This window comes from Melanotaenia boesemani, chromosome 15 (assembly GCF_017639745.1).
Source record: "Melanotaenia boesemani isolate fMelBoe1 chromosome 15, fMelBoe1.pri, whole genome shotgun sequence".
Classification (NCBI taxonomy): Eukaryota; Metazoa; Chordata; class Actinopteri; order Atheriniformes; family Melanotaeniidae; genus Melanotaenia; species Melanotaenia boesemani.
In genome coordinates this window covers 20,187,043-20,299,229 of record NC_055696.1, presented here as the reverse complement: position 1 = coordinate 20,299,229, position 112,187 = coordinate 20,187,043, and the positions used below count along the sequence as shown (strand labels likewise).

The window sequence follows — 112,187 nt, the reverse complement described above, 5'->3', positions numbered from 1 at the left end:
TGCTTTAAAAGACTGATAAATGTTTCATTGATCTGTTGAAGGAGTGAGACATAGATATTTCATGAGACAGGGTAAACGCAGCCCACGTCTGTATGACTGCTGGAGCATCACAAACTCATCCAACTTTCATATCTGTGGATGAGCACAACTGTCTGGTGGGCAGACTTAACAATTACAAGCTTCCAGACTGCCTCGGAGTGTGTGTGATGTATAATTAACTTCAAATGGGGTTGTTCGCCTCGCACTTTGAGGTTCTGCAAACAAAGCCCACTTATTCGTAAGAGTGAGGACTGTAATTGTCCTTATCTGAAAAGCAACTCCAGTCAAACTCAACTTTCTATACATCAGAGTCTGAGATGCAGAGGGTGTCGGGGGGGAGGTGGAGGATGCAAAAAGCAATTAGCTGAAATTCAAACAAAACAATTCTCACTGTTTAATTCTTCAAACCCCAAACTGGAGACAGTGTGTCAATTTGGCCGACGATCCCAACAATCTTTTAAAAAAAAGGCGTGAGACTTGGGTCCATTTAAGCCTGGGATTGGCAAAATTTATTGGTATCTAAACCACAACCATCAACAACCTTCTAAAGAGCAACTAAGGGCTTTTATACCCTCCTGCTGCAGGTAATTAGCCGGAACCACCTGTTGACGTGGGACTAGACTATACAAGTTAACATATCCACAAAATATCTTACTTAAAATAACACCTGTAAAGCAAACATCATAAATCAATATTTACATATATACAAACTTAAACATAATCCACTTAATAATTTTACAGCATGCTTCAAATACACATTTAATTTATATAAACTACTTCCCACCCCTCTTTGTTAACATGGTTTGTTCCGAAACCTCTTAAACAGGAAATTAGGCCTACTTCCCCCTTTTACCTCTCCTGCCCTGCAATGAAGACAAGAGGTGAGTATTGCCATTTCCTTCTTGAGCTTATAGCTTTACACAATTAGACACAGATCAAAGTAAAAATGAGTATCAAAATGTTGTTAAATGTTAAAATACTAATTTAAGTTCTCTTTTCCCTGGGCAGGATGGCCAGTCCCCCTCTGCAAACAAATAAACACTTTTCTCTGTTTTAACATTCAATAAAACAATTAATTAATCTGTGTGGTCCTATCTGCCAAACATTCCAATAATATGTGCCAGACTTGTGGTGGTGATGGAACCACCGGTCTCCGTCACACAGTGCATGTGATTAAAGCCTCTAACAATCTTCTTCTAATGATGGAAGTTCAGTTGGTAGAAAATAAAGTATTGGAAACACAGTAGAAGAAGTTAAAGTTTTAGTTAAAAACGAAATTTACTTCCAAGCATACGTACAACAAAACTGGATCTCCATAAAACAAAATAAAAAAAAATAGCACAAGTATAACAAAGAAACAAACAAAAAGATCATATTTTTCCTTTGTTTTTGTAAGAAAATGTCACATATATGTCAAATATGATAGTACAAAGACATTTACATTTCATACTGTTTGAGGGACATCCCAAAAAAAACTACATTTCTGGATGGAAATGGCATATATATCTATCTAGATATAGATATATATCTAGATAGATATATATCTAGATAGATAGATAGATAGATAGATAGATATGTGTGTGTGTGTGTGTGTGTGTGTGTGTGTGTGTGTGTGTGTGTGTGTGTGTGTGTGTGTGTGTGTGTGTGTGTGTGTGTGTGTGTGTGTGAATTTATGTATGGTTCTGATTGTATTTATAAGTTGTATATATGTTACGTATATATGCATGCATAAGTATGTATGTATACATTTATGTATGTATTAGGGCTGTTAAATTATTAAAAATTTTAATGGGATTAATCACAGCTCACAATTTAATTAATCATAATTAATCACCTTTTGCCACTAGGACTGAAATATGTCTGTTTTTACTGTATTGTATCAACAGAAAGAGCCAATGCTGCAAATATTTAGTGTTAACTGATCTTTCCTTGGGTAAACGTCAGATGTCAAATGGTCAGTAAATGCACCATGTAATGTGATTTTATATATTGTTCTGCATTATCATCATGTTCTAGATCATTAAGCAGAATTCATCCAGCATCATCTCACCAACCGTCTCCATGGTGATAATATCTGTCATAAAACCACCAGATGTGATGACTGAAGTTTAACAGTCAAAATTGATGAAGAAACTAAGAAAATTTGAAGATCTGGCTAAAAACATGATTTTGTTTTTAATCGTTGAAGTGTAAGTGTTAAATATTTCATAAAAGCTAGACCTAAAAAAAGTAATCATTTGTGATGCCCTTTTCCTGGTCAGTGCTCCTGTTCAGGCCCCCATCAGAACTTTTCAAGACCCGCCCCTGCATAGCTGATGTATAATCCCTGTCTACCACCAGTCAACTACTTTGTTAGAGAAGGTTGTGCCAAAAGCAATACTTTGAGGTAAATATGTGCTGGTGTAAACCATGAACCGCTAGTTTCCTCCTTCTCAGCTGAACCATAAACAAATGCAATAAGAGAGAAAAGCAGATCAGCTGATCACCAAACGCCGTCATGATTCATGGAACGACTTGAGAGGAGTGGGCGGAAGCAGCTGCTGCACAAAAACGGAGACTACCAGACAGCAGACACTTTGTGCCCCCCCCCGAAAAAAAAGAAAAGTGCAGGTGTGGAACCCTATCACCAGGGGCAACGTCCGCATATATTCTCAACTTGATCCATAGAGCCAGCCTGCTCATCTTTTCCATCTCTCCTCTCCATGTCCTGCTGTCATAACAGTATGTATATATGTATATATATGTATGGGCATGTATGCTTGTATGTATGTATATGTATGTACATATGTGAGAGAATATGTATGTATGTATGTTTCGCTATTATTGCAATAATAAATGTAAATGTATTTATTTTCATATATGCATGCATACATACACACATACATACATACATTCTCTATTTAAATACATATATACATACACACATAATTTCTCTTACTTAAATACATACACACTTACACATACATACATACATACAAGCATACATACATACATACATACACACACACATACATACATACATACATACATAAATGCATATATACATACAAATGTATGTACATATACAATGTATAAATTTATGAATGTATGTATACATGTATGTATGTATGTGTGTATCTTTGTATGTATTTATAGACATCTGTAAAAGAATATCTGTGTGTCTGTCAACATATGTATGGCTATGATTGTATTAATAAATGTTTGTATGCAATTGTATGTACGTATTTATATATGTATATACGTATGTATGTATGCGTTGATATATGTATGTATGTATGCATGCATTTACGTATGTATTCGTATATTTATGTATGTATGTATGTATGTATGGAAAAGAATATGTATGTGTATATGAATAAAATACTTGATAATATAGTTAATAATTCCACCTCATGTGCCCTATTAAATATATACATACGTGCATTTGTATGTATGTATGTTTTTATGTATGCATACACATGCATGCATGTATGTATGTATGTATGTATGTATGTATGTATGTACATAGATTTTTTTGTATGTATGCATGTATGTATGTATGTATGTATGTCAGTATGTATCTTTGTATGTATGTATGGACATCTGTAAGAGATTATTTATGTTCTACAGTAATTTAGCAGATGCTTTTATCTAAAGCAACTTACATTTGAGAGTAAGAACAACAGAAGCAATAATTCAAACAAGATGGGACATCATAATTAAGTGATAGTCAGACTGCTGTGAGTCCAGTTGGACCCAGGTGCTGTCATGTAGTCCTAGAGGCAGTGCATATCATTTCTTTTTTTTTTTTTAGTTTTTTATAGTTTTTTGTAAGTCATTTTATATATTCATGTATGCATGTATATATGTATGAATGCATGTATGTATATATATATTAATGTATGCATGTATGTTTGAATATGTATGTATGTATATATGGATATATGAATATGTGTATGTTTGCATGGATGGATAAATGGATGGATGTCTTTATGTATGTGTGTACATAGATATTTATGTATGTATGCATATATTTATATATGTGTGTATGCATGTATGTTTATATATGAATATGTATGTATGTAGGCATATATGAATATTTGTATGTTTGCATGTATGTATGTATGTATGTATGTATGTATGTATGTATGCATGTATACATGTATATATTCATGTATGTATGCATGCGTGTATGTATATATGAATGTATGCATTGAAATGAAATTGTATGCATTTTTTACATGAATATGTATGTATGTATGTATGTATATTTTTAAATATGTATGTGAACATGAATTTATGTATGTATGTATGCATGTATGCATACAGACACATGTAAACATGTATACATACATACAAGCATAATTACATATGCCTGCCTATATACATATAAACATGCATACATACATGAATACATAGACATATATACATGCATATACTTTCACATAGAACATACATACAAACATAAATATAAACATTACATGTATACCAAAATATGAATACATACATATAAATGAATGCATATATACATATATACATACATACATACAAACATAAACATAAATACATGCATGCCAACATATGTATACATACATACATACAAATAAACATACAGACACATAAACATGTATACATACAAACATACAAGCACAATTACATATGCATGCCTATATACATATAAACATGCATACATACATGAATACATAGACATATATACATGCATATACTTTCACATACAACGTACATACAAACATAAACATGACATGTATACCAAAATATGTATACATACATATAAATGAATGCATATATACATATATACATACATACATACAAACATAAACATAAATACATGCATACCAACATATGTATACATACATAGATATAACCATACAAGCATAAATACATATGTATACGTATATACATATGCATGCATTTATACATACAAATGCACAGAAATAAATTTGTACATACAAACATATAACAGAAATTACAGGAATTAACAATGTTTGCTGATGAGAATACATTTCATTCTGGAAATGATTATAGTATGAAACATTTTAATAATATTCACATCATTATATAATGAAAATTGTTCAATGGCACAATACTACAGAAAACAAAACTACAAAGATCAAACATGGCTCATAAAGGGATTACAAAATGCTTGTTAAAAGAAGAATACACTTTATAGACAATTCATAAAACAAAGGACTGAAGAGGCAGAAAATAAATATCAAATGTGTATATAAAAATTTTAACCAATATTATCATATTATGCACGAATGAATACTATAGTTAAATAATATATAATAACAAAAATTATATTAAATAAATATTGGACATATTAAATAGTATTATTAAAAATGGTTCTACCTTCAATATTTTATTGGTAACAATATTAAAAAGGACAACATGGATGATGAGGTGAACAGCTTTAATAATGTTTTTGTAAATGTTGGACCAAACCTGAACCTAAAAAATTCCTGATCTATTGTTATTGGAGGATAGAAATGAAAACCTTATAGCCAGAAATCACAGTTCAGTGTTCCTCACAGCAGTGGAAGAAAAAGGAAAAAAAGATATTATAAATAAATGTAAATATTAAAAAAAGATACTGATTCAAATGAAGTTGATATGAAAGTGGTAAAAAATACATTTCAGAACCACATCAACATACATCTGTAACTTCTCATTCCAGACCAGTAAATTTCCTAACAACACAGACACCACTTCACAAATTATAGACCAGTATCTTTGCTTCCAAAATTTTAGAAAAACTATTCAAAAACAGATCAGACAAATTCATAAACAAACATACAGTAAATTACATTCTGACAGTGTGGATTTAGAGCAAACAGTTCAACAACACTTGCAAAAAACAGAATCAGTTTAGATCACGAACACCATTGATCACAAACTGCTTCAGTAGGAATATTCCTTCATCTTAAAAAAAGCTTTCAACACAATCATAACAACTTCATCAATAAACTTAATGGTCTGGGGTCAGGTGGTTAGTTTTGCACTGGGTGAGAAATTATTTAAGCAATAAAAAATAATTTGTGAAGTTGGGGGAATATTCATTGCCATGCTTGGACGTTGCTTGTGGCGTCCCCCAGGGTTCAGTATTAGGTCCACAACTGTTTATATAAATGACAAATGCAAAGTTAAAAAAAAAATTAAATTAGTATTATTTGCAGATGACACTAGTATAATTGTTCTGGGGAGGATCACTACTGAAATATGCAAACTGAAAATGTGGATTGACAGAAACAAATTATCATTAAACTTTAGTAAAACCAATTTCATGTTATTCAGCAATAGGAAAACACAAGTACATGTAGATGAGGTGGACATTGAAAGAATTTATGAAAACAAGCTTCTTGGGGTAAATAACAGATGATGCATTATTGTTCTGAGCAAAGCAAAACACATTCTGGCCCATTGGCCACTCCACATTCTCTTCTGTTCACTGATTTCACCATATTTACATCACGGTGCAGAGGTTTAGGGCAAATCTTACAAATGCACCATACAATCACTTTCCATACTGCAGAAAAGAGCCATAAGAATAATTCATAATTCCGGTTACAGAGATCACACAAACTCACTACTCTTAAAATTAGAAACATTAAAATTCACTGACCTGCTTCATTTTCAAACAGCACAGATCACATACAAAGAAACAAACCATCTACTTCCTGGAAATATTCAGAAACTGCTTTTTACCATAGATGGAATTATAATCTGAGGGAGGAGTTGTTAGTGTTTCTGTTTGTGGAGGAGGTTGTGGAACAGTTTAAGCGTGGAGCTCCAGCATCGTCCAAGCATGACCCAGTTTAAAGAGCGGTACAAACATCTGGTTTTCACCAGGTACAGGGAGGAAGAAGGGCTTTAACAATCACATGTACTCATAATGATTTAAGTATTTGTTTATTTAATCTGTGTATTTTCAACTTTTTGTACATACATGCAAATATGTATGTTTGGGGAGACTGATAATTCAGTAGTGGAGAAGGGGTTAAATAAGCTTCATCCTACTCCTTTTTGGACATGTTGGGTTCATACTATTATTTTTGTTTTGACCATTATAATTTGTTTTCTTACATGTTCAAAATAAAGCAAAGCATTTATTCATTCACTGACATAATTAATAATATAAATAATTAATTAAATCAATTAAAAATATGGATTTGTAATAGATTATTGCTGAATATAGAGAAAACTTAAGTCTGGTACACACATAACGATTTTTTTAATCTTGTGAGATTTTTTATCTGGTCGAGACCTCACATGTGAAGATAAAAAAATCAGTTTTGATCGTATTGTGTGTGGTGTGCCCCGAAAATTTAATCACGGAACAACACCCACGACGATGCTGTCCAGCAACTCATCTACAATCTAGTCCTCCGAGCCGGACAAACGTTGAAACGTAGAAGAAGAACCATAGCAACAACGGGCAAAAAACGAAGAAGAAACATAGTAACAAGCGGAAAACACAACACACAGCATAGAATGGGATATATAGGACGAAGGAATGATGGTGGTCTTGGGACTATTGTTAACAGAAGTGAAAAAGATAACACATTGGAGATGGCGTGAACACAGACTTTATTTACTTCCTTGCTCCCCAGCCAGCTCGTTCGCTGATTGGCTACATTCTGTGCCACATCACCACCTATGCAGTCACAATGCACGAGTCATCGGCGTTCTGCAGAAATCGGCACTGAAATATTAAACATGTTCAATGTTCCCAATTGTCGGCTACAACCCGTTTTGGAGTGGATTATGGGGACAAATCGGCTCGTAACACACCACAGACCAAATGATGTTTGGACAGAGAAATTTCACAATGATCGGGCATTTGCCGTCCGAGGTCGGGAAGAGGCAAAATCGGGACAAAAGCAGCCCAAATATCATTATGTGTGTACCAGGCTTAAGGTAATATTTGGTAATTATAAAAAGGAAGATTAATATATAAAAATTGGTCATGGGAGACCACTAGTGGGTATCTAATGAAGTAGATGGATCTAACAAGAGGTCCTAATACTTAATAATAAATACATCAAAATCCAGCTTATTTATCTCTCGTTGTAACATAGACTTGGCCAGTTTGAGAACGTAAGTGTCTTCTCCCCCATGGAAAGTCGACATCTGTAAGTTCTGCACAATGACTAATTAATTTGCGTCAGGTGTGTTGGTGCAGGGATACATAGAAAACCTGCTGGATTGCGGCCCTCGTAGGACCGAATTGAGTAGCCCTGGTCTAGATCCATCTCCTTTACATCGACTGCCCTCTCGTCTTCTGGAATAGCAGCCAACACATTTCAACTGTTACTTATCCACTTCTTTAGCTGGAATCTACCTCTTGCACAAATGGCTTTAAGGTCGTGATAAAGCTCGATGGCCTCAGACTCAGAAGGAACAGAGACAAGACAGTCATCCACGTAAAAGCTGTGCTTAATGTTATCCACCACCTGCTGGCTGAAGGAATTACTATTATCTTCTGCACATCTTCGCAGAGCAAAGTTCGCACAGCTTGGCGATGATGTCACCCCAAACAGATGGACACACATCCTGTACTCCTCCATGGGCTGAGAGAAATCCCCATTTGGCCACCATAGGAACCTCAGGAGGTTACAGTCCTCAGCTGGAACACGCACCTGATGATACATGGCCTCTATATCTGCCATCAAAACAATGGGTTCTTTTCTGAAGCGAGTCATGACACCGATCAATGAGCTGGTAAGATCGGGTCCATGTAGCAGCTGTGCATTCAACGATGTACCTTGGAATGATGCAGCACAATCAAACACCACTCTGATCGTTTTCTTTTTTGGATGATATACACCATGATGTGGAATATACCAAACGTTGCTACTTTTACATGCCAGGTCTTTAATAGGCACCTTTTCAGCATAACCGCAGGAAATGATGTTGTGCATATAGGCGGTGTAATCTGCATGAAATATGGCATCTCGTTGGAGCCTTCTTTTCAGACTCAAGGCACGTTGCTCTGCCAACTTGCGGTTATCAGGCATGCATATGTTTCCTTTCTTTAAAGGCAAACCAATGGTGTAGTGACCATCCACCAGCTCAATAGAGTTTTTCACCTTTTCCATAAACTGGCAATCTTCTCTTGACAGACCCAGTTGTTCTTCATTGCTGCATTCAGGGAAGTCTAGACGGAACTGCTGCTTCCACAGTTCATCCAATGTCACCACAGAGATGCGGTTAGCAGTGATGCTAGGTTGCTTCAAGTCTGCATCACCAGACATTGGTCCGTTTACAGTCCATCCCAACAATGTCTGAACAGCGTATGGTCCTCCATCTTCACTTGGAATCACATTTATTGGTTCTAGTGCTCTTGGTGCGTTCAAGCCGATCAAAAGCTCAACATCTGCATCGATTTCAGGTAGGTGCACCCCTCTCAAATATGGCCACCTGACCAAATCCTTCTCTCGTGGTATGTTGCTCTTGCACACAGGCATTTTCTTCTGTGTAAAGAAATCTTAAGAAGAGACCATAAGCTTGGAGAGACTTGACATCCTCTGCTTTCACCATAGGCCATGAGATTACTTTGTCCAAATAAGCTGAAGCAATCTTTTGTTCATTCCCAAAATGTTGTTGTAACAGTGCCTTTGCCTTTTGATATCCTCTGTCTGCAGGCATTTGTTGACAGCTTCGAACAAGTTCTTGTGGTTCTCCCCTTGTGTATTGAGCCAAAAAATGTAGACAATCTCCATAATCCTCCGTCCTTCCTTCTACATTGTGCTCAAAGGCTCGCATAAAGGCATGATAGTGAAGAGGATCTCCATTAAACATCTGGATTTCCTGTTTTGGCAATTTAGAAATCTTATGTTGTTGTGCTAGAAGAGTGGAGATTTCATTTTGCCTTGCAATTATAGATAGCAAGTTGTTACTGTCATTTATGACTGGCACCTGAGTATGTGTAGGATCTGCAGCTTGAGAAAAAATTGAAACATCATTCATTATATTAGGAGCCGTCAGGGGCCCAGATGGTCTGTGCTGAGCTAATTGAGATGCAGCGTTCCCTTCTTTTGGCTTTGTTAGATGAGACTTGAGTTCAAAATGACCGTCATGCACTCCTTGATCAACAGGCATAAATGGATCAACCTCGGGATTAAGAGCAGCATGACCCCCTCTGGCCATGTAGGATTCCATGCCATCTGATTTGTTATTTCTGCTGCTTTTCACACTGCTTCCTGAGAGTCTTAGAACATCCATCTTAGCCTGAGCAGCTGCTATCTCCACTTCAAGCTCAAATCTCTCTTTCCTTTTCTTTATTTCCTCCTCTTGATGGTCCAGCTCTTGTTTTTGTTTGAGTAATTTCTGTCGAGCAAGAAGAGCAGCTATTTCAGCCTCTGCTTTGACACGTGAAGATGAAACAGAAGAGGTTGAACTTCTTGCAGTCCTTGTTTCTGATCCATGTTTCCTGCTTCCAACATTTGAAATGCTGTCATTTGGTTGAATATCATCTTGTACCAAGTTTTTCAGTTTTTCAGACAAGTCATTCTGTCCCACATCTGATGGCATCTTATCAACCTCAGACTTGGTCAGTGGAAAGCTTGAAGGGTTTTCACATTCCTTGTCATTTTGTAGTGTTTCCACAGTGTCAGTTGTTGCATGTCCTGAGACTGGTCTCTTAGTTTCAGAGATCCATCGTGTCACATCCTCAATAAATCCCTTGTTGTATTTATTGATGCTTCCAAACCACTCATTTTGTTTATCTTTTTCTTCCTCAGGAATTATCTTCATCAATGACCCATGCAGAGAAATAGCTTCTTCATTCATTTGCATTAAAATGTCCAGTTGAGATTCCACCTTTGAAACATTATCATCAATATCCATGAGCTCCTTTAAAGCAATGATGACCCCCTTTATTTTAATCACTTTTGCTTGGCGTTCCTTTTGAAGCTTCTCCATTTTAGACACCAAAGCTTTTACAGTGGGAATGATTTTTCTTTTGACAGTTTCAATGTTATGTGTTTCATCCACATGTGAACCAGCCTTTGATCCACTCATATTGAAACCCAGCAAACAGAAGTATGCATCACAAACTCAGAGAGCAATTGTACACATCCAGTTCAGTATCATCAATCCACTTTCAGCTTTTGGCACAAATCTGCCTCCATACATGAACAATCCAATACTGTGTCCAAGACCAAAATCCAAACTTTAATTCAGGCTTGAGCATCAGCAGTAACTGCATGAAACATCCAAATCCAACTTCCTCTTCTAATGCGCACAAACAATTGATCCACTTTTCCAAAGATTCATTCAGTCTTGAGCAATATGGCAAGAATGACATCAACAACAGCCACAGCAGCTAATTGCATCCAATATGCAGCAGTAACCAGCATCAACTGTGTCCAGGCAAGTATCAACTTCACAGTGTGAGTAAACTGAGTCCAACATACCACAGGTTGCGCTGTGCTCCATCATTTCTTTCTCATTTACTCACGGTCAGCATCCAAAGTGGCTGAGTGGTCCATTGTCTTACATGCACATCTCCGGCAAAGCATCAGAAGCGTTGGATCTTAAACCGTTTTCTGTTGACAATGTATCGTGACTACAAACTTTGTCGCTGAGAGGAGAGCACAGGGGTCTGTTTGACACGCTTAATCCAAAGACAATCCAGAGTCTTTACTGCAATTTAAAGGTGTTTATTGTATATAGTTGGACTTATCAGATGTTACATGTTACCTTATCAGTAAAATCCTTTGCGGTAAACCTTTAGCGGTAAACTTTTAGCGGTCAACAGAAAATATCGGCACCCTGCCTCTACCCTCACTCTCTTTACCAAGCAAACAAAACAACACAGGTAGACACAGGTGATGTTAATTAGACAATCACTCAGCTCCAGTCACACACACACCTCCAAACACACACACCCTAGTGACAGGAAATAGAATAACACATCCTTGCCTCTACATGTACATTGATGGCATCTTTGTCTATTTCACTCAGTTAAAACAGAAATACAATTTACCCAATAACCAGTTTTTTAGATAACTGCAGGACAGAGACTCTGTCCGGTCTAATTTAAACCAATTCCCTTACCTACCAAATAATTACATTAGCGAGCATTCTGGATATAAACCCACTTGGGAAAGGTGTAGTCACCCAAATACATAACACAATTTCCAGATCTGACAACCCTTCCTTATCTATAATCAAAAGCTTGTGGAAGGAGGATTTAAAATTGCCTCTAAGCGATAACACCTAGGATCTGATACTGGACAGAGTCCACTCTTCTTCTATCTGCATACGGCATGAGCTGTTATAATTCAAAATTCTCCATCGTCTATACTAGACTAAAGAGAGATTAGCCAAGACATATTATGATGTGAATCCTATGTGTGCAAGGTGTAAAAATCAAACAGGGACACTTATTCGTACTTTATAGACTTGCCCCAAACTTTCTAAATACTGGGGAGGGATATTTACAACTCATTCAGGGGCATTTAGAACTCATTTAACCCAGTCCCCACTGCATTATTCGAAGTGGCTCCTGAGGAAGTCGATCTTCCAAAATATAAATTAAATGCGATAGCTTTTGCATCGATTGCAAGAAGGTTAATTGTCCTTAGGTGGAAAGACGAGAGACCACCCACCCACAGTCACTGGGTTAATGAGCTAACGCAGTTTCTGCTGTTGGAGAAAATTAGATCCACACTGAGAGGTTCAATAGGCACATTTTATGAGACCTGGCAGCCATTCATGTTGTTTGTCGAAAACTCAAAATTAGATTTTAGAATTTGAGGATGAGAATTTGAGAATTGAGATGCAGTGATACAGTATCTCACAGAAGTGAGTACACCCCTCAGATTTTTGCTAATATTTCATTATATCTTTTCATGGGACACTATAGAAATGAAACTTTGATATACAGGACACCAAACTATAAACACTAAACTTGGATATTCTGTATGTCAAAGTTTAATTTCTATAGTAAAAAGATATAATGAAATGTTAGTGTACTCACTTCTCTGAGATACTGTACACCTGGTTAAAGCCTTTTCCCCTTTATTTATTTATATATTTATTTATTATTATTTCTTATTTATTGATTTTTTTTAAAGTTGTTCATTTTCTCCTTTCTCTGTTGGGGTGGGGAGGTTCATGATACTTAATTTGATGCATTCGACATGTTACTCTGATAATTGTTGCAATTGTATTGTAACAAAAATACAAATAAAGAGTCTAAAAAATGGTAATGTAATTATTGAAAATCTAAATTAAAGTCCTGGGTGTGCTTTATAGTACTGTAGTTAGTGACAACACCATAGCTGGTGTAAAGCTAGGCAGTTTGTTTGGCATGAAGACATTTTTAATTTGATCAAGATGATCGGAGACAAGTTAAAAGCAACAATGTGAAGGTGTCACTGAGGATTTGCAGCAAAGAGAGGAAACATCCACGACCTCCAGGTCTATACACAAAGTTTAAGATGAGAGTTTCACTGGCTTAAAGTAAACAACCAAAGAAAAACATGTCATTCACTATCCACCTCAACATGAAAAATAAAGGAGATGAATTATAAAAACCTTGAAACCATATATGGATGTGGGAAGTGAAGAGCTAGTTGCTTTGTTTGAACTCTCCAGCTCTAAATATCAGTTCCACCTTCTAGTGCCGGGTTGGACCCCTTTTCCCTTCAGAACTGCCATAATTCTTGGCGTCATAGATGGAACGTGTTGGAAACCTTCATCAGTTCATACAGCTGCTGCAGGTTTGTCGGCTGCATCCATGATGAGAATATCCCGTTCAACCACAACCCAAAGCTGCTCTACTGGGCTGAGATCTGGTGACTGTGGAGCACGTTGGAGTCCAGTGAACTCATTGTCATGTTCTAGAAAGCAGGTGGAGATGATCTGAGCTTTGTGACATGGTGGATTATTCTGCTGGAAGTAGCCATAGGAAGATGCTACACTGTGGTTATAAAGGGATGGACATGGTCAACAACAATACTCAGGTAAGCTGTGGTGGTTAAACCAGGCCATGTTGGTACTAAGGGGCCCAAAGTGGGCCAAGAAAATATCCCCCCCACCATTACACCACCAGCAGTAGCCTGAAGTGTTGATCCAAAACAGGATGGATCCATGTTTTCATGATGTTTTCACCAAATTCTGAGCCTAGTATCTAAATGTGGAGCTGAAATAGAGACTCATCAGACCAGCAACATTTCTCCATCTTCTATTGTCCAGTGTTGGTGAGTCTGTGTGAATTGTAGCCTCAGTTTCCTGTTCTTAGCTGACAGGAGGCACCCGGTGTGGTCTTCTGCTGCTGTAGCCCATCTGCTTCAAGGTTGGACATGTTGTGTGTTCAGAGATGATATTCTGCATACATACAGACATACGTATGTATTCATTTAGTTCCCTACAGAGACAAATGTACCAGCTGTCTACATCTGCTTCCATCCCATAATATTCACCAATTTACACCCTGAAGCAACATGCAGCTGTTATCTGAAGGTGTCATCTCAGCGGGGATGTTGATGCGTTTAGAGCAGCTGGAGGTGGGAATGAACATGTGAGCTGGGTGAACTTTCAGTCGGTCGTTTCACCAACAAAACTTCACAGATTGGATGTAATTATCCACAGGTTAGCATCGGAGGTTACTGGGGTGAGATCGGGCACTTTTTACCTTTTAAAAGGAAAATTGTCATATTTTAATTCTGTGTAAAAATAGTTATTTAATCAGGTTTTATTTAGCAAAGTTTAAATATAAAGAGCTTGAAATGAAGGAAGCAGACTGGACGATGTTCAGGTTCCATCGTGGCTCTTTAATAAAAATCATCCATCACATGTGATGCACCAGTTTTCCCTCTTAGGTGAGATTCAATGACTTTAAGAAAAAATAACGTAAAGTGAATTTTGGCTGCTATGAGATACAGAGAGTCTTCTTTAGATGTCCTCTTGATTTGGTACAGAAGAAATGTGAAGAGATGGAGGCAGCGTGGATCACATTCTCCCAACGGGGTTGATGCCCAGGATGTCAAAACCTTTGGCCATGATGGCCGCCGTGGCCTCACAGAGCAGCAACCTCCACATGTTGATCTTTACCACCTCACCTGGAAGCAAGCAGAGGGACAGAAATGTTTTTATATTTCACATCCTGGATGAGAAAACATCCAGGTATTCATGTTCCTGGTAAAAACATAACAGATAATAGCTTGTTCAACTGTTCATCTAAACTGTTTAACATGAAGACTATCCCATAATAAACACATTAATACCAAGCTGAAATTACTGTGGAAAGTTTGTCATCATTTCTGGGTCTAAATAGAGGTCTCTTAGCAACACAGTAGTGATGAAATGTGGTAAATAATGGTTTTATAATGGATCATTGTTGCTTCACCAGAGTCTGAATTAACTACATTTCACAGTGGGGTTGTAAACGTAACTGGATCCTTTTTGTCTTTTTCTAGAAGATAAAAAGTGGTAAAGCTTTGGGAGTAAAAATAAAACCCTGGTAGTACCAGATGGGAAAATAAAGAGAACACTAGTAGAAAAGATTAAATTGGAGGGAAGAAGTTAGATAGGGAGCAACAATGAAAGGTCAGCGTTTAATGACTCCACCGTCAGCCCCGCGGTGCCGACGTGACAGCATAACATAAAAATCAATGACCTGGACATCTGGATCTACATGTAACATCCGTGACCCGTCGCCCCATCAGGCCGAATCATCTGACGGAGTAGAAATCCAAGAGAAATGAAGTCGGCATTAAACAGACGGGACAGACAGCTGCCTTTGTTTGGAAATTCCAAACAAGCTGACGAGTGCACGGAGAGGCTGGATTCAGATTACATGGAGTGAGTTCAGGGAAAGAAAGACAAAAACAAAGATGCAAGGCTGGTTGTTATTTTCAATAAAGAAAAATTACATAAAATAAGAAGTTTTAGTTGCAGCTGCTCAGCTAACTGAGAATTAGCGCAATTAAAGAGCTTTAAGCCTCCAGAAGAGCAGGGGAGGGAATACTGGGAGGCCGAGGAATTCCTGCTCCTTTAGCCTTCATGTAAAACTAAAGCAGAACATTGTGTAAAGAAGAGAAACCTTCAACTTTAATCAGATCGTCAAGAGGAGGACGTCCGATCTGTAGATTAATCACGAAGTCTGTATTTACCATCGAATGTGGAAAATTTCTAAATAATTACTTACTTTGTTTTGATTTTTGTCTGTGATTAAATTTAAAAAATGTTTTGGGGGGGTTTCTACTTGAAAACGAGACAAAAAGAACTGATTATTTCCACAAACAGGTGCATCCGTGCATTAAACTAATGCGTGAATAAACACGGAAATACAGTATTTACTTTCTCTCTTTCATGATTAACCGTGTGATCAAGTAGAATTACACTGATGTCGCCATGGTTACATCCATCTCACCAATCATCAATGAAGGATTAAAAGATCTGGGAAACGGAATGACGGACAGCGGGAAGCAGCTATGCTCCGTTTTAGTTATAAAAAAGCATTTTCCCAGCTGATGCTTGACATGAACAGAACAACTGGAGCCGTTTTGCTCGTGGTAATTAAACTCTGTGCAGGTGATAACACACCTGCTGCTTCTGTTATTTCTAGACCAAAATCTAGGACGGGAGCAGCTTTAAGGCTGGGTTTGTGTTAGGGCGTCTTTACCTGTAAACCTGCTGTTACCCTTGCCAAGATTGGAGTCTTGCAGCTGGAGTCCTTTCTTGCCAAAATACTAGATTTTATTTTATTATATTCACCAAACTTTATTGCTTCCAGTACGGGTGACCTCATGCAACTTGTAATTTATATGTTTATGCTTTTATTTATTTATTTGACCATTCTTTTCCATTTACTCTATTAATTGTTTTTTTCTTGAATTGTTTTAGTGACATTTGGTCTCCACATTGGTGCTATGAGGGTTGGCTGATGGAAAACTGGATTTTCTTGTCTTTCAAATACTTGGGTCAGTCATGACCATCAAACAGGCCGGTGGGTCAGGCGCCGCGTAGTTCCTGTAGCACCTGTACTCTTCATAGGGGATGGAAATGACAAAGAGTTGGTTCAGCACATCGATCAGTGGTCACTGAGGTGAATTCCTAGATGTGTTAGTCTGACTAACATGTAAACATGTTACAGTGTAGCCGTTCAGGTCATGTAAACCTACTAAGTGGCAGTTATGACCCAGTACATCTGCTTGGTTTGGTGATGACTGACCAGTCAATGCTCAGCAAGGTTTCAGTACGCTTGGAACGGCCACACATAATGTAAAGGAAAAGCACCATTACTGAACGTCTGGTTCCAGTATTTCCAGGGGAGTATCAAGCTGGACCTGGAAACCATCAGGATAACTCCAGTCCTCTTTTATAAGCTGGTAAAGATAAATATAACACACTGCTTCACTATTCTTTCTGAATGATGGATTTACAGAACTTACACATGAAAAACAGCCTCAGCCACCTCTGTTAACGGTGCTGTAACACGACAGGAACAAATCACAGCAACTCCAGCTTTAAATCATCAGAAAGGATTTTAGTTCACAGTCTGCCGGCTGCTTCATGCTGAAAACAGAAGATTTTATTTTTGCTCCCAGTCTGATAAAATGACTCAAACGGAAAAAAAAAAAAAAAAAAGCTCATCTGGAGGTCAGTGCTGTGCAGTTTTCTCCTACTTTGTGTGGTTTGTTTTCTCTAATGCTTCCACAGATGTATGCAGATATTGATCCCATCTTCTTAAACTCAATCCCAACAACAAACATGAAGAATTTTTTTTTGCCTTTATCAACATGTCTGAGTTCAGGATTCAGGTCAGAAACTTGTGAATTTATCATAATATTAATGGAGATAAACAGCTAATAATGAAGCTGCTGCAGAGAAACACCCAACCAGATTATGGGATCAGTGAGGAGCTTTTCAGCGAAGAACATGATGGAAAGTGGATGTTGGTTCGTGGCTTTGTGTGAGTTTTAAACGGTTTAAACCAAACCTGTCTGTCTGTCCTTCTCCACGCAGTAGCAGCTGTCGTAGAACTCCGTGAAGGTGGTGGCGAGCTCGTACAGGTAGTCGCACAGCGTGTGAAGCAGCAGGTCGTCCAGGATCTTCTGGAGAATCTCAGGGAACCGGAGGATGCATTTCCCCAGCTTCCACTCCTTGTCATGGTCCAGGATGACCTCCGTGGTCTCTGCAGCTTTCCTCAGCGTGGCTTCGTCGATGTTGGCCAGGCGAGCTATGGACCTGCAGGAAATCACCAGAGATGAATCATTTAGTACTTGTATAGAGACATTCAGTATCAACCAGGATAGGTGCATAAAAAGATCAATCTCTAAGTTGCATCTCAGCAAAGATCAAACAGTTTATAGACAGAAAACAGAATTTTAGCAACAACAAGAATATTCCCAAAGAGCTAGAAACTTGGCATATCTCAGCTTGGAGGCAGAAACTAGACAAGTTGAGGACAAAAGGAGAAGAGTCACGATCTACAGCAGATACATTCCTGCACTGAATTCCTGGATTTGTAGTAATTTACAAAGACATTGGGGTTGTCACTGTACTATGAACAAAACTCCAACTAGGACTCTTTGATAAATCACCTCTGGCTGTCGTTAGATGACAACAGGTGATGATTAAATTTACATCAATCTCAGTGATGAACAACTTTGTCATTTGGTGCATCACAAATCATCTGCAGCTCAACACCACAAAGACTTAAGCCTGGTACACAGATAACGATATTTGGGGTTTTTTTGTCCCAATTTTGCCTCCTCCCGACCTCGGGCGGCAAACGCCCCATCATTGTGAGATTTCGTGGTCCAATCATCATTTTGTCTGTGGTGTGTTATGAATCGATTTGTCCTGATAATCCGCTCCAAAACGGGTCAAAGCCAAAAATTGGGAACATTGAACATGTTTAATATTTCAGAGCTGATTTCTGAGGAACGCCAACGACTCCTGAATTGTGACTGCGTGGATGGTGACGTGGTACAGAATGTAGCCAATCAGAAAGCGAGCTGGCTGGGGAACAAGGAACTAAATAAAGTCTGTGTTCACGCCGTCTCCAGTCTTATTTTTTCACTTCTGGCTTTTTCTGTTAACAATAGTCCCAAGACCACCATTATTCCCTCGTCTTGTATGTCCTTTTCCATGCTGTGTGTTGTGTTTTCCGATTGTTACTATGTCTCTTCTTCTTCGATTTTTGCCGGTTGTTGCTATGGTTCTTCTTCTGCGTTTCGACATTTGCCTGGCTCAAAGGACTACATTGTAGATGAGTTGCGGGACAGCATCGTAATGTGTGTGTTGTTCTGTTATTAGATTATTGGCGCACGCCACACATATGATCAAAACTGTTTGCCTGATTTTTTATCTTCACGTGTGATGTCTCGAACCAATAAAAAAACCTCATCAGATTAAATAAAATTGTGTGTACCAGGCTTAAGGAGCTGGTCATAGACTTTAGAAGTCCAGACAATGTCTGCAACCATTTCTGACTGGAAGAAATTAAAGTGGAGGTAGCGTCCAGCTCCAGGTACCTCTGGCTGTGGTTAGATGACAAACTGGACTGAATGAGTGGTTTGGACCACCTACACAAGACGAATATTTCCACATGAACAAGGATTGAACAGCTGTGTAGCTGTATGACTGAACTCTGGAGCAACTGAAGAGGGTCATGTGGTCTGATGAGTCCAGATTTGGTCTGAATACCTGCAGCAAATGTATTTCCTGCTCCTGAGGAAACACGGACTGCCCGCGAGATTCTGCTGCAGGTCACTGAGTCGGTCCTGTGCTCCTCCATCACTGTGGTTTGGAGCTGCCACCAAGCAGGACTAGACCAGACTACAGCCACTCTGAGGACTGCAAAGCGCATCACTGGAACCTCCCTGCCCTCTATTCAGTACCTGTACTCCTCCAGGATTCAGGAAGGGGGGCAGGATACATCATACAGGACTCCTCTCTGCACACAGTTGGTTTGACCTGTTTCCGTCTGGCAGACGTCTCAGAACCCTGCAGACTATGCAGTAGAGACCATGACTAACAGGCACAACAGCATCTTCCCCTCTGCAGTCACTTTATTCAACAGATAAACTGATAACTGCTGTATACAGTGTATATTTATTTCAGTCTATGTTCTGAGTTTGCTGCAGTGGGTCAGGTCTAGGTTCAGCAACATCATGTATCCAAAGAATGAGGTCAGCTGACTACCTGAATATACTGAATGAGCAGGTTATTCCATCTTCCCTGATGGCATGGCTAAATTCCAAGGTGGCAATGCAGGATTCATGGGTCTCAGATTGTGAAAAAGTGATTCAGGGAACAGGAGACATTTTCACACATGGTTGGCCACCACAAGAGTCCAGACCTGAACTTCATGTGCTGGACAAGGCATTGTGCAGTGGTCAGACTCTCCATCATCAATACAAGATCTTGGTAAAAAATTAATGCAACACTGGACGGAAATAAATCTTGTAAATCAGAAGCTTATTGAAACAATGCCACAGCCAATGCTGCCGTAAACAAAGCGTTTTTAAAGATGTAAAGTTTTTTTCAATGGTGGCTTTTTTTTTGGCCAGGCAGTGTATAAATGTATACAACAAAACTACAAAAATAAATTATTAATATTTACATATTTAATTTAAACATGTATAAAAACAAAAATAAAGTGTATTATAACTCAAATGCATACATAAATATATCATCAATAAAATTAAATATTAAAATAAATTAAATATGTAAATGAGTAAATATGGGAAAATATTGTTAAAACTTTGCTTTTTTATAAATAGGAATTTCAGGTCGTTTCTACAAGGTCAGTTTATTAAATAAAAACAATGTGTTAACGTGTCTGCCCTAACACAAAGGGGAAAATAGTACACTGAGATGTAATTATGCTGTATGTGGTCCCTGAACTGAAATGTGTTAGACGTCCTCGTCTTCAGGGTTAAAGGTTTCAGTTTTCTGTCTTCCTGGTTTCTCTGACTCGTGAACAACTGCAGCAGCAGCTTCCAGTGAGCGATCTATCGACTGAATGCAAGAACACTGAATCCTCTCAAACAAGACTGCTCATCCCCTCTGCTTAAAGAAAAGAAAAAAGAAAAAGAAACGATCAATCTCTGCCAGGCACGCTGCCACCCTAAGTCTAACACCTCCAGGGAAGCTGCAGAGCATCCAGGAGACGCTCACTCGATCCAGGGGATAAGGGGTGAAGAGAGATTGGAACACCCCAAAGACTAATCCTCTGCCACCAGCGGCCATGAAGGCCAGAGAGGCCAATCTGATAGGGGTAATGAAAGTAAAGGGGAAGGAACGAGAGGTTCTCTAACAGGATGGAGAAAGTTCAGAAACTTGATTCAACTTTTTAAACTGGTTGGCAGCTTTCATTTTTCATGGCAAACAGAAAGCTAATACGGAGGGCCGAGGTTGTTTCTAGTTCACTTTTTCATGTTCTTTTCAATCTTCTGGGTCTAAAGCTAAAGGCAAGACAAGTTTATCTGTTTAGCACATTTCATGTACAAGACCATCCAAGGTGCTTTATGTAAAAATTTAAAAGCATTACAGCGGGATGCAGGAGGCATTAAAAAGTGCATTAAAACAAATTTAAAAAAGAAATTAAATAAAAGACAAAAAGCTAAAGAAAAATAAGATTAAATGCAAGAAATAAAGTTCCAGTGTGGAGAATTTAACAGCTGTTGTGATAAAAGGCAGCAAATAGAAACGTTTTTAACCCTGATGTAAAACTGCTGAGTCAGCAGACCTGCAGTTTTCTGGGAGTTTGTTCCGCATGTAAGGAGCATAAAAGCTGAACGCTGTCTCTCCATGTTTAGTTCTGACTCTGGGAACAGAAACTAGACCTGACCCTGATGACCTGAGGGATCTGGTTAGCTCATAACGAAGAAGATCCTAAATGGATTCTGGTCCTAAACCACTCAGGTCTTTGTAAACTAACATCAGGATTTTGAAGTCAATTCTTTGAGAAACAGGAAGCCAGTGTAAAGATCTGAGGACTGGAGTTATATGATCTACTTTCCTGGTCGTAGTGAGGACTCGAGCAGCAGCGTTCTGGACTAACTGCAGCTGTTTGATGGACTTTTTAGGGAGACCTGTGAGGACAGCATTGCAGTAGTTAGTCTACCAAAGATAAATGCAGAAATCATGCTGAGTCATCAGTCCTTTAGTCCTCCAGATGTATGAATGATAGCAGGCTGACTTCACAACTGTATTAATATAACTGCTAAAATTCAGGTCTTCTGAGTCCAGGAAAACTCCCAGATTTCTGGCTTGGTTGTTAGTTTTGAACTTAGCTGTTTGAAGCTGAGAACTGACTTTTAATCTTTCTTCCTTGGATCCAAAAACTATTATTTCAGTTTTGTCTTCATTTAACTAAAGGAAGTTCTGACACATCCAATCTTTAATTTGTTTGATGCAGTTGATCAGAGTTTGAATCGGACTGTAGTCTCCTGGTGAGATGGTTATGTAGATTTGTGTGTCATCAGCATAACTGTGGTAACATATTTTGTTGTTCTTTTATAATTTAAGCGAGTGGCAGCATGTAGATGTTGAACAGCAGTGGCCTCAGGATGGAGCCTTGGGGAACTCCACAGGTTATTTTGGTTCGCCCAAATTTAGATTTTTATAGACCTATAGACACAAAGTAGTCTCTGTCTTTTAAATAGGACTCAACCCAATTAATTGTAGTGCCAGAAAGTCCAACCCAGTTTTTCAGCCGGTCTAGTAAGCTGTTATGGTCAACCGTGTCAAATGCAGCACTAAGATCTAGCAGTAGCAGGACTGAAATGTTTCTGCTATCTGTGCTTAGGTGGATGTTATTAAATACCTTAAATAGATTAGTCTCAGTGCTGTGCTGTGTCCGAAAACCTGACTGGTAAACATCAAAACAGTTATTTAGTGTCAGCCATTGAAATACAGCTTTTTCTATAATATTTCTAAGAAACGGGAGATTTGATACCGGCCTGTAGCTGCTCATTAGTGACAAGTCTAGATTTTTCTTTTTCAGTAGTGGCTTGATGACAGCTGTTTTTAGGGTCTGAGGGAAGACTGTGTTCATGTCTCTGAATGGACACAGGGACATATTTCCTGCCCCTGTGTTCATGTCTCTGAATGGACACAGGGACATATTTCCTGCCCCTGTGTTCATGTCTCTGAATGGACACAGGGACATATTTCCTGCCCCTGGCATGGAAGCACTGACTGATTTTCTGAATTTTATCAGTAAAGAAAGAAGCAATTCATTCCAGGCCCGGTTGGATCGAAGTTCTGGGGTTACTGACACAGGAGGATTAGTTAGTCTGTCAACAGTAGCGAACAAGGCACAGAATGTCAAAAAGCTGAAAGCAGGTGACGAAGCACAAAGAAATAATCCATTACACGCTAGTTTATATACTTTTTGTGGTAAGTTTATTTATACGTTGAGGTTTGTAGTTAGAATTTTTTTAGTAGGATTAACCAAGGTTTGTGTAGCACCATTTACGAATACTGTACACTGTACTGTTTATATTTTAGCTTTTAATATTTGTCTCATTTCCATTTATTTATAGAAATTCTACTATAACTTTTAAAATTTGCTGGTGAACCCCATTTTCCTCAACCCTCATTATGGCAGCTGGGTTATCCCTCAAATCACTAAACACTTCAGCAGCACATTTTTAATATTTTCAACTATGTCATAAAAGTTGCAAAAAAAAAAAAAAAAAAAAAAAAAAAAGCCTAAATGTTCAAAGTAAATCTGAACAGGAAGTCTTTAAAGGGTCACCTGATGCGGGTGAAAGCGTAGAGGAGGTACGCCGCCGTGTTGCCCCGGTCGTCCAGCATCTTATCAAAGGAGAAGACATAGTCGTTGATGCGGTTGTGGGACAGGTCGGCGTATTTGACGCAGCCAAAAGCGACAGCTCTTTGAGCCTTGGTAAGCTCCTCTGGAGTCAAAACCTGTGCGGAGATGATTTACAACTTGGTCACATTTCATTTAATAAATCATACAAACTTCAACATCCTCAATTCCACTCTTACACCACCAAGATTGTTGATAAATTTATGTTTTCATCAGCTTGTAATCACCAAAGGTAGCGCTTCATCTTCTGCTTCTAACAGTTTAACCAGTGTGTTGAATTTAGCTAAAATCATTAATCTAATTTACCAAACTGGAGGCAAAGATTTCACTGACTTGAGTCAAAACTTTCCCCCAAATCTGCGCAACGTCTTTGACACCACAGGGAGCGAAGAGGAGGATTATAATGAGAGTGGTTTGACTGAAAAACAAAAAGTTGCAGTCAAGCAGAACATATCAGATTAAAGAGGTGACATGACACGACGGGACGAGAACGAATGTGGCAAAGCACAACAAAGTGAAGAACACCACAACTGCAGCTGTGGGACAGCTCAGTAAGTCAAAGAAAAGGACAGAAGACGACGTTGCTTCATTCTCATTCCCAACAAATGTCTAAAAAAGGGCAAAACCATGTTTGATAATACTACAATGTGGATGTAAGCAGATCAACTTCTAGTTGTCTTGAAGTAAAAGGTCTGTTTTCTTTCTATAATCTCTGAAAGCTCTCACCAGACCCACGACTAGTGATCGTTTCTATAAATCAGTGTCTGACAATCATCATTCCTACATATCTATCTTATCTGAAGGTGAATCCAGATGTTAGCAACAGACTTACTGATCAGTCATTCTTGGTTGCACATGTATGTAAAGATTTTGGGTATTCAACTAATGCAAATAGGCTTGGATGTAGTCACTGAAAAAGTTAGAGCAAAATCCACACAGGGATGACAATACAGAGAAAGAGTTTTTTATGCATTTTAATGCATGCACAAATGTGTGACAATAAATAATAAATTTAAAAAAGAAAAACAATCATTTAACTGTAAATAACATAATGCTGGGGATCGCGCAAAAGGTGAAACTGGGAAATTGTGGAAGTGCGTCCCCACAGACATCTGTGGTGTGCACAAATCCAACCGGTGCCCTCTGCAATGAAAACTAGCGTGTGGAAGTATTCGGCTACGTGTGCTCAGAAAGTCCAGTTCATTTGAGGAGATGTGAATGCGTGATCGAAGAAGTGAACTCAGGTCCGTCTACGAATGCAAATCTTTGTTGCAGGCAGCAGGCAAACTAAAACGCAACACGCATTGTGAGGAAACACCATCAGAACATGTGTGCTTGTATGATGACAGGCAGTTCTGGCTGGAAGAAATGTCTGCCGGTCAGTCCTGCATTACCCAATAGATGAGCCAATTTTCTTTGTTGTCAGAATAAATATGTCAAACCATGTTACACGTTTCCATCTGGAAAGTAGTCGTAGTCACACAGAAAAAAAAAAGGTGTACCAATAATTGCTTTCTAATCGCATCACGACCATCTTAATCGTAATCAAATCGAATCGTGAGGTGCCTGAAGATTCCCATCCATAGATGACAAATGCTCGTAGATTGAACATCATCTCAGCCTGAAAATAACCAACAAAAGATTTCATCACAAATAGGATGAATTCTTCTTAGATGTGCTCCTGATGGTTGTCTACTTTGCTTTCTTACAGAGGTCGTAGGATGTTTTCTGTCAAGTTTCTTTAAAGATGTAGCCGGTGGTTGTCTGGTTTCTCTTTTACAGTTGAGGCTGCTTTCTGTTGTACATTTGTCTTTTTCTTTACTTCACTCTGTCCTCCCTACAAGTTTCCCCATCAGATCCAGCATTAACATTTAACTTCCTGCCCCAGATAAAGATCTCTCTACTTAGTTTTGCTAAATTGTGGGGAACAAAGTCCCAAAACACTCCTTCAGCAGCTCTTCATAAACATCACAAATATTGTGGTCTTTTGATTACAAATTAAACAATTCCTCCATTATTTTCTAACTAAAGTCCCCTGCAGAGGCCAACTTCACTCTTTGAATTCGGCTTGTCTGGAGCAACATACATTTCCCACACATTTAAGAATTAAGTCCAGGTTGAGATGTGTCCTCACATTAGGATACACTTCACAGCGGCATCTGAAGAATCCATGAAATGATGCAACAAAGTACCATGTAAGAGTAAATCCTTCGAATGCTACCTGCTGCACTCACACTTGCAGCCACTTTGACTTCTCCGTTTGCAGCTGGCTGGATGATTTCAAGTCCAGATGCAGAATTGTAGGCATTTACAGTCTCGCATGCATCCCCTACGAAGGATGTTTAAAAACTTCAGTTTCTTTGGGTGCATGTGTGAAAATTAGCTTTCCACAACACAAGCTGCTGCTCTCCTCCAGGGAAACGATGCACACACAGCTGACTGAACAGCTACTTTCTCTCAACTGAAACGTTCAGCGAGTCTTAAACCTCTATCTTGTATTCTTAGATTGCACTCACCCCTGAGTCCTAACCCCAATACTTCCAAACTGTTTGATGTTCTTTATTTTCAGTGCGAGAAGGTTGGTCTTACTTTTGAGGATATGAAATCTCTGAATGTGTCACAATGGTTTTAAAGTACAATAAATCTTATCCAGCTGGAAGCTGTGACCTACTGACTGAAGGACAAACCTTTAGTGTTTTATAAAATCTGGGCCCGTTTATTGAATTACTCTGGAGTAGAGCTCTGCAGAGATACTCGAGTCCCTGGAAAGGCTTTTACACAAGTACCAAAGACTGTAGTTATGTATGGAGCTAGGATAGGGATATAAGTACAGAATCTACTAGTATGGATTAATTCTGCAAGTCTGAAAATACAAGTAATTTTTAAAAGTACAAAACTTTTGTCACAGTTTACACCTACTCAAAAATCAGATCTCTCTAATCCCCAACAAATCATGAAAGGAGCTCACCAAGGCCAGCACAACCATCACAGCTCCTTAAAGGTAAGTCGGTTTATAGATAAAACATTTAAGAACCCTTAGTGGAATTAGCACGATTGCAGAGACATGTTTTTACATCTCCAGATACAAACCTTTGATTAACCCAGTCACAGGGGTTTTGTTCAGACGTTGAAGTGGTACTTTCCCACACTACGTAAAGTTTGGTTGTGGACACATCTTTGCACTGACTTGTATTTTCTGAACTGTTAAATTAAATTTTTTTATTATCTTCAAAGTTGGGAAAATGTACTTGTATTTTCAGACTTTCAGAATAAATCTGTACCTGTAGATTTGACTTGTACATATACATGTTATTGTAGTTTGAAATATCGTTCAAGTTACAAAAACTTGCGTCCATTTCCTTGCTCCATAGTATGAGAAGCCAAAGCCAAATAAATCATGAGTACTCTATTTGAAAATGAACTTTGTTATCCAAATAAAAGACAATTGAATATTTACTTTATCAATGCAGAACTACAGTGCCTGGACAGAAAAAAAGTGGCCAACTGGATTCAAAGAAGTAAATATAGGTAGGTATGAGCCTCCTGTTGGATACTTGACTAAAATGGTAACGAGATGGCAGTGATGCCGTTTGTCCAAAGTGTTGATGTGTTTCTTAAATCCTGGGTTGTTCACTGTGTTAACTGAGCGCTGGTCTTTGGCAAGAAAAACAAAAAGTTATATTTGTTTATAACATTTGTTATCTCTCTGTGTCTCTGGGAGCTGCTGGATTATTTATTTGTGACTCAAAAAATTGAACATTTTTCTATTCTCTCGTGTCGCGTCACAAGCAAGCCTCTGTGTGCACATCTACATGAACGAGCGCAACGTTTCACATGCACGAATGTTGCCTTTCACTTGGCTGGAGGAGGGCAGCGATTTTCACTTCATCGCGCAAGTTCCATAGAAAGTAAATGGAGAAGCAGCGACGTCGCCTCCATGTGTCCAGCCCATAACTTGAGAGGTGTTTGCAACTCGAGTTGAATAAAACAAAAGTGGCTGGGCTGTGGGAGGAGCCTGCAGCAGAGAGCTGCAAAAGCCGCTTGATTTGCAACTGAAAACAGCACAAGAGTAAACTGAGAAGGAGCAAATAATCGGACCATCTCCTTTTTATGATCATTAATAACCCAGATCGTAATTGTGATTAAAATTCGATCAATTGCCCAGCCCTATTACGCGGAGGCCCGACGCGCACCACTTCCAGACCTGATGTGCACCTCTGCTACACAGATGGTTGCGCTGATGTACTTACTCCCTCATGATTGGTCAATTTGGGATTATGAGTTTCCAGATTTCTGCATTCTCTCGCTGAATTTGGGTAGTAACCACCATTTTTTAAAGACAACACCCAGTGGATCAAGTTGATGAGAGGCTGATCAAAGTATTTCTTTGTTTTCTTCCACCAATGGAAGGTGGTCATGTGGTCTGATGAGTCCAGATTTACCCTTTTCCAGAGTGATGGAGCATCACGGTAAGAAGAAGAGGCAGATGAAGTGATGCAGCCATCATGCCTTGTGCCTACTGCACAAGCCTGTGGGGCCAGTCACTGATCTGAGGTTGCTGCAGTGGGTCAGGTCTAGGTTCAGGTTTAGGTTCAGCAACATTATGTTTCCAAAGAATGAGGTCAGCTGACTACCTGGATATACTGAATGAGCAGGTTACACCATCTTACCTGATGGCACGTCCATATTCCAAAATGACAATGCAGGATTCATGGGGCTCAGATTGATAAAGAGTGGTTCAGGGAACAGGAGACAATTTCACACATGTAGTGGCCACCACAGAGTCCAGACCTGAACCCTATTGAGAAACTTTGGGACGTGCTGGAGAAAACTTTGTGCAGTGGTTGGACTCTCCATCATCAATACAAGATCTGGGTGAAAAATTATTGCAACACTGGGTGGAAATAAATCTTATGACATTGCAAACGGCTTATCGAAACAATGCCAAAATAAATGCTGCCGTAAACAAAGCAAAAGTGGGTCCAACCAAAAATTAGAGAGTGTGACTTTTCCTTTGGTGGCAACATTTGGTCCAGGCAGTGTATTTAAGGTTTTAACACTTGGCTACAACAGGGCAGAATCAAAGATGTGGGGTTGTACTGGCCATAAAAAACCCTAAGAGAACAGTGAAAAAGAAGAACAGAGGGAATGTAGAACAAACATAAAGAGGAAGCAGTGTTAGCAGAGCAGGCTGAGATTCTTGGAGTTTGGGTTGGGGTTTGTTTTAATGAGCCTGGCTTAGCAGATGGTACACATGGGCAATGACCCAGCCAGAGAGCTGAGTGCCAGGCAAGAAGGGCCTGCAGGGAAACTTGTGTTGGCATCAATTTCGCACAATCTTCTCAGCATTAAAATCCTTATAGTTCAACTGGAAGATACTGAGTGTTTACACTAGTGCTTTAGATAATACTTAACTGGGTCGGGTTCTCTTGTTTTTACTCCTCTGTACATTTAATTTTGGATACAAACACCCTGACAACAGAGGACCTAAACACAGAGGGTCAAGTTACCCTAAAGTAAGATTGCTTCTGTGGAAAAGGAATAGAAAACAGAAGAAAACAGGAGCTAACGGCAGCGCAAAAATGTCTCTTTCCTTTAAAAGAAGGCCCATGGCTATATAGAGAAAATGCAGTATAGTTTACAAACACTACATCAGGGGTCTCCAACCTGTGACTCTGGAGCTGCAAGTGTCTCTCTGGACCTTCCACAACGCCTCTAAATACGTGGCTAAAATATTTTTTTAAAATCTATCTTTGTTATTAGGTTGGAAACCAGGGACTTTTTTTTCTTTTACATCATTTTCCACAAATGTCTACATCCCTTAGAAGAAAGTCTGTTTATCCTGTTTTTATAAAGGTTCATCAGTTTTTCTTTATTTTAAAACCTTAAAACATAAATAAAAATGTGGTTCTTCAAAAATAACATATCATATGGTGGCTCTTCAACAAAAATATATATTAAGTTGCCTTTTTGGAAAGGTCTCATATTGCAGCTCTAAAGGAGTTTTATTAAGCTGGCTGAGGGAAAAATGGCTCTTTGGATTGGAAAGGCTGCAGATCCCTGCACTAAACACAAACAGGTTTAGTAGCAGTTTTCTCTATAAACAGCAACAGATGAAATATTTCTTCATATATATTTATAAAATCAAATATTTATGACAAAGAAGGATGAAATGCTCAGGATTTACTAACTAAAAGGTAAAAAATCAGCAGGATGAGTTTAAAGCTGTGAAGCTGCTTCCTTCTAAACACAGAAGGAACAATATGTGATGAAAATGAATACGTGAAGACAGCAAAGGTAATACATGCTTTCTCACTTTTACAAATGTGCAGCATATATCGGGTCTTCTTCTGCCTCTGGTTCAGTGAATCTTGGTCATAGCGAGATGAAACTTCCAGCTGTGGAATCTGTGAGATGTGAGCTTTCAGTAGAGGAGTCGTTTGTTCGTGTTCATGTCGTGGGGTGGACACGGGGAGACATCTTTTGTGTTTACATATTTTTCGGACTTTGTGCAGCTGCTCTTTAAATTGTTTGTTGTCTTAACTGTGTTTGTTGGTGATAGAAATGGTTTTACTGAGCTGGTAGCTGAGATTCTGGACTTTCTGTGGATACCACACATGTTTATAGTTACATCTACAGACCTGACGTTACACCCAGAACGAGATGTTAACCCCTTAACTCCCGGTAGCGGAGGTGAAAATTAAAGTTTAGAGAATTTATAGGCCAGAAATCTGGATAATGAAGCACTGAAGGTGCATGGATGGAAGTTATTGTGCATATTGTGAATATTTCTCTCTCCTCACCATCTAGAAGCTGTGAGATTCTAATCCTGCTTTCTGTCTGTTCACCTGATGCTGATATTCATCACATATTGTTCCTTCTGTGTTTAGAAGGAAACAGCTTCACAGCTTTAAATTCATCCTGCTGACTTTTTACCTTTTAGTTAGTAAATCCTGAAGATTTCATCCTTCCTTCTCATAAATATTCGGTTTTATAAATATATATGAAGAAATATTTTAACTGTTGCTGTTTAAAGAGAAAACTGCTGCTAAATCTGTTTATGTGTTTAGAGCAGGGGTCTGCAGCCTTTCCAATCCAAAGAGCCATTTTTCCCTCAGCCAGCTAAATAAAACTGCTTTAGAGACGCAAATGTTACCAGACTTTTCAAAAAGGAAACTTAATATATATTTTTAAATAAAGAGCCACCATAGGATATTTGTAATTTTTGAAGAACCACATTTTTCATTTCAATTTTTAAGGTTTTAAAATAAAGGAAACACATAAAACCTTTATAAAAAGAGAATAGACAGATATTTTTTTCTAAGGGATGTAGATATTTGTGGAAAAAGTCCCTGGTTTCCAACCTAATGACAAGAAAGACAGATTTAAAAAAATATATTTTAGCCACGTATTTAGAGGCATTGTGGAAGGTCCAGAGTCGCAGGTTAAACACCCCTGATGTGTGTTAGTAAACCAAAATTTACTGCATTTTCTTTATATAGCTGTAGGCCTTCTTTTAAAGGAAAGAGACATTTTGTGCGTAACGATGCAATTAATCGCGATTAATCGCAGCATGTCATGCGATTAATCGCAGCATGTCATGCGATTAATCGCGATTAAAAATTTTAATCGTTGCCCAGCACTAATATATATATATATATATATATATATATATATATATATATATTTTTTTTTGTGGCACATAACTCTTAGAAATGTTTCAACATTAATCTTCCACCATGTTGTATTAACACTTTCAATCTGGAATACAATAGAAAACATAGAAAACATTTTTGGTTTTAACGTAAGCCAATAAACTTTAAGACAGACGTGACTTGTTTATTTAGTTGCCTTAAGCTTTTTATTTAGTAGCATCTATATAAAAACAAGAAGTCAGAAAACACTGTCTCAGCTAAGAGTTGAGTGATTGGTGTAAATGAGGAATTATTTAACTGCGCATGCTGCACACCCACACTGAAAAGCTGGGAAGGATTAGCATGTTTGAGTTGTGTTTAGAGACATTAAGGTAAAGGTCAGCTGCAGATCAAGGGTTGTAATGAGTTTTTTGTTTTTTTTTAATGATTTACATGGCAATGGTGAATATTAAACCTCTCGAACACTTTCAGAGGTGTTTAATTTCTCTCCAGCCTCATGATGCTTTATAGGTATCCATTTACAGGGAGTTTTTGTTTAGATTAAAGGCTGAAACCCTTCAGATTCATCTGGAATATCTTCTGACATAATGGCAGACATTATTTTAGCTTGTATTATTTTAGCTTTATATCAATAGTTTCTATCAAATGTTAAATCTTTAACAAGCAGACATTTAGTGAGTGGGACACCGTCCAGTGTGCAGCTCATTATTTCTGCCTGGAGCCTGGATTTCGATTTACCCTGATGAGACTTATTTTACAGTAATGGCCATCCTAGCCTGCAGCAGCCAATAATTCTTCAAACGAGCCAAACTCTGTATTTTTCTCACCACCTCCAGACACGAACAGGACCGAAACACCCGACACATTACTCTCATGTGCAGAGTTCTGACTCAAACTTCAACATACCTTGTTCTTTTTGTTTCATCCTGACTTCAGACCTCTTCAGATGCATTTACTTAAAAAACAAAACTATTTGAAACTAAAGGGAATATCCCAGATTTATGTGGTTATCTTTGATGATTCTTTCCATAAATCTGAACCACTGAGACACGACCTACACATTAATGGGAAATGGTCTAGTTAAGTTGAACAAGGATTATCTGCCAAAAACAGGAACCAGTCAAACCACCAAACCTTCAGGAGCACGGCAGCATTCATCCCTTATTTATTTAGGCTGATCAAAGATCAAATTTGGAATTTCTGCTCTTTCACAAAGAGAATTAAGAGAGAAAGAGAGAGAGAAACTGCATGACTCTTTTTTTAAAGTACAAACCTTCTCTAGGATGGTTGAATTAATATTTATTATTATTTTGTTTATCAGGGATAATGCGAAGAGATCATATAGAACCACTGGTGTCTTACAAAAGAGCAATTATCTGACCAGTCTAAGTCCGAAAGGAAATGTCATATTTTGGCAAATACTCTGTGGGGTAGTTTGTGAAATGCGTCACATTTTTGGAAAAATGTCAAGTTGCATCTTCTGGGAAATAATTAGTAATAATAATAATTAATTTAATGATATTTCTTTTTTACTTTATAATCCAGATTGGGAGATTAGGCTCTGCATTTTACCCATCTCCCTAGATTTACTAGAGAGCAGTGGACCAGCTGGGGGGTTAAGGGCCTTGCTAAGGGGCCCACAGTGGTTCCCCTATGTTGGCACAAAAGGAAGGGTTGTTGTTGGAAATGTCATGTTGCATCGTTTGGTAAGTGTGTCACATCATTTGGAAAGTGTCATGTTGCATCGAATAGAAATGTCCATTTCGCATCGTTTGGGAAGTGTCATGGCGTATTGTTTTGAAATGGCCATACCGCACCTTTTGAGAAGTGTCATGTCGCGTTGTTGAGAAATGTCCATGTCGCGCCATTTGGAAATGTCCATGTTATTTGGAAATGTCCATGTTATTTGGAAATGTCCATGTTGCATCATTTGGGAAATGTCCATGTTGCATCATTTGGGAAATGTAAATGTCGTTTGGAAATGTCTTTATCGCGTTGTTTGGGAAATGTCCATGTCCATTTGGAAATGTCCATGTTGCATCGTTTTGGAAATGTCCATGTCGCATTGTTTTGGAAAGCATCGTTTTGGAAATGTCCATGTCGCGTCGCTTGGGAAGTGTAATGTCGTATTGTTTTGAAATTGCCATGCCGCATCTTTTGCTAGTGTCATGTCGCGTTGTTGAGAAATGTCCAAGTCATGTTGCATCTTTTGGGAAGTGTCATGTTGTATCGTTTGGAAATGTCCATGTCACATCGTTGAGAAATGTCCATGTCATATCTTTTGGTAAATGTCCATGTCACATCTTTTGGGAAATGTCCATGTCACATCATATAGAAATGTCCATGTTATTTGGAAATGTCCATGTTGCATCGTTTTGGAAATGTCCATGTCCGTTTGGAAATGTCCATGTCGCATCGTTGAGAAATGTCCATGTCATATCTTTTGGGAAATGTCCATGTCACATCTTTTGGGAAATGTCCATGTTACATCGTATCCAAATGTCCATGTTATTTGGAAATGTCCATGTCGCGTCGTTTGGGAACTGTCCATGTCCATTTGGAAATGTCCATGTCCCGTCGTTTTGGAATTGTCCATGTCCGTTTGGAAATGTCCATGTCGCATCATTTTGGAAATGTCCATTTGGAAATGTCCATTTCGCATCGTTTGGGGCATCACTGGAAATTGTCCATGTCACTTCGTTGGAAAATGTGTCGTTTTGGAAAAACACATTTTTTCTATTACACCATCCTGCATTAAGGGCCACTGCTTTCTTGTTTGTTCCTCTATTTTACTCCTAAATGTATAAAAACCTAGAATCCTTAATATCCCTCTGATACAGCCCTGATGTCTGGATTAATGTTGATCTTCTCACCTTGTCTCGTTCCTTTTCCAACAGTTTGTCCATGGACCTCTTCAGCCCCTCCTCCAGCAGCTCCATTAACCTCACTGTGTCTCCGGATCGAGTCTTGAACTTCTTCCTGTGCAAAAACAGCCAAAAACAACATAAATCCCACCAGAAAACACACGATCCAGGAAACAAAACAAATCAGGACAAAAAGTTGCTGAGTTTTGTGCCGGCCTTGAGACTTGAGGTCTCAAAATCCCTGAACAGAACTTTCAAGCACAAACTGAGGTTTTACTTTCTGCCATCAATAATTACTGTGACTGCAAAAGATTAGATTATTTCTGCTCGCTTCCAACCTCAGGGCAACTCATTTTGTACAGTCAAGATAATCAGCTGAGGATGAGATAAAAAAAAGACTTCCCCTTTCTTCCCTGTTTACATGCAGCCATTAGAGCTCACTCTGTCTTAGCTCTTATTGTCTGGATGAACAATCAGAAAAACAAGATGATACATTTAAAAATGGAGTTTGGTGCACAAAGACTTTGTTGGGCAATTTATGCCCCCATCGGGTTACCATGGGGCATTTAGTAGCACTTGGTCATGGCCTCTGTGAAGTGTAACGTCAACCCCCCGCCTGACATGGCTCTTCTTAGCCAATTGATTGGGGAAAAACAACATGACAGATAGGGTTCAAATGATACAGTAATCACAGCAAATTAATAACAGATCAGCAGCAGATAAGGTGTCTCTACAACAAACTAGGATGCAGCTGCACTGACTGATATGCTGGATTCAATGAGACAAAGTCAAAAGGTCTGTTTGTTCATCTTTTTATGCTTCATTGCAATAAAGTTGTTTTTATGAGACAGTAAAGGTAAAGAAGATCAGACAAACAGGTGATGAAGACACAGTCAAGGACGCTCGGACAAGTGTGTGCTGGAGGAGTTTGGTGACTTTGTTGAGGACGATGATTCAGAGCGTTATCGGCTTATTCTAAGCTCCGTTGTCACAGTTATGTGCTTTACTGTCACATTTGCATCAAAAACTTAGAGGATGCTGCAGTTACTTTAGCTGAAATCTCCATCAGTAAGTATTTCTGACGCCATCTGATGTGAGACGTTTGTATTTAACTTTCCTCTCATTGCTGGCCCTGCAGACAGAAAACAGATGCTACTGTTGCAGCTGATAACATACATCTGCCCTCTAAAAATAGAGAAAATTAAAAGAATGGTTTATTCTTGTAGAAAAAAAATATGATTAAATTAATTATCGTTGAAAAAATACATATAACTTTTTAAATTCTAAATAATAGATTTTCCTTTTATTTTGTTGTTTAGAAATAAGAAAAATTAAACATTGGAAACAAATTAAGTTCCAGCCAAATGATCTAAGCTTCTCTGTTTGGACTCATTTAAAACATTTACTATTTCTGAGCACCTGGCTGCTTTATGACGTATGCAACCAGCACCACCTGGTGGACATTTGCTGCATCGCCTCATCTCTGGTGTCCATCCAACACAAAGCGTTTGCATTTTTTGGGTTATTTCAGTGCAGTGACGCAAAATTGTCATCTTGATTTAATGTTTCTATTTTACAGCTTCAGTTTGACCTTTTCCTGCTAAAATTACCTGCAGGTTGAATCCGTTTTACAGGCTTCTTAGTTTTAGTTTTTATGCTGAAATAAGCAAACTTTAGCTTTTATTATTATTATCATCATCATCATCATCATCATCATCATCATTACTATTTTTATTATTATTATTATGAAAAGTAAAATATTATAATTTGGTTAACAAAACAAATATACATAATTATAGGCCTCCCAATTGAATAATTTTGACTTCTGCTTCCGATTAGGACAAATAAAGGTCTGAATGTGTCTGTCCACAGTGCGCTTTTCTTTTTCTGCCATTTGTAAATTGACAGTGAAGATTTACCACTGATGAGTGTCTGCATCATTTGTAAGTAGGCCTGTGTTGGAGGAGAAAAAAAAAAAAAAAAAACTTTGAAAGAAGCTTTGAAAATACTGGAAAGATACATAAAAAAAGATTACATAATTCAAACTAAATAAATAAGTAAATGAATCAGATTATCAAGAGCCTTATACCCATAAAGCTCCCTTGGCAAAGCAAATTTGTTTGGCACAACACAGCAGCCAAACCATCATTCTGCTGCCACCATGCTGGAAGGGACAAGTTAAAAAATTTTTTTAAAACATCTGAGACGCTCAAAGCTGCAATCTGGAAACATTTCGGGTTCAGAAAGGATCCAGAAAGATGAGCCTGAAAAAAGCAAAGTGATATGCAGGGCATGCCAAATGGAAGTGAAGTATTGCGGAAATACAACCAACCTCAGGAACCATGCTGCGACATTACTAAGATCTCATGCTCGAGCCGTCCACCGGGCCGTAACAGATAAAACTCAAACAAACTGTGGAACTACCAGCCAATTCTGCACGTTTTTTCTAAATAAATGAGGCGACTGCTTCATCTGCAAGGATATGCGCCCATATTCCGTTGTTGAAAACGAGGGCTTCAGACGGCAAATTAAAGTAACAGAACCGCACTACATCTTTCTAAAGAAGTAATTCCAACTTGTACCAATCAGTAAAAAACAAAACATGAGAAAAGTAGCTTCAGTCAGCAGAGAGGGCGGGCGTCACAAGTGGTACTTGGACATCCGTGGCTACAGAATCTGACATCACATAGACGAGGAGTGGAACCTCATTTTGTACATAGTACAGACCACAGAAGTAGAAACTAACCATCGTTCTGCCGGTCTAGCTGAAATGTTGACGGTGGCGATAGAGGAGTGGGGGCTGATGAGTAAAGACCCAGCCATGCTGACCGACAACGCGGCACATAGGGTCCATGTGGTTGAGATGACCACTGCTTTGCCCACATCATCAACCTCGCCAGCTGGTCATAAACTCCCAAATATTGCACGCCTGCTTGGGAGAGTGAGGCACATCACAAAGTTCTTTCATGGCAGTACAACAGCCACCCGCATTCTCAAAGAAAAACAGAGGCTACTGCAGCTGGAAGCACACAAGCTCACAGTTGATGTCGTGACCCGGTGGAACAGCGTGTTGGAAATGCAGGAACACTTTCTGGAGCAGCAACCTGAAGTCCACAGAAATAAAAAGGATCTGTGCAGCCTGAAAAAAGGAAGACATAACGGATGCACAAGATGTGGTCAGAGCTCTGAAGAAGACGGCCACTCAAGTCACGTCAGAAGAAAAATCACCAACTCTCTCAGTGATTGCACCCTGGCATCCCTGCTGCTGGAGGGGATGACCAGCCTTCCAGAAGACTCCAGAGTTGTTAAGGAGATCACAGATAAGATCAAGAAAAACCTGAGCACAAGGTAGGCCTATGATGAGTGTGTGTGAGAGGGAAAGAGAGCTCCATTATGTGTGTGTGTGTGTGTGAGAGAGAGAGGGTGAGGGAGATAGTTGAGTATATAACTGTATCTTAAAGGAAACATAATTAAAGAAAATATTATCCTCCTGATGGTATAAATTGATTTAAATGAGGTAAATTTAAATTTTAGGTATGTGAACCAGAAGGACCTGCTGCATGCCGCCTCAGCTGTCGGTCCACGCTTCAAAGCTCTGCCATTTCTGAGTGTTGAGGAGCGAGACGGCACCTTTACACTCCAGATTGAAGCAGTGGGTGGGACGGAGGAAGAAGCATCTCATGTAAGTATTAAGAAACCTTGTGGAAAAGTCCAAGCAAATCCTACTTTGTTCTTAAACTCTCTCACTCCCCCCCCCCCCCCCCCCCCCCCCCCCCCCACACACACACACCCCTCCGTATAGAATATAAATTAGATTTACAATTCAATTACAAATTAGAGTGGAGGAAGAAGTAAAACCCAAATCACCTGCACCTAACCCCAACCAATCCAGCACCTTGGAGTCTCTCCTCGGGGAAGCCATACAAACCAAGAGAGGGGGGAGGGGCACAGAAAACTCGAGCAGAGGAGGCAGAAGACGAGTTAAAAGGTGCAGGACAAGGAGACCTGCAGGTCTGCAGGACAGTCCTCTGGTCTGGTGGAGGGAGAATGAAAAGGACTTTCCTCTTTTAGCTCGCATGGCAAAGCGATATTTCTGTGTCCCTGTGACCAGCATGGCATCAGAGAGGTTTTTTTTTAACCTGTTGTGGCCACTAGGATATTCAGCAGTTTCCTGTCATTAATGTCCCAATTTTCATATTTTACATCATCCAAGTACATGTTAAACTCAAAAGGAGTGTTGACTCCAACAGATCCACACATGTCTGTGGATCTTTTCCCATTAGGGTCTAAAAAGCTAGCAGGTCCAAAAGATATGAGTGTGTCTGGGTGTATTGATCCATGTTTTATTGCTTTATGTCTGCATGACATCAGTAAATTATATAGGTTCTGGTTTATAAGCAAATGCTTCAGTATGTGGTGCTAATCTCTGATGTAGATGCTGGTTAGGTGTGGATCTTGCTCTAATCTGAATGCACTAGTGCTCATTCTTTTTCAAGTCAATAAGTTACATGTGAAAGCAGCTGCATCTTATTAAGCTGCATTTAGAAATGAAAGAGGACATAAAGTAAGTTTTAAACTACATTTATTAACCATAGGGTTTCATACAGGGGCTCTGAAACTGACTACATAATAAACTTAGCTAAAAAAAAAATCAATTGTTCCTTCCTAAATAAATTTGCCTTTGGCTTAAGGGTTTGATTTATACAACAACTGGAAAACTGTGCTGAGACCAAATAAAATCCAAAACTATGAGGAAGAACAGGGGATTTAAGTGACTTAGAAAGTTGTCTGTTGAATGAATGGGTAGACTGGTTGAAGATGATAGAAAGGCAACAGGAAGTCCAATAAGCACTGGTTCCAACCAAAGTCTGCAGAACAGCATCTCCGATCTTCCTTCTCCTTAACATGAGTGTGTCTCACTGATCTGGCCCCAAGTTTCTGGTCTCGTGTTAAATCTCCATTTTATTAAACTCACAGGGGTACAGAAAAAAGCACACTCAAGACCTGATTAAGAAGTTAGCAAGATATTATTTTCAAGAACTGAAAAAGAGCCAAAACTGTAAAGACAGCAAGTGAAATTCAACCAGCGGAGCCATTTCCAGAGGCAGAATGTTTTAAAGCCCACAGCTGAGCTGCAGGATCTGCTTTAAAACCTGGAGCACACAGGTGATCTGGAGATGTGGCAAATGAACCCTTTACTGAAGCAAAAACAGGGAACATGTGACAGCTGACACATTTTCAAACCTCATCACGAACTCATTTCATCCATAAAAGAAAAAAAAAAGGTCAATGTAATTTCATCTAATCTCATTTTTCCATACAGCTCCAAAAGAGCCGTTTATTTGATTCAGGTGCTGGAGAAGGGAAGCATCTAAAAGTTGCGGGATAGTAGATCTCCAAGACTGGATCGGAGATCTAGTGGCGTTTTAAGACTTAAAGCTCTGGTGAAATCACTGGAAGTTTAATCATTAACCTGTTTTTGATGCAACAGACGTTTTGGACGAGTCTCCTTTAGACTAACCTGGTAAAAACAGAAAGAAGGCTAAATATAAATAAAAAAACTTCACAGTGAACAGCCATCAATGTTTCTCTGCAGTTTGGATCACTGACTTCATGCCCTCGTCTAAAAATGTTCTGGGTCATTTCTAACAATCATTGCTGGATTAATTGCTTCTGAACTTTTGTAATTAGTTGGGGTGAAACAAGACAACCCTCTGGACTCCTTATCTGGAAGCTTCCTGAACCAGAAGCCACCAATCTGATCTTCAGCAAACAGACAAGCTGCGTTCAGCTGCCGCTGAGCTTACATCCAGTCTGGGGTTGAAAAACTTCTGAGAAACGACTACATGAAGCACTCAGGCCGATATCAGGAGAGTCTGTGATGTGTTGAGAGGATGAAAGCCATTTGCAGCCTCAGCGCAGGGCAGCCGTGTGTGTTGTTCACTCACTTGTCCTCCCCGAGCACCACTCCGAAGCCTGCATGCTCCACCCGGGTCACCTGGGGGTTGTACCAGCCGATCATCTGAGCCGCGGCAAACACCACCTGGAAGTGAGTGCCCTGAGGGACAAATCCAAACACAGAGACACAATTTTAAGGTCAGACCATTCTTTCAAGTTCAAGAGTACTTTCATTCAGTCACTGTAGCCTAAAGAAAAAAAAAAAAAAAAAAAAAAAAAAGACTAAAACAGCATCCACACATCAATGACACAAACTCCGAAGCCTGAACGTTCCTCCGCCTGCCTCAGGGATGCAACGACTGTTCAGACACATGATGATTTAACGGTTTCATCAACCTCTGCAGATAATTCTACAAACTTCCCTGGAAAGAGCTCAAAAAAAAGTCTTAAACTTTTAAATAATGTAAACACAGACCAATGTGTGGCGCAGCGCCTCAGATTTCAGTGCTCAAAAATAACTTGTGAATGGTGCCAACTAATTTAATTACGTTAATTATGACATGACAAGCCCCATACATCTGTCATTTCTTTGTTATGACACTGACACATATTTACCCCAGTTCACTGTTTTTGGCAGGACTCTTCTCTAGCACAGTAGCTGCAAGGTAGTAGAAAGGATTTATATTTCAGCTTTGCAGGGGCGCGTCTAGAAAAGTTTTAATGGGGCGCCAAGCAGGAGTACTGACCAGGAAAAGGGGGGCACCACAAACTGCTACCTAGTCTGTGGGAAATGTCACAACCTTACTCTGTTTGGCTCAAATATGAGGCTTGTTAAATCCATCCACAGCAGAACCAGAGAGATGCATCTGAACCTTCAGCTGATCCTCTACTGTTGGCCAAAGCTTCATCAGAAATGGTCTCCATGGAGACGTGGCTGTCAAAAAGCCAATCTTAAGGAAGGGAAACAAGGAGAAAAGGCTGCTGAGGTAGGTCACATGACCCAAGAACAAGACTGAAAATCAGAGGCAACAGGTCTGATGGTGGGATGGATCCTCCCCAGAACCTGGATTTTATTACTGAAGCAGTGAAGGTTCATCTGGACAAAGAACGGAACAAAAGGCAGAAACATCCAAAGAAGAGCTTTGGAAAGTCCTTGAAGGAACCTGCAGAACTATTCCTGAAGACCCTTTAATGGAGGAAACAGGAATGAAGACCCCCCAGACTGATCAAACCGAGTGATTCTGCTCCACTCACCTGCCCACTGTCTGTGACATAGATGATGACGTCGGCTTTCTCCTCGAACAGTCGCTGATGCAGCGCGGCCAGGTCCGACGTGTCGTAGGTGTAGCCGCCATCCGACTTGACAATGGTGAGCGGGATGGACTGACCTGGTGCGAAGATGATCTTCCGACCCTCGTCCATCTCCACCAGGCCTAAAGAGCGAGACAGACAGACAGACGGAGGAGATGAAGGTAAATGATAGTTTATAAGACAAAAGAATAATGAAGGTGTTACTGGAAAGAAAAACGAGACGATAGAAATATAAAACCAGAGAGAAATGAGCAGAACCATCTGAGAGAGAAAATATGAGAAAACAGCTCCTCCTGGTGGTGACGACTGGTAACTACAGATTATAATTTAGAAAAGTGAAATTATGGAATAAAAAAAGAGCTGCTGCATTCTCACCTTTCTCCTCAAACTCCTTCACCACGTTCGTCATCAGGTCCTGGTAGTACGACTCTCCTCTTTCAATGATCTTCACGTCCAGACAGTCATAGACTTTCTGAAACTCTGAAAAAGATATCTGAATCATCTCTTCTCCCCCATCTGCTTCCTTTCAGGACTGGTTTCCACCCAGTTTAACTTAGCCACCCACCTCTCCTGGACACGTCGCAGATGAGGTTCCAGGCTTTGATGAAGTCCGGTTCTTTGCTCTGCAATCTGACCACACACTGGTACGCTCGCTTCTTAAAGTCCTCGTCCTCATCAAAGCGTTTCTTCGACTCCTGATGAAGGAGGAGGAAGAGGAGGAGACAGATTTAACATGTAACTAACAACAGACTAACCCACTGTGCAGATTTTTCTGGATCTTTCAGATTCAACTACAAACCAATGAACCATGAAGCTAACGTCATCACATGTAGAGAAAACGGCTGACTGCACGTTATTAAAACACACCAACTCTGATCTGGGAACTTTGTTCCTTCAGTATTTAGGGAATATTTCCTCCGATGGGTCAGCGAAGCATCGTCTCTTTGTTTTAATCAGCTGCTACCTTCGTTAGTGTTTGCATCAAATGTTCAACATGACAGAGTCGACCTCTTCTGGAGTGTGAGACGTGCAGCACAGAAAATGTTTGCACACATTACACAGCAGCAATGCTAGCATGTAGCACAGAAACATGACGGGGAGAAACTCAGCTAAAAGACTCTACCAAGCATTGACCTCCAAAACCAAATACAGTTCAAACCCCAGGCAATTAAATCGGAATGTAAGAAACCATGAGAACAGCTCCTTCCACTTTGGCGCTTCAGCTAATTTTTCCACTTCAAGCAACCAAGGTGTCGTATGACAGCAGAGACTCTGCTGGTTACAAAGATGTCTGTCTCATCACTGTGAGACAGAAACTCCGAAGTTCAGCAGTGGCTAAGATTTTATAAAAATGATGTTCTAAGAGCAACGCTGGAACATTTGTGTGCAGTCAAATTAAAAAGTTCAACCAACAAAAGTTATTCTGGAGCACTGTTAGCATCAAACTGCGAACATCTTCGTATCTTGTTTGTTCCAGACCCAAATTCAGAAGAAAATGAGACCCAAAGAAAAAGTCCCGAGTCACCAACAGAAAAGTGATGTCACTTCACTTTAACCTCCAACTTAAACTCAAACAGCAGGAAGTGACTAACTTTGTAGAAAGCCTGCAGGTCGCTGATGGGCGGCGACGCCGTCAGGTAGTTTGGAAATTTATCCTGCAGGTGAGCGATCAGCATCCCGAACTGGGTCCCCCAGTCCCCGACGTGGTTCAGCCTGCAAACGGAGACAGACCTGAGTCACAGAGCGTCGACATCAAGTGACAGAAAACAGAAGCTCAGACCGCAGCCGACCTGAGGACGTCGTAGCCCAGAAACTCAAAGAGCCGACACATGCTGTCCCCAATGATGGTGGAGCGCAGGTGGCCCACGTGCATCTCTTTGGCGATGTTGGGAGAAGAGAAGTCCACCACCACCTGAACAACAAGACAACGTGGAGGTGAAGTAAACAATAAACACGGAAAAATTCTGATTAATGTGGTGCAGAAAATTAAAAAAATTTGTTTCACACCAAAATACTGAGGCATAGAAATAACAGTTTTTGTATGAAGGTAGTCGAAGTAGATGTGCTGCTCAGGTTTGATCACATGAGGGCGCCATTGAGCACTGAACATAAACCCAGATTTTACAATAAAGAAGTTAAACAAGGTGTCTGTTTTACCTCTTTATACTACCGACATTAAGAAAACTGAATAAAAATCAACTGGTCGGCTGTTTGCACTCAACACGTCAGCATTTTATGGGCATGTCTTGGGTGCTTACCCGTAAAGTAAAACCTGCTTTACAGGTAAATGAGAAATTGGTATTCACCAATCTAAGAGGAAAGCTACGAACAATTCCACATTCGTAAATCTGATGGAGTTTTCATTAAAAACTCCTTAAGTTAAATTTAAAAACAAATTTAAAGGCATTATGTAACTTTCTGAGGAAGCTTTTTTCATTGCACTTCATCACTTCATGTTCAGGTGTTTTCTTCCAGCTGTGATGGAGCACAATGTTTTTAACGTGGAGAAGCTGATGGCGAGGGGCAGAAAACATTCAGACCGTCTACAGCTGCGGCTTTATTAATGATGACATGAGACAGAAGCAGGAAAATTATGTGGACAAACCTTCTTCCTGGATGAGAGCGGCGGGGGCTGAACTCCGTTCACCAGCAGGTTGCTTAGCAACTTGGACACAAACGACCTCTTCAGGTGGATGTTGATGAAACCTGAAAACAGAACGAAGATCAGAGCCGAATCAGAAACAGAGCAACAAAAGAAAAAAGTGTAAGCAGGTGTGGCTGGACATGAATAAATAGACTGGCCATTTAGTGAAATTATTTCAATGTTTAAATCATTTTAGACACTTTAAATAATATTCAGAAATATTTAAATTTGTTCTAATAAGAATTAAAAAATACTGAAAAAGGGAGAAAGAAAAAATGAAAAAAAGATTCAAAAATCCCACCAACAACAAAAACAATAATATTAACGATAAACAATATCACTTGTACTAAAGATGCAATAGAGGTCAATAACTAAATGAAATGTGCTGCGTGGCCATTCTGAGGTGATTTGTTCTAATAATGAGAAATAATAATAAAAAGAACACTGGAAAAAAAAACGAAGAATGAAGCTGGACGGCACAGAACAAGATCCGGGTTTTCCAAACGGAGGATTACTGGGGCAGCGCTCCCAGACCTGGATGCTCTGCATGCAGGACGTCTGCAGAGACGAAATAAACCTACACAGGACCAGCAGCTCGACCAGCTAGAGCGCCACATCCAGCTCAGGGTGCCAAAGGCTGATTCGGTCCTGGATCTTTTCCACTTTCACTCAGGTCAAAGTTTGCCGGCAGATCGGCTAAATGTCGCGTCTCCTCGGCTCTGTTCACTAACAATCTGGTGGCTGTATTTTTATTTGGGTTTTGGAAGGAGATCGGAGACATGGATGCACGACTGACTGGTGTCTGTTCAGACTGGACCTAAAAAAGGATTTCCCTAGATCTTCTTTAATAACCAAGTCGATGCAGAGCTCCTACCGGGTCCTGCAATCTCAGTTTTCTGGACGAGTTCGTTGTCTGGTAGGTTCTGGACGATCTTCTCTGCAATCTCCCTCGGGTTCACCTTCAACCCCTTCGCCTTCAGCATCTGCAGCACAACCATGAAAAAAAGCTCAGATTTAAAGAAGCTTTTAACTTTCCCACCGGGTGTCCATCATCGGTTCATCAACAGTTTAATGAGAGACTGGACACAACCGGCTGGCAGGAAACACCAAACTGCTACAGAAAAATCCTTTAAACCGAATGTAAAATATGAACTAATAGAAGAAAACAAATACTGGAGCAGAAACGAGTCAACCCCATGTAGAAACACGGGTCTGTGGTTTTCCAGATGTGGGAGTCTGACCTGGGCCAATGCCATGGCACTGTTGCACTGGTAGTCTCCGAACTTGGCCTGCTGGTTTGGCGTGACGGCGAGCGGCGGGTTGTCGAGCTCTGGACACGACACCCGGATGGCCTCGCCGAAAATCTCCTGCAGACGCTGGTTGATGTTCATCATGGCTTTGCTGCAGTGAGTCGTGTCCTCCTGCAGACTCTGCAGAAACAGACTGGATGAAGATGAGGCTGATAGAGCAAAACCTCATCAGACGAGCCGAGCTGAGGAGTTGCAGATCTGAAACTATCCTTCACAACTAGGTTGTTTCATTTTATTGTCAACAAAATCATAAAAAAATAATCATTTTTATTTTCTGTCTCAGTTTACTTGGTTCCATGTGTTCAATCTCGTCACAGCTCTGAAACTGCTCTGGTCAAAGTGTTAAATGACATTAGACTGAATACTGATTCTGGTTCTGTAGGTCTCAGTGCTGCGTTTGTTACAGAACTTTAACATTAATTATAACAGTTATGCAGATGATACACAACTTTATGTGTCTCTGTCACCAGACAACTGCAGCCCAACAGACGTACTGTGTCAGTGTCTGGAGCAAATAAACACCTGGATGAGATGCTGCTGGTGGAGTTTTAACCAGGACTAAGAGATCTGAACACATCACACCAGTTATAAAATGTTTACACCAGCATCTGTGATACGTTCAGATAATATAAACCTAGCAGAGCTCTTAGATCCAAAGACTCTGGTCAACTAGTCCAGAGTCCAGACTAAACATGGAGAAGCAGCATTTAGCTGTTATGCTGCAAACAAGTGGAACAAACTGCCAGTGGAGATTAAACTTTCACTAAATGTAGACACTTAAATCCAAGTTAAAAACATTTCTTTTCTCAAGCACCTATGCAAGAAATTTGCACCATATCTGTTAACTTAACTAGACTGTTGCTTGCTTTTCATAGATTTAGCTATTTTATATGATTTTATCAGATTTTAGGACACCCTTTAAATGATTATTTCCTAATTATCTTGTGCTATGTAAAACACTTTTAACAGCTTTTATGTCTGTCATGCTATAAAATAAATTTGCCTTGCTGACATCTAACAGACAACTTGGCAACGATCCTGACTAGTTCACAGCCTGTCACTGACTGACTCGCAGCGGAGTCGTACGACATCTCGACCATCACTCACCCTCTTGAGGACGTTGAGGCGATACTTCAGTTTGGCGTTCTCCTCTCGCAGCTCGTCCAAACGTGATGACTGACTCAAGTTCTGTGGGTTTTTCAGACTCTCGATCTCAGCAGACAAGCTGTGGATCTCCCGCTCCTGGAGAACAACAAGTAAATAAAAAAAGAGCATTCAAAACACAAGAGCCTATTTTTTAATTTTTTTAAAAAGAGCCTATGTAGTTTATATGAGTCAATCCACAAAAGCAAAGTTCAAAGTTCATTCTGGCACATTGTAAAGTACCCTGACAATAAATCAGGTTAAACTGTACATCAAAAGGAAACCAAAAGTATTTTCCTCATTATCAGTAAAACAATAAATCAATAAAGTAAACATTAACAGATCGCAGCTCATCAGATGAGGACATGCTGCCTCCTCAAAGATATAAGAGGGCGAATTAAACATTTACTGTTTTAAACTGCTGGTGAAACAAAGAATCTGGACCATATCTAGTCTTTAGTTTTGCAATCCAACAGAGATTTTACAGAAAAATCCGGATAATGAAATCAGTTTTCAACTAGAAAAACATAACTCAAATCCTTGGTATGCCCACCAGAGGTCGCCACAGCGTACTTTAACGACATCAACTTTAAAAGGAGCTCCAATTATGTTTCAAGATTGTGCTGAATAAACAAGGATTTTCAGAAATAGCATTGTAGTTAGTCTAAGAATTCAGCACAAATTGTAGACGTCAAAAAAAGATAACACTAAAAACCTCTTCATAACACTATCTTCATGTCGCATGGCACCAAAATTAGAGATGACAATAAACTTTTTATATTTTCTCTACAAGTAACCGTATGTAATGTAAGCCGAACGTGCCATTAAATTCTAACTTATAAATAAATATAGTTTATTTTATAAGAAGATTCAGTTCTGTGCGATAATAAGTGAAACGCATTAAAAAGGCAATTTCGTGAATGAAGTTTGGAGCAGCGTTGACGTTTAGCCACCACACTGACGCCGGTGCAACTAAACACACGTTTAGCCGAGTAGCTAATGTTAGCCGTTCCTTCCATATACCGATGGCTGACCTGCTGTTGTAGCCGGGCTGTGTACTCGGTCAGTGGGTCTCCCATCTTTCTGAAACGCCAAGGGAAAACTCTCCTGTAGACTAAGGTCAGAATCTCGTGGCTGATGAAACAAACTGTGATACGAGGAAGAAGTTCGCAACTTTACAGCCCATTTCCGGCGCTGGGGATACTTCTTCGTAGGTTTTATAACATGGATGCTCAAAGTTATACAGCGCCACCTATCGCCACCCATTTAACGTTTAGTGTAGAACTCAAGGCGCTAATTTATAGTTTTTGCTACTTGTCTTTACTTTCCCCCTCTATTAACTACATGTAATTACTATTTTCTTTTCAGTTCAATTCATAATTCATAGAAATGTCAGCTTATATAAAATGTAACACTGTTAAGCATTATTTAGTATTTCAACTGGTTTAAGTATATTTGAAACAAATTATCTGCAGGTTATTTACCATGACAGACATGACAAAATAGGCAAAAAAATTTTTAAAAATAAATACAAATAATCAAGCTGTCCAAAAATGTAAATATACACTTGTCATAAGTAATGTATCTTGTCCCACATGACCTGAATACTAGTGTTTGTGGCTCAGATATTTACTATCTTGACCGCAGGGAAGAATGGAGGACCGAAAATGCCAAAGTAAAAGATATATACTAATAAATGAATGGATGGATGGATGGATAGATAGATGGATGGATAGATGGATGGATGGATGGATGGATGGATGGATGGATGGATGGATGGATGGATGGATGGATGGATGGATAGATGGATAGATAGATAAAATCTATTAGGTAATTTGTAGAATGTGACAATAATTAATATTTTTGTCATTTTGAACTGTTTAACATTATAATGCCAAAGTATAAAATAAATACAGAAATGTAAAAATGGTTAAAACTAATAATGTGGCAATAAATTATACAAAAATATTTTTAAAACATAATTTTGTTAGGTAATTTACCATTTCACAAAAATGTTTTTATTGTAATTTTAAACTGTTTTAACATTGTATTCATTCACTTTGTCATTTAATTTTCAGTTGTATTCACCTAATTAGTTTTTTAAAAGAAAAAAATCGTCCTTTATTTTAATAACCAATTTCTTTATTTGTACCTGTATAATTTTCTTGTAATATTTTCTTTCTCCTAAAAAATGTTTTGTATTTTTTCTGTCTTTCCAATCTTGCACTTTCTTTCGAAGTATTTCTCCAAGCACATTTCTATCAGTGTCTTTTACATTTTAGTACACATTTCTGCCCCATTATGTAGATGATGGGAGCCATCTGTTAAGGCATGTCTGGAGGGCAGCTCTTAAAATTAATACAACTAAAAATTAAATAGCAAACTGTGGCAATAATATAAAGTTCAACTGAAACAGTTTTACAAGAGAAATTTCAATTCATGTTACATTTTATGAATTAATCGATAATGTTTTGGTTTTTAATAGTATTTTAGCATAATTTATTGGCATATGGATTAGTCTATTGAGACAGTTTAATTATGCTGTATTCATTTTTAATGTAGACACAACTTGACTTTTGTGCCAGGTCATAACCTAAGTGAACCCTTACCTAAACCACTGGCATCACTTCGGTTAAAAAGATGACCAAAAACAATACAACAAGAAATCTTCATACTCACTAAGACCATGTTGGCTGCCTGTATATTGCCTGAGATGCAAAACCTAGCATCAAAACAATAATTCTGATTTTTTTTTTCATCAGCAAATAAGCCTTAGCAGTATTTTTATGAATTCTACAGGAACAAATATCAACTGTGACTCAGATTAGAAAAATTTCATACCACTGATTATTTAGTCTGGTTTATTTAGCTGAAGAAAATTCAGACACATTCAAGTACTGATCTGACCAAGGCACAAACCTAAGTTCTATGAGACCATTCCTCCGGTGAGACAGTGATATAGAGCTGAGTGTCATCAGCATAATTATAATCAGATACTTTGTTGGTTTCCATGATCCGAGCCAGTGGGAGCATGTAGATGCTGAACAGGGGCTCCAATACGGAGTCTTGGGGAACTCCACATCATCTTTAAGTAGATCTATAATTAAAAACCGATACAAAGTAGCAGAGAGTAGCATTCAAACCAGTTCAGTTGTTAAATTCCAAGAATTTGTGAAGCTGTAGATAAAACGTTTTCTGATCTTGTTGAGCTATGTGCCAACACGAGTCCAGATTAGGGCCCAAATATGTTTTCATTCTGGGGATTGTTTTGGTTGGACACATGGTATTGCCTCAGCTTGCTTTGGCCCCAAACTGGCAAAGTGGAATAGTGATTAATCCTTGTGTATAGAATGATTAAGTGACCCTGATTTGGGCCAGATCTGGACTAGTGTCACCAGAGAATGAACAGTACAGTGTACGTTCCTTGTGGTTGTAATTCAGTAAAAGAAGTTGTTCTGACTGAAAACAAACCTGAGAGACAGAGATTGTCTTTCGGAGTATCTGGAATATTATAATAATAATAAAAAAAATACAACACAAGTAAAAGAGAAAAACTTTTTATTTCTTGTGAAACTACAAAACATACTGTTTGTTTTTGTTTTGCTTTTTTGTGCTGGTGAAATATTTACAACTCTTGTTGACAGTACAGTGTCCGAGAATAAAATTCACAGCTTTTAGGGACTTTTGATAAAAAGAAAAACTGGAAGAAAAAAAAAAAAAACAAAAACATAAAAGCACACCCAAATCACAAAAGTGCAATAAATACATGCTGTACGTTTCTCATAACCTCCTGCAAACACACCACCAGGTTCATCAGCAGTCGTAATACAAAGATTCATTAGAAAAAAATAATATTAAAGGAGGAAAAAAAACAAAACAAAAAACAAACACAACCTACATGATGGACAATCATTTGGGACTAAGACATTTTTTTTCTCTGAATGATTTGTAGTAGCAAAAACCTACATTCCTTCATCCAGATCTGGTTTTAAACAAGACTTTTGGATTTAGAGGTTAATCAGCTGAGTTCTATTCTTTCATCTATCTGCTCTACAAACTGATCGTGTTTACCAAAACAAATGTTTCTCTAAATCTTCTCTCACATCAGACGAAGGTGGACGTTTAAGAAAAAACAAAAACAAAAGGGACAACGACTGTTTACATGTTGCTCTCCAAAGGCATACACTGCTATCTAAATCCAAAATGGATCGTCTAACCGGCAGTTTTCATCATCATTAACCTGATCGATATCAACCTGTCACAATTCAGATGTTGTCTTGATGCTGTGAAAACGGAGCAAAAAAAGAAAGAAGGTGATGTATGAACATCAGTGTGAGTTTGTGGAATAAAGTGGGAAAAAACATCCTTCATGTTTGTAGGTTTCAAAGGCAAAAAACTATCTGATCCAAAGTTTTATTAGATATAAAATAGAAAAAGATTTTACATTTTTGGTGAGAGGTAAACTCAGAAATGTTGCTGCATATTGTCACCAGAAAGGGACAGTACAAGCTACGCTGTAATTCAGTAAAATAAATAGTTGATCTAACCGAAACGAACCTAAAAGAGGAAAAAAAAAAAAAACAACTGTGGTGGACATCCAAGGAAGGAAAACAGGAATTATTTTAATCTCTTGGAAAATCTGGGATATTATCTCATATCTGGGAGACAAGTAGGGTTTATCCGCTCAGTCTACAAACATCTGGCGAGTCCCATCGTTTTAAACTTTAATGTGATTCACAGAAGTGTTTGCATCCACCCTAAGGTGTAAAAGTTTTTAACAGTAGATTTTTTCTTTTTTTAAAATTTCCATTCACTTTTCCGAGTTGCATCTTTTAAACTCAAATCAAACTCAGGCATGGAAACTCATTGCAGTGTTGTTACAGATTTTCCTGTCATGCATACTGACCGTGGCTACCATTAACTAAAGAAAAAAGGTATATCTGCCCAGACAAAGAAAACAAAACGGTTGTACTCAAACGTTTCGTCAACACATGCATCTAAAATGTTGCTGCAGGTCAAGAAACTCACTGACTGACTGGAAGAATTCAAAGTGGCACATGTTCAATGGCAAACCCCTGTTACTGATCCTCAGCCGTCAACGAAAACTGGATCTATCAGTTTGTTTAATTCAAAGCACACCTTCGCCTCACCTTACAGTCCCATAACAACCTCTTACATCATGATACCTACAACACCTTCCTGGGTTTCCATGAAGAGACTCCAACACCAAAACCACAATTATCTGTAGCTTTAAAGGTCTAATTTCCATCCAGAACTCAGTCAGATTAAAAAATTTGGTCCTGTTTTTTTTTCAACGTGGGTGAGTGGGAGTTGCCAATAGGGGGCAGCAGAAGCAGCAGATTAGACAAATAGTTTATTTCCACATACAGATGAATTTTAACTCTTGTTTTGCTCTGTTTTGGGTCTAGACCATCTTCTGAGGGAAATCTGTAGCACTATAGCAGCTAAATGTTCGTAGGCTGATCGTGTTAATGGATAAAGGAAACAAAAACAGTAACATCATGGGCTGTAAAACCAAAACAAGTGAGCTGAAAGACCCTTAGAGAGGTGCAACAATAGTTAGTGTAAAAGACGGGAAATAAACGGTGATATGTTCGGTCATGCTGGTGCACGCGCTGATGTCCAGTTAGAAGACCCTGATATGCTTCTGAAGTATTCAGTAAGGAAGTCGGAAACTGATTGAATGTTCATGATCAGGACAGGAACCAGCCAATCACAGAAGCACTGGACTTTTGTCTTTCTATTGGCTGACAGGTCTTCTTTCTTAAAGTCACTTCCAGTCTTACAATCAGTAATAAGTTCACAGTCATGAAAAATACACTTGATCTTCACTTAAACAATCACTGTGTTCTTCAACAATCATTCCAGGGTGAGGCAAAGGTTTCTGGATTTTCTTTCTTCCCAAAAACCCACATCAAGTTTTTATTTTATTTTATTTTTTTTTTTTAAACTTTTTCCTCAAGTTTCTTAAAGTGCAGACTATCCGATCAGCTACCTGAGTGTTAGTGGGGTTAGTGTCGTTTCTACACATTTTATTAAGGTGTTTAGAACTAGTAAGAGACAATAATGTGGACGTTTAAGGTTCGATTAATGATGAGCTGGTCTTTCTAACGTTTGTAAAAGCAAAGACAGACTCAAGTATTCCTCTCTGAGATGTGTAGTGTTTTGTGCAGGTAAGAGATAACATGAGTTATAATCCTTTAGATTTCAGTCTGTGTTATGGCGACACCTGTGGCCAGAGATGGGAACTGCAAATTTTTCTACACAGCGTCCACAGAAATCGATACAATAATTAGATTTCCTCTGTGCAAAAATACAAAAGTTTCCTGAAACATTTCCCACAAGATCTGTAAAAATAAAAAGAGGAAGATGCCACGTTTTTTTATTTATTCAGAATCAGTACAGATTAGATGATGGCTGTTTTTCTGTTAAGTTAACCAGAACCAGGTTAAACATAAAATTGAACAAAGAATCTACAGTTTCAGCTCAAAGTAGAGTTCTAACTCTGGCTGGATATTTCATCCTGAAATGCTCTGGGATTTGTAGTATTTTCTTTTTTAAAAGACTACAAATCTAAAGGATTATAACTCTTCTACAGATTGTTAAACACAAAGTTTTACATTCGTATTATTTACATCCATGAAACAAAGTGTTTTACTGTGTGCTTGTATGTGAATATAAAATTTTCAAAAATGCTCTAAGAAGTCAAATGTTATACATCTTTAAGGTTTAGATATTTATTTCATTTCACCGTTGGCTTAGATTTTTACTTCAGTACCATTTTTTATTTATTTTGTGCTATTAATGTACATATTTGTGCGGTTTTAGTTGTGTGCCTGTGTGTATTTTGCTGGAATGATCTGAAACAGCTAAGCGCTTATAAACAGCCGGTTAGTAACAGAAACAAAACAGCAGAATGAAATAATACGAGATCTTTAGCGGCGCTATCTCTAATTTACAAACTATCCACATTAGAAACGCTGAGCTCTGTGAAAACTTTTGTTTTCTGATTCTTCATGACACTGCCGAGCGTTCGCTTCGTGTGCGAGCAGCAGACTGCGACTCGGGAGGGAAAATACTTTGAAATGCTCTACACGTCGTCAGCTGGCAGGTTGGGGATGCAGGTCTTCGCTCGAGTGAAGAACGCCATTTTCTCTCTGAAATCACATGGACAGTCAGGACACATCTTCATCTTTAAGGAAAGCTCTAATAGAAGCAGATGGATCTCCTACCTGAAGGTCTGGACCTCGGGGACCTCTTTCCGGCTCTGGCCACGGATCTTGTGGACGTCCTTGGCTGCGGCCCTCATCATCTTCTCCACCCGCTTCTCCTGCAGCTGCTCTTCCCGAGTCTGAGCCGGACAGGAGACGTTACAGCCTCAGCGGACGACAGACACTGAACTGTTGGCTGGAGGCAGTTTCTGGATCACCCACCTGTTTCTCGGCCTGCTTAAGGAGGAGCCGGAAGTGTTCGTCCTCTTGGACCCAGGTGGGCAGCTCTCTCTGACCTTGCTGCCTCGCCGTCTCCAGCTGCAACTTCAGCTCACGCAGAACCTGAAGCTCCTGCACCAGCCGGGCCTGCCGCGTTCGAGACACCTGCAGGTCCAACTCCAGGTCCAGGGAGGTGCGAAGCAGACCGTCCAGGCCTTTGACCTGCACAGGGGGCTGCAGGGAGGACAAGAAGGAAGCTGAAGTTTCAATCCCAGTATAAACCAGTCTGTAGAAGTTGAAGCTTTTAATCCCAGTCAGCATGCAGACATGATTATGAGGCTAAAATGATGTAAAATGAATGTAATAGATATAGCAGCATAAAGGCCGACCAGAAGAAGGAAGCAGAATTTATTACTAACAGAACTTTAGAAATAACACACAGATCAACAGTGACCAAACCTTTTCTCATCTGCACATCATTCTCTCAAGTCTTGGCTTTCAGGAGAAAAAATATTGGCACAGAAACAAACACACAACAGAAACTATTTCCATATTTCCACTTTTTCCTCATTTCCAGTTATTGCTGCTACTATTTACCTGCTATCCTCACTAAACCAACTGCAACAATTTACTGTGCAGGTTATTTTGTAATTATCAAGGAACCACTGGGAGTCTTCTGTCTTTTTATTGCTCAATTTTTCACTATTTCTTTATGGTTTAAATAATAAACAGAGCCTGAACTCTGTTGATTAAATCAGTTTGTTCTTCATCTTTTATCTCATCAGTATTTCCTGTCTTCCTGCTTCCTGACAGTTCTGTAACAAAGTCACATTCAGTGTCATCTGCTCCCGTTGGAGGACGATGAAGAGCCTGTTGGCATATTTCTGAGCTTTGTTTGCTCAACGCCTCCCAGCAAAGTGACTGAATGTTTAACGCAGCTCTGACATTTAACAGCAGCTATTAACCCCTCGTGTTTCAGACACGCTGAGGTGCTGCTGGTGTCGTCCTTCCAGCTTCACAGCTTCGTGTTTTCATGGGTTTCGAGTATGTGCAGAATAATCCGGGACGAAGCCCAGAAGTCTGAGATCAGAATACAGGTAAACTTTTCTGAGTTTAGTCCACCGGGCTGGAAACGGTCCCCGACACCACAGAGGAAGGCCATTTTCATAATTAATTAATTAATTTAATTACTAAATAAATGTTAAAAGTTAATCAAGCAGGTCTGTCAAATAAATACTAAAATAAATCAAATAAATTAATTTAAATACATTTTTAATAAAAAAACAATAATAAGAAAAAATAATTTTTTTTTGAAAATTAATTTGTTTTTTAAACAGGTTTACATTTATTTACATCTGGGCGTTTTTTTTTTTTTTTGTTTTGTTTTTACATGTTCTGCTGCATTTTTATATTTGAAGGATTCCTGGTGGTTTTCATATTTAAAACATAGATTACATAAATTTAATTTCACTGACATATTAATTCATTTTAGCATTTCATTTAGTTTTGATTAATATTGAAAAAATTGTATATATATTGATTTCAAAATAAACTGGGGACTCGCCAACAGAAAATTCTGTCTCCAGAAAAGAATAAATTAATAAATAATGAATAAAAATTAATAAATGAACATATGAGTGAATGAATAAAACTAGACAAATAAAAAATAAATTAATTACGGAGTAAATGAATGAACACATAAAAGGAAAAAATATATAAACGATAAACAAATAGGTAAATAAAAAATAAAAACAGTTTAAATAATAAATACCTATTTAATTACTTTGTAAATGAATATAAAATAACAAATGAATAAACAGAAAATTGAATTAATGATTAACTAAATAGATCAAATAAGAATAAATTAATAGTTAAAAAATGAAGAAGAATGAATTAATTACTATGAAAATTTAACAGATAAAATGAAAAAAAGATGAATAATTAATAAATTATAAACACCAAGCATCTGACAGCCTGAAAACTGAAATCCGTTATTTAATTATTATGTTATTAAAAACAGGGTTTTATTTGAATAAATGAGAGAAAAAGAATAAATTTGGAAAAAGTCTCAGTAACTTATATTTAACCAAAAACATTAAACAACTTGTTTTGTGGGATTATTAAATACTTTGAATGGAAAACCTTAAGGGTAAATGTAAATAAAAACTTCACTCGTTATTTAGGAAATGATCCTTTTAGTAAATTGGAGTTGACATTAATGTTTTTTTTTTGCATTTTGTGAAACAGTTTGTCCTAAAATAGTTTTTACTGTAAAATAAAGTCTGACTGATTGATTGATGAACTTCTCTTGTGAACACCGTTAGATTTACTGAAGTTCGATGCTCCTTCTCTCTACTTTTGGCCTAGAAGTCAGTGAGGCATATTTTGCCGTGCGGTGCATTTGCTGCATATTTCAGATGTAAATAAAACCGACTTTTCCTGGAATATTTAAGCAACTCGGTCCTGCATGCTGAGGAATCCTGCATCCACCTGATCTGCAGCGAGTAGTGGGTCTCTACCTTCTTCATGCGCATGCTCCGTCTCTCAGAGGCGTTCCTGACAAACGGAGACTTCTTGGAGAGCGTGGAGCTGTCGCTGTCGCTGCGGTTAATCTGCCAAGACAAAGACAGAGAAGAAGAATGAGCCCCACTGGGTAAACAGCCGGAGTTTCCTGATGTGGGTGGGTTTCTGTTACCCTGCAGATGTACTGGCTTTGAGGTCCAGGGGAGAAGGTCTTGGAGCGGATGATGGTGTTGCCCCTCATGAAGGGGGCCTGCTGGTGGACGTCTGGGCGCCGCTCCTTGGGGCGAACCACAGAGCAGTGTTGGGACGGCAACATGCCGTCCATGCTGGTCTCCTTGTTGACCTGAGCAGAGGAGACCAATAAATGAAAACTTCTAATATTTCATATTTTTGTAAAGCTCCATGTTTCTGGAATTAAACACCAACCTTCTCAGTAATGGGTGCTGCTGTCAGAGGAGCTTTGACCACCTTCTTCTCCTCCTCTTCTTCCTCAGCATCCCATTGGCTGCTCTCAGAATAAAACTCCTCCTCTTCCTCCTGAGGGCCCACCCCCTCCACGCCGTTTCCTCCTTCATCTTCAAACACGTCCACCTCCAGAGGCTCGCCGTGCCTGATGATGGACAACAAACATTCTCATTCCCGACTTCTGATTAAAAGCTGCCGCTGTTCCACCTGGATCAGGAATATCTGAGAGATTTGACCACAATCCAACACCTGGCACATGTTAGGAGGCTTTTCTCTTTGAGATCAGATCTCCTTGATTTCATACTCCAACATCGTGCTGCTCAGAAAGTCCCTACTAATATTTTAATCTCTGACAAGTCACATGGTACCATACGACCCAGCAGCATGCCTGTAACAAACATCGTACACCATTGACAGCTCTGAAGTAAATAAACTGAGCAGTGAGAGGCTGGATGTGTAGACAGCCGCCAACACAAACATGTTTATGAGAATTCAGAACCAAAATTAACCAAACTGATGAGTCAGGAAGATGAAGCGGGTACAAAGATGATGGTCAGTTCTGCTGCTGGATGCAAAGATTAATTTCTTCTTGATGAGGACTATTTTTTTGCCTCTTTACTGAAATGAAGTAAATCTTCAAAACTACAAGGGATGTATGTATAATCTTGGTCTCTACAGAAAGCTGAGACGTGAGATTACTACAGAACTATCAGAATCAAGATATGTGTTAGTGTGTCAGAGTTAAAGTCACCTGGAACACAGTACACAACGTAAATGTTATCTCCTCCTAAAAGAAAACCACATTACATTCTGTGAAAATTACAGAATAGCATCCCAGTTCATCTAGGAATGAGGAAAGTAATCCTAGGAATGGGGGAGGAACTGTGCTACAGTAGAAGGTAAAAAGTGAAGCCATCAGCCGATGATGATGATGATGGATACCTCTATCACTGGCAGAGTTAAAAGAATCCAGAGATAGCCCCCACATTCACCTTAGAAACACTATGAGGATCCAGAAAGAAGTGAAGCCAAAGATAGTCTATGATAGGAAGAGTGAATCCTTCACTATAAAACCTCCCTCATCTCCATGGAAACCAGCAGGACCTTCATGGTTCATTTCAAACAAAGGCAGAGTGATAGGACACAGTAGCAGAGTGGTTTCTGATTCTGGCTGCTAGCTCCAGAGTTTCTGTCCCACAGTGATGAGACAGACATCTTTGTAACCAGCAGAGTCTCTGCTTTCACGTGACTCCTGGTTTGTGTGGTTTGCTTGAAGTGGAGTAATTAGCAGAAGCTCTAAAGTGGAAGGAGCTGTTCTCATGTTTTTCTTACAGTCCTATATAATTGCTTAGGGTTTGAGCTGTGTTTGCTTGCTGATGCTTGGTAGTCTTTTAGCTGAGTTTCTCTCCATCATGTTGCTATGCTACATGTTAGCATTGCTGCTTTTTGTTTTGCTACATAAATTGTTGACCGCAGACCAGAAAAGTGCTACAAAAACCAAATAAAGGCAAAAACTAAATGTGTTTTAAACAACGCTGTTAAAGGGTCGCTCTGTGAGGAAGACTCACCACTCATCTTCCTCAGGAGCTCCGACTCGGTTGCTGCTGTGAGTCTGAAACACAAACCAAATAAACACATCACCGTCTGCTCAGAGGCTTGAAGGAAAAGTAACTGATGAAAAAAAGCAATTGTCAAATCAAATCAAACTTTATTTATAAAGCCCTTTTCATACAAAAGCAGCGCGAAGTGCTTCAAATAATAAAAACAAACGTCAAATAAAATAAAATAAATAAAACAAAGTTGAATAACACACACTTAATTACACTCTCACACCCACACAGCACACACATACAACCCCCAACTCTTTTTGCACAAATATAAACTCTTTTAGTTTCTGTCTCTTTAACTGAAACATCAATATCAAAATATAACTGGAGATAAATATCTGTCTTGACACTAAGGTGAGGAAACAACATCTTGGGGAACAGTCCACACCAGGAGCCGCCTAACTAATGACCACAGAAGTCATCACCACAGGAACCGCCCAGATCGGGGCAGGCTGAGGCCCACACTCCAGCCAGGGCTGCAGTGTGGGCTCCCCCGACCTCCCAGACCAGGGCGATCTCCACAGCAACGACCCACAGGCCAAGTCGGCATCGCCCCTGATGCGGAGGATCCCCATGAGGAACACATTGGAGTGTTAAAAAGCAAAATTCACGCTCAAAATAAACCTAAAAACAATAATAAACAAATAAGAACAATAAAAATAGATACAAAATAGTAAGTACATAAGTAAGTACATACCTAAATAAGTAAAATAGAAATATATAAAATAATAAATAGATAAAAACAAACAATATAAAACAAAATGTAGAAATAAAGTTCAGCTGTAAGCTAAGCTAAAAAGGTCTTGAGCCTCTTGAGGATCCATATAGATCAATTTTCTGTTTCAATAATGACATCAGTACATAAAATATCAGTAAATCAAACTAAAATTGATCCTACTCATTTTACAGAGACCAGCAGGTGTCAGCGTACCTCGTCAGCAATGCCCGGCGCTCTGCTCTCTTTGTCCTTGTTGCTGATCTCGGGCATGTAGACTCGGCTCAGCAGGTTGTACCACTTGCCGCTTCTGTCCTCTGGACAGCTGACGTCAGCCAGGCTGATCTGTGCCCCCGCCTTGAGGAGGAGGAGGATGAAGAAACTGGTTAAAATCTACTGAAACCATCCTCATTGAGTTAATCAGCTTGTACTGACCAGACACTCTTCGTGACCCGACTTGCTGGTGCTGCAGACGTCGACCCTGAGCGTTTTCTGCCGCAGTGCATTCTGGGATATCTGCATGCCGAACACTTCGTTAATCTCCACAACATCCTGAGGCAGCGAGCCACGTGTTCGGAAAAGGCAGCGGGTCGCCTGAACGCACGGTAACACCACCACACGCACGTACCTGCAGGAGATGATGGAGTCACGTGATGCTGAAGATTACAGTTTTATTACTGCTTAAAAATATTTAATGAAAATGATGTTAAGCTTCTTTGTTTTACATGATTTAGTGTTGGTGCCACATCCATGTTCGATCCCTTTACATCACTGTGAGCTTCTGTGTAAGGATTTTATCACCTTATTTTCCTAGTTACAGGCTGTCAGGAATGTGGCTTCCAACTAACCAGTTTCTAGTTTAACTAATCTAAATCTGTCATTTTAAGCTTGTTGGGAGGCTTCAATTTACTAGCATTTCCCTGGTAGATTCATCCATCCATCCATCCATTTTCTACCGCTTATCCGGGGTTGGATTACGGGGGCAGTGGCCTAAGCAGGGAAGCCCAGACTTCCCTCTCCCCAGCCACACTCCCCAGCTCAACCAAGGATCCTGAGCTTCTAAGGGAGAGCCCGGCCACCCTGCGGAGAAAACTAATTTCGGCCGCTGGTATTGTTATGGTATATAAGCACAAACAACAGTCAGGACCCCCACCCAAAGGTGAAAGGAGACTACTTTCTCATCCACCGGAGTAAACATCAACGTACAGGCGCCAAGTCGAGGGGCAATGTGCATGTGCATGTGCGCATCTGCTCTGCGCCTCTCACTGGAAGCCACCCCAGAATCAAAGAGGGTCCAGCTCTTCTTGAGGACAGTGGTTCCAGACCCCAAGTCGTGCGTCCAGGTGAGTCCAACTATATCTAACCGGAACCGCTCAACCTCAGGCACCAGCTCAGGCTCCTTCCCTGCCAGAGAGGTGACATTCCATGCCCCTGGAGCTAGCTTTTTGCAGGCGAGGATCACACTGCCAGGGTCCCACCCAGCTCACACTGCACCTGACACCTGGCTACCAGGCGCTCGCCTCCGTGCCCCACCTCCAGGCCTGGCTCCAGAGGGGGGCCCTGGTGACCCACATCCAGGCAAGGGAAACCTGGATCCATTGTTTATATTTATCATAGGGGTCTGTCTTTGTCTGGTCCTTCCCCTAGAGACCTGTTTGTTGGGGGCTTTCTGACCCTACCAGGGGGGTTATATATATATATATATATATATATATATATATATATCACCCCTAACATGTATTATATGGAAAATAACTTACTACATATAGATAGTTTTTTTTCTTACAAAAAGTGACATCTTACAATTTTCCATGAAGCAGTTTGTGAAGATTTCCTGTGAAAGGTGCTTTATAAATTAACTTTACTTAGGCCTGGTACACGCATAAAGATTATAGGGCAGTTTTTTTTCCTGATTTTGCCCCTTCCAGACCAAGGATGGCAAATGCCTGAGTCTTATAAGAGTTTCCTATAAAATTATCATTAGGTATGAGGTGTGTTACGAGTAAATTCTTCCAGATAATCGGCTCCAAAACAGGTTGTGGCCGACAATCGCAAGTATTAAACATGTTCAATATTTACAACCAAAGATCTTCACGTGTGTGAGGAAAATGGACCTGAACTCCTGAATTGTGAATGTGGGTGGTGACATGGAAGGGAATGTAGCCAATCAGAGAGCGAGCTGACTGATGAACAAGTAAGTATATAAAGTCCGTGTTCATGCTGTCTCCAATCTGTTATTTTTTTTTCCAATTCTGGCTTTTTCTGTTAATAATAGTCCCAAGATCACCATCATTCCCTCGTCTTGTATATCCTCTTCCATGCTGAGTGTTGTGTTTTGTAGTTGTTGCTATGGTTCTTCTACGTGAGCTATCTGGCTCATCAGTTGCAGGACAGCATTGTTATGTGTCTGTTGTTCTGTGATAAGATTATCAGAGCACACCACACACAGTACCAGGACTGTTAAATGCCTGATTTTTCATCTTCATGTGTAAGGTCTCAAACAGATAAAAAAAACTTATGAGATTAAAAAATCCTTATGTGTGTACCAGGCCTTAGTGAATAGTCAAATAATCTCAAATTGCGGTCATTGTGTTAGATGTGAATAACCGGATGGGTCAACAAGTCAACAACATATGTGCCAGGCTGTGTGCTACAAACCAGACCTGCCTGAGGAAAACGTGCACACTTTAAACATTTCACCTGTTCTGAACAACATGTAGGTCACAGTAGTGGGTTCTCACATTTTCTGGTCAGCCGCCAGACAGAGGACGCTGACATTGGACAGCTGCATGATGTAGACGGTGAAGCGCTGGTCTCTGCACTCATAGCGGAAGCTGAGCTGCACCTGAGAGCAGCCTGATGCCAGCTTGTCCTCGTAGGAGCCCAGGACAAGTTCTGGGGGGAGGCCCGGTCTGTAAGAAACAAGCACCAAACGACGAGGTCCATTTACAGGTTTGACTGAAGCAAACCAGAAACTATGTGAAGAAAGTAGAAGAATAAAACCTGCGTACTTGCGCTCTGATGGTTCATACACGCCACTGTCGCCAGCCACCGACTCATCGGACACCGCTGAGGTCACACCCATCTTCTTTGACCCTGCCCCTTGCAGCTGGGAAGCCGAGTCTGGAGACGAAGAAAAGATGTTGGGACATTTCTCAGATACAAAGCGATAGAAATAATTAGTCTGTGATGGGACAACAAGACTGACCGGAGACCATAAAGTGAAATCTGGAGGGAATGGTTTCAGATTTATCTTGAGTTGTTAGGTTTTGTTTTTCTAAAACAAGTTTAAACTCGGAGTCTGATTTAGATCTGAGCTTTTATCCAAATTTTAACATTTTAACAAACTGAATGCATCTCTTAGAGGATTTTTACATTTTCTGTCATTGTCCAGGCACACAGTTTCCATTCTCTAAAACAGGTTTTCTTAAAAAATCCATCTGTATTCATCATCATCCATTTGTTTTTCATTTCTGACAGATATCTCAGATGCTACTGATGGAATAACGACCACATAGCATGATGCTGCCACCACTGTGCTTCACAGTGAGGACGCCGTTTTTCAGGTAAACGGTGTATATATATATATATATATATATTTATTAGGGATGGGCAATTATTAAAATTTTTAATCAAGATTAATCGCATGACATTCTGCGATTAATTGCAGAATGTCTCTTTCCTTTAAAAGAAGGCCTACGGCTATATGAAGAAAATGCAGTAAATTGTGGTTTACAAACACTACATCAGGGGTCTCCAACCTGTGACTCTGGAGCCGCAAGTGTCTATCTGGACATTCCACAATGCCTCTAAATACGTGGCTAAAATATTTTTTCAAAATCTATCTTTCTTGTCATTAGGTTGAAAACCAGGGACTTTTTTTTCTCTTTTACATCATTTTCCACAAAAATCTACATCCCTTAGAAGAAAGTCTGTTTATCCTCTTTTTAATAAAGGTTTATGTTTTTCTTTATTTTAAAACCTAAAAAACGTAAATAAAAATGTGGTTCTTTAAAATAACAAATATCCTATTGTGGCTCTTCATTAAAAATATATATTAAGTTTCCTTTTTGAAAAGTCTCCTAACATTTGCAGCTCTAAAGTAGTTTTATTTAGCTGTCTGAGGGAAAAATGGCTCCATGGATTGGACAGGCTGCAGATCCCTGCACTAAACACATAACCAAATTTAACAGCAGTTTTCTCTATAAACAGCAACAGATGAAATATTTTTTCATATATATTTATAAAATCAAATATTTATGAGAAAAGTATGAAATGTTCAGGATTTACTAACTGAAAGGTAAAAAATCAGCAGGATGAGTTTAAAGCTGTGAACCTGCTTCCTTCTAAACACAGAAGGAACAATATGTGATGAATATCAGCATCAGGTGAACAGACAGAAAGCAGGATTAGAATCTCACAGCTTCTAGATGGTGAGGAGAGAGAAATTTTCACAATATGCACAACTTCCATCCATGCACCTTCAGTGCTTCATTATCCAGATTTCTGGCCTATAAATTCTCTAACCTTTCATTCTTAGCTGGGCTGCACCTGCAGCCTCCACTACTGGGAGTTAAGAGGTTAGCATTTCGTTTCCGGGTGTAGCTTCAGATGTGCAACTAAACGTGTGGTATCCACAGAAAGTCAAGAATCTCAGCTACCAGCTCAGCAAAACCATTTCTATGACCACAAACACAGTTAAGACAACAATAATTAAAAGACCAGCTACATAAAGTCCGAAAAATATGTGAACACAAGTTATGGCTCCACCAAACGCATCAACACGAACAAATGACTCCTCTACTGAAAGCTCACATCTCACAAATTCCACAGCTGGAAGTTTTATCTCGCTATGACCAAGATTCACCAAACCAGAGGCAGAAGAAAGCCCGATTTATGCTTTACATTTGTAAATATATATACATATATATATATATATATATATATATATATCAAACATACACCATACACCTTTATTTATCATATGTTCTTATAACAGACTGGCTCAGAGATATTCAAGGTTTCAAACGTGCCCTAAATCTAAGCTGTACTTTCCAAAACTTTCTCAGTTTGGTTCTGAATTCACTTGAATCCTACTTGAAAGACTGGAATTATTTGGCATCAGTTGGTATGCATAATTCTACTCAAACAAAGATAATGTGGAGTTCCCCAAGGACCATGTTTGGCCCCCTATCATTCAGCATCTACATGCTCCACTATCTCAGATCATGGAAACAAACCAAATATCTGATCACAATTATGCTAACGACACTTAACTCTATGTTACTTGGATATTCCTAAATTTTCTTCAGCTAAATAAAGATAAAACTGAAATGACTTTTTAAAACAAAGAGATGAGCGTCCAAAGATTAGTGCCCTGCTTCTGTCGGTAAAGTCAACAGATCAATTCAGAAATCTTGGTGTTATTTTGGACCAAGCAGGAACCAAATCTGCCTTTTACCACCTGAAGAATATATCTAGACCAAGGGGATTGATGACTCAGCAAGATTTAGAAAAACTTCCTCATCATTTGTAACTTACTCTATATATTCTCGTTTTTGGATGTTCCTTTGTCACATTCAGTTGTTTTGTTGTATAAAAATGTGTTATATAAAACTGCTCAGCATAAACAACTAAACTCTGTTGAACTCTGAGTCCATCCGGCCTGTAGAATCAGAACTTGGAAACAAGCTCGGCTCTGGAAGCAGAGATGAAGAGTCAATAGAAACCAGACACCACGTCCACCTTTCACCTGTGGCTCCAGGAGAAACCTGAGTCACGTTCACCTGCAAAGCACTCAAAGGTTTAAACTCCAGCCAACTCTCACCATGATTAAATTCTATTTATCATTTATGCCTCAAAAAACAGTGATTTTTTTTTTGGATGCAAATAAACACTGAACAGAAACAGCTTTTCCTTCAACTTGAAACCTGAAGAAGATTCACTCAAAACACAGCAAATAAAGGAAGAAAAGCTCAAAAAGTTGTATTAAAATCCTGAAACAACCACACAGAGATGGGTGATCCTGCAATCCAAAACCACAACCATCTCCTCATCACTCTCATCAGAAATCAGGTTTCACGCAGCATCACCTTTCTCCTCACAGAGAGAGTCGGCAGATTCCTGGCATCCTGCTTTCTAATTAAGTCGAGTGGTTCATGTGATGTAACAGACGGAGGAAGTCCATCAGTCTTTTCTATCGTCTCTTGAGTTTTGACTGTTAGAGGACCTGACATGTTATTAGGGGTGGGTGGATTCATTATTTAATCTATTTTAACTGATGCGACACATACCGATTCAATTACAATCTGTAAAAGTTCAAAATCGAGGAACACAGCTGCTGAGTGTAGCAGGAACATGAAAGTTGCATGTGTTGCCTGGACATATTAAGAAGTGTCCGGGCAGCAAACAGTAAACAACAGATACACAAGAAAGCGGCAGCTAGCCTTTCAGCCACTGTTAATGAGCGTGAGATTTACTCGAGTTTGAAGGCTAGGATTTGGAAGCATCTCAGTTTTTATGGACATGACAATTGACAAGGCCTGGACAGACGTACGCCATATGTCATTTGTTCAAGCCAAGAGAAAGTAAAATAGTAATACTACTACAGGTGGCAGCACTTCATGTGTCCCCAGCCCAGGTTGGAGGAGGAGAAGAAGCTGCCGGTGTTGACGGTTTGCCATGCATTGTCAGAATAATAGCATACCATAGCCTTGTCTGTCAGTTAACACTACTTTATCAAAATGGTACAGCTATGTATGATGTTTTGATAGATTGGCTACAGTGATATTTAATATTTTTTTAGCAATGGTTATTTCAAATTTAATCACTACATGTTCAATCTCGCGGTTTGGGAGAAGGTGCTGGATGCCAATAAGCTGATACTACAATATGCATTTAAACAACATTATGACCTCACTTGCAAAAATATTAGAAAAAAATGTATTTTAAGTACATTTTCATACACTTCATCTGAGATTTTAAGTGCATTTCCCCTCAAGTATTAGTCATATAAGAGATGCACTTGAGCAGCTAGTATGCAACAAAATACACTAACTTGTGGCATCACAGTCGACTGTATGCTGACGCAATTTCATAGAAAGTCAGTGGTGGTGAATTAATGGGTCATTTGCAGTTTTCTGTGCTACACATGCTCATTAACCAAGACCAACACCTGTTACTGCTCCAAGTTATAGCTAACACATTTTTCCTGTAAATTCCATGGAAAATATGAACATAATATGAAAAATGTGCTGGATATGTTTTGGATTTATTTATGGTTTGACATAAATAAAAGGGAGTTGAGATCATTTTGTTTGGTTACTCAAATTAATAGATACTGAATGGATTTAAAAGTATGAAGTAGCCATGGAGCGAGAAAAAACCCTGAATGGGGGGAAAGATGCATTGAAAATACTGATAATCGTTTAATAACATCGAAGCACCCTGAATCCTAATCAAATCTTGAGGTAGGGCTGGGCAATATATCGAGATTTTAAAAAAATATCATTTATATCGAGATAGCTTGTTTTGAGTTAAAAGCATCTTTTCTTTTGCATTTTGAACAGCTGTATTATTGTTATAGTCATTGAAAAGTATTTTAATTTGTTTTGTTTTAGGAGAGTTTTATTTAATAAATAGGTACTTTAATTTCCATCAGCTGTTTTAATTCAAATTTGCTGCTGATCCTTAAAAGTATATTTAGCACTAAAGGCTGTAAATTAGAGCAGTCTCTTTGGTTACTTGACAAAAATTACATATATATGAGATATATATCGTATATCGTGATTCAGATAAAAAGTACTGAGATATAAGATTTAGTTCATATCACCTAGCCCTATCTTGAGGTAAGATTGCACACCCCTACAGGTTATGAGACACATCTTGTGTTTCTGTAGTGATATTTTAATGTATGTACATGTGATCAAGACTGTGGATGGAAGCTGTCATTTTCCGGTCATAATCGGAGTCCTGTTACCTGAGTCATCCTGAATCTGCTCGACCAAGATGGCTACGCTAGTCCTGAACGTATGTCTGGGTTTAATGCTCTGATTGTGACCTACACAGACCTGGTTTCTGGAAAAGTTCCTGCAGCTTTTACTGTCCTGTGTTTTCAGTTGTCCCGAGCAGCTTTACTCATGACCGCAGACACATATAATCAAAGGAGTCATCTGTGTTTACTTGATTAACTCTGGGAAAGTTCCACACATTAGTTGGTCAGATTTCATTTAACTTAATTTAGCTGAATTTCATTCAGCTAAATTAATTTTATTCTATTTTATTTTAATTGAACTGGACTTATTTTAACAGATTTATTTTACTTTCATTATGTTTAACTGAGTTTATTTTATTCTATTTTAATTATATTATTTTACTTTGTTTTCATAATTGTTTTGCTGACATACCATCTACCTTTATACTGCATCTATCCAAAAGTGGACATGAAATCAATAAAGATTAAGATCAGTAAGGAAGGGGGGGGGGGTTCTTCCTGCTTACCTTTACCCTCCTCGCCCAACGTGTTGTTGTGGTTCTGCTTCTCCTCTAGCCCACCTTGCCCCCCTTGTTGCCCTGTAGATTCCAGCTCCAGTTCAACCAGCCTGCTGTGGAGCTCCAGGTCCAGGCCCAGCCCGCCGGGTCCCGTCTGGCCCGCGAACGTCTCACTCGACAGGAAGCTGGCGTCTGTGACCAGCGGCGAGCAGGGCGGAGACAGTGAGGAAAGAGACGACCGCGGAGATAAAGAGCTCATAGAACGAGGAGTCTCTGACAGTCTGAGGTTCTGGATCCTGGAGGACCCCGTTTCCCCCCTGACGCCAGCTCCAGACCCCCCCCGCATCCCCACCCGTGCCTCCCGCCTTGCCCTCGGGCTTTCCAGCGTTCTTTCCCCCGCAGCCCGTCACCACTTCGTGTTCATGGATGGTGGTGATGGAGTTGAAGGGGCGGAAAACTCCCGGACCCTCCTGCAGGTAGTTGTCCAGTTTGCTCCGGAGGTCCGGGTCGGCCAGCTCGGGCTGCTCCAGGTAGATGTCGGTAAAGCTGAGGGAGGAGGTGGAGCCCAGGCTGGAGGTGGTGGCCAACGAGCCGCGGCTGGACGTCAGAGAGCCTCGACTGCTGCCCGACGAACAGGAGAGGGTGCTGGCTGACAGGCTGGAGAGGGGAGGAGACAGGAGTCAGAACCAGCTGCAGAATAAGCCTTCACAGCTGGGCGAAGTCACTTCAAAACACCGTAAAAAGATCAATTAAACTCTGTTCTAGCTCGTTAGCTGAAGATCAGAAAACATTGCTCACTGATGGACTGAGCTGAAAGCGCTCAGTGTCTACAGAGATCATAATGCACAAGCCACATCTAAAAGCCAGAAATGTTACAGAATCTTTCAGAAAAGTCAGAAATAACTTAATGGTGGCGAGCTGGGAGCTGTTTCAGAGGACATTCTGGAAAAAGAGGACAAGATTAAAAGTGAATCTTTCTTTCCACCCAGTTATCGCCTCCATATCACTGACTGCAGACATTGGTGTCATAAAATCTAAATGTAAAAAACACACATAGCCAACCAAAAAAGGCAAAGTCTTCGATTTACTGGTCCATCTTTGTTCCAACCTTCATCTGTGGTCATGTGGTGAAGACTGAAGGAAGCTAATTTCAACCACATGATTTGTCTTTGTCTTTCAAAGGGAGTCTGAGACTGTGCGAAGATCCAGAGCATCCAGAAAAAGGATCGACCGATATATTGCACCGATATTATTTTACTAGTATCGGCAGCAGTACGCACCTGCTTATCAGCATGATTTCCAGACAGGCGTCCACTGGCAGCTCTGTGGAGATGCTGCAGCCTCAAACAGAGCCTGCGTTACTCCTCCAACACTAGCAGAGCGCTGGTGGAAATCCTGCTGCATCAGCTTCAAAACTACGGTCAGTTTTAAACTTGGCTTACTGAGAGCACTAACGGAAATTATTGTTATGAAATAATCTTGTTCTTATCAGCGTTTTCAAATCTCTCTTTTCAATCAATCAAATTGATCAGCTGATCAATTAGAATGATCAGCTGATATAACAGACAGTTACTTTCAATTGATCTATAAAGTTAAATAGAAAAGTTGAGTAAAAACTCCAATGAGTTCCAAACAGTCTTGTTTTATTCTATAAAGTCTAGAAGTGGGACTTCTAGATACTTGTTCTAGCCTCATAGTAAATAGTGTAGCTTGTCATGACTATAAATATTCTCGCCTTCTTTCCACGTGCTGCTTCATGTACGACCGCAGCATGCACGTGGTTGATATGCCTGTGAAGAGAAGGCAAAAATATTTCTGATTCATAATCTCGGCTGGACATTCCTTCAAACTCTAAAATCCATCGAACCATCTCTGCATCCCACAGAACACTTCCACATGATCCGATCCAGAATGACAGAAATCTAAACATAGGACTGTGCGATGAAAATAACCATAACCAAATAACCATAACCATATTTCTTCTGTTCTCTAAAACAAGTTTAAATGTTTAGTATGAAATTAAAATTTACGTAGTTTCAGGAAAAGTCAGGGTGTCATGATTTTATTTGAGTTACTGAATAAGCACATTTTCATGGCCGTTCTTTCTTTAAATGCACCTAAAGGTTCAGCACCGATATGTTCATCTGTCCAGATTTAACTTGAAGGTAAAGCCAACAGTGAGCAGAGAACAGCAGCTGTTCCCTCATCGGTGGTTCTCTACATTCAGACTGCAGTGTTTTCACCTCATTCGTGTTTTTCATGGTATTTAATAGGAATTCCTTGACAAGGACCAACGTCTGAGGAGACCGATGAGGAGGAGTTCACACAGCTGGATCATGACCTACGGGAACCAGTACAGGCTGACTGTTTCTCCATTATAACCAGCAGCTCCTAAACTGGGAGGATTAAGAACTTTCAGAACTTTTATTTTTAATAAATGTTTCTTTTTTTAAAACGAGACTGTAACGTTGTTTACGTTTGATGACGTAAATTGAGGGAACAAAAGCAGTATCGGCTCCAAATATCGGCTCAAGGAAGTCGGCAGCACGTATCGGCCATTGGCCCTGAAAAAATCCATATCAATCGATCCTTAATCCAGAAGGAACTTGGAGTGGAGATCCTACTCCTCCACATTGAAAGGAGTCAGCGGAGGTTGTTTGAGATGCATCCACCTTTATGGGTGAATCTGATGTTTTCACCTTTTGTCTCCCAGCCAAGAACTCACTAAAAACTAATGGAGATCAATTAACGGAATATTTAACAGCTGATCTGATCCCAAAGATTTCTAAGAACTCAGAAACCCTGAAATGAACCTATTAAATATTTAATGTGTGGATCTTTTTCCTCTCTGATCTTTTTTATTATCAACTCATCTCTCCTGCTTCCTCAAACCCTCCAGCCTTAGCGGTGTTCTTGTCCAGCTGGGGGACGTGATCAGACCAGAGATATCCAAGCCGTGAACTGAAACCTGTGCAGCATACAGATGCTCTTACAGCAACATTGCATCATGGGTTTTAATGTCATGCCTGAGCTTGTTAGGAAAGGTGCAGGATTAGATGAGATTGTGACTGAAATCTAAAATGTGAAACAAAACTGCTTTCATCTTTGGCAAATGTTTGGTCATTAAATGTATGTAATGTATTAATTGTATATGCTCCCTTTGGGTCAAATATTACAGAACTGTAGCATTAATTACCAAAGTTATGCAGATAATACACAACTTTATGTGTCTCTGTCACCAGATGACTGCAGTCCAATAGACTTATTGTGTCAGTGTCTGGAGCAAATAAACACCTGGATGAAGGAGAATTTTCTAAAATTAAATGAAGACAAAACTGAGATTATTCTGTTTGGTAGCAAAGAGAAGAGGGTCAGCATTGGCAAACACCTGGAGACTCGGGTTCTTAAAATCACCGACCAAGTTTGTAACCTTGGAGTGTTGATAGACTTAGACCTGACTTTCAGCAGCCACATCCAGTAGGCTGGATTACTGTGATGGTCTTTTAACAGGACTTCCTAAAAAGAGCATTAAACATCTGCAGCTCATCCAAAACGCTGCTGCTAGAGTTTTAACCAGGACTAAGAGATCTGAACACATCACACCAGTTTTGATATCTTTACACTGGCTTCCAGTCAGTCACAGAATAGATTTTAAAACCCTTCTGATTGTTTACAAATCCCAGAACGGTTTAGGCCCAGAATACATCTGTGATATGTTAAGAGAATATAAACCTAGCAGAGCTCTTAGATCCAAAGACTCTGGTCAACTAGTCCAGACCAGAGTCCAGACTAAACATGGAGAAGCAGTATTTAGCTGTTATGCTGCAAACAAGTGGAACAAACTGCCAGTGGAGATTAAACTTTCACCAAATGTAGACATTTTTAAATCCAGGTTAAAAACATTTTTTTTTCTCATGTGCCTATGCATGAAATCTGCACGGAAACTTTTTTAACTTATCTTGCTTTTAATCATTTTAATGTAATTTATTATTTTATTGTGATTATGTGTTGATGCCTTTTACTATTTCTAAATATCTGTAATGCCTTTGTTTTATGTAAAGCACTTTGGAGTGTCCCTTACATGAAATGTGCTGTACAAATAAACAAATAAACTGCCTTGCCTTGCCATTAAAGGTACAACATTTTAACCATCAGCCTCTCCCTTCATTTTAAAGCTGCTTCTAATGATCTGATGTTTAATGCCTGCTGAGATCTCTGAAACAACTGGCTGCACAAGGTGAAAAAGTCATGAAGTCAAAATGAAACATTTCTGTATCCTTCATGAATGCAGTCATGGGTGCCAAAACTGAAGGTATTAGGCACATATTTTACAGTTGCTCATACTTAATCCACTTATTATTTAGCTTCTTCAGTTTCTGTCATGTCTGCGTGTAACTCATCGCACGGTTTTATTAAAACCCAAACAAAAGAATTAGGACAATCAAATTATTTACATTTTTAATCAGATTAATCACGGCTTAGAAATTATTTAATCATTACTAATCACCATTTGCGACAATGCCTGAAATATGCTGTCTTTACTGTGATGTATCAACAGAAAGAGTCCATGCTTGCAAATATTTACTGACCTCCATTTGGTTTAAGAATTATTTCGATATGACTTATTGTTTATTGGTTTGTTTGAAGGGTGCGTAGAAGATAAAATCAAATGAAATCTGAGTCTCTGTGACTGCCTGAGTGTCTCTGAGGGTAGAGAGAGGACATCCTCGTCATAGCAATGTTAACAATCAGGCTCAGTTCAGTGTGTCATATTGGCGTCACACACACATTAACTGTCACATGTAGTGAAACACAGCAAAATGCTGCAACATTTCTCCCATTGAAATTAATGGGGTTTTGCCAAAATGAGTGAAAACCCAACGACCTTTGGTACCTATAACTCAGGCATACTTTCACATAGAAATTCAATTTAAAGTTTAAAAAGTTCACAGGAGATAAAATATTTTGTTTCTGAAAGTGCATTTTGATATCCGTCACGGTTCTGACACAATCACAGTTTAAGTTTTATGAAATTTCAGAAATTGCTACAGTGTCCACACTATGGTGATGAGGTCACACGGTCTAATTTTACCCTTCAAGAAAACTGAGAAAACTTCTCAAACAAACTTCTTTTTCACCCAGTTTCTCCTGTACATACACAAATTATACATCAAAATGTAGCCGTTTTTCTCTTCTATCACCCAATGTCATCATCACTGAAAAAGAACTTACGGTTTTCCCTCAAATCACGTCAGAGGACAGAATGCACCTGCTCCCCCAACGATTTCCCATTTTCTTCAGTTATATTGACTTATTTTTTTCTCTTCTCAAATCAGGAGGTGAGGGCTCATTTCAACATGCCATACAAACTACATATACATATGGCTGTTTTCAGCAGACCATTTTTTCACTGACGGTTCAAGAGTTTTTTCTATTAGACTTATTGTTTTCAAAAACTCCGCTGAGCCTGAAATCAACAGAAATCTAAGCCATTGTGACTGGTTTGAATATCAGTAGATAGAGTGATGACACTGTCATCATAGCGATGTTAACAATCAATTTCAGTTCTGTGTCACATTATTTAAACTTTATGTTTTATAAGAGATAAGATGGACGAACCTCTTGAGCTGCATGTGCAGTGACGTCGCCAGCCGGACCATCTCTTCCAGCTCTCTCACCAGCTGGTTCCTCTTGCAGTGAAGTCGCAGCCTAAAATTACAGGAACTTTATTAGTTTAATGTCCCAAATAGAAAAAAAAGAGAAAGAAAACCCCTGACAGCTGCTTTCGACTGAATTCTTCCTTTTTAGTTAGATAAACGTAAACACCTCAACATGATTTGATTCTGCTGCAGGTTGCGTTCAGCAGCACGACATGACAGCGGCAATGTGTTCGGAAATTGTGAGTGGTCGCTTTGTGTTTGGGCGATGACGGTGTCGCTTGTGTTAAGGCTTTGTTTGGAGGAGAGCAGTCAGCGAACAGCTGTTAATATGATCCACAGCATAAGTGGAAGAGGGGAAGCCTGTCATCGGGTTACAGACTGCTTTCAAATGCAAAACATTTCAGTGAGGAAGGTGCATTTCTCAGATCTGGACTCTGCAAGACTCTGATATTCCTGAGCTTTGTTTGACAATCACATGACAATGTTGCATGATGCAAAAAAAAACAAAAAAAAAAAACACCCACACTCTGAATCAGACTCAGTCACACGGTGTCCTGTACAGATGTGACATTTCCAAACCCTGCATAAAATGAATGCAGAGTGTGTATGTTGGGAAAGCTGCTATGAGGAAGCAGAGTGTGCATTTGTGCCGACTAAAAGAGGATTTCTTTGTGAGCAGGCTCGGTGGCCTCTCGGGTTGCAGGAACAGGAGATGAGACAAAGAGTGACTGAGCTCAGGTAGAGTCTGACCTGAACAGCAAACAACGGCAGTCCTGTTAGAGAGGAGGTTGAGGGGAGGAGGAGGGGGGCTGCTGGTATTTAGAAGAGTAAAACGAAAGAAAGGGAGAGCAGAAAAAAAGAGATCACAGTGGGATAAAGAGCTGAAGACGGGACGGTCACGTCCACGTCTGACTCTTAATGATGTTGTTAGTGTCTGTAAAGGTCAGAGGCATCATCAGACGTCAGGCAGCTGATAGCTGCTCCTATCTTCTCTGTGATTTCAGAAAGAATAACAGAGACAAAAAAAGTCAACATGGTACAGATTTTAATGTCGTTGGAGGCTGATCTTTCTCAAGCTAAGAAAAAAAAGAAACTATTTTCACTGCCCGATTTTAATGTTTTCAGAAAGGAGAAACAAATTTTAGATTTGATGGAACAATAGTAGACAAAGAATAAAAGAAACATTCAAATCTATTCTCCAACAAGCTGATTAACTGGTGAGGGTGCCATGATTGGCTAAAAAAAAAAAAAGAATACACCAAAGGTTTAGTCTTTCTAAGCTTTGGGCCAAACTCTATCAGATAATCTTCAATAAGTATACAAAGAAGCAGATTGGAAGCATCTCTAAAGAGCTATTAATACATCTCAGAAAATAATAGTTCTGCCATTACCACATCTGGAAGTCATCTTCAAGACACCCTTCCTCGGAAGAGTCGCAAACATCTTGTCTGATGTGACGCGCCATCTCTGTGACTAAAACTGAATATGCCACACGATATTTGATGATCACTGTACACTGTGGAATACTGTTTTTGAGTGGGGGCTCAAAAAAAATATTTCATTTCGGTTTCCACTTCATTTAATTTATATTGTATATAATCAGCTTTTAAAAATTTTTTCTTCAACTGTTACTATCTAGGATGCACAGCACATTTTGTTGTACATGTGCAATGGTAATAAAATAAATTCTGATCCTCAGTTCCCATGACGGCATCAAATTTTAAATATATTTCCTGAAAACTGTGCAGTTGGACAAAGTTCAGTCAAAAGATCAAATTAGAGATTTAAGTTTTACTTGAAAACATGTGAAAATTCGTGAATTTCAGAACTCGGACTAATTATCAATGTGATCGGACATTTCCACAGCAAACTGCAGCATTTGTCAGAGCATCCGTCGACCCCAGAGGGTTAAAATAACAAAAAATAAAAAATACTCAGGGTGGCATTGACACAGGCTGTTCTCGTGTTCTGGGGACGCTCCTCCCTGGTTATCAGCCAGTATGCTCTTAGCCTGGTGCATCACCAGAAACTAATGCAGCTTCTTCATTTTTTCTAGAGCTGTGAATAATTTGATTTCTTTATTATTTGGACAACTTCAATGTTTATTTTTTCAGTCATTCGGCCACTGCTGAACTTCTGGGGGAGACTTGAGCCCCATTAGGAGGCTGCAGAGGCCAAACTTAATTCAACACTCGTCCAGTTTTTCTTGTTCATTTTGGCTCAGGAACCCAGAAAAAAAAAAAACATGGGACCAAGAAAACCAAGAAAAATAGGTGAAAATAACATTTTTACAACCCTAGAGGGGTACCTGACGGTGTTGCTGCTCAGACATGAAAATAAGATTTCTGCATGAACACATGAGGAAAACAACTGTGATGGGCATCTACAGAGACTCCTTCTTCATGCCTAATTTCTGATCACATCAGTTTATTAACTGAAACACGCAGAAAACATTTATTTCCATTCCCCTCCTTTTATTTAAATCTCATAAATGAGAATGGTAACAGAAACATGGATACATACACGTGTGTAAATCTTAAATCTGTAAATATTTTTCTTTTATTTTAAAGGAAGAACTTCTGTTTTTTTTTCTCTGATTATTACATTTCATTATGAAAGTTATGACTATGTGGGACAAGGTTAAATAAAATTAAATTAATGGCCGATAAGTCTACTATTGATTTCCTGATCCCGCTCACCTCTCGGTCAGAGCCTTGCTCTGGTTGTCTCTGGCGGCCTGCAGGTCTTTCTCCAGTCGTTTCTTCTCAGTCTCCAGCTTCTCGGCGTCGTTGGGCTCCAGGCACCGGCGGGGTCTGACGTACTGCAGCTCCTTCAGCAGCTCCTCCTTCTCGTTGATGAGGATGAGGCGGTCTCGCTCCGGGTCCAGCAGCCCCGGCCATGCCTCGCTGTCCAGTTTGGCGATCTGCACCTCGATGGTGGCGATCCTGAGAGAAAAAACCGTGAGGACATGCAGAGAAGCAACAGTGAAGCCTGAAAGTTCAAGCCAGCTCTCATGCACAAACTAAAATCTACCTTCTCTTCGCTTCCTCATACTTCAGGCTCAGACGGACCTTCTCTGCCAGTTTGTTGGTGCTCGTCATAAACTGAAAAACAAAAGAAAAGTTGAACATCTTGAAGGATGTTAACACTCATCACTTCAGAGAGAAAACCCACTGAATGGAGATTTATCTATTTATCTGACCCACGTCTGTGCAAAAAAAACCCAACATATGTTTGTTTCTTCTCTCCAAGATGATAATGTGGACATGAGGAGGCCTTGATGAGACTCACCTCGGCAGGGAAGTCGGTCTGAGAGCCGGCATCAGAGTAGAGTCGAGGGATGGACGTCTCTGAGTTAGCAAGCGACGGACTGCTGCTCCACAGGTCCTGCTGGGAGCCCGAATCCAACTGAAATCCATCCTTCAGCACCGCCAGTTTCTGAAATAACAAGAGAGCTGCTGCAGTTTACACGTGTCAGGACAATAACGGCATCTCAGGCGGGAAAAGCAGGACAATGTGGCAGCGCATCACAGCATTTCTATATGAGGCCGAAGCGCCATCCTTGAGAGTCAGAACTCACTGAAATCTTAACATAAAAACACAGAGTTAAAGGTAACCATGTAACTCAAAGTCAGTCCCACTTCTGGAAGATTCATCTGTCCAGTTAGGAAGAAATACTAGTTTTGAATCAGTTTCACCTGCTGTTGTACAAATGGAAAAGACAACAGATGGAAATTATCAAGACAACCCCTATTAAGAACTGGTCCTGCAGGTGGGGGCAACAGACCATTTCCCTGTCTTCATCCTTTCTGGTTGATTTTTGGTGATGTTTGCATCTTGCCAGTGCCCTAACATGAGGCCTGTGTGCAACCCACAGAAGTTGCTTAGGTATTACAGCTCATTCAGGAAGGTAAATCAATGCACACTGTGTCATGAAGGTTTGCTGTGTCTCCCAGCACGGTGTGGAGAGCATTGAGGAGATCCCAGGAGACAGACCAGTATACCGGGAGATGTGGAGGTGGCCGTAGGAGGACAACAACCCAACAGCAGAACCGCTATTTGCTCCTTTGTGCAGGAGGGACAGAAGAAGCTCTGCCAGAGCCCTACAATATGACCTCCAGCAGCCACTAATGTGGATGTTTCTGCTCAAACTGTCACAAACAGTCTCAATGAGGACAGTATGAGGGCCCAAATGGGGCTTGTGCTCACAGCCCACCACCATGCAGCCTGGCTGGCATTTTCCAGAGAACACCAGGATTGGAAGACTCCCCATCAGCACCCTGTGCTCTTCACAGATGACAGCAGGCTCATATTGAGCACATGTGACAGACATAGAGTCTGGAGAAGCCATGGAGAACGTTCGGCTGCCTGCAACATCCTCCAACATGACTGAGTGGGTCAGTGAAGGTCTTGGGAAGCATATCCTTGGAGGACCACACATACCTCCATGTGCTAGCCAGAAATGCCCTGACTGCCACTGGGTACCAGCATGAGATCCTCAGACAAAATGCTGCTGCAATGGGACCTGGTTCCTTCTGATGCAGGACAATGCTCAGCCTCATGGGGCTGGAGTGTATCACCAGTTCCTTCACGACAAAGGCATTGATGCTTCGGACTAGCCTGCCTGTTCATCAGACCTGAATCCGGTCTAGCACCTCTGGGACATCATGTCTGGTTCCATCCACCGCTGCCACGTCGCATCACAGACTGTCCAGGGGTTGACTGATGCCCTGATCCAGGTCTGGGAGGAGATCCTTCAGAACATCTGTGGTCTCATCAGGAACCCAGACGTTGTAGGGAGTGCATACAGACACGTGGAGGCCACGGCCACTACTGAACCTCATTCCAGAGAGGTTGGGTCAAACTGTGAAACTGTGGAAATCTTCCACTTTTATTTTGAGTATGATTCTGAATGCAGACCTCCATGGGTTAATGATCTTTATTTCTACTATTCATTCTTATGTTATTTTGTACTCAACACATTTCACTATGTATGAATAATGATTTTCAACTGGAATATTTTATTTATCAAGATCTGACTCCAGAATTGGTCAGATAATCACATTTCCAAGTTTTCTTCAACATGAAAGTAGCCGATGAAAGATAGCTGGCTCTAATTCTGGAATTCATGGCACAATCATCCACTAAATCAAAGACTTCCTTTGAAAACAGCTACTTTTGGTCCTTTGTGTTCAATAACTTTATCATAGAAGAAGTGGAGGTTTAGGATCCACCTATAGACGAAGCAGCTCAGCTGAAGCCAGTCAGTAAACGCTTTTTGGCTCAAAGGGAACACGTGAAGGAACCAGTCAGTAAAACGCTGCGTCCTCTAAGTTACAGTGATTCAGCTGCAGTCTGATATATTATACGACTCTGTTGCTCATTTTGAAGCCTTATCTTCAGCATTTCTGAGATGGGGTAAAAAACAGTGCTAGTGTAAAGCAACACGAACAGGTGTAACTTATTAATCTGTAACAAGAACTTCTTGGTTATTTACACTGGGAAACAGTGAAGAATAAATACAATGTTGATATCAGCATATCATCTGTAGTTCACTTAGCTGTTTGGCTGATAACACCTGTTTAAACTGACAAATATGATGTAAATTCATATTATGTCATTGTGCAAATAAGCTGTTTCCCTGCAAACACCCTCACAGCCAAGTACATGCACACACAGACCTGCAGACTGAGCTGATGGCTGCAGATGGTAGGGGAATAGAGGGAGGGAGCAGGTCATGTTTTATTAAAAACTTTTTTTTTCTTTCCTCATCGACCTCCAAACCAAACCAAGCCAACGTGGAGCCTGATCTGACCTGATAATGTCAGTCTATGTGCTAAATGTGTGTGTTGGGATACTGTTAACACTGAGCCATTTCAATATCATTGTCATGTGGGGTCACCCAGGGCTCAGTTTTCAGTTTCGTTGCATCTACTTCCTCCTGTGTCTATTCATATAAAACAGTTTTTCCCCATTGTTATGCAGACGACTGCTTGATTTATGTATCAACCCGTTGGTACCAGACATCCGGTGGGCGGGACAAGACAAATAAATATGTGTTTTACTCAGTCTCCCTTCCAAATACCTACACGTTATATGCCATTGGAAAGCTAAGATTCTATAGACTTGACGGATGCATACATTTTTTTTTAAGTAATAAATACGACAATTATTCAAATAATTAATAAATAATAATTCAAATAATCCAACTGGCATTTAAAAGGTTAAAATCCTCAAAAAATATATTGAATGGTTGTTCTGAGCAGGTCTGGAGTTCAGTTATTTATAAGGAATAAGCAGAAAACAATGCTGTATTTTTATTTTATAGCATTTTTTGTGCATGTAGTTTTGATTATCAAAACTGTGACAGAGCAAAGGAAAAGTTAAGTTTTCCTGTTGTCTGCGGTAAATCATCCACTCCCTTAGTAAACATCTGAGAGCAGACTCCAAGTCCCACCATGCAAATTTAATGTGCTCTGCAGCCATGCTGGGAACATGCTGCAGAGTCATTGCATGAAATAAAGGGAGGTGGGTGAATGAAGGAGGGCTGGGAGAAATAAACCAAAAACCACAGCAGGGACCAGATAAGACGATTGTTTTAGCCAATCAGAATATTGGAAAAAGAGCTTTGGAGAAAAAGTACAAAGGCATAAAACAGAATGGATTATGAATTTAAACATGTCATCTTCCATTAAAGATGGAAAGGTTCTTTGAACCATTCAGTCCCATCAAATGTCACAATCTGCAGCTGTAAACTCTGTTGTCTGACAGCTACTCGTGTCTCTGAAGAATTAAATTCCTTCGTGATGAAAACTGAGTCCAGCCGCATTTTTCTGCAGCAGAATCGTTACACATTTTCAGTGGAACAGTAAACGTTTGCAGCTTCCAGCCATAAAAACTCAGACACCATAAGTAAAACATTCTTAAGTTTCAGCATTCTTAGTTTTTTTTGTATTGTGTATTGAGCTCTCACTTGTAGTACAGTGGTCCCTCATTAATCGTTAAGTTACGTTCTAAAAATAACTCGCAACAGGTGAAATCCGCAAAGTAGTCAGCTTTATTTTTTACAATTATTATAGATGTTTTAAGGCTGTAAAACACCTCCTCAGTACAGCACTTCAAATTCAAACTGCTAGCGATCAAAGATTTATGTAAATTTGGCAAGCTGAACGCATTCTGTACTGGACAGGAGACACGTCCATTGATTGACAATGGTCTACAGCCAATCAAAACGCAGAACACAATGTGCTGTAAAAAAAATAAATAATAAAAAAAAAGCATGCAAAACTGCACTAAAAAGAATCTGCGAAACTGTGAGGCTGTGAAAGCGAGGTACCACTGTACTATGAAATGTTTGCACTGGTTACTGATTCGCTCCTTTACACTCGCTGTTAGCTTTGCTCCCCCACCAGACGCCCTGCCTCATTCTCCAAACGGCTGGGAATTGCTTCACACAACTTCATTAATGAATTAAGGAAGGAAGGAAGCACCACAGCTTCACAGCAAGAAGGTCGCGGGTTCAAGCCTCGGCTGGGAGGAGGTTCGAACTGTGGCCTTTCTGTGTGGAGTTCACCCGGTGCATGCATGGGTTCTCTCCAGGTTCTCTGGCTTCTTCCCGCCATCTAAAGACATGAAGTTAGGTTAACTGGTGACTCTCTGTAGGAGTGAGTGTGTGTGTGAATCGTTGTTTGTCTGTCTGTGTTGGCCCTGCGATGGACTGGTGACCTGTCCAGGTGTACCTGCCTCTCACCTGCTAAATGCTGGGACTTACCTGCAACTCTTTATTGGATGAAGCAGGATAGAAAATGAATGAATGAATAATAAAATAAAATAAAATGAAAATAGCCCATAAATCTATTCGGGTATTTGTGACATTTTTCTTTCTTTCTAGAATGGTAATCAGTCAGAAAACTCGTAGTTTGGAGCAGCTTTCTTTTCTACAACAAACTTTAGCCTCGCTTAACTTTTTCTTCATTCATGAAAAAGACACTGAGATGCTCCAACTTTTCCACCCTGAACCACTGCACCACACTTTTTACCCACCACTTCGCCATCAAGTCATAAATCCTTTCAATCATTTGCAAACCGAGTTTTTTTGTTGTCGTTTTTTTACAGATACTTACAAACTTTATTGCACCACATCTACAAAAACAGTCGCCACGGTCAAACTGTTTTCACTTTCCAGAAAAAATAAAAATCTCCCCCTGAGAGAGCTCAACCTACTGTCATCGCAAGGACGAAGGCGACACACTAAAACACCACCTGCCTCTACAGCCTGAGTAAATGAGTCAGTAAATCTCTTTTTTCCTCCCAGTGTTACGATGTCAGGCGTTAAAACACAGGGACAGAGGCTGCTTCCCATTTCATGTCACCTTCACCTGCTAATACTGTGCATTTTCTAGTTTCACAGCTTTCTCCTGACAGCAGATGCAACTCCAACAGTTGGTCATGTCAATCTGGAGGAAAAGAACCTTGAGGTTTTTTCATCTCTGGAACTTCCAGCTGCAGTGTGAGGTGAATTAAGTTAAATACAGCTTAAAAAGATCACTAAAAATAGCACAGCTAACTCCGGAACGGAGTGTTCTGCTGCTGAGATGTGAATCGTTCTAAACAGCAGAACAACCCTGACCCCGTCCCTCCATCTGCTTTGATCGGAAGATAAAAACCTGTGAAAACCTGAAGCTCCTCATCTTCATGTGGCCTTGCTGTAGTTTCAGACATGATTTGTGTGGCTCTGCAGAGTCTGTTCTTTCTTCCCTCTCATGTCTGTGGAAGCTAAAGATCATAAATATAACATGCGGCTTCCAACAGGCTTTAAACAAAGATCAAACTCAGTCAAGATGCAGATTTAGATGAAGGACGTGGAGTGGGAGCAGCTGCTGGTTCCAGACTGTCTCGGCCATCGTTAGGTTTCCTGCATCATTTAACAACCCTTCATCTTTATTTCACAGTTTGGATTCATTTACTTTGGATCTGAGGAGTCGTGTTATGTAACACCCATCCGCCCGCTGACTGACGAGTGCAGTCTGAACTGCAGCAAGTATAAAATCAATCTGATCTGATCCAAAACTACAGGCTCAAATATATACATACATCCCATCTAATAGTTGGTTAGATGTTCTTTAGTAGATTTTACCTCCACCAGATGTTTTCTTGTAGCCATCAACAAGTGTTTGGCATCATTTTTAGGGTCAGCTCTTTTTCAGTGTTCATTTAAATTGGTTGGTTTCCTGAACACACCTAGCACTTAAGTATAGTCCAACTAGCTTCACTGTGAGGATCCAGCAGATTCCGGTTCATGGCAGGTTTTGGTGCTTCTTAGGTTGTTTTTAAAAATCTAACTACTTTTATTTCATCTGAGGGTGACAGTTTGGGTCTGAATAATGAATCTGAATAACTTGTAATTTCATACAGTTGTTCGACCTGATGAAAGTTGTTATGAAAAGGCTCCAAGAGACTTTCTCAACTTTTGTAAATCTACATCCTCCTCTTAGATCTTCCTTAGACTTTCCCATGATTCAGTGTTGGTCAGTCCAATGAGTCCCGTCAAACAAAAGGGATCAACAGGCTCGAACTTGTTAAATTAAGACTATGCAAAAGATTACGGTGACCGTACTTACAATTTTAAACTTACGTGGATCTGAGAAAACCCTAAATAAATTCAGACTTGTGCATTAAAGCCTTGTTTTAAGGAAATCCTTAAGCTGTATGTTGAATAAACATTATATCCTGGAAAAAGAATAGTTCAAATAAATCATTAAAAGCCTGAAATGAATGTGTATTCATCCCTATAATGATGCTTTCAGACAGGACGTGGAGGATGCGTCTCATTCAGGTCTGCTGGTGAGGATGCATCTAGGTCATGTGTGCTGCATCCAATCAGAGGGAATCTGGCTGATCTCAACACATTGGATAAACTGCATCCAAACTTGGAGGTGATCTTAGTGTATGCACACAGGGACTGAGCTACCTGACCTACAGTGGAGGACCTGGTCAAAACAAGCTGAGCTTTACCTGCATGAGCTCCTGCTTCTCCTTCTCCCCGGAGCTGATGGCGTCCCGGATGGAGCGGACCTCGTTAAGGATGGCCTGCGCCTCCTGCAGCTTGTAGCCGTACGGGCTGTTAGAAACCTTCTGGTCGATCCTGGAGGGAAAGGAGGGCAGCAGGGAGAGAAACGAGAATGTGTCATCTGTTATCAGCAGAACAACGTCTTTGTGGTGTTTATGAAGAGCTGAAATAGATTACAGCAGGGAGAATTTTAGTGCTTTGGCTCACTTAAGTCTGGTGTAAAACCCACAATTTAGCTAACGAAGCAGAAGAAGCGGAGGGATCCGGTCTTTATCTGAGGAAATGTGGCTGCATCACAGTTTCAACAATCCTGCTCTAGAAAACATGTCCACACAAACTTGGTTCATGATTTCACAGAATTTTAACTTTCCCCTTTTTCAGAGGTCGTTATAGATTTACTGAATGTTGAATGAATGTTTAATGACAGGCTAATGCTGGTTTTCCTCAGCTAGGCTATTATCTTTTAGAAATTAGTTTTAATAAACACAGTTATTACAAACTGGATTTATTTTAATTAGAATACAATGAATTGGTTTGAAATGATGATGTCTGTGAAGTGCCTTAAACGTAATTATTGAACTAAATTATTGAACTGAAATGCATTTTAAACTGATTTGAAGTTAGTAAACTGAACTGAATTAAACTGAATGGAATAAATGGAGTAGAAATGGAAGGAAACTATTGGAAATTAATTAAATTGAACTGAAAATTTTAGATCTGCTGACAGTGTCAACAGCTTTAAGCTCAGGACACATTTGTTGAAATATTCGGATGATTACACCAGTATTACTGACATACATCCCTCTACAGATTTAGTTTTTTCTGTTTTAGATTTTATTGTAAAGCACTTTGTTTTTTTATCTGCAAACGCTGTAGAAATAAAAGTTTCTTACTTACTAAAAGCCAGCTTTGTAAACGACACTGAGATAGAATGAGAATGAGTAAGAGGCTGTAACGGCTAATCTTCTTGTCAATATTTTGGCAAAGAAATGTAGAATCGGGGGTTTGTTTTTCTCTTTAGTACAAACTACAACATCAGGGTAACTTTCCTCCACGAGTGGTGATTCCATATTTCTTCTGCCAGGAGTTGCATGCACATTAAACCTTTAAGCCCTGCAGCTGCTTTGCATTTTTTCTGTTAATCGTGTGTTGTGTCAGCTCACACTACAAGATTTAATCTGCTGTTAATCCAGCAACCATTTTATGTTCAACACGCAACATCCACAAAGATCTACTACTTCCACGTTGAGGTGCTAAAGAACCACTAAAAGTACACCTGCTGCTGCAGGCCGCAGCCTCATTACAGCCAACATCAACAAGTCATGCATGCATCTGAATAACCGGTTCCTCCACATTCTTCAGGGAGGACAAGGGGAGGGAGGTTTGGGCAGAACGAGAGAGAGAGGGAGAAAACAAGAGAGAGAGAAAGAATGAGGAAGCGAGGCACTAGTCTGTGACAGGCCGAGGGAACATGTAATCCTCTCAAAGTCCTTTTCAAACACGGACTGAAACATTTTTATAATCAGAATCCCAAACAACCACTTTTACAGGAACAGACTCCAGAGATCTGGAGATCGGCCTTAAAACTATACAATTAACCAGCAAACTAATCTCCTCTTTTTATTTCTGAGCTTTTCTGTATCAGGGTAAAGTAAATACAAACTCACATCATAATAGCTGCGTTTACATGGAGCACTTTTGACCCAATCAATTAATAAAAAGCATCATGTAAACACCACAAAACAACATCCCAGTGAGAGGCGTGGCTTAAACATTTCCCCGACCGGATCAGCAGGAAACAATAAGTATGTCTACGCTCACTCTGATGGTTTCTGTGGTGGATGTTGTTTCTGTGCACGCTGGAACCATGTGGGGTCAGGTGACGTGACGAGTTTCCAAAAAATCTAAAAACATTAAAGATTAAAGATTTGGTCGACTTAAAAACTGCTCAATTCATGTACAAAGTAAAGACTAATTTGTTGCCAGTATACAATCAGGGCTTGTTTTTGTTTAAGGACAGCGTTTATGATCTTAGAGGGTAGAATATGTTTAGAAAACCAAAAGCAAGGACAAACATAAAACAGCATTGTATTTATTTTGTTGGGGTTGATATATGGAACAAATTAGACCAGGAGCTAAAAGACTGTACAACTTTAATAAGGTTTAAAAACATATTTAAGACTAAAGTGATTAAACATTATGAATCACGTGAATGTAATTATTAACTGTAAATTCTATTATTGTATGTATGATAAGGTAGAAAGAAAGGGAAGACTTGAAAAATGGACTTTGGATACATTATTGTTAGAAACTGAAAAAGCTGGGGATTACAGAGCATCTTAACAGTTAAAAGGCTCAAAAAAAAAAAAAAAAAATCTCATTGGTTGTTATCTTCTTCTGAATTAGTCCACATTCCACATCAAAAGTGTTGCGGACGTATTAAATCTTCCCATCATGTAAACACACAACTCATCCGATCACGTTTTTCTCCATGTAAACATGTCAGCTCTGATCAGACTGAGTTCAATCAGATAGATTAAATATTTATCCATGTAACCCAGGGCTACCCAAATCCGGTCCTCGAGAGCTACTATCCTGCAGCTTTTAGATGCATCCCTTCTCCAACACACCTGAACCAAATGGCTGAATCTCTCATCTGCATTCATTCAGCTCTGCAGTGGTTATAAACGAGACATTCTTTTGATTCAGGTCTGCAGAAGAACCAACAACCATGCCACATTCAAGGACACGTAAATCCCATTTCTTCCTCATTCTGATGCTCGGTTTAAACTTCAGCAAGTCATCTTCACCATGTCTACATGACTAGGTGCTGTTTAAACAAGAGGTTGAACAGGTGGAGCAGATAAAGACGACAGTGAGTGTAAAAAAAGAAAAAAAGAACCAAAAGAAAACTTAAAACTTCACCCCGCGCTCTCCTGTTCAACATTTAGTGAAATCTTATCAAGCCTTGAGTGTGTGGCTGCATTCCAGTCTAAGCCTATTTCTGCAAACAGCGATTGGTTGCTGAATGCTGCCCGACGACTGCAGCGGGAGGAAAGTCAGGGAGGAATGCCATCCAACCGCTCTGCCTCAGCTACTCTTTAATCCTCCTGACACACTCGCTGTGTGAGGCAAGACAAACAGACCGGACATTCCTGTTCAATTCAGCAACCAGCAGCAGGCCACGAGAAGAAGAAAAAAAAAAAGTTTCACATGGGCATTGCTGACTGACGCTGGTTCTGTGTTCAGAGGAACCTGCTTTATATTCTGAGCTGCAGAAGTAGGTCAAAGAGACGTTTCCTCTGAAACTCACAAACCGTCACCTGTGTGTTGATGATCATGTTGGTGTTTAACCCTTAAAACTCCACTAGATATGCGGCACCCCCGAGCAATTTCGCTTCTATCATCATCCTCATCTCAGGAGAGGTTGCGTGCAACTCTGTGAGGTAAATTGTGATGATAGCTGAGCCTTTATCTAGAGAGGTTTCCCAGGCATTTCTATCCCGTCCAGGAGGTTTACAATCCAGCCACTAAATGTAGAGTTTATTCTAAGACTATCTGGTAAATCCACAATGATCCATGATAACAGCATTATTTATCACATTTCCATCATAAAAAGATCACTATCACTACTGTGTTGCTAAGAGACCTCTATTTAGACCTGGACATGATGATGAAGCCACTTCCTGTCAAACTTTCCACCAATCAGAGAGCTTAGATTGACGGTAATGTCCAATCAGGAGCAGCCAAAGATCAACCAGTGAGCAGAAAGTTCTGTGTGTGTCTGAAAAGAAGAAAAATATATGCTCATCTATGGCTGGAATAAAGCCAAGAAGATGCTTCTGATGCACGGTGGCGCCACAAAGCAGCTGAGCTGGAGTTGTGAGGGTAGTAGGTAAATAGTAACTGCAACTTTATTTATAAAGCACTTTAAAAACAAAAAAGTTAGTTAAACAAAGTCCTACAATGTGCACATAACATTAAAACTATTAAAATAAATAGTATACGAATGATATTAAAATTCAAAATATAGTTAAATAAAATAAAATAAATAATTCAAATAAACTAAAATCAGATTAAAATGTCAACTTGTCATTCGGTGCTAAAGGCGAAGGTGAACGGATGGGTTTTAAGAAGAGATTTACAAACAGACATAGAGGAGGCCCGTCTGTATAAAGGCAGTTCATCCCACTACTGCAGCAGCTTAAGTAGCATAAATAACTGTAGATGAGGAAGAAGTGTAAATATGTAAATAGTTTCTGTTGCTTGTTTGTTTCAGAGCCAAAAGGTAAAAGCAGAACAAAGAAGGTAAAGACAGTTTGTTTCAAAAAATTACCTCACAGTTTTTATCTTATAATTATTTCTTCGCTGTAACTTGCTTTATTAACATATTGGGCTCAAAAATTCACAGAAATCACCAAAAGACTGAAGAGATTCTGCGAGTAGAATCAGCTCATTTAACTGCTAAATTTCTACGATGGCAAAACTTCTGAAAAAACGTAACCCAGCTCATTCAATGACATTCAACAGGTTCCTCCACCTGCTGACGTTATAAATCGGTAAAATCAGAGCTGCAAAGACTGCGGAAGGTCACACAAACACTTGTTTCCACATCAGACTCTGCTGCCCTGCTCACCAAAGAAGACAAGATGCAACACTTACTCTTTGAGGGTTTCAAAGCCTTGTTCTTTGTACTGCAGCTCCTGCTTCATACAGGCCAGGTCCCTCTTCAGCTTGTTCACCTGAAACAGAACAACTGGCTCTTAACTTCAAGATTCATCTTCAAAAACAGACACCAAAATATTTTTTACAACCTTAAGTTGAAAACGTTGGGACGCTGTGTAAAATCACCAGACGTGTGAAGATCACCAGCATCCAGCCTTGTCCCATGCACACAGAGATTCCTCCTGATTATCTCAATCTTCTGATAATAATCGACACTATAGATGGTGGATCTCCAAAGTTTGAATATTTTTCTGAAACTGTTCCACAGTTTTAGAGCCAGTTTGTCTCAGATTAGTGAACCTCTGTCCATCTTTCCATCTGAGTGACTCTGCCTCTCTGAAATGCTTTTATACCCAGTCATGTTACAGACTAGGTATAATGACATCTGTTCCAACGTTTTACAGACGTGTTGCTGCCATCAGATTCACAATGAGCTCATATTTTCCATGAAATGGTAAAATGTCCCAGTTTTATCATTTCACATGTTGTTTATCTTCCACTGAGTTGATGAAATTTACATTTTACACAGCGTACCAACTCTTTTGGAATTGGGCTTGTATATAAACTATAATTTACAGAGCAGCTAACAGGACACTGACACACATCACATGAGGAAAGACTGAGTTCAGTGTGTGATAATGATGCTTCGTTTGAGCTACTACTGAAATGATCTAAAAGACTCCAGATTACTTCCTTTTACAGTTGTAGTGAAAACGCTTTTACACTGTTGTTTACATAACAATGCATTGTGGGTGACAGTCATATGAAACCGGTTTTCTCTCTGGATGCTGCAGGTTGAATATGTTGAAGGGAAAGGAGTTTGGCCATCAGCTGTTCTAGGTAAACATGTTTAATCAGGAGGGTGTGAGTGTGTGTGTGTGTGTTGGGGGGTGACACAAAGGACATTCACCTTTAGTTTGCCACTAAATGTTCAAACAACAAATGTCAAAGACCCCTGGTCTATTAAAAATATGAGATTTTCTTTACTTTATCCTCTTTTAAACTGAATAAAAATGTGATTGTTTACAATGTTAATAGACTTTCCTTAAATACACCGTGGGATCAGTTTCAACCAATCCTGCTTCCAGAAATATTAAAATTTCTTTGTGACTTAGACTTCCTGCAGCTCCCCAAACAAGGTCTGACAGAAAACATTGGAAATGTTTTCAGTCTGCCTTGAAGTGTGTTAGATATCTGATCTAATGTTTGTATAAACGGTTCCACCTTCTCCATCCTTCTTACCCGACTTTTGGCTGTGGAGATCTCAGCTTTGAGGATATCTGGGTCGTATTTGCTGGAAGAGGACGACCTGGAATTCACTGCCGAACAAACAAACAGAAAACAGAGATGAGTTAAGCCTTTGAGATCTGCCAGAAGGAGAAACACTAATGCCAACGCAGGAAAATGTGCTTCTGAAAACCCAAAAAGAAGCTGAAAAATGAGAAAACACACATTTCACTCTGTCTTAGAGATCTTCCTTTGGTATTTCTGGAAATTAAATCTGTCAGTGTCAGTTCCTGCAACCAACCAAAACCTCTAAAGCCTCTTCCTGGTCTAGATTCAGACTCTCAGAGGACTTACAGCTAGTCTGAGACGTGGACTTGTCCCTCCAGACGTCGTTGAGCTGCTGGTACTCCTGCTGCGCCAGCCGCAGCCGCTGCTCCTTCACCTGGTAGATCTCCTTCTGGGCGCTGAGCGCGTCGCGGGCCACCGATAGGTAGTCCCGCAGCATGGCCTCCTGCTCGCGCTGCCACTGGGCCCGCGGGTCCTCCAGCTGGGTGCGCTCTGGAGGAAGAGAAACCGTTAAACCCACCGTTCAGGCCTCTGGTGTTCAACATGAACACGTGAGCCGATGCATCTCAGAAACAAGGGTTTTATATGAGAACTTACTGGTATTGTGGTCGACATAGTATGCTCCGACAACGGGGTCGTACGCCTCCTCCCAGCCAACCGGCAGCTCATCACCAATACAGTCGGCAAAAGTCAGAGGTTTGGTCTGCCTGAAGAAGAAGAACCAGAAAAGCAGATTCAGATGAGACACACAGATCATCCCAGTCACTGCGAGAGTCTGGATCCAGATACAGGGAGGCGGATCTGAACGCACAGTATTAACAGCAGGACAAACTTTGGACAATAAAGAACCAAAAAGACGATAAAAAGTGCAACTCTGGAGCAGTTTCTGACATGAATCGCCTCTGTGAGAACATGAAAGATTTCTCTTTTCCCTTCATGTTCATCTACAGTTCTGGGCAGCATTACTGGAGCCCTTTGTTAAATAACGTGCACATTTCAGATCATCAGATCTAACTGATTAAATGTAGGAAAAAAAAGAGGAGAAGCGAGTTGATGGTTCTTAATAAATTCCCTCAAGTAAAAGTAAAAGGTGTTTTTGTTGCAATTCATGATTTTTTTCCCAGCTTGTACGTATTTGTATAGATGCTCCCGATGATTGTCAGCTTTATTTTTCGTGTCATTTTCTGTTTCCTTACAGGTGTAGCAGCTGGTTGTCTGGTTTTTCTTGCTTTTATCAGGTGTATCCTTGTCTCTTTTTTCCCTTTTCACTCTCCTTTTGTCTTCTGTTTACTCTCTCCGTTCATCCCCCACTCCTTCTTGTCAGGTCCAGCAATAATACGTAAATTAGCAAGACACTAATTTACAAATAGATAAAACTTAAGAATCAAGAGAAGCCTTAAATCCATAAAGCTTCTCTTGATAAAGCAAATTTGTTTGCCACGCTGGTGCAGTAAAATTACTCTTTGGAGTGCTTTTTCTAAAAAATTTACTCACATAAATCAAGCAGTAAATGTAACTCATTACTGCTACAGAAACAGCAAATACATCACAGGTTGTGGCTGTCCCCAGTTTCACATGAAGCTGTCAACATTAAAGGAAAATGATCAATAAATGAGCAGAATCACTTTGTTTGATATTTCATGTCTTAAACAGACTGATGTTTTGTATGGATGTTAAAATAAGAGATATTTCTTTTAAAAATTGCCACAGACTGTAGAGGTGAGTCAGTTTACTGGTCTAACAAGGCGACAGCGTGGCCTCCAGCTACATCAGATTCAGTTACGCTACACTCACTGCTGCTGTTCAGGCCACCAGGCCTGCTCAGGCTGACCTCACTGCTCTTCCATCTGGGGTTCCCTGGTGTTTACCTCGGCCATGGAGGATGGGCTCCCCACAACACCCACTCTCTGGACACGATGCTAAGAAAGTTTCCGAATGCCCTCCATCCTGGTCTGAGATGAGAACCAACCAGCAGAGCAACAATCGAGTCTCATCTCTGTGGTTTTCCTCTGTTCTGCCTCCTGTTGTTTATGACTGCAGAAACCAGCAGAGAGAAACTGAACTGGGTTCTTTTTCAGCTGCTGAATAATGAAAGGGGCCCTGAGAAGACCCCCTCAGCTCTGCTGTAAATTTAGCTCAGGAAGACAGGGAGGCTGCTGCAGATCCCAGAGAAAGCTGGCTGAGTATCCACATCCCATTATTCCCTTCCTCTCTCCTCTTAGCCCTCTAATCGGGGGGCCGAGGTGAGTCTCTGGCCTCAACTCGTCACGGTTTGCCCTTTCAGAGCGAGGGACCAGCTGGCAGCGGCACCGGCCTCCATTTCACCATCAGTCATTCAATAGCCACTTGTAGGGCTTCTCACATGCTTCACCGAGCTGGCGTAACGACCATGTACTCAGATAACGCCTCAACAATAAGCTGAAATACTCCTCATCAGTTGGTTTAGTTTTTACAACCGAGGCAAACTACTGCTGATTTTGCTTTTATGATTCCATTAAATAAGAATTTTATTTCTCTAGCAATAGAACAAGTTAGCTGGTTGTGTAATCCTCTCCAGAAATCCACACTAAAAGTTCCGATCATTTAGGTTCTCATTTACAACTTTAAAACATTTTTAAAATGTTTTTCCTTCAGATCCACTGAATCCAATATCTGAAATTGAATATATCCCGAATTAATAAGAGAGGCAGGGTAAATACACTAAATTAATTCAATTTTACTGTTTTCCAAAATTATTTCTAAAAATATAGCGCAGTCTGACAGCGTAGCAGGATGTATGTAAATAATCTGGGAATGCTAGACAGTCTGACAGCATAGCAGGATGTCTCTGAATAATCTGGGAACGCTAGACAGTCTGACAGCGTAGCAGGATGTATGTGAATAATCTGGGAATACTGGATAGTCTGACAGCATAGCAGGATGTATGTGAATAATCTGGGAATGCTGGATGGTCTGACAGCATAGCAGGATGTATGTGAATAATCTGAGAATGCTAGACAGTCTGACAGCGTAGCAGGATGTATGTGAATAATCTTGGAGTGCTAGTCTAACAGCACAGCAGGATGTATGTGAATAATCTGGGAATGCTGAATAGTCTGACAGCATAGCAGGATGTATGTGAATAATCTGGGAATGCTGGATGGTCTGACAGCATAGCAGGATGTATGTGAATAATCTGAGAATGCTAGACAGTCTGACAGCGTAGCAGGATGTATGTGAATAATCTTGGAATGCTAGTCTAACAGCACAGCAGGATGTATGTGAATAATCTGGGAATGCTGAATAGTCTGACAGCGTAGCAGGATGTATGTGAATAATCTGGGAATGCTAGATAGTCTGACAACGTAGCAGGATGTATGTGAATAATCTGGGAATGCTAGATAGTCTGACACCGTAGCAGGGTGTATGTGAATAATCTGGGAATGCTAGATAGTCTGACAGCATAGCAGGATGTATGTGATTAATCTGGGAATACTAGACAGTCTGGACAGCGTAGCAGGATGTATGTGAATAATCTGAAAGCGCTGGATAGTCTGACAGCGTAGCAGGATGTATGTGAATAATCTGGGAATGCTAGACAGTCTGACAGCACAGCAGGATGTATGTGAATAATCTGGGAATGCTGGATAGTCAAACAGCATAGCAGGATGTATGTAAATAATCTGGGAATGCTAGACAGTCTGACAGCATAGCAGGATGTATGTAAATAATCTGGGAATGCTAGACAGTCTGACAGCATAGCAGGATGTATGTGAATAATCTGGGAATGCTAGACAGTCTTAGGCCTGTCACGATAACAAATTTAGCTGTACGATAAATTTTCTCAGAAATTATCGGGATAAACGATAATATTGCGCAAAGCGCTAATGTGTCATTTTGAGACCATTCTCAACTAATATAATGACATATGCCATCATAATGCAAGTACACATTTTCAAAGATCAATAAACTAAATAAATAAAAGCGCCTTTTCACATACGCCGGGACGCCGGCCCAAAAGTAATGCGGCCCACTGGGAATCCTCCCAAACCTCTCGATTAGCCGGCATTGCTCTTAATGTGTATTTTGTCAAATACGCTAGTATATAGGCTGACTCTATTTGCGTAATGTGCCTGCGGATTACAGGGGTTATTACGGTAGACCAGGAAGTGGGGGCTTTGTACTGACGTCGTAAGCTAGAATGTGTGTGTTCTGCTTACATGTGGGGAGCAGCGAAATGATAAAAGAGGAGGTGCTTGCATCTATTATTTCTCCATTCGACTTATTTACATATTTCAGCATGAGAATCGGAGGTTTAGCGCAAGAGCGTGAGAAGCCACTTAAATACGCAAGTCTCACGGCCATTGTGTGTTGGCAGCCCTGCAAAACAAATGCGGCTTACCGGCTCGTGCTGCAACATGCTGCTGTCAAGTGTGACACCAGAGAGATCACTCCGCAAGAAACCAGAGCATTTAGTCAAAATACTCCATAGTGAAACCTATTGTCATACACAGTCTATGGTAAAGGGGGGACTAATAAAAATTGTCGCGGCCGGCAAACTTATCGTGCTCTTATTTTCTTATCGTTCAATTAATTGACTTATTGCTTATCGCGACAGGCCTAGACAGTCTGGACAGCGTAGCAGGACGTATGTGAATAATCTGGGAATGCTGGATAGTCTGACAGCATAGCAGGATGTATGTAAATAATCTGGGAATGCTGGATAGTCTGACAGCGTAGCAGGATGTATGTGAATAATCTGGGAATGCTAGACAGTCTGACAGCATAGCAGGATGTATGTGAATAATCTGGGAATGCTAGTCTAACAGCGTAGCAGGATGTATGTGAATAATCTGGGAATGCTAGATAGTCTGACAGCGTAGCAGGATGTATGTGAATAATCTGGGAATGCTAGATAGTCTGACAGCATAGCAGGATGTATGTGAATAATCTGGGAATGCTAGACAGTCTGACAGCATAGCAGACAGAATGTGGTCTGCAGTATTGGCTCAGAGGGCTAATTTCTGCTGGACTCCTGATCATGGAAGCTGCTGTTCAATCTTCCTGGAACATCTTCATGGAGCTGATTAGCAACAACTTTTAGTTTACTTTGAAGATGCTAGTTGTGAATGTTTGAAATGCTCCACAGGTTTATCCGGATTAGTGAAAGCGTCGCTAACGGTGCGCTGTGAAATAAACCTGTCATGTTTAACAAGCTGCACCTCTGAGTTGAACAACCCGTGCTGGAGATTCCCACGTCTTCCTCCACCTTCTTCACGTGAGTCGCACTGTCACAAAGGATTACAGCATGTTAGCTAGCGGACCATAATTTTTCATGTCAGAGACTGACTGACCAGAATGATGAATTGGAGCAACTTTTCAGTGGGCTAATCCCTTTGGTTTTCACCTTGTCTGCTGGAGGTTTACCTGAAACACTTCAGTCAGTGTCTGCTGCACTATTTTCTCTTCCCTTCTTAGCTCATCAGCTTTCTATCCTGGTAACCTAGAAACATTGGCTGTATTTCATCTTTCTATGTTTCCAGGCTAAAATAAATCAGAATTTGCGATGTGCTAAATTAGCAAAAGCAGCTCATTTCCCATCAGACTTGTAGTTGCAGGTGTTCAGAAATGCTGCATCTGAACTAGAAACCAAGAGTAAAAAACTAAATCATATATAATTATATATATTTATAGGCTCTAATGGAAATTTTTCACTAACTGATTCTCTGCATTAACATATTTTGGTAGGCTTATACTACCTTTGGCTCTGAAAGACAAACTACATTTTTACAAAGAATCCTGCTCATTATAGCACAGACTGACTGAAACTGCAGCCCCCCCCCCCCAAAGTATAATGCAATGGAAACTGAGAAAAACAGGTCGAACTACAGCTGAACTGAAACTGGGAACATCTGAGAGAAGATGGAAACAGAAAAAGATAGAAACCAGTTATACAGATAATAGAGGTCTAGAACTCCTTGGTTACCTCTCTCTCTCTCTCTCTCTCTCTCTCTCTCTCTCTCTCTCTCTCTCTCTCTCTCTATATATATATATATATATATATATATATATATATATATATATATATATATATATATATATATATATATATATATATATATATATCTCTCTCTCTCTCTCTCTATATATATATATATATATATATATATATATATATATATATGGGCAGTACAAAAAATGTTGTAATAAGCTGTATTTATAGAAAACCTGGTTCTTGTATCAATACATTTAAGGAGAGGTTATCCGAATTAACAAACAATATTGGTAACATGAAATAGGTTTTCATTTGTGGAGATTTCAAAATAAACTTGTTAAATCCTCAAGAACATAATATAACAGCAGAGTACATCAATGTCATGTATAGTCTGGGTTTTTATCCTGCCATAACGCGTCCAAGCAGAATAACATAATAGTAGTGGAACACTTATCGATAATATATGTACCAATGTCATTGGCAGGAAAATAGAAAGTGGACTAATAATCAATGATGCTAGTGATCATCTTCCGGTGTTGTTATTATTCATAACTGTATCAAGACCAAGAAAAACAACAAAATCTTTAAAATTACGAGACAAATGACACTACATATACTACATAAATATAGGACAGAAGCATTTTTATGTATATATGTATGTATGTATTTGTATGTATGCCTGAGTGCAAGTATGTGTATGTATATGTACATGCATGCCCATGTATGCATGTATCTGTGTATATTTATAAGCATATACATGTATGTGTATATACATGTGTATATAAGTATGTATATATAAGTATATGTATGTATGTGTGTATGTATGTGAATATATATGTGTATATGTATAAATATAATTAAGTGTATGAATCTGCTGAATGACGGCTATTATGTAACATATATATGAGTAATTCCATTGAGGACTGATAGGTAACTAATAAATTATTTATTGGTGTATTGTGTTTTAAAAAACGGCAGGCATTATAAGTGTTCTTCTTCTTGCTCCTTTTCAAGCATGGTTGTGCCTTAAGATGTGCTTTTGATTTGTTTTTGTAAAATTTTGTGTTGCTTGTGCATAGCCATGTGAGAAATAAACAAATAAATAAATGAATGAATGAATGAATATATATATATATATATATATACAAACAAATGTATGGCAAATGAACATGAACAGATCAGTGTCAGGTTGCTTGGATGTTGGGTAACTTGATGCTGACTTTAGCAGCAGGTTAGAAGTGTTACTGTCAGAAAAATCCATATATGCATATCTGCACACCTGCTCAGACAACAGCATGGATAACTGTCTTGGACTGTTTCACTAATTAAAGTAAATAAATGCTTAATTTTCTGCCCATATCTGAGGCAGGTGTGTGTTTCCTCCCATTTATGCACAACTTGAGAAATAATGTTTTATGTAACTGTTATTTCTACAAACAGCCATCCATCCATTAGCAGCTGAGGCTGACGAGTCTGAAGTCCAAGCCTTCTGGGTTTAGCATACCCGGGTAAGGATCTGATGCAAGCATGCGGTGAAGAGCTAACACTCAGGGAGGTAAACTGCATAGCTGAGCGGTGAGTCACACAGCAATGCAGAGATGCTCATTCAGTGCAAATAAATTCCTGAAGTGGCGTTATGAGGCTTCAAACTGCTAAAGGTTCAGCTGTAAAACAATCATGCCAAACACAAAACTCCACTTTCACACTCGCAGCATAATCCATCATGATTAAGTGACAAAGAATCCAAACAGGAGGTTATCTGATCATAAAAACATTTTTCTGCACATTACCCTCCTCATAGCAGTGGTGCTGTGTTATCTGACGGACGGCATTCCTTCCACCTGACGAGATGCATTCGATGCGTCACTGAAAGGGTGGAAAGTTGATACTGCACTCCACTTAGACAGTTTGTCTCTGTTTTGTTGGATTTATTCTTATTTAATTCCCTGTAAAGATGTGCAGAAACCTCCAGATACTGGAGCTGGCTTTCTTTTTTCTTTTTTTATAGTTCAAAGACTCCCTGGGAAAGAAAGCAAGTCCAACGAGAGCATAAGATGTTTAAAAATATCAAAAATGAGTTTTTGTATAAGCAGATTTCCCAGGATATCAGCGCTACGATCTGGAAAGGGCGTACAGCTGCAGGTGCACTAGATATTCAAATAAAGAACATCAGATATGTGTGTTGTTGGTTCTCAGCAGTTTAAAAAAGACTGCTTTCCTTCCAGGTGAAAGAAAGGAAAGCAGCCTTTTCTCATTCCAGAGAAGTTTAATTTCACCTCAAACCATCAATATCGTCAACCTTCACAGGTTTTCATGAGCCAAATTCAGATGTTTTCATTCACTACTACATTACATTCACCTGTAAACTATTTAACAGCTACCTCCCACATTAGCAGCTAATGCCAAGACCGTTGACCCTCACATTAGCTAATGCCAAGACCGTGGGCCCTCACATTAGCAGCTAAGGCTAGACCGTTGGCCCTCACATTAGCAGCTAATGCCAAGACCGTGGGCCCTTACATTAGCAGCTAACGCTAGACCGTTGGCCCTCACATTAGCAGCTAACACTAGACCGTGGGCCCTCATATTACCAGCTAACGCTGGACTATTGGCCCTCACATTAGCAGCTAACGCCAAGACCATGGGTTCTCACATTAGCAGCTAACGCCAAGACCATGGGTTCTCACATTAGCAGCTAATGCTAGACCGTTAGCCCTCACATTAGCAGCTAACGCTAGACCGTTGGCCCTCACATTAGCAGCTAATACTAAAACTGTGGGCCCTCACATTAGCAGGCAACATTCAACCATTGACCCTGACATTAGCAGCTAACACTAGACCGTGGGCCCTCACATTAGCAGCTAATGCTAAAACCGTTAGCCCTCACATTAGCAGCTAACGCTAGACCGTTGGCCCTCACATTAGCAGCTAACGCTAGACCGTTGGCCCTCACATTAGCAGCTAACGCTAGACCGTGGGCCCTCACATTAGCAGCTAATGCTAAAACCGTGGCCCTCACATTTGCAGATAATGCCAAGACTGTGGGTTCTCACTTTAGCAGCTAATGCTAAAACTGCGGCCTCTCACATTAGCAGCTAACGCCAAGACCATGGCCTCTCACAATAGCAGCTAACGTCAAGGCCATGGCCTCTCACATTAGCAGCTAATACCAAGATCATGTCCTCTCACATTAGCAGCTAACACCAAGACCATGGCTTCTCACATTAGCCACTAACGCTAATGTGAAAGGCCATAAAACGTCATAAAACCAGCAGATGTGACGACTGAAGTTAAACAAAGAAACCATATGAATGAAGAAACTGATAAAACTGATGTTCTGGCTAAAAACAAGTTTTTCCTTTGCAGTGTGAGTGTGCAGCAGTGATAAAGGTCCTACAGCAGTATCACCTAAGGTAAACACCTGTTAATAAAATAGATCATTGGCTGTTTGTTTTACACGTTTTTCTCAAATTTTTTTATACTTTTTTTCTGGTCAGTGCTCCTGCCTGGCCCCCCATCAGAATTTGTTCTAGATCCGCCCCTGCATAGCTGAAGTGTAAACCCTGTCTATCACCTGCCAGCTACTGTGTTTGAGAAGGTACTGCCAGAAACAATACTTTGGGGTGGAATATGTGAACCATGAACCGCTAGTTTCCTCCTCCTCAGCTGAACCATAAGAACACGCTGATCAGCTGATCACCGACAGCCATGACTGGAGAGCCACTAGAGCAGACACAATGGTGCAAAACTCATCTGGGCTGTCGCAAGAATATGGGAGAAGTGCGGGTGTGGAACCCTGTCACCGGGAAGAGTGTGTGTTAAAACACCCCCATTCTCCACGGAGGCAACATCCATTGCTCCATTATGTTGTGTTTATTATCAAGTCCATCCATAAAGTCACCCGGCTCATTTTCCCTTCGTTCTTCTCCACGACCTGCCGTCATAACAGAGAAATGACGATGTATGGGGCTTGTCATCCCGCGCATGTGTTGAGTTAAAATCTTTAACGCAGTTAATTATATAAATTAATTAACCTCATTAACACATTATTTTGACAGCCCCTCTCTCTCTTTCCTATATTTATTAGGGCTTTTACGAATTACTATTCTATTTAAAATATACTATTCACAAATAAGTATCCAGGTAAAAATATAAATAATGAGACAATATGGGATAGAAAGAAAAAACAGAAGCACAGTGGTGCATGAAGAAAAAGAAGCTACAACTGAGGCTACCGTTAACACAGACTCGCCAACACTGGATAATAGAAGATGAAGAAACGCTGCTGGTCTGATGAGTCTCCATTTCAGCTCCACATTCAGATACTAGGCTCAGAATTTGATGGAAACATCATGAAAACATGTATCCATCCTGCCTTGGATCAATGCTTCAGACTGCTGGTGGTGGGGGGGATATTTTCTTGGCCCACTTTGGGCCCCTTAGTACCAACGTGGCCTGGTTTAACCCCCACAGCCTACCTGAGTATTGTTGCTGACCATGTCCATCTCTTTATGACCACAGTGAAGCATCTTCTGATGGTTACTTCCAGCAGGATAATGTACCATGTCACAAAGCTGAGATCATCTCCACCTGCTTTCTAGAACATGACAATGAGTTCACTGGACTCCAACGGCCTCCACAGCCACCATATCTCAGTCCAGTAGAGCAGCTTTGGGATGTGGTGGAATGGGAGATTCTCATCATAAATGCAGCTGACAAACATGCAGCAACTGTATGATGCTGTCATGTCAATATGGAGCAAAACCTCTGAGGAAGGTTTCCACCACTTGGTTCAATCTATAAAGCCAAGATTTAAGGAGTTTTGGGGGGAAAAGGGGTCCAACCCGGTAGTAGAAGGTGGACAGTGAGTGTACATTCAAGTGGTTCATTAATCAACAAAAAGTGCATTATCGTCATATACATATGGTACTCCTGAGCAATTATTAATCTAATGGCCACTTTGTTAGCACTTTAATGCAGTAATCAGAGATGTTAAAAAATGAAAAAACACTCAGCTAATTTATTTTGAAGTCTCATAGTCTTTAAAAGCAAAGAAAAATAATAAGGAGAATCGCTTTAATTTGTGCATTATTGCATTTTTTTCCCCCACACACACAAGCGCGTCCCAACATCCCAAACTAAACCACATTCCTGTCCATCTTAATGCTGCTTTATGAGCTGCCACAAATAAATAAGTCATGGGAGAGTTAGTTACGTATTAAAACCAACAGCGGAGCAGCCGGCCTTAGATCTGATCCCAGTTAACAGTCTGCAGGGCCTCACGCTGCACTTTGACCCCGTGCACCTTGGCAGGCAGTGAAAGGGATTTCAGATGAATCGAGCTTTTGGATGGCGAGTCTGCGCATGGCTCGTTCTTCATGTCGTGTGTTTCAGGAATGTTCGTGGTGTTTTGGTTTCTTCAGGACTTTTTCATTCTCCTCTTTGCCCTGAAATTGTAAGTGTAAAAGAATCAGAAAAGTGGGAAACCACAGCAAACCCAGTGAGTCCGGTCTGGTCTTACTGTTTTCATCTTTAATTATTTCTTTCCTCAATTAGCCAGTTAGCTGTTTGGGAAATAAAATATCACAAAGTCGTTTAATAATTCCACTGATTTATTCAGAAGCTCTGGGACTTTGTGGTTCCACTTTTAACGCTTTCCAACCAAGTTCAGAACTGGTTCAACTTTATGACTACGGACAGGTGTCCTCCAGTCTGAACCACATCATTACATATCTTTATTAGGGATGCACGATATATAGGCATTAATATCGGTATCGGCCAATGTTAGTAATTTTTTAACATATCGGTATCGGTCCGATAAGCAAAACTGGGCCGATATTAACAGCCGATATTTATTTTCGTACAATTGCTGATCGTGTACGTGTGTTGGAAGGTTTGGCCATGCAGCCATGTTTGGACATGTGACAGCGATGCAGCACTATATTGTGGGATGTAACTGAAGCAAGAAGCAATTTCAGCTGTGTGGTAATTTATCACGGTGTAAAAAGAAGGTACTCGAAAAGCAGTATGCAATATCCACAAAGTGGAAGTAATGCGAAGAGTATGCCGTGTCAACTCGTTCAGCACCACAAATTTGATATGTCATCCGAAAAACTGCCATCCAGAACTTCACCAACAATGGTGGGAAGCTAACACCCCTAATGTTTACTTTATTTTCACTTTGTACAGAATTTGATCATCTTAAACCTTTTAAAACAAAATATATATATCGACATCGGTAAATATCGGTTATCGGCCATAACAACAATATTAATATCGGATATCGGTATCGGCCAAAATTTTCATATTGGTGCATCCCTAATCTTTATTAAATGTTTGAGCCTCCCTCTGGAGTTTCTGTGGAGGACCACAGAGCAGGGAGACAGTTTTCTGCTAGAAAAAGGTAGGTGATGCTTCTAGGCCTGTCACGATAACAAATTTTACTGTGCGATTAATTTCCTCAGATATTATTGCGGTAAACGATAACATTGTGCAAAGCGATAATGTTGTCATTTTGAGACCATTTTCAACTGATATAATGACTCATGGAGCGTCCGGTGGGAATTAAATGATGGCTTTGTGTAAAATCTCTCAGGAACAAACTTTTCCTGTTGGAATGATTAACATGCAGGATTTCTATGAATATCATATTGAAGCTTCACTCCTGAGTCCTGAGTGTTGTTTATTCACAGATTTGTTAGTGTTTTTATGTATGTTATATTGAGGTTTATGTAACTTAGCATGAGAAAAGCCAGAGGCATTGTGGGAAACCAGAACCACTCTCTGTGTAAAGACTTTGAACTGCTTCCCTCAGGCTAGAGACACAGAACCACAAGACCTAAGAGTTACAGACTAAAAAATGCATTTGTTCCCGATGCAATAGCATTTTTATACAGCTCCAGGTCATCTTTCTTTTTATGATTTTATTGAATGATCATATTTTGTGAGGTGTTTTTATTCTGGTATTTTTATTGGTACAGTATTTTTATCTTGGGTATTATTAATTATTAAAGCATCATCTAGGGTGTTTTTTTCTTTTTTATGTCATTTTAGTGGTTTATATTTCCACGGTGGTTTTTATTGGAAATTCTATTGGACAGTCATGTTTGGTGGATGCCTGTGGATTTTATTGTTTGATGTGATAATGTCTTGAGGACCTGTCTGTAAACAAAGCTTCCCATTAGGGACATTAAAAATTACTTGAACTTAAAGACCCATCTGGCACCAGGCTTTAAATGCTGAGCGGCATATAGTGCTCAGATTAGAGCATAAACATCCAATATGCAATATCATTGTTCAGTAATGTAATGAAAATATTACTTGCAATAAGCAAATATTTCAACATGGTGCAAATCTCCACCTCTGCATGCTGGTTAGCTGTAGCAATGCAGCCTTACCCAATGTCTGCGAAACAAATACTGCCAGAACAACCTATTTTAATATATTGTGCAGCATTTATACAGTTAAATATAAGAGGAGAATCACTAATTAGTATGTCCTTCCCCTGGGAACATTTTCCTACAAATCCGTCTATAATTTTCTGAGTAATCCTGCTAACAAGCAAACTAGAGCAGCTCTTTGGTGGAGGTAAAAATGAGTCAGTTAATGAGTCAAAATCAAAACCTCTCTGCTGCCATAAAGGAAACAAATTGTTCTGCATCTACAAAAGCACAAAAGATGTAAAACTGATGCAATAAGCAAAAAATATGTGCTGACTTACAATAAACCACAAACACACACACACACACACACACAGAGAGAGAGAGAGAGAGAGAGGGAAAAAGCTACTTGTAGGACTTAAGAATTCCAGACGTGTAAGCCATTAAAGGGATTTATGGAGCAAAGGGAAGTCCAAGGGGTCTTAAGTAACTGGTAACGATGGAAAACGAGTCAGAGTGAAAATCTGGCCTCCCCTCCGATCCTGTTTCGTACAAGTGGGGCTGTGTCATGCTCGGCACTCGAAGCTGATTACAGAGGGATTTCTACCACAGAGCAAAAAAAAAAAAAAAAAAAAAAAAAGGTATCTCACACCTCCGCACCTGATTTTTAATCACAGCTGTGTAACTGAGCAGGACATGTCCCGGTGAGCGGCACGGCAAGCTGAAATAATCGTGGTTGTCGGGTTGTTTCTGACCTGAAATCTGACCATTGGGCAGATTTTCCCTTCCACTCATTTTACTGAGAGCTTTAACCCTTAAACTTCCAGTTATTTCAATAAAATGACACAAATGTTTTGCTGGGGGATGATTAAAGAAAAACACTGAAACCTTTCATCGTGCAAAAAGACCTCAAACAAAATAAATCCATTGCTATCTGCTATAACTGGTTTTAAGGTTATTAACTGGCTGCAGCTTAATAGTTAGAACTCCTGGACATCTTCATCTTCTATAAAACTGACATTAACATTTTTTTACCAAACTGCATGGGGCAAAAGTCTTGACGTACCCCTCGTTTATTTAAGACTGTTAATGAAAAAGGTGCAGCTTGTTGTTAAGACGCGAGTACACACTGTATATAAGGAAAACAGGGTTTCAACCTGAACCCTACTAGACAAACCTTCTGTCATTTCTTTTAGTAGTCTTTAGTTAAAGTTCTCCAGACTTCTTGAAGGATTTTCCAAAGCTCTTCTTTGGATGTTTGATGCCTTTGGTTTAATATTGTTGAGGTACAGGTTCTGGGGAAGAGATCCATCCCTCCATCAGACCTGTTTCCTCTGATCTTCAGTCCAGTTCTTGTTTCTTGTGACCTACCTCAGCCTTTTCTCCCTGTTTCCCTTCCTTAAGAATGTCTTCCTGACAGCCACGTTTCCATGGAGACCATTTCTGATGAGGCTTCGGCCAACAGTTGATGGATCAGCTGAAGGTCCAGATGCATCTCTCGGGTCCTGGTTTAGGTCTTTGCCAGATTTCAGATCCTGTTCATCTGCTGTAGATGGTTTTTAGTCCTAACTCTTCTTCTTTTGTCCTCCAGGTGTCCAGTTTCTGTCTTCATGCTGAGATAAGCCAAGTTTCCTGCTAACAGATCTTTGGGAATCACCTTGTTGCTGCTAAAATCCTGTTTTCTGTCTGTCAGACTGTCTGATCTTTGCTGGTTTTAAAGAAATGGAAAAAATGTTTCTTTAGGACAGGCTGTTAGTAATAAAGAGCCTTGAGATTGCATTTAAAACTAAGTAGTTGCCTGCTATGTCAAAACAACACTGGCTCATCCCTTTAGTTAGGAGCCTTTTTATGCTTGGATGAAAACTAAAGAAGAAAAACACATTCTTATGGAAAGAGTCAGGCACAAGAACTGGACTGAAAAACATTGAAAGACCTGAAGAAAGTCTGGAGAACTTTTGATTAAGACCACTTTAAAAGACCACAATGAAGTTTAGCAGCTTGGAAGCACAATGAATTAATGCGGGTTGATTTCAGACTGTTGCAAAGTGAAAATACTGACAGAGCAGACGGAGACGACTCCACTCCTAAAAACCGACCAGTTTTGGTGTCCACACACATCACTGTAAACCTGCAATGTTAATGCTGTTATTCACAGATAACAGCCTTCATGGGTGTTGGGGTCAAAGGGCAACACCACCTGTCACACATTCCTACCTGTCACGGGGGTCGATCCAGCTCGTGCACTGGTTGATGTGATCGATGTAGTAAACTTTGCCATCAAAGTCTCTGGCTTCCTCCCAACCTTCAGGTAATGGCAACTCCTTCCTTGGCATGTCAGGCGAGTCTCCATGAAATGTACTCCTCTCTACGCAGAATCACAACGAAACAAACCATCGCTTTTCTCTGTCATCACCATCCTCAAAAATCCGCATTTACTCCCAAAACACCCGGCCCGGTGCGCCTTGGATTAGGCCATGGTAATAATCCATAATAATCCACAGATTAATAATGAAAATAAAAAAAGAGCTAACCTCAAAGTGGGGGCTGTTAAAATAAGTGTTTCAGTGGATGAAGTAGCTCCAACAGGCTGCACTTGTGCACCAATTCATCTCAGCATCCGCAGTGTAAACACAACAGCGGTAAAAACTGATCCTGGATGTTATGTGGCGTGTTTTCCAGCATGATTTCTAACTTTTTAAGATCGTAATGGAAACTTTGAAGCGGCCTGGTGACAACTTTTGAAGTAACCCACAATTGTCCACGGTTCACAGAACACTGCTGCTGGTGCTGGTTCTCCCCTCGGTTTTTAAGTGAGCAGACTGGCGGTTTCACTCCCAAGTCCGCAAACCTGCTAATAAAACCGACCCAAAGGCGGAAAGATCTTCGAAACGGTGGTGTTTGTCAACACATACGGTCCAGGCGGATTTAAAATTCCTCTGATTTCCCCAGACGGAGCTCGTCTCCGCTCCCCTACCACCAGGCCACCATGTTTAGCAGCGGTAACCGATGCTAGCCGCCAGCCGCGGGGCAACAAACGCTGCGGACCGCCCCTCGGAATTAGAAAAGTAACGAGCCAATCCGCGGCCGTTAAAATTCAGAAAGTCCACCGAAAACTTCTCCGTTATCTCGTTAAAGTCGCCGTTTTAAAGCAGACAGGACCAAAGCTGCACCCGCGGCGGTAAACTCTCCCCCCAGTCCCGATCACTTCGGTCGAGCGACGTCAAGTCAGCGTCACTCTCTCGTCGTCACTTTCCGTTTCTAAATAAAACGACTATTGACAAATAATTCATCGTTCAAAATCTAACTTCCGGTTAAAACTGACTATCAAAATAATTTACTCATTTTACTCTATAGTTGGACTTACATAACATTTAATAGACAGACGAAAGAAAGAATTGCTTTTATTTTTTCATAAAAAATGAAAACCCAATTACTAAATAAAATTAATAAATAAAAACAGAAAATCAATAATGTAATAATGATAAATAACATAACAATTTTGGCAATTCTTAAACTAATAAAGCCAATAACTTTATAAAGTGCCAATAATGTAATTTCATTTATATTTTTATTTATCTTTTTTTTCTATTTGAAACCCCTTTAGATGCAGCAAACAATTGTCACTATTGTTCCTGTCAATTTTTTTATGTACAATCAAACATCATAGACAGACAGACAGACAGACAGATAGACAGATAGACAGATAGATAGATAGATAGATAGATAGATAGATAGATAGATAGATAGATAGATAGATAGATAGATAGATAGATAGATAGATAGATATTTGTTTAAGAAGCTAGAAAAATACATAAACAGTAAGGTACATTCTTCTTACCAAAAAAACATGAAACTGAAGACACAAATACCTGTGAAGTGTGTCTAATAATTAACATGCTTTATATTTTCATTACATCTTATAATGAATGATGATAGAAATTATACATATAGAATTGGTATCATACTCATAAACATCATTTTCCTTAATTAATTAATTAATATCAACAAAGCATTTTACATTTAATTTGAAGTACCAGAAGAACAGTCAGAAATGCTTAAATTCTATCATTTTAGTTTTTGTTTGGGAATTGATTATTATCAGACTTTCCCAGTTCATTTTCAATTTCTTTAAAGCTGATAATCAGAATGTATTTTTTCGTCAACAGGTTGTTATAACCCTGTAAAACCTTTCAGACACACAGCGCCCTCTGCAGGTCAATCTGCCTAACTGCACATTACAGGTCAGCTCCTGCAAACTTTCACCGATCACATTTAACTTGTTTTAGATATAAATAAACATTAAAGGAATGAGATGACAGTGCTGTCTGTCAACATACGTAAAACTTATATTTCATTAGGCAGAGGAATGCTGTGTAGGAAATAATATAAAGCTGTGTAAATGGCTTTGTTTAGCCTATTTTTTTTTCTGATGGAGGTTTACCTTCCTGATTCTGGTCCTGATGGAGGTTTTCCTTCCTGGTTCTGATGGAGGTTTACTTCCCTGGTTCTGATCCTGATGGAGGTTTTCTTTCCTGGTTCTGGTCCTGATGGAGGATTTCCTTCCTGGTTTTGGTCCTGATGGAGGTTTACCTTCCTGGTTCTGGTCCTGGTGGAGCTTTTCCTCTCTATCATCTCTTTGTGCAACTCAGGATGGAGGATTGAATCAAAGAGATTTGATGCAATCTGTTGGTTTGTGTAGGTAATTATTTTTACAAACTGGTTTATATGAACACAGTTATTATAAACTGGACTAATGTGGATTGTATAATATATTTGTTTTATTAGATTATTATTTAATTAGATCAGTTTCTCAAAGAAGGCAGCCCTGGAGACGTATTTGATGACAGGGTTAAAGAGGTTCAGTATTACTGGAAGCTACAATAAAGCCATCCATACTACCTACATAGTTAAAAAAAAAAACATAAATAAAAAAAAAGTGTGTTGTTGACCACACATATTACCAGCAAGAAAAATAAACTCAAGTTTTGTCTGACTTCACAGTCAGGAAGTAACAAACTTTAAATGTTCCACTTTCTTGTAAGCTGAACTATCCTTCCATCTTCTGCCGCTTATCCGGAGTCAGGTCACGGGGGCAGCTGCCTAAATAAGGAAACCCAAACTGCCCTCTCCCCAGCCACATTCACCAGCTCATCTGGGGGGATCCTGAGGCGTTCCCAGGCCAGCCGCGAGATGTAGTCCGCCCAGCGTGTCCTGGGTCTTCCCCGGGACTTCTTTCCGGCAGGATGTGCCCAGAACACCTCACCAGGGAGGCGTCCAAGAGGCATCCTGACCAGATGCCCGAGCCACCTCATCTGGCTTCTCTCGATGTGGAGGAGCAGTGCACTCTACTCTGAGCCCCTCCCGGATCACCGAGTTTCTCACCCTATCTCTAAGGGAGAGCCCGGCCACCCTGCGGAGAAAACTCATTTCGGCAGCTTGTATTCGCGATCTTGTTCTTTCGGTCACTACCCACAGCTCTTGACCATAGGTGAGGGTAGGAACGTAGATCAACCGGTAAATCGAGAGCATTGCCTTTTGGCTCAGCTCCTTCTTCACCACGACAGACCGATGCAGAGTCTGCATCACTGCAGACGCCGCACTGATCTGCCTGTCGATCTCCCACTCCACCCTTTCCTCACTCGTGTACAAGACCCCGAGATACGTGAACTCCTCTACTTGGGGCAGGACCTCATTGCCGACCCAGAGAAGGCACTCCACCCTTTTCCGGCTGAGGACCATGGTCTCGGATTTGGAGGCACTGATTCTCATCCCAGCCGCTTCACACTCGGCTGCGAATCGCTCCAGTGAGAGCTGAAGATCACGTCATCCCACCACATCATCCCCAAAGAGCAGAGACCCAATCCTGAGGCCACCGAACCGGATCCTCTCAACACCTCGGCTGTGCCTAGAAATTCTGTCCATAAAAGTTATGAACAGAATCAGTGACAAAGGGCAGCCTTGGTGGAGTCCACCCCTCACCAGAAATGACTCTGATTTATTGCCGGCAATGCAGACCAATCTCTGACACCGGTCATACAGGGACCGGACAGCTCGTACAAGGGGGTCCGGCATTCCATACTCCCGGAGTACCTCCCACAGGAGTCCCCGGGGGACACAGTTGAATGCCTTCTCCAAAGCACATGTAGATTGGTTGAGCGAACTCTCATGCCTCATCCACCCCCGGGGCTCTGCCACTGAGGACCTTTTTAACCACCTCTGTTACGACCCGACTCAGGGGTATGGAAGGGCGTAACAAAGAAACGGCGTTGACAGCTGGTATTTCAAAATAAAAGCACATTTATTTACAACTCCCGTGATAAGTGATGGACAACCTGTAAAACAAAAGATGAGCTGGGGTTAGCAGACCTGCAGAAAGAAACAAACCAAAACCTATACCAAACACTCACCGAGTGCACACACAGACACAACCGCAACTCGGTGAGGAAACTAAAACCAAACAAAAGCAACAGGCCCATAAACTAAAGTGACCGTCGTCACAACACAATAAAACGCTAACCTAGCCCAGCTCTAACACAAACACAACGTAAACTTAACTCAACTAAACACTTAAGGCACCCATTGTGGAAAAGGAGGAGGTCGCGACACACACACACCCGGTGCACAACATGAGGGGGAGAGAGGCCGGAGCCATTCTGGTTTCTCCCCCTCCAGACCTGCCTCGGCTGCAGCCTTTTCAGCCTGAGCTTCTCCGTAGGCTGCAGCCTGACTGGTCCAGAGGGGTGCCAGTCACACAGGGGCGGGGACAAAGGCGCTGGCCTTGGCCACTCCGGGCAGCGCTCTGCCGCCCCTAATCACACACAAGCGGCCTCAGCTGTCTGCAAACAGCAGGGGCCGTAACAACCTCAATGACCTCAGCCCCAAAAATGGGAGGGCCAACAACAGGGTCCCCAGACTCTGCTTCCTCATCAGAAGATGTGTTGGTGGGATTGAGAAGGTCTTCAAAGTATTCCCTCCACCGCCTCACAACATCCCGAGTCGAGGTCAGCAGCCCCCGATCCCCACTGTACACAGTGTTGATGGAGCACTGCTTTCCCCTCCTGAGCCGCCGGATGGTGGACCAGAATCTCCTCGAAACCGTCAGGAATTCATTCTCCATGGCCTCTCCAAACTCCTCCCATGCCCGAGTTTTTGCCTTAGCGACGAAGCTGCATTCCGCTTAGCCTGCCGATACCCATCAGCTGCCTCTGGAGTCCCACAGACCAAAAAGGCCTGATAGAACTTCAGCTTCAGCTTGACAGCATCCCTCACTGCTGGTTTCCACCAACGAGTTTGGGATTACCGCCACGACAGGCAATAACAACCCTGCGGCCGCAGCTGCGGCTGGCTGCCTCAACAATAGAGGCATGGAACACAGCCCACTCGAAATCAATGTACCCCGCCTCACCCGGGACATGGTTGAAGCTCTGCCGTAGATGGGAGTTGAAACGCTTTCTGACAGATGACCATGCCAGATGTTCTAAGCAGACCCTCACAACAGGCTTGGGTCTGCCAGGCCTGACCGGCATCCTCCCCCACCATCTGAGCCAACCCATCACCAGGTGGTGATCAGTTGACAGCTCCGCTCCTCTCTTCACCCGAGTGTCTAAGAGATGTGGCCGCAAGTCCGATGATATGAATACAAAGTCGGTCATCGAACTGCGGCCTAGAGTGTCCTGGTGCCAAGTGCACTTGTGGACACTCTTATGCCTGAACAAGGCGTTCATTATGGACAATCCATTACGAGCACAGAAATCCAACAAAAAACACCACTCTGATTCAGATCAGGGGGGTCTTCCCAATCACGCACCTCCTTGTCTTGCTGTCATTGCCCACGTGGGCATTGAAATCCCCCAGCAGAACGAGGGAGTCCCCGGAAGGAGTGCTTTCCAACACTCCCTTATAGGACTCCAAAAAGGGTGGGTACTCTCAATTGCTATTTGGTACATAAGTGCAAACAACAGCAAGGACCCATCCCCCCCACCTAAAGGCGGAGGGAGGCTACCCTTTCGTCCACTGGGGTAAACCCCAACGCACAGGCGCCAAGTTGGGGGACAATGAGCATGCCCACACCTGCTCGGTGCCTCTCACCGGGAGCAACTCCAGAATGGAAAAGGGTCCAGCCCCTCTCAAGGACAGTGGTTCCAGAGCCCAAGTCGTCAAGTTGAGTCCAACTATATCTAGCCAGAACCGTTCAACCTCGCGCACCAGCTCAGGCTCCTTCCCCGCCCGAAAGGTGACATTCCACGTCCCTAGAGCTAGCTTCTGCAGCGGAGGATCAGACCACCAGGGTCCCTGCCTCCAGCAGCTGCCTGTCACATCCCCCGGCTTGTGGCCGGGTTCTGTGTAAATGCAAAGCCACCTGTGTGATTGCAACTCTGCGATTGGCTGTGGACCAGGGAGACCGCCCTGCTCTTCTGACTCCCTGATTGGACGACTGCCCTCCAGACAAGCCAACCCGTGGAACACCTGCCCTTTATAAGGAAGGAAGCACCAACATTCAGGGCAGCTGGTCATTAGACCCTTAGCTTGCCATCTGGGTTTGATAGTGGAGCGTTGGTTGGTTGGTTTGGTTGGATTGGATTTGATTGATTGATTGTTTGTAAGAGCATTTAGTTTCCCTATAGTACTCCTTTGTGTTTAAATTAAATGAAATTGAGATTGTTCGCTCTCATCGTTTGTGAGTAGCTTTTGGTTTTGGTATGTTTTATAGCTGTATTTTGGTTTGTAGTTTAAATAGCTTTCTGATTTATTTTGTGGTATTGATTTTTGGTTTGTTTTCAAAAGAAGCTTGAAGTTTGTTTAGTAAGATTTTGGTTTATGTAATGGTAAAGATTGTTAAAGATAATAAGTAAAGAGAACTATTTATTTTTGTAATTGTTAATTATTGTTAATTGTTACCTCAACTGAGGACACCTTTAGTTAATTAGATTTCTTTCTTTTGTGACCGGACAAGATATTCTGAACCGTGGACACCTTTGGTTGTTTTGTTTTTTGTTAGAACCTGGGGTTTATAATAAAACTTTGTGTATATCTTTAAGTTTGATCCGGTGTGTTTTTGTTGCCGACCCCTTTATCCCCTGGACTTCAAGGTGGGGTCGTAACACTACCCAGCTCACACTTAACCTGACCCCTATGGCCCCTCCTGCAGGTGGTGAGCCCACGAGAGGGG

At 40.2% G+C, this 112,187-nt stretch overlaps 2 protein-coding genes and 1 long non-coding RNA gene across 3 annotated transcripts; 1 reads left to right on the top strand and 2 right to left on the bottom strand.

Moving 5' to 3' along the window:
• Positions 1–14,801: 14,801 nt before the first annotated feature.
• Positions 14,802–47,870, bottom strand: rars1 (arginyl-tRNA synthetase 1). The gene is made up of 15 exons (XM_042007628.1): positions 47,702–47,870; positions 46,632–46,766; positions 45,456–45,644; positions 45,089–45,197; positions 44,176–44,276; positions 43,361–43,482; positions 43,163–43,283; positions 42,136–42,265; positions 41,946–42,050; positions 41,514–41,692; positions 40,310–40,419; positions 34,371–34,476; positions 23,768–23,940; positions 17,993–18,240; positions 14,802–15,110 (listed from the first exon to the last, which is right to left on the bottom strand). The coding sequence occupies exons 1-15, from the start codon at positions 47,744–47,746 to the stop codon at positions 15,001–15,003; spliced, it is 1,983 nt and encodes a 660-aa protein (XP_041863562.1). The 5' UTR covers positions 47,747–47,870; the 3' UTR covers positions 14,802–15,000.
• LOC121653883 lies at positions 20,177–28,658 on the top strand. Its single transcript, XR_006012878.1, has 3 exons — positions 20,177–20,335; positions 25,563–25,565; positions 28,613–28,658. It is a non-coding gene; the product is annotated as an uncharacterized LOC121653883 (long non-coding RNA).
• A 2,338-nt stretch (positions 47,871–50,208) lies between the features above and the next one.
• wwc1 (WW and C2 domain containing 1) lies at positions 50,209–106,261 on the bottom strand. Its single transcript, XM_042007627.1, is given in 23 exon segments — positions 50,209–53,845; positions 53,921–54,039; positions 54,122–54,352; positions 56,638–56,730; positions 56,814–56,984; positions 57,068–57,251; positions 58,675–58,718; positions 59,645–59,785; positions 59,864–60,056; positions 62,170–62,340; positions 62,440–62,551; positions 67,928–68,256; positions 68,258–68,575; positions 73,538–73,627; positions 76,278–76,523; positions 76,612–76,682; positions 76,870–77,016; positions 83,593–83,722; positions 88,310–88,389; positions 89,615–89,691; positions 89,954–90,157; positions 90,263–90,372; positions 105,233–106,261. Coding segments are annotated over 23 exon segments (3,447 nt in total). The 5' UTR covers positions 105,352–106,261; the 3' UTR covers positions 50,209–53,778.
• Between the last annotated feature and the right edge of the window lie 5,926 nt (positions 106,262–112,187).

What these genes read in the sequence shown, in the direction of transcription:
- rars1 (XM_042007628.1), bottom strand. Translation starts at nt 47,746, where the DNA reads ATGGGAGACCCACTGACCGAGTACACAGCCCGGCTACAACAGCAG. An exon ending in GAAGGAGTTTGAGGAGAAAG is followed by an intron (nt 41,693 to 41,945) that starts GTGAGAATGCAG and finishes CTCGCTCTTTAG; the next exon opens with GCCTGGTGGAGATGGACGAG. An exon ending in TGGAAAAGGAACGAGACAAG is followed by an intron (nt 23,941 to 34,370) that starts GTGAGAAGATCA and finishes ATCTCCGCACAG; the next exon opens with GTTTTGACTCCAGAGGAGCT.